Below are 144,179 nucleotides of genomic sequence, written 5' to 3'. Positions count from 1 at the left end.
TGAAGTGATCACAGGACTCCCACATGTAAATATCCATTGCAAACAGTTTAGTATGTGGGATTGAGGTTTAGAAAGAAGGATCCATCTGTGTTTATAGGTTTGGAAACTATCACAAGAAAGCATATTAGTGTAACTTGTGAGTACAGATGAACTGAAATAGAAAAAGACAATCAAGAGAGATGCCAAAAGATGCAAAATGAACTTGGAATAAAGACAAACTTTATAGTGGTTAAATTAAGATGAAGGCAGGGAAACAGAAATATCAAGAAACAAAGACTGTTGCAGACAAAGGAATAAGAAATATGCAAGCAGAGATCCTGAGATTCTAAACTACAGATTGTTTTAATCTTGAAGTTACAGAAACATTAGAAATAAATTAGCTACTATTTATTTATTCTCCAAATATATATTGAGCACTTCCTATGTGTAAAATAGACTAAATGTCCTCACTTTTCTGATGCTTTTAATTTGACTTACAGAGCAGACAAAGGGGTATGAAAAAATAATTTGTTTATTTTGAAGTAGTAAGGGTAAATTTCTTACATAATCATCCTCACATTTCTTTTATTCACCTCTATATCTCCTTAACAGTTTTCATCTTTTGGTTCACAATTCAGGTTTTTTGTGCCAGGAAAAAAAAATTATTGTGTAGTGTATTAGTCCCTTTTCATGTTGCTGATAAAGACATAACTGAGACTGGTTAATTTATAAAGAAAAAGAGATTTAATGGATTCACGGTTCCACATGACTAAGGAGGCCTCACAATCATGGTGGAAGGCAAAAGGCACGTCTTACATGGTGGCACCAAGAGAGAATGAGAGTCAACCAAAAGGTGAAACCCCTTATAAAATCATCAGATCTCGTGAGACTTATTCACTAACACAACAACATTATGAGGGAAACCACCCCCATGATTCAATTATCTCCCATCAGGTCCCTCCCACAACACATGGGAATTATGGGAGCTACAATTCAAAATGAGATTTGTGTGGGAACACAGTCAAACCTTATTATATAGATGGCTGAAAACATCTGCTTGATGTGTTTGATAAGTAGTTTATTTGAACTGTTCTGGATGCTGGAAATACAGAAGTGAGTACACCAGATCCTATGAACTTTTGTTGGATTCTAGCAAACAGGACAAACAACACACAAATAACTACATTAGTGATACATTAAGTAACAGTAAGTGCTGTGGGGGAGAATAAAGCAGAGTAAGGGTAACAACTGTGTTGCAAAGACTGGGGGAGGGTTACTATTTTAAATAAGACAGTTCAGGAACACCTCTCTGTTAAAGTAGCTTTTCAGCAGGCAACCAGAGTAAATCAGTTATGTGGCTATTTTGGAAAAGAACATTCCTAAAAGGAAAATAGCAAGGGAAAGGCCTTGATGTGAAAACCTGATTGGAAAATCAGTGTGTCTGGAGCAAAATGAATGAGAGGCAACGGCACAGAAGCCAAGATGGGAGCTGCCACAGGACCAGATCATCTTGGTCCTTGCAATATACCGAAGGACATTTGTTTTTGTGCTGGATGAAATGGGAAGTAAGGTTTCACACAAAAGAGTGAAATAATCCAATTTATAGTTTTAAAAGATTGCTAAGAGTGAAGTACAGTGGGACCACTCAGGAAGTTTTTACTTTTATTTTAAATTTTTTTAAATCAGGTCCCATTTGCAGATAAATGGGCTTTCTATTTTTAAAGAACTAAACAATTTGCATGAGTCCCAACTACATTCATGGGTGATATAGTAATCAACTTGGAGTTGATAATATGCTACAGACACTGCTAGTTGTACCCCAAAATCTGTCCCTCTTCCTTAGAATGTTATTTTGCTAGTGTTGCCATTCAAAGTACCATGGACATCGTCTTATAGCTATAGTCACAGTAAAATTTAAACTTAATAGTACAATTATAATATTCAACAACTCACAGAATTTTTAATTTGACTTAAAATTCAAAGATACAATAATATGCTTGTGGCAATTAATTTTGTTTTTAAAATTTAGTGATATTTTTAAGCCAGTAATTCAGTACTGTATATATACCAATGGAAATGTGTACATGTGTTCACATACTGTGCAAAAGTATTCATAACAGCACCATATGTAGTAGTTCCAAACTGAAGTCTACTCAAACATTCATCAATAGTAGAACTCATAAATAAATTATATGTTACACAATAGGAAGCTATAAAACTACAAGACTAAACAAACTACAACCACACACAACAATACAGATTAATCTCACAAACACAATGTCAAGAGTAGGAAGCCAGACACGAGTATGCATTGCGTTATTTATTTATACAAAGTTCAGAAAGAGACAAAATTCATCTGTGGCATTAGAAGTCATGATAGTGGCTATCCTTTGGTTGGGAATGGAGAGACTTAAGGGAGCACCACAGGATAATCTGAGATTCTGCTAATTTCCTACTGGGAGCTGGTTAAATGAATATGTTCAGTTTGTGAAACTTGTAAAAATTTACATGGTATATCATTATGATCTATGTACTTTTCAATATATACCTTGTACTTTGGTAAAATTTCCAAGATATATAATGATACGTAACACATAGTATTTATACATAAGTACATATTCCTCTTAGGAAAACTGGCATTACTTATCACATGGAGACCAGACTGTTAATAGGTCAATAGCGGGAACCAAAATTTTAAAAGATTGGAAACACTGATAGCAATAGTCAATGAATTCTTGAAAGGAGCCCTTTCAAAATAAAACAATACAAAATTATAAATACAAAATTAGGCACACAGTGAATATTTATTTAGGACAAGAAAGAAATTATAAAATATAACAAATATTTTTATTAATTACCTGTAATAGCTATAAAACTTATTTCTCTACATGCTATAATTATAAATTCTTTGTTCACATGATGTGCTTTATAATATTTGATACAGAGCTATTAGAAAGATTTGTTTACCCCTATAGTATGGTTGATGCAATTTTTTAATTTAAAAACCTGAGATTTTATAAACAGACATATTGTTTGATATTGTTAGTACATGCTTGAGCTTTAATATCACAGGAATTCTGATAAAGTCTATTTCTCTCAATTCTCATAAAAATGTATGATGTCTTTTTAATTTCATACCTTACATTTTTAAATATAATCCCCAAACTAGAGAACTTCCATTTTGATAGGAAATTTTAAAGAAACGAATCTTCCACTTAAACTTATGCGTATCTAACAACCAGGAAGAATTTTCAAGAGAACTAGTCTCCTTTCCCTCCACTACCTACATTCTTCCAATCTCTGTGGAGGGAACATGTTTATAATAGAAACACCTTTATGTTAAGACTCTGGGTAAGTCTACCCCACAAGAAGTAGGAGTAATCCTGGTTTTCCTGCACCAGGACAGATAGGGAGAACTTAACTATAGACAGAAGAGACATATATATCTCACTAAAGCCAAACTAAATGTATCTTCAACTCAGCTTCCCCGTACTTGGATCTCAGAAATGCCCATGACTACTCTCACACTCTCTATACAAGGGGAAATGTAAGGAAGGCTAAGGTGGATTGGAAAGAGATTGTGATCCCAACCAATTGCTGTCAAAATATTATAGTTTTGAAAATGTTACCAAAACAAATGACCATATGAACCCCAGTGCTAGCTCCCTTGCTGGTGCCTTGAAAGACGCCAGTGCAAGCTTCACTTGCTTCTCTACAAATTCGCCTCTGCTTTTTTTCATTGCCTTACTGGTTGCATACAGCTTCTTCTGGAAGTGAGCTCTTCATCTCTAATTACTGTCAAACACTACACGCACCTATGGTTGGCTCTTATGTCAGCTGTGATTGTCTCCCCACAGGCAACAACAATCTGTGTGGCACTATTGAAGTTTCTCCTTCAGTGACTTTTTATAGAATTTCATCTGGCTGCTTCATAGACAACCCTTTTTAGCTTAGTGGACAGCAGTTGGTGAGGTATCTGGGTTTTGTTATCGACCATTGTTAGGAGATGACCAGCTGAGCACAGTGGGAAGGCAGCCATTAAGCTTTGATGCAGCAGAACTGGCTACACTTCAAGGTCTTAATGTTTTTCTCTTGCCATCTGATGTAGATTTGATACTAGTACATAGGGTGGAGCCTCTGTGGATACACATGCAACGACAGTATTATCAGTGTTCACTTAGATTACATGGTTCTTGATTCAATTCATCAGTTGCCCAGGCAGGAACTGCTTTTACTTATTTGTGCTGACACCTGACTCTATTTTACAGCTTGAAAAAGTACTCAGAGCTTTTATTTCCTTTCACCCATAGTGTAGATTTGCTCAGCAATATGATATACATTGGTGCTTACCATGGATTTTGCAAGCACTTAGATCAGAAGAATACTTCTATAAGGAAAATGTTTACTGAATAAAGGAATTTTTGCCATCTAATGTTATTCTGTGTTGAGTATCTTCTCTTCTACCTAAAAAGTTAGTTCGTTATTCTAAGTTAATTAAAGTATTCTAAAGCTTTTGTATGCAGCACAGAAATTTATTTAAACTGGCAATATTGGATTAAATAACATGAATTTATTTTATACTGGCACTCAGAGAAACTTTAGATTATCCAATAGGTTGACAATAACCATTGAAATGTTTTAAATTTATAATTAAATTAATTCTTCTTCTTTCATTGCACTAACCAAGTGCTCGTACTAAGTATTTCACAAGTATTATTTCATTTAATTCTCAAAGCAAAACTGTAAGGAAAGCAATATTAGCCTTGTTTTGAGGAAACTAAGCCTCAGATAAGTGATAAATATGCACAAGTTCAAACAAATCTGTGATTCAAATATGAGTCTGCTAACACCAAAGCTAGTGTTTATAACCACTTTCTATCTTCTGGAGTTAGTAATTTGGCCAGCAAGAAAGGATAAATGTTTGTAACTATCTCTTTAAATGTTGAATAAGTCAGAATTTTTTCCCTATCTGAATGTACGATATAGGTTTGGATAATTGAAAAAATGAACTTTTCATCTCACAATGCTGAAAGCAACTAAATCTTCATCATATCAAAAATACCTTGTATTAGTATTTGGTTTGGTCTGCATTTTTTAGTTAATTAATTTTAGCTGTTCTAATTCCTATTAGGCAATATTACTCAAAGTGTGGTTATGCACCTGAGGATCTTTAGACATGTTTGTTAACGGAAGGGTTCTAGGCCACATTCCAAACTGACAGAATCAGACTTACTTGAGCTAATGTTAAGAAATCTGTATCTTAAACTAATAATTAGATAGTGATTCTGAAGAGCCTATTTTGCCTTTGGATGATTTCTCCATGCCTTTGCTGTGATTATTTCCTGGGTAGTCATTTATACATTCCTTTACAATCTGGATTCATAATCTTAGTTAACTGGTTCTCTAAGGAAGGTCTCTCTGGTAGTCAATAGACTTGTTCACAGATATTCTGGTTCTTCTCCATCGAAGCACATGATGAGATTGCATTTCCCTGTCCCCTTAAAATCAGATGTGGCCATGGGCCAGTGGCAATGTGTAGAAGTAACTTGTGCTCTGTTCCCTAACCCCCGGAACCATCTACATTCCAGATAGTGGAGACTGCCAGCCTGCATTCCTGCTTGAAGCTTGGAGGGAGGAGAACCCCCAGCTGGTCCCCAGTGGATCTAATAGAGCAGGAAGATAGAAAGAGCCTGGGTCCCTAACAATGTGAAGCTTCTATGCTTCCCTGAAAAGCCTACCACTGCATTTGTTTTACGTGAATGAGAAATGAACCACTCTTTTTCAGATTTTTATTTTCTGCTACCCCATATATCCAAAGCACTGTATCTGACCATCATTATTTACAAACCAGGACTTTTTCACTCACTAATTGTATCATCTGATAGCGGCATCCTTCATAAATCTGGGCATTTTTCTTCACTTGCCAACAAAAAGGTGATTGTGGGTACTACGGCTCCAATGTAGATGAGATAACTGAAATAATACAGGCATCGTACGTTACATGCCTTCCGGAAGTGAAACGTGACTCTCATACATGTTAGCCAGTCTTCTAAAATGCTATTCTGCATTTTCTGGATCACTCTGCCTGCTCATCTACTATCAGTACAGCATCGGTCAGCACCCTACCAGGATAAATGGAGTTTATAAAGGATTGCTGGCCTCACTCAGAAACGGCTGGACAAATGAGTTTTATGAACTCATCAAAGACCCATAAGCAATTCGTATAGGAACTTCAAATTAGCTGATAAGCACTTTTATTTTTGGTCTTCATTTATGTATTGCAACTTCACACTGATCAACTTCAACTAAAACGTCGCTGTTTTGTGGCACTCTTCTAATCATCATTTGTGCAGTATTCTGAAGTTAGCAGGGTATCGAGGACTCAGAGTTCAATACTTGAATTTTACTTTTGAAGAATGTAAATGGCTAATTAAGAGCCATCCGCTAAGTTCAAGTTAGAACTGAGAGCCCTGGACTCTCAGTCCATTGCTCTTTTCTCTCAGCTAGGCTTCCCTAGAAGGCCATTTCAGATTCCTTTCCTCTACTTGAAATTTAATCTTAACTCCATAGCATATACTCACTCAGCATTTAGCTGAGTGAAATCTTTGAAGCTGGGTCAAACTTGTGCGTTTCTTCCAGTCTTATCTCAATATCTCTCTGGCGTGTGTGTGTGTGTGTGTGTGTGTGTGTGTGTGTGTCCCTTCTTAATGTTTTCTCCTGAATTCCTGAAGCAAATGCCTTCTTTAATCATTCTCCTTCCCTTGGGGTATCTGTACTCTCTCTCAGCCAGTTTCTTCTCTCCTGCTTACAAATATATCTAGATCTTTCCTATTTTTATATAGTGGACATATTTTAATGTTTTAAATAAAATTTATTGTACTGTCTGAGCTTTTGAATTCTTTTTCATTCTCTGGGCAGCTTTGCTCAGAAATGGTTTTTGCAGATCATTAATTACTCATTGCTTTTCTTTTTCTTTTTTTAAAATTTTGTATTCAGGGGTATGTGTACAGGTTTGCTACATGAGTATATTGTGTTATGCTGAGGTTTGGGGTATGGACCCCATCACCCACATAGTGAGCATAGCACCTAATAGGTACTCTGCAATAGGTCGTTTTTCAGCCTACCTCCCTCTCCCACCCTCCCTTCTCTGATAGTCCCCAGTTTCTATGGTTTCTGTCTTTATGTCCTTGTATACTCAAACTTTGGTTCCCAACTTATAAGTGAGAACATGTAGTATTTGGTTTCCTGTTTTTGCTTTTCACTTGTTTATGGTTTTTTTTTTTTTTTTTTGGTCATTCTGTGACTCTCTTTTTCTCCTTACCCCTTTTCCGGTTGTTGATATGAAATATTCTTGTATTCTGAATAGCTAGCATAGTGCATGGCTTATGCTGAGTGTTCTGTAAATTTTTTAAATAAATAAATGAATAAAATAGTAGAAAAATTATGATAACCCTTAGGAAACCTGACTCTTAATTAAACATGCTTAAATAGGAACCAGGCTATGTGTACAAATATAAACATACATACAAAGGAGGAGCTCAGAAGCTTTTAATGTGCTCACTATGCATTCATCTGTTCAAAGCCCTTTACATGTTATTATGCCATTTGATAACAATAGTAGTTATTATTATTTTAATGGTGATTGCAGATAGTGCTCAGAATGGGTTAGGTGCCATTTAGATCACATTACTGTGTATTCACAAGAACTCTATGTAGGAGGTACTTTTTTTTATCTTAACAGAGACACAGAGAGAAACAACTTTTGCATTTACACAGCTAGTGAGTAGGAGAGTGGGGACTTGAACTTATGCATTCTGGCTCTAGAGTCTATACTCTAATCCCCTCATACCATACTGCTTATCACCCAAGGTCTCACAAGTAGAGTGGGTGTTCCAAACAAACATACTCTGTATCCTACCCCAAGGATCATTTCCCTAAAACATCTTCCTTTCCAGCTCGCATGGTAAGTGATTCAAATTTTTCTTATTCAGTCATAATCTTTATAGAAGGGACTTAAACAACTGAAAAATAAACTCTACAAAGGTATCATATAAGATAAAAATGATATAAAGCTGTAATCAATCATTGACATTAAACATTATGTTGGAGAAGATAGAGTCTCAAAATGCAAAAAAAAAAAAAAAAATGCAGGAAAGAAAAACCAAGTAGGGTGGTTACATCATAGGATATTTAAAGAAACAATGAAAAGGGAAGATTTGAAATTAGGACAAATTAAAAAGCCTTTGAATTTGCTACCATCAAAGTACTCTATATTGTATGATTACTTCTGTCTCACCTAATTATGCCTAATTTTGAATATATGGCATTTTCATATCATTGAGACCAATGATTATTTAGCTCAGCTGCATATCTTAAGAAGTACTATTAATAAGAATAATTTAGACATATTTCTCTTACCTGAAGAAATAATCTCCAATTTTATAGTGTAAGTCTAATTAGAAAAGATGTGTCTAATATAAACTTTGCTTTAGCAATTACTTTTATTTACATCTTGTTTCAAGACACAGCCATTGAGCTAGGTGTTCCTGGGTGATAGCCAACCTCTAATTTTTATTTATTGCCTGTGCCAACATTGTGCTTTTTAAGCTTCTAATAAAGAACACTTGGTTTAAGCAATTTGGTAGTCATCCCTCACATATGGGACCTCATGTAACATGTTTTGTAAGGACATACACCATCTTTTATAACAAAATTTCATCTTAGGAGTCTTTCAAGTAGTAAATCCCTTTTGATTTCTCAGTAGGATAAAGTTCTACATGTATATTAGACATGAATCATCTGTTTTCTTTAGCAGTTCACTGATCTCATAAATTATGAATCTGGGTAAAGAACTACTGAAGATTTAAACCTCCTTAATTTGGATGAGATATGTGTTGAAAATGAAAAATTGTTAAGCTGACAGTAGCAAATTCCATGTATTTTGAAGAGTGATTTTTATCAAGCTTTTCTCTAATCCATTGGATTTTAAAACAATTCATAGTTATTTAAGAGTTTACTTAAATAGTTACCCTCGGGCAGCAGAACTTTCTCGGGAAGCCTCCCTCAGTAAATAGTCTTGTGTGTTCTTTTCCTTAAATAAAACTAAATGGTGAGATTAGGCAATGGATGGATACTTTCTAATTTTTCAGTTTTAGTATGCTAGAACTCACATTAATTTCTGAGGAACTTCAGCTTTCATTTTTCAAGACATTATTATAGAAACAGAACATTTGGTGAAATGTTAACAGGATATCAAATTATGGATCTTCCCATCTGGAAGTGTTATTAGCCAGAGTTCTCAAGAAAGAAGGAACCAGTAGGAAGGGTGAATACACAGATAGATCAATGAGAGGGGATTTACTAAGGGAATCGCTTCATGCAATTATGGAGCCTGAAATGTTCCACAATAAGCCCTCTGCAAGTTGGAGATCCACGATGCTGTTAGCGTGGCTCAGTCCAAGTATGAATGCCCTAGAACGAGCAGTGCTGTAACTCAGTTTGAGGCCAAAGACCCAAAAACCCGAGTACGGAGAGAGCAGTGTCGCTGGTGTTAAGTGCTGAAGACCAAAGGTCAGAGAGCCTCAGGTTCTGATGATGTCCAAGAGCAGGAAGAGAAGGATGTCCCAGCTACAGGAGGCAGAAAGAGAGAAAAATCACATTTCCTCTGCCTTTTTTGTTCTATCAGGCCCCTAGCTGATTGGATGGTGCCTCCCCACTTTGAGGGTGAATCTTCCCTACTCACACAACTGTCTCCTCTGGAAACACCATCACAGACATATCCAGAAATAATGCTTCAACATTTCTCTAGGTATTCCTTAATCCACTCTAGTTGACACCTAAAGTTAACTATCAAAGGGAAGTTAGGCCAAGATCCCAAAGAACAGTAAGTGCCAAGTACTCCCACACTTAAGGCAAGATGGGCCATTTATAAAGGGTGTGGCAAAAAAAAAAAAATGTTCTGCCAGCATTGGTTCAGACTGTATCAAAGAATAATTCAGCAAGCGGTGAGGGATGGGCAGGTGTCTTAGTTCTGGCTGTTATAACACATTACAATAGACTGGGTGACTTAAGTAACAAACATTTATTTCTCATGGTTCTGAAGGCTGGAAGCCTGAGATCAGGGTGCCACCACAGTTAGGTTCTTGATGAGAGTCTTCCTCCTAGTTATGTTCTTACATAGCCTTTCCCTGGAGTGTGCATGCAGGAAGAGTTCTCTCTTCTTTTTATAATCACAGGGAAGTTAGGCCAAGATCCCAAAGCTGAGATCACATTAGTCTCATCATGGAGGTCTCACCTACATGACCTCATCTACACCCCCGAAAGACCCCCACCTCCAAATACCATTATATTGGGAATTAGGGCTTCAACATACAAATTTTGCGGTGACCCACACATTCAGTCCATAACAGAGAGTAACGGTTATTTCAAGAAAGAGTTGCCCATGTTCTTGGATATTTGAATTTCATCCATTAAGAAGGTCAAAGTAGGCAGACTTCGAGAGGGACAATCAAAGTCTTAGCCCATGAGCTCTGAAGTTCAGAAAAAACATAGAGACTAGAGCTTGACTTCCATCTGGAAAAGTTGAACAATTGGCAAGTTTTGCCAAAAATCAAAGGAAGGGGAAGAATTTGAGTAGGAGCAACGTGAGCCTCCCTGCATAGTGGAGAACAGGTATGTCTTTTTTATGGCCAAGAGATGACCCATGGTAGGTAGACTGCCAGAAGTCCTCTTGACAGGTTTTACCCAAGAAGACCACCTAGAGGACTGACCCCTAGTGGAATATGATGCATTGCCGGAGTCCAGGGACTTGAGAGCAATCATATCTGGATAGCTAAAGGAAATATCATCAGTGCCATCGTATAGCAACTGAATGTCTGAGAGAGAAGATCTCTAAGGGACCCACAGAAGCACCCCATGAAAGTAGCATTTGGTCATCTGGCTCACCCAGAAGGTACCAATATCTGATTACATTGGAGGGGGAGGGGAAGGAAATTATGCTTTCACATATGACAGAGTTTTTAAAAGCTATGGCAGCTTTTGGAGAGTTTACCCAGGAGTACGAAAGAATAAACCAACGGAGCGACTTTAATGGGTATGGTAAGAAACAATAAAGTTGCCTTCTGCTTGAGTCCTCGTGAGTGCAGCTCAATGAACTAGTTGAAATCATACAGATTTTAAGGGAAGAGAGCTGGAACCCTGTGATAATCCAAAAATCAGTCTCAGAAACATTGCAATGTTTCTTTTCACAAAGGTCCTTAAGATAAATAAAGAAAAATAATTTTAAGAAAGCCCCACTGAGTTTTAGAAGCTCAAGTAAAGTATTCAACCAGAACACTAGAGCTGAAAAGGAAGAGACAATTCGTATTGAATATTAACTACAAAATAGTAGATATCAAATAATGTTCCTTACCCTGAATGTTGTCTTGAAATAGTCAAGCATGAAATCAAAAACATAGGCAACAGAATTAAGTGTTTATTTCCTATTGCTACAATAGCAAATTTAGTGGCTTAGGCAATATAAATATATTATCTCACAGTTCTGTGGGTCAGAAATCCAATAGGCTCATCTGGTTCCTCTGCTCCAATTTCACAGGTCCAAAATCAAGGTGTTGGCAGGGCTGTGTTCCTCTCTTGAGACCCTAGGACAGAATCTGCTCTTACTTATTTGGAGTGTTAGCAGAATTTAGAGTCCTGCAGTTCTATGACTGAAGTAATTGTTTTCTTCCTGGCTGTCAGCTGAGAATCAGCCCCAGCTTCTGAATAATGTTGTATTTCTTGCCTTGTGGCCCTTCTTTCAGTCTCAAAGTCAGAAATGGCAGGCAAGTATTTATTATGCTTCAGATCTCTTCTACATCTTCTATTGTGGCATCTCTCTGGCTGCCTCCAGGAAAGGTCTCCTTTTAAAGACTCAAGTGGTTTGACTGAGCCCACCTAGATAAACCAGGATAATTTCTCCATATCAGGGTTTACACCCTTAATCACATCTGCAAAATTCTTTTTGCTGCCATTTGAGACAATATATGCACCAGTTCTAGGGATTAAGATATGGATATCTTTGGGGAGACATTTTTCTGCCTACCATGGTGTTAATGCCTGACAGCCTCTATTTTCATGATGAAGTAGGAGATTAAATCCTTAGGTGAGAGTGAGGTAGGGAGTGGTGTAATTGAAGGACTGAAAGAAGGAATACGATCCAGAATAGCTTTAGGAACTAGTGAGAACAGAAATAAATTAAGAGTTAAAAGCAAAAACAAAAGCAAACAAAAGTTCCTATATTGGAAATAAGAGATTGTGAGAGATTTAGGCACCATCTGGCAAACCAAGTATAAATAAGAGTCATGTAATTATTATACTTGCTGATCTGAGAAAGCACTGGTAATTTAATATTGTATATATATAATGTATGTGTGTGTGTATATATACACAATTATATATCTAAGAACTATTATACATATAGCTCTTAGATATATAATTATATATATGTACATGTACATATAGCTCTTAAATATATATTTATAGCTCTTTTGGAAGTTCATATGTGGTTAAATAATTTGCATTTGAAATTCTTCACTTCTTTCTTAAATAATCCTAATCATTAACTTTAAATTAATAAACAAATATCATTGTTGAAGAATATAAGTAATTTGATACTGTTTTCCACTTGATAACCACAGCACTGATTTTCAGCAGATGGAGAAACTACTAGGAGTTATGGAGCATGTAAGGTGGGGTAGAAGTCTCATAAGCAAGAGGCTTACGAGGTTAGAAAAATATATATTTAATATATAGTTTAATTTCATATTTTAGAAAAGAAAAAATATTTATACATTTTGAAATATAAACTGAGTATTAATTGAGATGCTTAAATTTTTTAAAAAAGTTTTTTAAAAAAGATTGAAAACACTGATTTAGAGAAGAACCTCTAGATTTCTTTAAGTTTTATTTGTTTGGCTTGAAATATATAGGCCTCTCTGTGTGAAGTCTGCGTCATAAGGCTAGGATGATCCTTCCTTGAAGTTTTTTTTTTTATGTGTATGTGTGTGTGTGCATACACATGTGTGTATGTGTTTGTTTTTGCTCATTGCTTATTGCTTTTTTTTTAGATTTTCAGGAACCACAGTCTTTGTTCTGCCACTGGATTGTGGTTGGGTACAATTAATGATTACCTTTGCCTACCCTAACAGATCTCCCTCAGTTCAAGTTGGCATAGTATGTAGCTACTGTTGGAAGTTTCTTTGATCTCAGTCACTCCAGACCAGTAGTTATGGTTTGGTCTACAATGACTGACTATAGAAACATAAACTATAAAGAGCTATGAAGTCAATGCTCAAATATGGTACACCATTGAGAACTGAACAGGGATCCTGAGCATCAAGTTCATGTCTGTGGCAAAGAAAAGTAAAAAGTAGAACTATCTAAAATAGCAATACCATGGGCTATTGAGAAATAATGGCTTTACCAAATAGTTCTCTCTTACTATTCTTTATTAAATAGAAACTGGTTGGGCATGGTGGCACATGTCTGTAGTCCCAGCTGTGGCATTCAGGAGGCTGTGGCCAGAGGATTATTTGAGCCCAGGAGTTCAAGGCAGGAGTGAGCTATGCCTGGGTGACAGAGCAAGACTCTGTGTCTAAAAAAATCACAAAATTTAAAACGTACTGTAGATACATAAACTCCAAAATGTAAACATGCTGAGGAATCCCTAGCCTCTTTGTACCCCACACAAAGACACTGCAATCATGGTAGGGTAACAAAAATGTAGATTCGCAAGTGCTCTTCTAAACTCCCTTTACTTCCTGGATAAATAATGGAACAGAAGATTAAAATGATCACCTTTCATTCTATTACACTTATTTCAATATTTCAAATTGAATTTCTAGGTTTTTTACCTTTCACAGAGAAGTAGACTCTCCTTCTTCATCTTCTCCTTCCCTTGTCCTCCCTTCCTGGGAAGTTCAGTCCCAAAGCCATTAGTGGGGTTGCTCAAGGCAGACATCTATGCCAGAGTTGGAGTAGCTGCAATAGCCCAACATTGCAGAGGACAAGTGGGTGAGGAGGGCTTCCTCGTGGAGGGACAATGCGTGCAAGGTATAGAGCCCTAGCAGGCTGAGGAGGACATCACCCAGGAAGGCAGCCCAGGGTATCAGAGTGTGAGTAATTTAAGGTGTTGTCTATAGGGGGAGTGCCTGGACACACAGTGCCAGAGTTTGCACAGAAATGTTATGCTTGATGGGACTGGTCAGTGCCCAGGTGGGGTAAGGAAGGCATTCTCATGGTGAGGCAACTCAATACAGGTATGTCTGAACTCCGGTAGTGTAAAGAGGAGGTCCACACGTAGAGGTGAGCTGATATGGGGTACTGAAGTCTGGAGAGACTATGGAGGGTATCTATGTAAGGGATCAGGCCAGGCTGACCTGAAGTTTCAGGACCCGGACAGGTAAGGGAGTGTCCTTGCAAGAGAGCAGCCTAGCCCAAACAAGGTGAGGAGACCAAGGTGAGAAAAGTTCCCCAATAAGGAATGTCAGAGCCCAGGCAGATGAGCAGAGTGTCCACATGGGGTGCGAGGGGGTCTGGTAGAGGGAATTAGAGCCAAAAACAGTGAAGTGTATATACATGGGGGAAGGGAATGACAGCAGTTGTGGGAGATTAGTTACTAAAAGATTGAGCAAATAAGTAAATGTATGAAGATAATAGAAACTATATCTCTCAACTTTGGAAAAGGAAATTTCAAGTATGGAAAAGAAAAGTAAAAACAACTAGAAGGTAAAAGGAGCTTTGCCTTATTGGATTGGAATTCGAGATATCAGTGCAAACTCATGGTTTTCAATCTGTATAACTAGATGAAGACATATATGTAGTATATAGTATTTATATATATAGAGAGAGAGATGTTAATGTGAGTGTGTGTGCACATGTGTGCATTGGGAAGGCCCAGGAGTAGCTCTACGTCAATAACCCCAAGGACTCCTAGAACTCAGACCTCGATACCATTCTCTGTCATTTGACTGATTCCAAGGCTAGGGTAGGGAATCAGCAAAATGATTCTGGAACATCTTTTTGTGCCATAAAGAAAGTGCTGATAGAACTATGTGGATACATTCAAAGGAAAGAGAAGACAGTTTGAAGGGCCTCACACTGGCCAAGTGGAAGACAATTTGAACATAAAGTAGCAGTCATGGATTATGAATCTTGAATAAAATAGGAAACCATGAGTATATATTCTTTAATGGGGGACAGGATATCTATAGTCTTAAAGTAACTCTCCATAGAATACTTATTAATGACAAAGGGAAAATTAGTAATTGTACTAATTTTGGAGAACTCTGGCAGAAACCATCTTAACCAAGTGATTAGAGAACAAGATTGTACGTGAGACAAATTGAATTGTGCGTTATCCAATAGGCTGCAATGAGAAGAGCACAACCTTTCTGTAATATTCTTGCCAAAGATGCATAAGCTGAATGTAATAAGGAAACAGTGGAAATCCCAAATTTAGGGTTATTCTACAAAACACCTAGCCTGCAATCTTCAAAAGTATCAAGGTCATTAAAGTCAAAGAAAGGCTGAGGAACTGTTCTAGATTTAGGAGCCTCAGGAGACACATCACTGAAATGCAAAGTGTGATTGTGAACTGGATTCTCTGCCCTTGAGGATATTTTTTGGATTACTGGTGAAATTTGAATGGATTAGATGGTAGTGGTGTGTATCAATGTTAATTTCCTGATTTGGATGTTTATCTTATGGTTTTGTAGAATAATTTCCTTGTTTGTAGAAATTACAAACTGTTATCTGGTAGTGATATCTCTTAAAAAAAAAAAAAAAAAAAAAGAAGAAGAAGAAGAAATCACCCACTGTGTTAGTTTCCTAGAACTGCTGTAACAAATTACCAAAAACTGCGTGAAGTAAAATAACAAAAATTTATTCTCCCAGTTTGGGAGGTCAAAAGTCTAAAATCAAGACCTCAGCAAAGTTGGTTTCCTCTGAAAGGCCCGAGGCAGAATCTATTCCCTGCATCTCTCCTAGCTTCTGGTGGCTCTGGCAATTGCTCACGTTCCTTGACTTACAGATATATCACTCAAATCCCTGCCTCCATCTGCACTTGGCTCTCTCCTGTGTCTCTCCTTTGTGTCTGTGTATCTCAAACCTTTCTTTTCTCTTATAATGATACCAGTAATCATATTTTTTATTAGACTTTAAGTTCTGGGATACATGTGCAGAACATGCAGGTTTGTTACATAGGTATACATGTGCCATGGTGGTTTGCTGAACCCATCAAGCCGTCATCTACATTAGGTATTTCTCCTAATGCTATCCCTCCCCTAGCTCCCCCATCCCCTGACAGGCCCCTGTGTGTGATGTTCCCCTCACTGTGTCCTGTTCTCATTGTTCAACTCTCACTTATGAGTGAGAACATGTGGTGTTTGGTTCTCTGTTGTGTGTTAGTTTGCTGAGAATAATGGTTTCCAGCTTCATCCATGTCCCTGAAAAGGACATGAACTCATCCTGTTTTATGGCTGCACAGCATTCCACGGTGTATATGTGCTACATTTTCTTTATCCAGTCTGTCATTGATGGGCATTTGAGTGGTTCCAAGTCTTTGCTATTGTGAATAGTGCTGCAATAAATATACGTAGGTATGTGCCTTTATAGTAGAATAATTTATGATCCTTTGGATATATACCCAGTAATGGGTTTTCTGGGTCAAATGGTATTTCTGGTTCTAGATCCTTGAGGAATCACAACACTGTCTTCCACAATGGTTGATCTAATTTACACTCCCACCAACAATGTAAAAGCGTTCCCGTTTCTCCACATCCTTTTCATCGTAAAAGCATTCCCATTTCTCCACATCCTCTCCAGCATCTATTGTTTCCTGACTTTTTAATTATCACCATTCTAACTGGTGTGAGATGGGATCTCATTGTGGTTTTGATTTGCATTTCTCTAATGACCAGTGATGATGAGTTTTTTTTAAAGATGTTTGTTGGCTGCATAAATGCCTTCTTTTGAAAAGTGTCTGTTTATATCCTGTGCCCACTTTTGATGGGGTTGTTTGTTTTTTTCTTGTCAATTTATTTAAGTTCCTTGTAGAATCTGGATATTAGCCCTTTGTCATATGGATAGATTGCAAAAATTTTCTCCCACTTTTTTAGGTTGCCTGTTCATTCTGATGACAGTTTCTTTTGCTGTGCAGAAGCTCTTTAGTTGAATTAGCTCACTCTAGCACTAGATCCTCCTGAAAAAAATCAACTTAATATACACCAGTAAAATATGGTTCTAATTTATCTAATATTTAAGCAATGATAAGTTATACAGAGTATTTTGGTACATAATTAGCATATTTTTCAGATGTGAATATAAGACAGAAAAACATAGAATTATCTTTTATTGAAAATGGGCTAACAGTTGTTAAATTAGTTCCAGTTTGGGATTATAAACTCTTAGCTTTGGAAAGAAGGGAAATGTTTTTCATTGTGTGAGAGTGATGAAATCCAAAATCCAATCAAAGGTCCCTGAGGAGAAGTGGAGACCATATTTCTGTTTTCATGATCAGGAAAAGACCTAAAATTAGTAGAATACATGTCCAAAAATGATTCATCAACATGACCTTATAGAGATAATCTAGTCCTGCTTTCTCTTTGCAGATAGGAAAGTATTGAGGCTCAGAGATTAGGCATGTTGCCAGATTGCATAATTGTTAGGGGAGATGGAACTAGATCTGAGATCTCCTGATCCCAATTTCGTGTGCTTTTATCTGTAACCCTCCAAGGCTAAGACAGTCCAACAATCTGGAAGAAGAAATGTGTAGTAAGTTGTCTTGATTTCTGGTAAGAAGAGAAGAGACAGAAAGTAAGTAAATTCCCTGGAGAGTCTAAACTCCCAGCTAGACAGCACCAGATCTGAAGGATTCGGATATCATGAACACAGAGAGAAAGAATATAGCTGTGAATGTTTGGTTTTATGTAACCAGCAAGACTTTTAAAACCCTAAATACACACACACACACACACACACACACACACACACAGAGACACACACAGTCTCTCTCTCTCTCTAGCCTCACCTCTCCCTCTGTCTCTCTCTGCCTCTCTCCTCTTCTTGCTTTCTTTCTTCCCACATACAACTATTGAGTATCTGTTTTCTATCTGGCACAAAGGGCTATAAAAAGATGTCCTATCTTTTGTACAAAGTAGGTTTTAAAATCTGCTTTCAGATTTTCCATGTGATCACAGAGAATAAAAACTACGTTTCACAGTCTTCTAGGAATAAACTATCTCACAATAAGTTCAACATGGTTAGTTTTTCCTCCAAAGTTAGAATGATTTTTTAATTCCTTAAAATGGCACTAAATGAAGCAATTGGCTTTTTGTGTGGGGGGGGGCTTTCTGTGATTGTTGATAAATATCTATCTTTAAAATTCAAATCACATTCATTGTTGTGAGACACACAGTGGAACAGATAGAAATCAAGACAGATTTCTACATTTAAACAACAGCATTCAATCTCCCATCACAATTTCAATCTGAGCCTATGCTTATTGAGTAGAATGGTGAGCAGCACTTTTCACACTTTGGATATCACTATTTTTTTAGAATATACATAAGTTAAATTCACATACATTGCAATATCATATAAATATAAAAAAGTATATATATGACTATGAAAATGGAGAATTACAGCCCAATAGCTTGTGAGTTGCCTAAAGTGAACATCAACTTCCATCTGGATCAGGAAAGGGCAATAAGAAATTCACAAAGAAAGGATTGCTTAGAGGTCTACTATGAAAGATTATCATTTACTGGGAAAAGATAACTAACAAGGAGCATCTCCTTTTGCCAAGTGTTGCATATGTCTTATCCCCTTTAACCCTCAAAGGAACAGAATAAGGTAACTTCTGTTAACCTTAATTATCAAAAATAGAAACAATTCAAGAACCTCTGCAAGATCATGCAGTTGGGAAGTGGTAGAGCCAAGATTTGAACCCAGGTTTATATGACTCCAAAATGTATGTTCTTGTGATGGCCAAATTCTTTTTCCTAATAAGACAGCATAGCTAAAGATACATGAAATTCCCTTTTATATGGATAGCTGTGGGACAAATCTCTACCTAGTGTCTAGCCAAGAATAGCTTATTGAGAGCCTCTTGAGCAACTGGTATGTTTTAATTTGTGGGCTCCTCTGAGCATGTCTTCTTATTCTAGCATTTCTCTTACAGCACTCAGCATTACATTTCTGGCTCATCTCTTACAAGGCTAAGAATCTACTCAATGAATTTTTTTGTTCAGACCTCACCCCTGCCTTCATATTAATTTTTCTTTCATTCTGTGCTTTGTCCCTTTTTTATGTGCAATTATTTTAGTTTAGTTTACTGCATTGTCATGAAGTAATTGCTTTAAATCCTATCTACAACAAATCATGATATAAAGAATTAAATAAAAATCCAAATATAAGATCATTCATAATTAGAACATGAACTTTAAGAACAAGGCATTAACTTAAAATTAATAAACTCATAAACTATAGAAATGTATGTAACAACATAATTATATATACTAGTTTTTCATTGTTGCTGAGATTAACCAAGGCATTTACCTGTTATATGTAAGAAAAGGGAGAACTATGAACAATGATTTTGCCAATAAAGAAATGAGTATTCATTTTTTTTGATAACCAGTCATATATGCTATTTGTTAGACATTACATAAGGCCTGTGGGTAAAAAGATGAGTAAGACATATTCCCTGTAATCCCAGATACTTGGGAGGCTGAAACATGAGAATCACCTGAATATGGGAGGAGGAGGTGGTAGTGAGCTGAGATTGCACCACTGTGCTCCGGCCTGGGTGATAGAGCGATATTGTCTCTAAGAAAAACCGTATTTTCATACTCCATAAATATATATGTTTTTTGTCAACTATACATTGTCACAAAACAAAAATTAAACAAATTTTAAAACTATTTTCCCTAATATTAGTTATAGATATTGCCATCAAATGTGACTTGTGCTATAAAGGAGACATAGACGAGACATGCTGAAATTAAGGTAGTAAAATGACTGAAAGCTGGCCCTGGCGCTGTGGCTCACACCTGTAATCCCAGCACTTTGGGAACCCGAGGCAGGCGGATCTCTTGAGGTCAGGAGTTGAAGATCAGCCTGGCCACACTGAAACCGTGTCTCTACTAAAAATACAAAAATTAACTGGGAATGGTGGTGTGCACCTGTAATCCAGCTACTTGGGAGGCTAAGGCAGGAGAATTGCTTGAACCTGGGAGGTAGAGGTTGTAGTAAGCTGAGATTGCATCACTGCACTTCAGCGTGGGTGACAGAGTGAGACCTTGTCTCAAAAAAAAAAAAAATGTCTCTTCAATTAAGTTCCTTTCTCTTTGTCTCAGTTCAAGCTGTCCTGGACAATTATAATCATCCTAGATGATTTTCTTTCCCTCAAACATTCCCAATCTAGAATTATTTTTCCAGTTGTCAAAATAGCAAAAAGCAAACAATAATCTTATCAGGTTACTTACTTACTTGAAAAGACTGTATATGGGAAGTTGTGCATAGGTTATATGCAAACACTACATCATTTTATATAAGAGATTTTAGCATCTATGGATTTTGGTATATGCGGGGCTGGGTCCTAGAACCAATCCCCTACAGATCCTGAGGGACTACCGTATATATGCACTATAAACTAACACAAACACACACACACACACACACACGTGTCTATATACTGTTCTTTTTCACTAGAGAACTCTGGCTAATGCATACTTCATTCATTTGTCATGTATTTATTGAATACTTTGTATGTACTAGGTTCTCTTACAGGCACTGGAAAAACCAGAAATAAGCAAATAGACAAAAATCCAAGCCCTCATATAATTTATATTCTAGAAGGCAACACAGAAATTGAACATGAACAAAAAAAGTATGATATGGGAGATATAAAGCATTGTGGAGATAAATAAATCTTGGAAAGGGGGATAAGGAATGCTGGTGAGAGGTTGCAATGTAAAATTGGTATTCAGGGAAGGTCTCACTAAGAAGACAGAATTTTCAGCAAAGACTTAAAAGAGGTAGGAAAGCAGGTGGCAATCTGGGGGGAAAGTGAGGCAGGAGTGTAGTTATCATGATCAATATCAGTGTGTAATTGAAGAACAAGTACACCAGTGTGAAGGAACAGGGAGAACAGAGGGAAAGAATGATAGGAGAGGGGAGCAAATTAAAAACAGGGGCCATGCCAGGCCCTGTATAAATAAACATACAAATACATATATAGTTATATATATGTTTACTTATTTATAAATCAAAAAATAAAAACAGGAGCCAGATTATGCAGGACTTTGTAAGCCATTGATTCTGGATAAAGAATTTGGTCAGAGAACTGACAAGATCTGACTTATTTTTTTTAAAGGTTCACTCTGGTTGCTGGGCTGAGGATAGGCTTTGGGGGAACTCTTATTATACTATAGTTATTAGTTGTTTATTTATCTCTCCCTCTTTGAGCACAAATCCTGCATTTTGTTTATCTTAAAGTGTTTGTTACTTGCAGGTGTTTGGGAGACTTACCAAGTAATCCTGTGTTGGTTGAATTAGTTCCATTTCTTCATCAGGCATAAGAGAAATGTATGTATGAAATGCAATCAGAGGGGGGGCGGAGCAAGATGGCCGAATAGGAACAGCTCCAGTCTCCAACTCCCAGCGCGAGCGACACAGAAGACCGGTGATTTCTGCATTTTCAACTGAGGTACTGGGGTCATCTCACTAGGGAGTGCCGGACAATCGGTGCTGCTCAGCTGCTGCAGCCTGACCAGCGAGAGCTGAAGCAGGGCGAGGCATCGCCTCACCTGGAAGCGCAAGGGGGAAGGAATCCGTTTTCCTAGCCAGGGGAACTGAGACACACAACACCTGGAAAATCGGGTAACTCCCACCCCAATACTGCGCTTTAAGGAAACAGGCACACCAGGAGAATATATCCCACACCTGGCCGGAGGGTCCCACGCCCACGGAGCCTCCCTCACTGCTAACTCAGCAGTCTGCGCGATCTGTCCCCAAGGCAGCAGCGAGGCTGGGGGAGGGGCGCCCGCCATTGCTGAGGCTTAAGTAGGTAAACAAAGCCGCTGGGAAGCTCGAACTGGGTGGAGCTCACAGCAGCTCAAGGAAGCCTGCCTGTCTCTGTAAACTCCACCTCTGGGGAGAGCCCACAGCTGAAGTCCAATAGGGAAAGCAGCGGGGGCCCGTGCAGACGCGAACGACTCTGTCTGACAGCTTTGGGGAGAGCCGCGGATCTCCCAACGCGGAGGTTGAGATCCGAGAACGGACAGACTGCCTGCTCAGGTGGGTCCCTGACCCCTGAGTAGCCTAGCTGGGAGACATCCCCCACTAGGGGCAGTCTGACACCCCACACCTCACAGGGTGGAGTCACCCCTGAGAGGAAACTTCCAAAGGAAGAATCAGACAGGTACACTCGCTGTTCAGCAATATTCTATCTTCGGCAACCTCTGCTGCTGATACCCAGGCAAACAGGGTCTGGAGTGGACCTCAAGCAATCTCCAACAGACCAACAGACAGTCCTTCTGACTGTCAGATGGAAAACTATCAAACAGGAAGGACACCTACACCAAAACCCCATCAGTACGTCACCATCATCAAAGACCAGAGACAGATAAAACCACAAAGATGGGGAAGAAGCAGGGCAGAAAAGCTGGAAATTCAAAAAATAAGAGCGCATCTCCCCCTGCAAAGGAGCGCAGCCCATCGCCAGCAACGGATCAAAGCTGGTCAGAGAATGACTTTGACGAGATGAGAGAAGAAGGCTTCAGTCCATCAAACTTCTCAGAGCTAAAGGAGGAATTACGTACCCAGCGCAAAGAAACTAAAAATCTTGAAAAAAGAGTGGAAGAATTGACAGCTAGACTAATTAATGCAGAGAAGATCATAAACGAAATGACAGAGATGAAAACCATGACACGAGAAATACGTGACAAATGCACAAGCTTCAGTAACCGACTCGATCAACTGGAAGAAAGAGTATCAGCATTGAGGATCAAATGAATGAAATGAAGCGAGAAGAGAAACCAAAAGAAAAAAGAAGAAAAAGAAATGAACAAAGCCTGCAAGAAGTATGGGATTATGTAAAAAGACCAAATCTACGTCTGATTGGGGTGCCTGAAAGTGAGGGGGAAAATGGAACCAAGTTGGAAAACACTCTTCAGGATATCATCCAGGAGAACTTCCCCAACCTAGTAGGGCAGGCCAACATTCAAATTCAGGAAATACAGAGAACGCCACAAAGATACTCCTCCAGAAGAGCAACTCCAAGACACATAATTGTCAGATTCACCAAAGTTGAAATGAAGGAAAAAATCTTAAGGGCAGCCAGAGAGAAAGGTCGGGTTACCCACAAAGGGAAGCCCATCAGAATAACAGCAGATCTCTCGGCAGAAACTCTACAAGCCAGAAGAGAGTGGGGGCCAATATTCAACGTTCTTAAAGAAAAGAATTTTCAACCCAGAATTTCATATCCAGCCAAACTAAGTTTCATCAGTGAAGGAGAAATAAAATCCTTTACAGATAAGCAAATGCTTAGAGATTTTGTCACCACCAGGCCTGCCTTACAAGAGACCCTGAAGGAAGCCCTAAACATGGAAAGGAACAACCGGTACCAGCCATTGCAAAAACATGCCAAAATGTAAAGACCATGGAGGCTAGGAAGAAACTGCATCAACTAACGAGCAAAATAACCAGTTAATATCATAATGACAGGATCAAGTTCACACATAACAATATTAACCTTAAATGTAAATGGACTAAATGCTCCAATTAAAAGACACAGACTGGCAAACTGGATAAAGAGTCAAGACTCATCAGTCTGCTGTATTCAGGAGACCCATCTCACATGCAGAGACATACATAGGCTCAAAATAAAGGGATGGAGGAAGATCTACCAAGCAAATGGAGAACAAAAAAAAGCAGGGGTTGCAATCCTAGTCTCTGATAAAACAGACTTTAAACCATCAAAGATCAAAAGAGACAAAGAAGGCCATTACATAATGGTAAAGGGATCAATTCAACAGGAAGAGCTAACTCTCCTAAATATATATGCACCCAATACAGGAGCACCCAGATTCATAAAGCAAGTCCTTAGAGACCTACAAAGAGACTTAGACTCCCATACAATAATAATGGGAGACTTCAACACTCCACTGTCAACATTAGACAGATCAACGAGACAGAAAGTTAACAAGGATATCCAGGAATTGAACTCATCTCTGCACCAAGTGGACCTAATAGACATCTATAGAACTCTCCACCCCAAATCAACAGAATATACATTCTTCTCAGCACCACATCGCACTTATTCCAAAATTGACCACATAATTGGAAGTAAAGCACTCCTCAGCAAATGTACAAGAACAGAAATTATAACAAACTGTCTCTCAGACCACAGTGCAATCAAACTAGAACTCAGGACTAAGAAACTCAATCAAACCGCTCAACTACATGGAAACTGAACAACCTGCTCCTGAATGACTACTGGGTACATAACGAAATGAAGGCAAAAATAAAGATGTTCTTTGAAACCAATGAGAACAAAGATACAACATACCAGAATCTCTGGGACACATTTAAAGCAGTGTGTAGAGGGAAATTTATAGCACTAAATGCCCACAAGAGAAAGCAGGAAGATCTAAAATTGACACTCTAACATCACAATTAAAAGAACTAGAGAGGCAAGAGCAAACACATTCAAAAGCTAGCAGAAGGCAAGAAATAACTAAGATCAGAGCAGAACTGAAGGAGATAGAGACACAAAAAACCCTCCAAAAAAATCAATGAATCCAGGAGTTGGTTTTTTGAAAAGATCAACAAAATTGACAGACTGCTAGCAAGGCTAATAAAGAAGGAAAGAGAGAGGAATCAAATAGACGCAATAAAAAATGATAAAGGGGATATCACCACTGACCCCACAGAAATACAAACCACCATCAGAGAATACTATAAATGCCTCTAGATACTGCAAATCAACTAGAAAATCTAGAAGAAATGGATAATTTCCTGGACACTTACACTCTTCCAAGACTAAACCAGGAAGAAGTTGAATCCCTGAATAGACCAATAGCAGGCTCTGAAATTGAGGCAACAATTAATAGCCTACCCACGAAAAAAGTCCAGGACCAGATGGATTCACAGCTGAATTCTACCAGAGGTACAAGGAGGAGCTGGTACCATTCCTTCTGAAACTATTCCAATCAATGGAAAAAGAGGGAATCCTCCCTAACTCATTTTAGGAGGCCAACATCATCCTGATACCAAAGCCTGGCAGAGACACAACAAAAAAAGAGAATTTTAGACCAATATCCCTGATGAACATCGATGCAAACATTCTCAATAAAATACTGGCAAACCGGATTCAGCAGCACATCAAAAAGCTTATCCACCATGATCAAGTGGGCTTCATCCCTGGGATGCAAGGCTGGTTCAACATTCGCAAATCAATAAACGTAATCCAGCATATAAACAGAACCAAAGACAAGAACCACATGATTATCTCAATAGATGCAGAAAAGGCTTTTGACAAAATTCAACAGCCCTTCATGCTAAAAACGCTCAATAAATTCGGTATTGATGGAACGTACCTCAAAATAATAAGAGCTATTTATGACAAACCCACAGCTAATATCATACTGAATGGGCAAAAACTGGAAAAATTCCCTTTGAAAACTGGCACAAGACAGGGATGCCCTCTGTCACCACTCCTATTCAACATAGTGTTGGAAGTTCTGGCTAGGGCAATCAGGCAAGAGAAAGAAATCAAGGGTATCCAGTTAGGAAAAGAAGAAGTCAAATTGTCCCTGTTTGCAGATGACATGATTGTATATTTAGAAAACCCCATTGTCTCAGCCCAAAATCTCCTTAAGCTGATAAGCAACTTCAGCAAAGTCTCAGGATACAAAATTAATGTGCAAAAATCACAAGCATTCTTATACACCAGTAACAGACAAGCAGAGAGCCAAATCAGGAATGAACTTCCATTCACAATTGCTTCAAAGAGAATAAAATACCTAGGAATCCAGCTTACAAGAGATGTAAAGGACCTCTTCAAGGAGAACTACAAACCACTGCTCAGTGAAATCAAAGAGGACACAAACAAATGGAAGAACATACCATGCTCATGGATAGGAAGAATCAATATCGTGAAAATGGCCATACTGCCCAAGGTTATTTATAGATTCAATGCCATCCCCATCAAGCTACCAATGAGTTTCTTCACAGAATTGGAAAAAACTGCTTTAAAGTTCATATGGAACCAAAAAAGAGCCCGCATTGCCAAGACAATCCTAGGTCAAAAGGACAAAGCTGGAGGCGTCACGCTACCTGACTTCAAACTATACTACAAGGCTACAGTAACCAAAACAGCATGGTACTGGTACCAAAACAGAGATATAGACCAATGGAACAGAACAGAGTCCTCAGAAATAATACCACACATCTACAGCCATCTGATCTTTGACAAACCTGAGAGAAACAAGAAATGGGGAAAGGATTCCCTATTTAATAAATGGTGCTGGGAAAATTGGCTAGCCATAAGTAGAAAGCTGAAACTGGATCCTTTCCTTACCCCTTATACGAAGATTAATTCAATATGGATTAGAGACTTAAATGTTAGACCTAATACCATAAAAACCCTAGAAGAAAATCTAGGTAGTACCATTCAGGACATAGGCATGGGCAAGGACTTCATGTCTAAAACACCAAAAGCAACGGCAGCAAAAGCCAAAATTGACAAATGGGATCTAATTAAACTAAAGAGCTTTTGCACAGCAAAAGAAACTACCATCAGAATGAACAGGCAACCTACAGAATGGGAGAAAATTTTTGCAACCTACTCATCTGACAAAGGGCTAATATCCAGAATCTACAAAGAACCAAACAAATATACAAGAAAAAAACAAACAACCCCATCAAAAAGTGGGGAAAGGATATGAACAGACATTTCTCAAAAGAAGACATCCATACAGCCAACAGACACATGAAAAAATGCTCATCATCACTCGCCATCAGAGAAATGCAAATCAAAACCACAATGAGATACCATCTCACACCAGTCAGAATGGCAATCATTAAGAAGTCAGGAAACAACAGGTGTTGGAGAGGATGTGGAGAAATAGGAACACTTTTACACTGTTGGTGGGATTGTAAACTAGTTCAACCATTATGGAAAACAGTATGGCGATTCCTCAAGGATCTAGAACTAGATGTACCATATGACCCAGCCATCCCACTACTGGGTATATACCCAAAGGATTATAAATTACTCTACTACAAAGACACATGCACACGTATGTTTATTGCGGCACTATTCACAATAGCAAAAACTTGGAATCAACCCAAATGTCCATCTGTGACAGACTGGATTAAGAAAATGTGGCATATATACACCATGGAATACTATGCAGCCATCAAAAAGGATGAGTTTGTGTCCTTTGTAGGGACATGGATGCAGCTGGAAACCATCATTCTTAGCAAACTATCACAAGAAGAGAAACCAAACACCGCATGTTCTCACTCATAGGTGGGAACTGAACAATGAGATCACTTGGACTGGGGAAGGGGAACATCACACACTGGGGCCTGTCGGGGGAGGGGGGAGGAGGGAGGGATTGCATTGGGGAGTTATACATGATATAAATGATGAATTGATGGGTGCTGACGAGTTGATGGGTGCAGCACACCAACATGGCATAAGTATACATATGTAACAAACCTGCACGTTATGCACATGTACCCTAGAACTTAAAGTATAAAAAAAAAAAAAAAAAAAGAAATGCAATCAGAAAAGATTACACTAAGTTTGAGTCCACAGACAAGCAAAACTAAATGATAAAGACAGTAGACTGTAGAAGGGGAAAAAGAGAAGAAAGTTAAATAAACTCATATATAGTTAGGTAAAGAATATAGTTTTAAAATAAAGAATGGAATACAATATTGTTCCTAGAGTTCATAAATGAATTAGGACCTAAAAGAGTACAGAATTCTAGCATAATAACAGTATAAATTAAACAAATAAAATGATGCCAACTGTACTGTAATGCAATATGTCCCCACTAAAATTAAATATGCTGCAACTCTGAAAAATTGGCATTTTTCAAATGGCTGTGTCAAACAGCAGCATATACAAATCACCAAATAAGTATCCCACAGTTAAATAAATGAGTATCCTGAATCTAACTCAAATTATGTGTTTGGGTCTTGTATGTTACTTCCAAATACAAATTTGCAACTTCATTGATTTTTCAGACAATTCATAGGTTTCACTGAACTTATTCTTTTGCACCAATTCTCTGGCACTTGAAAGGCTGTATTCATAAGTTTAGCTAGAAAATATTTATAAGCCCTATGGTGCCAGGCATTGGCAAATGTCCTCCCCTGGACATGTACTGAAGGGAACAAGCCACACAACTCCTTTCCCTCCCACATAATCCCTATGGTTCATTAGAATTGGATGACCTTCCTGGGAACTCTTTACTGTGGCCTCTATGGGTGCCAAAAGCCCAAGAAAGCTTGCTGAGTTGTTCTCATTCAAATACTACGCTTGCTGGCTTCTTATTCAGGTCTCTTTAGACACACTTCCTTCTTGCTCAGCAGAACTGTTAATTGGCACAGAAAATATCCTAGCTTTGTCCATTTTCTATAGAAGTAGAAAATGCTTCTACCTGACTGTGCTGACAGAATTATATTTTCAATGGTATGAATACCCCAGACATTTCAATGACAACTTTGGGAACAAAATAATACATATAATACAATTGGTTGGTCTTAAGCAGCCTCATGCCTCAGTATAAGTGACCACAAGCAAAAATCCTCCAAAATTAGGGGCTAAGACGTGAGCATTTGGGATATAATCATTTACATTTGACAAAGGCTGCACACAGTGCCTTTCTGTTTCTGTGATTTTTACCTTAATTGGTTCATTTTCACTATTACACATTTAATCTGTTTGCCACTAGTAATAAATAAGCGAGGCTGTTGTGATTGGTTTCCAAGAATTATTTTTCCATCAGCTCAAGAAAGCATGTTGCAATGCCAGGAGTAAAGAAAACTCTCATTGTATTTGTCGTTGGTCAGGAGCCCAAGTCTCATATACGTCTTGGTGAGGGTGCTGTGGGGAGACCCTTTAATTCATATTTTTAGGTCCTGCCTGTTTCTCACAGACTTGTATAGAGGGAAAAAGGAGCTATAATTACTTGTGAGAGCACTTGGACCAGGTGACAAAATTATTGAAAATCCTTTAAACCATGATTAGCCATTTGAATGTTTACTTATGTCCACTTCCAAGAGCTACCTTAAATTATTTGCATATGTATGTATGTATGCAACTTCCTTGAATTTATGGAGATGTATAAAGGTTTTGTTGAGTCTTCAGAAGATAGAGGATAGTGATGCTCTTTAGCTGTGATATTTTATGTTGGTCAGATATATTGATACATATTGCATTCAGAAGTATCATTAAAAACAGGAGATTATTAATATTTTGCCTTATATTTCTAATTGCATATTGTTAAGTTTTGGGCTATTCACTGACAAGATTATAATTCATGACATCATTGTCTTTGTATTTAAAAGATCATGCCAACACAATGACTAACCAGGTAGATGGTTATATACAGAAAAATCCAGCCATTGATATTCATTTCTGTACTCCATGTATAAGAAGTTCATTTATGCTGTCCTGTTTTCAGTGCTAGAAGGTATTTGATTCAGTGAAATTCTATGTGCTCACAATATGCCCGGAACTGTGGTATAAATACTTGAATGGACAAAAAAGAAGTCCCCTAGAGAACTTTCATTTAGATCCTGTTTGAATTGTGATTCCTAATTCTTGCCAAGTTGTTTGTTGGAATTAACTTTTAAAGAATGCTTTCAAAGGGTAATAGTTTATTCTCTCCCCAACTTCCCCCAAATTAAAGACCCATTAATGTGTGAAGCAAAACTAAAAACAATTTTCAAGAACACAGTGAGTCAAATGGATGGGTGCTTGAGGAGGAAAAAAGTGCCATATCAAACAGAATTGACAGTTTAGAAATAAACCCAAAATACACATGGGAATTTAGTGTGTGGCAGATCTGTTATTTCAAGGCAGTGGGGGAAAGATCAATTAGTTAACAGGCATTGTTGAGACAGCTGGCTAGTCACTTGGATGAAGACGAAGCTGCATCTATATTTTAGAACCCAAATAAATCCCTGGTAAAGCAATGATTTAAAATAATAACAACAGTAATAATAATAATAATGCTAAAAGGAACCATAAAATTAGAAAAAAATATTATTATAAAATGAGCAAGGTCTTTCAAAAAGATATATCACCTATAGGATATAGAAAAAAGAAATGGCACAGTTGACTACAAAAATATTTTTAAAATCCATACAGAAAAATTATACAAAATACAGCCGAAAAATGTCCATATAGCAAAAATTACCAGAAAAGTATCAAAAGAAAAATCAGAAAATATTTGGTGAGCATATAATAAGCAAAAACAATAATTTTCTAGACATACAAAAACATTCATAGAACTGTAAAAAGATAACAGCTGAAAGAAAAATTGGCAAAAATGTAAAACAAAGAGTTCACAGAAAAAGAAACATAGTCAATAACCATTGATTTTACAAACATAACCTGAAAACCTACATATTCCAGGATTATTGAAGGTGCTTAGCATATATCAGAGAAAAAAACAGAGAAATTTCTGTGCCTCGCTACAGTCTACTATAAGGGTGATGGTGGAGAAGACAATAAATAATGTACATAATAAGTAACTAATTACACAGTATGTTAGAATCATGGTTCCCAAACTGTGTGCCAAAGCACCCTGGGATGTTAGAGCAAAATTATAGGTTCACTGCAGTTTATTTACAATTTTAAGGGAAACATAGTGCTATGGTATTAATGTTGGTGCTATCCCAAAACGTATCTTGGAATTTAATCTGCAATGTGATAGTATTAATGGGTGCAGCCTTTTGGGAACTGATAAAGTCTTAATTGTCCTGCCCTTAAGAATGGGATTAGTACCTTTATAAAAGCAGGTGAAGGGAGTGTGTTTGTCCTCGTCCCTATTTCTGCCATGTGAGGACAGAGCGAGAAGACATTGTCTACAAGCTATGGGCCTTTAACAGACACCAAATCTGCTGGCATGTTGATCTTTGACTTTCCAGCCTCTAGAACAATAAGCAATGGATTTAGTTTGTTTACAAGTTACTCAGTCTAAGGTATTTTGTTATAGCAGCATACTAAGTCACACAGCAGTATCTGTCAGAAAATACACAAATTACTAGCTGAGAAATCTCATATTTTCAACATTAGTTTATAATAAATTTCTTTTAGGGACATCATATCTTTTCAAAACCAGCTTTTTGGTGGTTGTGACAACAAGTAAGTAACTGCACAAAAAGCAATGTGCATTGGGAGATGAGGGTGGTGTTGTCCATTGTGACTCCAAGCATTGACGAGCCTTTTAGAGTTCAATAGGCATATACATCCCATTAATGAGTAATTGTTGTTATTTTCAAACAATGTACACATATCATTTTCTTTCAATTTATGTATATTATTTTTTCAAATGACTAGTAATTTGTTAGTACATAAATACTTATTGTTTGAATCTATTTAATAAATGAAATTATTAGATGTTTCTTTTGGCCAGAGGTGCTAATTTTTTGTATTTTTAATAGAGACAGGGTTTCACCATGTTAGTCAGGATGGTCTCAGTCTCCTGACTTCATGATCCGTCCGCCTCGACCTCCCAAAGTGTTGGAATTACAGGCGTGAGCCACTGCGCCTGGCCAGGGACTGCAATTCTTAGGGAAGTCCTTGTGCCCTGCTGGGCTCCAAACCAGTGGAAATAGGGGACACGTGACCTAGTGAGACATCAGCTGGGTTAGCTAAGGGGAGGTTTGTGCCACCCCTCCCTCAACCCCAGGCAGTGCAGCTCACAGCAACAAAAAGGAATTCCTTCCTTCTGTTTGAGGAGAGGAGAAAGAAGAGTAAAGAGGATTTTGTCTTGCATCTTGTAGCCACAGTAAGATAGGGCACCAGGCAGCATCATCAGGCCCCCATTCCAGACCGTAGCTCTCAGACAACATTTCCAGACACACCTTAGGCCCTATGGGAACCCACTGTCTTGAAGGAAAGAACTTATTCTTGGCAGATTTTATTACCTCCTGACTAAAGAGGCTTCGAGCCCTGAATAACCAGTGGTGATACCCAGGTAGCATGCTGTGGGCCTTGGGTAAGGCTCTGCGATATACTGGCCTCAGGTGAGGTCCAGCATGTTTGCTGGAGTGATGGCTATGGTGAGAGACTCCTTTAGCTTGAGAATAGCAGAGGGAAAAGAAAAAGCGACTTTGTCTTGCACCTTAGGTATGACTTTGGTCACAGTGGGACAGAGCACCAAGTGGGCTCTTGGGGATCCAATTTCAAGCCTTGGCTTTTGGATGGCATTTCTAGACTCACTCTGGGCCAGAGGGGACCCCATGACCCTGCAAGGTGAGTCTCAGGCCTGGCAGCATTCACCAGAAGCTGGTGAAGAGCCCTTGGGACTTAAGTGAACACTGACAGTAGCCTGGCAGTACTTCCCTTGGACCTTTGGTGGTGGTGGCCATGGGAAGATGCTCCTCTGTCTGTGGAAAAGGGAGGAAAAAGTGGAAAGGACTCTGCCTTGTGATTTAATTGCCAGCTTAGCGTCAGCAGTACAGAGCACCAAGTAGATTTCTAAAGTTTTTGACTCTAGTCCCTGGCTCTGGAATAGCATCTCTGGATCAACCTGGGGCCTCAGAAAACTCAGTGGCCTGAAGGAAAAGACACAAGCCTGGCTGGCTTCATTACCTGCTGATTGTAGAGTCCTACCACTTTGAACAAACATAGGCAGTAGCCAGGTAGTGGTTACGGTGGACCTTGGGCAACACCCAGTGTCGTGCTGGATTCAGGTATAACCCAGTACAGTCTCAGTGGTGGTGAACATTGAATTGCCTGTGTTCTCCCACCCACAGCTCCAGGTGGCACAGCACAGAGAGAGAGAGACTACATTTGTTCCAGAGAAAGTGAAGAGAGTGAGAGTTTCTGCCTGGTAATTCAGAGAATTCTTACAGATTTTATCCAAGAGCACAAAGGCAGTACCTTTGTGCTTACAAGGCTGTAAGCACAACAGCGTTACTGGGGTTGGGGCAATTAGGGGTGTCCCCTAATCCAGATGCATCTTAGATCACAACACCCAAGTCCCTTCGAATACCTGGAAAGCCTTCCCAAGAGAGGCAGGTACAAACAAGCCCACACTGTGAAGACTACAATAAATACCTGACTCTTGAATACAGAGACACCAACATATATCCGCAAGTATCAAGACTATCCAGGAAAACATATCCTCACCAAATGAACTAAGCAAGGCACCAGGGAAACACAGATATGTGACCTTTCAGACAAGAATGCAAAACAGCTGTTTTGAGGAAACCTGAAGAAATTCTAGGTAACACAGAGAAGGAATTTAATAATCTGTCAGATAAATTTAACAGAGATTTAAACAATTAGAAAGAATCAAGTAGAAATTCTGGAGCTAAAAAATGCAATTGACGGGTTTAAGAATGCATCAAAGTTTCTTAATAGCAGAGTTGATCAATCAGAAGGAAGAATTAGTGAGCTGGAAGACAGGCTATTTGAAAATACACAGTCAGAGGAGACAAAATAAAAAAGAATGAGAGAGAAAGAGAGAGAGAGGTAGAAAGTTTATTCAAAGAGGTAATAACACAGAACTTCCCAGACATAGAGAAAGGTATTAATATCCAAGTACGAGAAGGGTACTGAACACCAAGCAGATTTAACACAAAGAAGACTTCCTAAAGGCATTTAATAATTAAACTCTCAAAGGTCAAGGATAAAGAAAGGATCCTAAAAGCAGCAAGAGAAAAGAAACAAACAACAAACAACTGGGCTCCAATCTGTCTGGCAGCAGACATTTTAGTGGAAACGTTACAGGCCAGGAGAAAGTGGCATGACATATTTAAAGTGCTGAAAGAAAAAAAAAAAACTTTTACACTAGAATAGTAGTTCAGGAAAAATATCCTTCAAACATGAAAAAGAAATAAAGACTTTCCCAGACAAATAAAAGCTGAGGAATTTCATCAACACCAGATCTGTCTTATAAGAAATGCTAAAGAGAATTCTTCAGTCTGAAAGAAAAGGGAGATAATGAGCAGTAAGAAATCATCTGAAGGTATAAAACTCACTGGTAATAGTAATCACACAGACAAACATAGAATATTACAACACTGTAATTGTGGTGTATAAAATACTCATATCTTAAGTACAAAGACACAAAGATGAACCAATCAAAAATAATAACAACTTTTCAAGAAATAGAAAGCACAATAAGATATAGAGACAACAAAAGTTGTCAGAGCTCTGAGACAAAGTTAAAATGTAGGTTTTTATTAGTTTTTTTCTTGCTTGTTCATGCGATCAGTGTTAAATTGTCATCAGTTTAAAATAATGGGTTGTAAGTTATTATTTGCAAGCAACATATAACATCAAATCTAAAAACATACAATGGATACCCAAAAAATAAAAAGGAAGAAATTAAATTATACCAACAGAGAAAATCACCTTCTACAAAAGGAAGACAGAAAGGAAGGAAAGAAGTAAGAGAAGATCAGAAAACAACAAAATGACAGGAGTAAGTTCTTACTTATCAGTGATAACATAGAGTGTAAATGGACTAAACTCTCCAATAATAAAAAATAGAGTGACTGAATAGATTTTTAAAAAATAGAGTGGCTGAATGGATAAAAAGAAAACAGACCAAATGATCTGTTTCCTATGATAAACACACTCCACCTATAAAGATACAGATTGGCTGAAATTAAAGGGATGTAAGTAGACATTCCATGCCAATGGAAGCCGATAAAGGGCAGAAGTAGCTGTACTTACATCAGACAAAATGGATTTCAAGACAACAATGGTAAGAAAAGACAAAGAAGGTCATTATAGAATAATAAAGGGGGCAATCCATCAAAGGATATGACAGTTGTAAATACATATGCACACAATACTGGAGCACCCAGATATATAAAGAAAATATTATAAGAGCTAAGGAGAGAAATAGGCTCCAATACAATAATAGGTGGAGATTTCAACATCCCCCTTTCAGCATTGGATAGAGCTCTGAGACAGAATATCAAGAAAATGTTGGACTTAATCTGCACTATAGAACAAATAAACCTAATAGATACTTACAGAAAATATTATCCAATAGCTGCAGAATACATAATTTTTTTAGCACACAGATCCTTCTCAAAAATGCACAATATATTAGGTCACAAAATAAGTCTTAAACTATTTAAAAAATTGAAATAATATCAAGCATCTTCTCTGACCACACTGGAATAAAACTACAAATCAATAACAAGAGGAATTTTGGAAACTGTATGAGCACATGGAAATTAAACAATGTGCTCCTGAATGACCAGTGGGTCAATGAAGAAATTAAGAAGTAAATAAAAAAATTTATTGAAACAAACGATAAAGAAACACAACATACCAAAACCTATGGGATACAGCAGAAGCAGTAGTAAGAGGGAAGTTTATAGTTATAAGTGCTTACATCAAAAAAGAAGAAAAACTTCAAATAAATAATCTAAGAATGAATCTTAAAGAATTGGAAAAGAAGAGCAAACCAAACCCAAAATAAGTAGAAGAAGAGAAATCATAAAAGTAGGAGCAGAAATAAATGAAATTGAAATGTCAAAAACAATACAAAAGATCATTGAAATGAAAAGTGGGTTTTTTTTTTGAAAAGATAAACAAAATTGACAAACCTTTAGCCAGATTAAAAAAAAGAGAGAAGAACTAAATAAATAAAATAATAGATGAAAAAGAGACATTACAACTGATATCACAAAAATTCAAAGGATCATTAATGGCTACTGTGAGCAACTATATGCCCCAAATTGACAAATCTAGAAGAAATGGGTAAATTTCTAGACACAGCCTACTAAGATTGAACCATAAAGAAATCCAAAACATGAACAGGCCAATAACATGTAACAAGATTTAAGCCTGGGACCTAATGGTTTCACTGCTGAATTCTACCAAACATTTAAAGAAGAGCTAATACCAATCCGACTCAAACTGTTTTGGAAAATAGAAGAGGAGGAAATAATTCAAAACTCATTCTACAAGGCTGGTACCACTCTTATACCAAAACTAGACAAAGGCACACACACAAAAGGAAAACCGTATACAGAAGAATATCCCTGATGAATGATGATGCAAAAATCCTCAGCAAAATCTTGCAAACTAAATTTATCAACATATTAAAAATATCATTCATCATGACTAAGTGGGATTTATCCCAGGGATGCAAGGATGGTTCAACATACACAAATCAATCAGTGTGACACATCATATCAACAGAATGAAGGATAAAAACCATATGATCATTTCAATTGATGCCGGGAAATGCATTTGCTAAGTCAACTTCCTTTCATCATAAAATCCTCAAAAAACTGGCCTTAAAAGGAACGTACTTCAACATATGAAAAGCCATATATGACAGACCCACAGCTAGTATTTTACTAAGTGAGGAAAAACTGAAAGCATTTCTTCTAACATATAGAACACAACAAGGATGCCCACTGTCACCACTGTTACCCAACAGTACTGGAAGTCCTAGCTTGAGCAATCAGACAAAAGATAGATATAAAGGGCATCCAAATTGGAAAGGAATAAGTCAAATTATCCTTGTTTGCTGATGATATGATCTTATAGTTGGAAAATCCTAGGGACTCCACAAGATAACCATTAGAACTAATAAACAAAGTCAACAAAGTTGCAGGATACAAAATCAACATCCCAAAATCAGTGGCATTTCTATAGGCCAACAGTGAACAATCTAAAAAAAGAAATTAAAAAAGCAATCCTATTCAATCCTATTTAATCCGACAACAGATAAAAATAAAATACAAATCTTAGGAATTAACTAAAGAAGTGAAAGATCTCTACAATAAAATCTGTAAGAAACATTGATGCAAGAAATTGAAGAAGACACACAAAAATAATAGAAAGACATTTCATATGATGTATTGGAAGAATTGCTATTGTTAAAATGTTCATACTACCTGAAGCAAGCTACAGAGTCAATGCAATCCCTATGAAAATACCAACGACATTCTCCACAGAAGTAGAAAAAAGAATTCTAAAACTTATAGGGAACTACAAAAGACCCAGAATAGCCAAATCTGTCACAAACAAAAAGAACAAAACTGGAGTAATCACATTACCTGACTTCAAATTAAACTACAGAGCTATAGTAACCAAACAGCATGATACTGGCATAAAAACAGACACAAAGACCAATGGAACAGAATATAGGACCAAGAAACAAATCCATACATCTGTAGTAAACTCATTTTCAATAAAGCAAGAACACACATTGAGGAAAGACAGTGCCTGTAAAGGTGCTGGGAAAATGACATCTGTATGGAGAACAATGAAACTAGACCCCTATCTCCCATAATATACAAAAATCAAATTAAAATGGATTAAAGACAAATCTAAGACCTCAAACTATGAACCTACTCGAAGAAAATATTGGAGAAATCTTCCAGGATATTGGAGTGGGTAAAGATTTCTTGAGTAATACTCCTTAAGCACAGGAAATCAAAGCAAAAATGAACAAGTGGGATCACATCAAGTTAAAAAACTTCTGTACAGGAAAAGAAACAAGCAATCAACAAAGTGAAGAGACAATCCACAGAGTGAGAGAAAATATTTGCAAACTACTTTTCTGACAAGGGATTAATAAACAGAATATATAAGGCACTCAACAACTCAATAGGAAAACATTTAATAATTTGATTTAAAACTGGGCAAAATATATAAATGGACATTTCTCAAAGGAGGACATATAGATGACAAACAGGCATATGAAAAGGTGCTCAACATCACTGATCATCAGAGAAATGCAAATCAAAACTACAGTGAGATATGTATCATCTCCTCCCAGTTAAAATGGCTTGTATCCAAAAGACAGGCAATAATAAATGCTGGTGAGGTTGTGGGGAAAAGGGAACCATTGTACACTGTTGGTGGGAATGTAAATTAATAAAATATATGATCTAGAAATCCCACTGCTAGGTATGTACCCAAAAGAAAGCAAACTAGTATATTGAAGAGATATCTGTACTCCCATGTTTATTGCAGCACTATTTGCAATAGCCAAGATTTAATAATCCATTTTAGTGGATCCAGGTTTTTGGGGGACTCAAAACTGATACATTTAGTGGGTTCTTTAAGAAAAATAATATAGATATTATGAATATAGAGGTAGGTAGGAAAATAAATATTTTAAGAAGGAAAGGATATAACAAAAACTGTGAGTTATAAGAGGTTGACAAACACAAACTTTATGATAATTTAAAAAATAGTATTTTGATTAGTTAACTGCCAAACATATACCTATAACAATTATTTTCCCTTTTGTGATTACATACATTTTTATCACTTCTTCATATAGAAATAAGGAAATATGTTTTATAGAAATAATCTAGCATTCCTACCACAATCACACTACCATGATTGATATGATTGATCAATTTTATTTACTTATGTTTTTACGCCTCACTTTGACAATACCATGTAAATTTGTGGAACTATCAAATTTGGGAAAAACTCTGTAAAGTTTTTTTCTTATACATGAACTCTGTAAGATTTGAGGACATTTTACATTTTTCTTTTGTTGTGGTTAATTTTAAATGTTTTAAAAATTGATGACATTCATTAACCTGTTTATGTCTGATACGCTTGTTGTGAAGATGTATTGTGTTTTAAGTTATTTTCATCAATGTAGTATTTTGTATTAAATCAGCAAAAAATTACAATCATTTGCCATTGTGTTCCAGTGACCCACTTTCTTTATTACTTTGATTGTAAAACAATGAAAGGGCCTATTTACAACTCCTATTGGGAAGTTATCTTTCCCTGTTAACAAATTACTGCTTTTGATGTGATACTTTTTGTTACAGTTTGCTTCTCAAAGTTAGAATAATTTAAGTTTATTTTCTCAATTATTTATATTGATTTTTGTTTCATATCAGTTTATTTTGTATTTAAATATTCTCTCAGTTCTTTAACAAAATAAATACAAAGATGTCAGAAAGAGATCCTTTACATTCATTTCATATGTTTGAATCAGGAGCTCATAATTTCATATTTATTTTTATAAAACATTTTAAAGCAACTTTTAAAATTAGAGTTAAATGTACATGAATTCCACCAACCTTTTACTTCTCATGTGTTGGAGCTTTTTAAGTCTTTAAAAATATAGTTCTAGTCTGTCTTTAAAAAAATAAGCAATGAAGATTAAAAGATATTTTAGAAGTAATTAGAATATTGTTAATTATGTTGCAAGTCCTTATAATGAGAGAACATTTTGTTACATGAAAACTCTTAAAGATCGAAGTTTGCATGTATTTAAAATACTCCATCAAAAAGAGAAACTTGAAAATATGATAAGTGCAAAATATCAAAGTAATCAACTTCAGGTATGGTGGAGACTGCTTTTTCTCTGTGAGATTAGGGAATAAATCAATCAAGATATACACTCTGTTCTTAAACGTTTTAAAAAAATGCTTGCAGCTGGTCTGTGAAAAACAGGAGAATGAAAAGACAAACCATCGACTGGAATAAAATATGTGCAAAACACATACCTACCAATGAACTTGTATACAAATATACAAAGAACTCTTAAAACCAACAATAAGTAAAAGAACAACCCAATTTAAAAATGGACAAAAGATTTGGACAGAAATCTCATCAAACAGGATACACAGATGGCAAATAAGCATATGAAAAGATGCTCAACATCATTTGTCATTAGGGACTTGCAAATTGAAACAATAATGATATAACATTACCCTCCTATTAGAATGGCTAAAATCCAAAAAACTGACAATAGCAATTGCTAGCCAAGATGAAGGACAGTGGGAACTCTCACTTATAGCTACTGGAAATGCAAAATAGTAAAGCCACTTGGGAAGACAGTTTGGAAATTTCTTATAAATCTAAACATAGTCTTACCATATAATCTGGCAATGGTACTTGTAGGTATTATCAAAATGAATTGAAAACATGTTCACACAAAAGGTTGTACACTAATGTTTACAGTAGCTTTATTAATAATTGTCAAAAAGGGAAAGCAACCAAGATGTCTTTTCTTTTAGGTGAATTGATAAACAAACTGTGATACATCCTTACAATGAAACATTATTCATTGACAAAAAGAAATGAGCTATCAAGGCACAAACTACATCGATGAATCTTAAATGAACATTGTTAAATGACAGAAGCCAGCCTGAAAAGGTTCATACTGTAGGATTTTAATTATGTGACATTCTGTAAAAGGTAAAAGACAGTTAAAACATCAGTGGTTCATGGAAGTTCAGGCAGAGCGGAGAATCACTGAATACATGAAGAACAAGGGATTTTTTAAAAGGGTATTTAAATAATTATGTACAATAATATAATGGAGGATACATGATATTATGCATTTGTCAAAATATGTATGTGAGGTCACATGTTTTATGCTTCCAATGTACTTTCAGGAGCATAAAACATGTGACCTGACATGCATATTTTCTAGCTTTTAACTACAGCAGTTTTGTTAAATTCTATTGTGTTTCTTCATTATTAACAACCAAAAAAGGTTTTTTATGGTTTGTTTATAATTGTATACTCTACATTACTATTTTCCTGACAGGAGAAAATTTCCGTTTTGGTCAAGCACTAATAAAAGCTGAGTTCCTACTTAGAATTTCACCCAACAGGGGACTCTTATGATTGTGAGAATTTTCCACAGTGGGCTGCTGGGTCCATTCATTTCAAACGTTGTTTCTCCTCCATTACACACATACTTTTGGTGTCAGGTCTATAGGACATGTTCACATCATGATACAGCCTCTGGCCACACACCTTTGGGTCATGATGCCCTGGTGAGCTGGTGCCATGATTAGTAGAAGTGTCGCTGAAAGCCATTCCCACACCAGAACAGCCACTGATAAATGAAAGTCGCTGCAAATTTTACAAAAACATATCATGATGTGAACACATTCCTAGGCCCCCTCCTGGAACTTATAAATAACCTGGATAGGTTAGAGTTTTTGAAATGTAAGCTTCAGAAAATCAGCCTCTAGCTTCTAGGAGTCTTTGAAAGTTATCTTTTTTTTTTTTTTTCTTCAATATTCAAGATGCCGTGGCAGTCAAGATAATAAGCTAAGAGTGAGAATGGGAACAAGGTGAGTGTTTTGGAAGAGAAAATAATGTATTAAATAGTCTGTTTTGAGAATAGAAAAGCAAATGCTCTAGGGAAATATAGTGCCTGCTTGAAGTTCATGGAAAGGAATTTACAGAGAGACCAGTAGACCTGTAGGTGCATTGTGCTCTAGCCATGTTAGCCATACAAGTATAGACAAAGGGTGAGTAGAAAATGAGATTTGAGCCAGGCTATGGTTTACCAAACAAATATTAGAAAGTGAGAAGGACCAATGGTGAAGAAGGTGTATGCAGGAGGACAATGATAATGCTGGACCACAGATTTTAATAACTACCAAGGAAGGGAAGAGAGGGCATCAGAGGTTGACAGTAGCACAAAAAATGGTAGAATCAATAGGTTGACAGGTCCAGTGAGTTAAAGGATTGTTAGGATTGGGGTATACGAGGGAGTAAACAAAGTCGTGCTCAGAGATGGAATGAATGCAGTTGATGTAAGAATGGATTGCAGTTAATGGCAACAGCAAGGTGTACAGGAAGACCATGAGACCGATCGGTTAGAATAGTGTTGAAGGCAAGTTTCCCAGGAGGACAGAAGTTCAATAACCTGAAAGTGCAGGATGTTTAAAGGCCCATTTATGGTTATATTAAAATCCTCAATAATTAAAGGAATAGTATTATACAAATGAATCCAGTGACAATGATCCATCCAGGTGCTAAACCCATCAAGAAACCAGGTGTAAAAACCTGGGAGTTTCTACATGAAAGCAGAAATGAGTGGCAGTGTGTATATAATATGATAGCAGGAGATTCTAATCTACAAGGGTCTAAGGATGAGAAAAGAGTGACCCAGAAGCTGCAATGAGGAGCAGGGAACCCACCTCCAGACCCAGTAACACCTGTAGGAGGAACAGAGTCACCAATTGAGAGTGCTGCTGAGGCTGATATGTCCTTGAAAAAGAGCTTCATTTTAATTTTGAGTTAGGTAATTATAAAAGAGTTCTGATAGTATGTTAGATTTTGCTGAATACTGAAATTCCAAAGGGCACACTATATATTACAATCATAATGCCTATCTATAATTTCCTGGTTATTAGGGTGCAGTAGGTAAAGATTTATCTAAGTTAATGTAGTGTTCCACGTTCTCCTAATAAATGAGGGATAAGGTTAGAGACTGGTATTGCATACAGATGCATACATAGTTTGCACATGCCAAAAAATTCCAGAAGTTAATGAGAAATAATTAGCAGTATTTATCTCCAGGGAAACTAACTTTAATGTTCAAGGGGGACTTTTAACTATATTTTATACCCTACTCTAGTGCAATACTACAGTGTACAGTGTGAGAGAGTTAAAATGTAAATACTTGTTGGCTCTTTGATATTAAGAAATTACTAGTAACTTTTCTTAGGTATAACAAGGGTACCAGGGTTATGCTTTCTAAAAGTTAACAATTAGAGATATACATATAAATATTTCCAGATCAAATACATTTAAGTACTTTCCTGAAAATGATATGAAATGGGGAGTGGATAGGGAGTTTAGATAAAACAAGATTGTTTAGGAGTTGAGTAAGGTTGAAGTAGGGTTATGGTTATATGAATTTGTTACACTATCTTGCTGACTTTTGCATGTATTTCTAATTGTCCATAATAACAATCTTAAAAAATAACTTCTCAGTGCGGTAGGTGATAGCCATTTAGATCACATTTTGTTTCAATTCCACTAATTATCATTTGCACTACATTTGAGGACTGCAATTATATCAGTATTTATCGACCCAACCTTCATGTTGTTTATGGATTAAAGACAACAACGAGTAATCCAAAAAAAAAAAAAAAAAAGATGAGGTGGCTCAAGTAGAGCCTTGTAGGCCATGTTGAAGAGTTTGGGTTTTATCTCAAAAATAGTGAGAAGCCATCCAAGTGTTTTAGCCAGAAACACACATACACACACACACACACACACACACACACCCCCAACCAGATGTCTCCCTATTATTCACTATAATGTGATGAACTGGTTGAAAAAGGGTGAAAGTAGAATTCTGTGATCAGTTAGGAGGCTATTCTAATCATCTAGTCATATATTGGTCGAAGTTGGCAATATAAAAGGTAAACAGAGGAGAGAGAATCAGCAAATTCTGAAAAGAAATGGTGGGTGATAAGTGTGGTGTCATATAGCAAGGGTATGTGCTTGAGAGTCAAATAGCATCCAGTGGTTAAGCAGGATGATTCTCTACTGCCTAAATCACAGAAGCTGTAGCAGGTTTTGATCTTGTCATTCCTCTTCTCAGAAACAAGCAAAGGAGTCTAGGCTTCTCAGGGACTCTAAGAATAGTGTCTGCACTCCCTGTTGTTACATTGAAGGCTCTGGTCTTATCTTTGCGTATGTCTTTTTATACAGTGTATGCTAAAGACATACCTGTTTGATTTGATAAAAAAAGATTAGAAATTTTATAACTTCTTTCTATGGAAAATGCTGCTCTGACTGGGCATAATTCTCACTATAAAAATTTATCTCATCCTTCTTAGTCCAAACATCAGCTCCTCCACGGTCCTCCTCATTCTGTATCCATTTCTCCTTCCTGCATGCCCTAAGCTATATCTATTATAGTGGTTTTCTATATATCGATTGCATTTCTTTTCCCCAACCAATAAACCTCTTGAAAGCAAACATCATGTTAATTCATTGTTTATTTTCCTTGATTACTTATCTTAGTCATCAATAAATATTTATTGAATTTAAATGATTTCATATCTCCTTGTGTCCATATTTCAACAAAATCTAGATTAATGACAAAAGTTTCCATAAAAAATTTTGACTGTAGTTTAATAAATGCTCAACCATGTTGTAAACATATGTGATAAACTTAAGATATAAAATGACAGGGCAAATTTATGAGAGTGCATAAAATTCTTTATTTAGAACAATAAAGTATATGTATATATAATGTAAATTTAAATTCAAACCTGTATAAAAAAGGGTTGGGACATACACCTATTTTAAAAAGTACACATACAGTATATACACATACACATCACATTTTACAACCTTTTTTATTTAATTAAATTTCAGTCATAATAAAACTATTTAGAATAGTGTTGACATACATTTACATTATTATATGCAAACTCCAATCTATGACTGAACTAAGGGTATATCTGTGCATCCATCTAAATTAATACTTTTCAAGTCCATTGATTAAAAAAATGGTGGCAAGTGGACACTATAATCACATATTAATCCTTAGAATACAGGAGAATAGAATATTTTGATTGGAAAATTATATTTAGTGAGTCTTGTAGCTCAGAGATCAAGTACTGGAAAACGGTGTGGTTTTTAGTTTAAACAATTGTTTTAATTTTATTGTTATTATTATTATTTTTTTTTGAGGCGGAGTCTCGCTCTGTCGCCCGGGCTGGAGTGCAGTGGCCGGATCTCAGCTCACTGCAAGCTCCGCCTCCCAGGTTTACGCCATACTCCTGCCTCAGCCTCCCGAGTAGCTGGGACTACAGGCGCCCGCCACCTCGCCCGGCTAGTTTTTTGTATTTTTTAGTAGAGACGGGGTTTCACAGTGTTAGCCAGGATGGTCTCGATCTCCTGACCTCGTGATCCGCCCGTCTCGGCCTCCCAAAGTGCTGGGATTACAGGCTTGAGCCACCGCGCCCGGCCTAATTTTATTGTTAAAAACATCATAAGGATGTAGTTGGAGATGGCAGTTATAAATAAATTTACAATGCTTAGTAAACATTTCAGGATCACGAATATCCACTTTAGCATGGATTACTTCTTTAAAAAAACACCTTGTTATAAAATGAAAGTACCATTATTTTATTTTTACAAACAAAGGCATTTCAAGACTAGTTAATGGAAAGCAGCAACACTATGAATTGTGTGATCTAACTCCACAAATGAACTAATTAGAATTTCAATCTGAATGGTTTTATTTTAAAGCCAATTTCAAAATAATGTTGTTTCAAAGATAAGCTGGTTTACTTTAGAATTCTTATCCCACTTTCCAGTTTTAAAGTGTAATTAATGAATTACCCCTTTATAAATTGGTTCTAAAATATCTTTTGGCATTCAAAAACTTTATGAGCATTTTACATTTTCTGCTCTTAGTTTTCAATAAAATGAGAAGATTTAAATGCTCACTTTGGTGCATTTCCAAATGTTACACACATCTTACAGTTTCTGATCCTGACTAATACGACTAAAATGTACTACTGGTTTTCATTCTTTGGAGGTGATCCAAAATGTTTATTTAAGCAAAGGAAAAAGCCATCTCTTGTGTAAATGGTGATCCAATTCACCCTACTTGAGACTGAATTTCACTTTTACTAATGGACACTATTTACATTAGAAACAAGAACAGCAATGACTTTTTATGGTCAAGATACTTATTCACAGAGTCCATAATTGGATATTTTCTATGGGTTAGTTTCAATGCTATTTTATCTTCTTTGTCAGTCGTATTGCAATAGGACTCACCCCTAAGGAGTGATCTCTGAGTTTACCATATAGATAAATAAAAAATTGAGATCCAAAGAGGAGAGGTGATTTACCGTATCAGTTAATGACACACTGGAGGCTCTGGATGATCTTTTGCAACATCCATTCCACCAGGCCAAAATGCATTTTTGAAGAATATATATTTTTTAAATATACAAAATGCCTAAAAGCTCCAAACTGGAATTACATTTTGAAATGAAAACTTGGCTGCAGTAAAACATTTTTAAATATCCATGATTTCTGAATGAATTTTTCTCTTTATTTATAACTTCAGTTGAATTAGAGTAGCAAAACTGGACCCAAAGTTTCTCCAAAGTACTTTAAAATTCAATGAAATGCATTTATTTCTTACTAAAACCAAAAATTCATTAGGTATGCATAAATTTTTCATAATTTTCATTTTTTCACATACTTTTTAAGATAATAGGCTACTTGTTCTATTATTGTATTGAAGAAAAATCAATTTGTCTCTGACTCATTAAAAGGTGGCAGTGTGGTAAGCGCATTAAATCACAACACAATATCCAGCAACACTTCATTATCACTCAGGAGGCACTATTTATCATAAAGCCGTTTTTTAAATAGACTTGATTTCTACCAAAGAAGTGCGAAGCTTTCAGTATCGTTGAGAATCTGCAGACTTCTGAGATTTTTTTTTTTTTTTTTTTTTTTTTTGAGACGGAGTCTTGCTCTGCCACCCAGGCTGGAGGGCAGTGGCCGGATCTCAGCTCACTGCAAGCTCCGCCTCCCGGGTTTACGCCATTCTCCTGCCTCAGCCTCCCGAGTAGCTGGGACTACAGGCGCCCACCTCGTCGCCCGGCTAGTTTTTTGTATTTTTAAGTAGAGACAGGGTTTCACCGTATTAGCCAGGATGGTCTCGATCTCCTGACCTCGTGATCCGCCCGTCTCGGCCTCCCAAAGTGCTGGGATTACAGGCTTGAGCCACCGCGCCCGGCCCCAGACATCTGAGATCATTTTAAAAGGTAATTTTGAAACCTTGTAAGATGGAACTATCAGATACATGGCACCAACTGAAAAGGCGATTTCATGGTTTACTATGTCAGCAGTGAGTTTTCCATGATTTATGAAGAAGGATATTCAGAACACATCTGGGATAAAATAAGCAAAGATAAATATATATTTTTATCTCAAAGCAGAAATGACACAGTTAATGTCCAAGCAGCTAGCATCCAAAATAACGTTCAGCATTTTTCTATTGTTCATGCATTTTATTCAACTTCAGTGTTTTAAAAATTGGCAATCCATGTAACTTTCAATGGACCAATACATTTAATAAGCAGGACACATCTCCCCTCTCCTACCATGTCAGATTTAATAACTTATTGAATTTGTTTATTTAATTCCATTGATTAAGACCAAGTCCATGAGTGTTAAAATCCAGCTACTAGGTTTGAGGACAAAAGTACATTTATTATACTCTTAAGCACATTAAGCAGCATTTTCATATGCTGAAGCAAACTGAAACCACTGGTTAAATAAATCAAACTACTAGATTGAGAAGTATCTATCTTCTCAATCTATACACGACCTATACACATAAATCATATTAATCTCTATTTTCCTGAAAACAATCAATGCCACACACCGAGACAGGACCTATCAGCAATTAAGTTGATCTCTGGTTTTATTACTAATCAAGTGTACCATGGGATATCTGAGGGCCTGAACACCTTAATGCAGCTTCTCAAAGCACCTGGGTTACATCTTAGAGAAATTACTCATATTTAAGGAACCACAGCATGTTAGAGAAGAAAGGGACTGTAAGAATCATCTGGGCTCTTTGGTACAAAAAAGAGCAAAGGCCACTTACTGGAGTTGCATCTGGATTAGCTTTGAACAGAAGCTAAAATCTAAATATACTAGAAATTCTTGGACTTTTGAAATGAAAGGAAAGCTAGCAGTTAGTTTTCATGCCCTTTTATGTCACTACATTGAAAACTGTCATCTTATGGTTGTAGAACATGGCAATAATGTTATCACAAAGATTAAGTTAGAATGGAAAGCTTTGGATTCCTTTATGTGTACATTCAAGACATGTTAAAAGAACTTTCATCAAAATAAACCATAAGAAATCATTCTTTGACTTTACTCGGACGTTTTCTTGAATATTAAAAAAACTGGCAAGGGATATTCACATAATGTCTTATAAGTTCTAGTTTAAAAGCACAATGTCCATCTTGGGAATTCCTGCCAAATTCACTCTTAATATGACAAACACTGTCACACATTTTAAATAGCAAACTGACATGCAAAACTACATAAAGCTTTCTTTTTATTTTTAATTCAAAAAGCTTAATGAATATAGAGTGCCTGATTTTAAATAAATGGATCCTTTAAACTGATAATGGTGATTATACTATAAATAACTAAAGTTTCCTCATTCCTTGCATTCCAAGTAACCTAGTTTTCAACACCCATATTAGCACGTGGGCTTGGTTTTCTAATGTTAGATACTAAATGTCATAATTTATTTTTATTCTCTCCCGTGGTGGAAATTGAAATGGGACCATCTTACATTCAGCATTTTCTCCTAAGTCCCTTTACATAGCTCTGTAATAGTTTTAGAGTATAAACACATCATAACATATTTTGCAAACACAATTTATACACCCCATAGTGGTCAAGGGAAAAGGCAGACTTTCCCAGGATGCCGATGTCCTCCTCAGCAGACTGTTCTGATGTTCAGTGTTCTTAACTTCTTTCTGCGATGACTCTTTTGGAGAGTCTCCCCTCTGCCAAGGCATAATTCAGTACTGGCTCCCTTGCATAAATGGAACCAGGCAACCATTTGCATTTGTTTAGTGGGATATGGGTGAGCATGGTTTACTTCAGGAAGAGATCAAAATCAGACCCATATCACTAATCAGTAACTATAAAGCTGACATGCTGCCAACTCCCATCACAGTTCCCACTGCTTTCTACACTGTACAGTGGCTGACACTACTGAGTTTTAAACATTTTTTTCTAGATCCCTTTGAGAAAAATTGTTACCCCTACTATCCAAGCTAAAATCTACTTGCGAAGACCAGGATAACTAAAGGCTGCAGTTTGTATCTGAAGAATAAAGCTAGGTGTTTTGTCAGCAGACATTTCTGGAGCCATGCAAATGGTGCATGCAGTCTGAGACACGTGCTTTCTCTTCCAACATCAGCTGCAAGTTGTAAATGAGACCCAAGTCCTGCAGGTCCTTAAAATAGAGTCCTGCTCCATGCAAGTTCTTCTTTATAGATGATTAATTCAGTGCCAGTTTCACAGTAAAACATTCTGTTCCAATTTCTGAATCATCCATATAAAGTCATGGGTAGCAAGAACAGAAAAAGATGTGGTCTGTCACTCCAGACAGAATATGAATTTGTTTAAAGCTGCTTCATTTATGAAGCAAACATGAACTGTTACCAGCCTAGAAAGGAAGGAAACAAAAAGAGAGATTATGATGTATCTGCCTTCTGCCTTTTTAAAAATCTCAATAGCTGAAATCATATATGACCACAGAATGAGTAACAGATTTACAATGTATGCTTCACTTACATAGCATAAAAGAACTTGATAAATGTTTTCTTAGATGCAGTGATCAGTCATTTTCTGTGATCTCCCTGGTAACACATTATATGAAGCAATCTTACTTATTGTTTATTATCTATGTCCTCCCATTAAAATATAAGCTCCATGAGGGCAGGGAGCTGCTCTATCTCTTTTACCGCTGTACCTCCACTCTTATAACAATGCCTGGCACTTAACAGATTCTCAATAAATATTTCACTCTGTAACTTTCATACCTCCTGACATTCTACCAATGATCTCAGTTTGTGATAATACAATTATCAACCTAGTTAGCTTTGAATTTCTCTAGCAAGACTATAAAAGGTAGTAGATGGGGGTGAAGGGAGAAGGATTGATGAACAAAGAAGTGTCTGGAGAGTGGAGACCAGAGAAGTGGAGATAGATGGAGTGGCATGAAAGAGATCCCTAGGACAGGTGGAGAAGCTGGTCAGTGGCCACCAACAAGTAATAGCCTCACATGGCCACTGAGCCACTCTAGTATCTTGACTTATCTAGTTAGGTTCTAGCAATCATTTCTCCCAGCTGAGGAAATAGCAGCAGAAAGACTTCATCCAATACTTCCAGCCAAAAAAAGAAAGACTGAAATCTTGGCACCACATCCCAACAAAGCCTCTGTGGAAGGTTCATTTGGCCTCGGTGTAGCTTATTGTACTTGTTGAAGCATGAAAGCCATATTTTGTTTTAGTTCTTCAGTACTTGTGTTAATCTACTAGCTTTCGGATATTTCAACTTTCCAGTGAAGTATTTGAATTTCTTCTCTACTTAAAAAAATATATATAGATGGTATCATCCCATCTTCAATCACAATCTCTAAATAAACGTGTTTTGCATTTCTCGTCTTCTCTGCTTAATCTCTTTCACTACTTTTTCTTGTTTATCAACCCAGCGTCACAGATCACTGTTTTTAAAGTACTGAGATCATTACACAGATTAGCCATAAAATTCCATAGTGTAATAAGAATTGCAATATTTTCCCAGTTTCTCTAAATGTAATATATTAAAAACTGTCTTATACAATTTAACAAACAGAGAACTCTAGAAGCTAGACAACTTGTATTTAGGAAATCAGAATTAAATCTAGAACAAAAATTAATAGATACTAAGATAAAACTTCAGAAATCCAAAATATATAGAAAATATTTTAAAAGAGCATGGTTAGAAAGCAAAAGGGAACCACAAAAAGCAAAATAATGTATTTTTTAAAGGTATAAATCATTTGAAACACAAAGCTGAATGTAGAGAATTAAATGTAGGCCGGGCACGGTGGCTCACGCCTGTCATCCCAGCACTTTGGGAGGCTGAGGTAGGTGGATCACCTGAAGTCAGGAGTTTGAGCCCAGCCTAGCCAACATGGTGAAACACTGTCTCTACTAAAAATACAAAAATTAGCTGGGTGTGGTAGTGCACACCTGTAGTCCCAGCTACTCAGGGGCTGAGGCACAAAACCCCTTCAACCCAGGAGGCGGAGGTTGCAGTGAGCTGAAATCACACCACTACCACTGCACTGCACTCCAGCCTGGGCTACAGAGCAAGACTCTCTCTCAAAAAAAAAAAAAAAAAAAAAAAAAAAAAAAAAAAAAAAAGAGCGAGAGCAAGATAATTATATGTAGAGAAGATTGGAAATCTATAATGACAACCTGGGTCTTACAAGAACCCTTGTGAAATAAGAAGAGTAAATTTACCATTAACCCTCATTACACATGAAAAACCAAAGTTTAAAAGACATGAACTGGTTAACTGATATAAACTCATCTAGTATTATACACCAAAGCGTCAAGGCTTAAATGCAAGTCTAATCCCTTCTAATCATCTGCTTTACAATCTATCTACAGAAACCAAACTTCCAAAGCGTTGGAAAAGTCTTAGGAAATATCTGGCAAAGAATCACAGATCTTGCCATTTGGTAACCAACCATTCCCAAACCTTGAGGCCTAAATTTCCAAGCTTGACTTGAAATTGCCCTTTATTCCAATTCTAAGATTTATTTTCTTCCCCCTTAGCTCAGATATACAGGAAATCTTGTTTGTATTTCTTTGGTAAACCTCTCCACAATCAAACCCATGCTATTTACTATTAACCACACTGGGCCATCTCTGTGACGAAGCCATTTTTCTTTCAAGGTCTCAAATAAGATTCTTTGCAGATAACTCTCAAATTGCAAATCTATTCTTTCCAGGCCTGACTGTTAACTGAAGTTCCAGTCTAACATATTTGGCCACTGATCAGTTTCAATAATATTTACCAACAGCTTCTTCTCCTGATTTCACATTTCCTGTTAATGCCACCACACTCTGGTAAGTCCCATAGTCTCCAAATCATTCTTGAGTTCTACCTGTGATGACAAGTCTCACATCTCATTAGTAACTAGGATTTGTTGATTCTTTTACTGCAATGTCTTCAAATGGTCTATGCTTTCTCATTTCCTGGCCCTGATGCTAATTCTGTTGTCATTCTCTCTCACATCTTATTTGAAGACTGGCCTGGTAAGTGGACTCCATTTCTCTAGTTAACCATTCCCATACATCTTGCCATACCAACAACGAATTAGTTTTCCCACACTTCTGCTTTGATTGTCACCCACATCTTTCTTACAGCATTTTATCCCAATAGCTCCCTATGTGACACAAGCTTATATTTTAAGCTCCATTCCTGGAATTCAAACCCTTTCTCAAACTGATGCTCACCCTTTCTTCTCAGCATGTTAACTCTTTATATGGGACTTCCACTGAAATCCAACTGTCCAAACTGACCCTTAAACATAGTTTTTTACTTTGGGACTTTCCTGACTTAGTTTATGCCGTGTGCTCTGTACAGAGGCTACCTCCATCACCTACAAAGTGAAGCTTTTCTCCTATTGTTAGTGATTTCTCTCTCCTTTCAAAAATAGGTAATTGTATTTGGGTGTGCCTAATTCTAAGATGTCATCCATGCCAGTATCTGGAACTGTGTTGAATTCACAACTTGTAGGACCATATGCAGAGGCCTGGACTTTGATCAAAGTAACTTTGTAAACTTTTAGTTCACTTTTAAAAATTGGTTATTATGTATACGTCTGATTTCCTTTTGTAGGCTATAAACAATCTGAGGACACAATGAAGTTATATTAAGCTTTGCATCCATCAATGCACCTACTAGAGTTTGTTGGAATCACATTTGTGGGAAGAGTAAAGAGCAAAAGTTTCCTGTAATGTATTAACCTAAATAAAGCTTTTAATATAATGTATCTGTTTTATTTATTTATCTTAATCTTTGCTATACACAACCCAATATGAGAAAGGTTTTTGTAGGATGCTGCTATGGATACTTGGCATAAGCTATGTGACCAAGTAAATTTTTAACTTTTCACATAGCTATTCTCATGCATGGTGTCAAATAAACACAACTTCAGTTAATTTTTTATTTTTATATTTTGAGACCAGGCCTTGCTCCATCATCCAGGTTGGAATGCTGTGATTTGATCATGGCTTACTATAGCCTTAACCTCTCGGGCTTAGGCAATCCTCCTGCCTCAACCTCCTGAGTAGCTGAGACCACAGGTGCACACCACCATGCCCACCCAATTTTTAAATTATTTGTAGAGATGGGGTCTCCCTATGTTACCCAGGCTGGTCTCAAACTCCTGGGCTCAAGTGATCCTCCCACCTCAGCCCCCCGAGGTACTGGGATAACAGGCATGAGCCACCACTCCTGGCATATTTTTTCCTAGGTGCAACTTTTTTTTGTTGTTTTTTCTAGTTCAATACATTCCTTCCACGTTTGTTCCTTGTATTTAAGATATTAAACCCTCCTTCTTTTCATTTCCCAATTATAGGTTATTTCTTTCAGAGAACTAGCCCATATGTTCTCTATTCTAGTGTTCCAATATTTGTCTTGATTTAATGTGTTTCAGTTGGTGAAACTTCCATTTCAGGGAGAAATCCTTGCCATAAACCTGAGTCACTCCTTGTATTTTCCCCTTCCTTGCTAACCAAGAAAATGATTATCATCCAAATTATATATATTTTTAAATGTATAATTGCAACTCCACATTTTATTTCTATCTTGGTATTTTTTACTACAGTTACTCTTATTTTTTAGAAGATTTTCTCTCCTACCACATCATAGTTTGGTCTCCCAGACTTTCCCTCTACTACACACCTATCTAGGCTCAGACTTTCCCTCTACTACACACCTATCTAGGCCCAGACTTTCCCTCTACTACACACCTATCTAGGAACTAGACTTAAAGAGTTCCTTGGAGGGTTTCCCATCTCTGTTAGTATGAGGCCAAATGTAAGGGTTTACTTCATATAATGGGTGGTCAATAGATGATTACAAATGATATACACTGATTTTTACTTTGGGGTTTTCAGATTCTTGATGATGAACTGGCCCTTTTCTCCCTCTTTCCCTACTTTTCTCTCAGCATTTGAATTCTTATGTACTCATACACACATACAAGTTTATTTCTGTTTTTATCTTCATATATTTTATTCTCATGTTATTGTAATTCTGAGACATTCATTCATCTTTCCATTAATTTATTCAACAAATAGTTATTCATCATTTATATGTGCACAGTATAAGTGACATTGTTTAGTGGGGCTCCAAAATTAAATTAAGAAAAAAGAAATCCTGCCCCCTAAGAGCTTATGGTTTTGAAAAGGGCACAAAATGTTCATTTAAGTGACTGTGATGTCCTACCAAGGGTCATATGAAATCTATTTAGAGGGCCACAAATAGAGATTATTTTCATTTGAGAAGTCAGCTTTTTGTAGGTGGTAGTATGTGACCCGAGCCTTGGCAGAGCTTTGCAGAGATGATGAGTAAGGCACTTTATGAAGGAGAATGAGTCATGTTTTCATTCATTCTGTGATCTATTTCCCACTGACTACTCAATAAGTGAGCTGGGTTTTTTTTTTTCTGGATAATTCTGGCTTCTTTAACCTAGCTAATGTGATTCATTTTATACATGAGTAATAATTCATACCTTAAGAAAAATAATTTATTAATTTCCTATGTGATTATATTCCCTCTTCATATACATACCTTGCTGTCTCATTAATCCAAGCCAATAAATTAAACACACATATTCACACAAAAGATAAAAACAAACCCTACTTCAGAAGAACAATCTTCTTTGCCATTTGTTTAAACTTTCATTTAGGGCTGAATCACTCACTCAGTCTCTCACTCAACAAACATTTATAGAGCGCCAACAGTGCACAGGTAGCATGTTAGGTGTTGAGGGTACAGCAAGAAACAGAAAGACCCAGCTCTTGTCTTGGAATGTTAACTGAGTATTCAAACATTCATAAGTTGTTTGACTATGGTTGCTTTAAAATACCATCTTTTTTCCTCCTAAACAAGTGGCCTGGGTTTCCGTATCCTAATCCACTCCCAAATGTCATGGGACAAATGTCATAATTAAAACCACATGATTAAAGACCTGTGTGCCAAAATAGGATCCCAGCAATGCAATCCCAAATCAAACAACAGAGGACATTACTTGAGCATTTAAGACTCAATTAACCATTTAATGTGTGGTTTGTGAATGCTGCTTGAGAGAACTGAAATGGCTGTCAAGAGGAAGAAGAAAATGAAGGAAAAAAACAAAAAGAAAACAGTGAATCTCATCTTATGGTTCAAAGGCAAAAAAATGAATTTCTAGGAAAAAGCATCATTTCAGCTTGGGAAATATTGCTCCAGAAAATAGAAAGTGTTAAGCAAAGGGTCTATCCATTTACATTATTTGACAGGAAGAATGAGCCTAGAAAGAAGTGGGAATGGGCAGCAGAAAACAGAGGGTGCTATTCATGGTATGGACATGTTAATCAAGAGTATGATTGAAGGTAAAAGTGTGTGTAGAATAAAGTATTACAGTGTTAGAGAAATGTGCAACATAATTATATCATGTCATCTTGAGTTGTTAAAAAAATGTTGTTGTATAACCATAAAAGTAAGCTCATACAGGAGGCCAGATACTTTATGACTCAGCTCCACTGAAGAAGATTCAGCCTAGAGATAAATCTCTGAAGCTGGGACAGGGGTTAAAGCTGGAAGGGCAGTTACTTGCAGGGTAAAGAAGGAACTCACTACAGACTATTCTAGGTAATAAAGAGGAGAGTAAATAATCCTTTGACAATGAGGGAATGCACAGAAGAAACGAGGAATTAGAAAGAGAAGAGAATATTTGCATGCCACTGTGGTAAATGCACTCAGGATTCCATGACAGTAACAAAAATAACAGCCAATTAGCAGAAGCAAAAGTGAGGGACAGCATGAATCAATGCTGATTAAGTTAATGCAGCTGTGGGTCTTCCCGCAACAGTATCTGCAGCAAGGGAGCAGAGAAAGTAGACAGGACAGGAGATAACGATCACCAGTAACTTCTAGTCACATCTCACTCTCCTTTCTCCCACAATCCTTCTGCAGACCCATACAATCACAGCACGTGTCTGCCATGTGTTTATGCTCAGTGTATCCTGGGCTCTGAACTATTATGATGCATAATTATTACTAGTCATGTGGAAGGTGGCAATTGACCTTGAAAATCTTACTCTTCTGACTGTAAGATATTTGGATGTTTTCTCTTCTTCCTTAAAATGGCAGGGAAACATTCTGGTTTTCTCTTGTTTCAGCATCTAACACATGGGATACCATCATGTTATGGTGGTCACACCTAAATAAAATTGATTCCATATATTTTTATTCTATTAGTAATACTTAATTTCAGTCCTAATTTGCTATATTCCCCTTGTCTAATTAATTTTCTGGCCTCAAAAACAGTCCAAGTAAACATACAACTGTTAATTTTTTGTGCGTCTCCCATACAAGATGAATCCACTAGTCAGGACAAACACTGCTTACCTTTCAAAACTGGAGAATACACAATGAATTAGATATGCACATTTCAATTATGTAACAACTTCAGCCAACATACTGACATCTGCTTGATAGACCACTTACTAATGAAGTTTGTTTATAAATTTCGGCATCTCATATGCTTTATAGTTCTTGCTAAATACTTCAGTTTGAATTAAAATTTTTACAGTCTACCCATCTGACAAAGGGTTAATATACAGAATCTACAAAGGATTTAAACAAATTTACAAGAAAAAAAATCAAACAATCCCGTCAAAAAGTAGGTAAAGGATATGAACAGACACTTCTCAAAAGAAAATATTTATGCAACCAACAGACACATGAAAAAATGCTCATCATCACTGGCCATCAGAGAAATGCAAATCAAAACCACAATGAGATACCATCTCACACCAGTTAGAATGGTGATCATTAAAAGTCAGGAAACAACAGGTGCTAGAGAGGATGTGGAGAAATAGGAACACTGCCACACTGTTGGTGGGACTGTAAACTAGTTCAACCATTGTGAGAGACAGTGTGGTGATTCCTCAAGGATCTAGAACTAGAAATACCATTTGACCCAGCCATTCCATTTCTGGGTATATACCCAAAGGATTATAAATCATGCTGCTATAAAGACACATGCACACATATGTTTACTGTGGCACTATTAACAATAGCAAAGACTTGGAACCAACCCAAAGGTCCATCAATAATACACTGGTTAAAGAAAATGTGGCACATATACACCATGGAATACTATGCAGCTGCAAAAAAGGATGAGTTCATGTCCTTTATAGCAACATGGATGAAGCTGGAAACCATCATTCTGAGCAAACTATCTCAAGGACAGAAAACCAAACATCGCATGTTCTCACTCATAGGTGGGAATTGAACAATAAGAACACTTGGACACAGGGCGGGGAACATCACACCCTGGGGCCTGTCATGGGGTGGGGGGGAGGGGGGTGGGATAGCATTAGGATATATACCTAATATAAATGACGAGTTAATGGGTGTAGCACACCAACATGGCACATGTATACATATGTAACAAACCTGCACTTTGTGCACATGTACCCTAGAACTTAAAGAATATAAAAAAAAAAGAAAAAAAAAGGAAAGTAAAAAAACTTACCAATATACGAAAGTAACAGTGTTGATACAAGTCACAATTACACTTCTTGAAACTCTCTCTCTTTCTCTTGCAACATACTGAAAAACAAAACAAACAAAAACATGCTTATTTGCTCTTAGTCAGAGATTCTGAGGTACACCATGACCTGGGCATTGTAAAAGGCAGCTTTTCTGTAAATACAGTAGCAGAAGATTGCAAAATTTAATGGGGAGCTTACCTTCTTATTACTATAGGGAAGAGGGAAGACTTCATTTGTCTTAAGGTAGTCTTTCAAAGTAGTTAAAACATTTCTTTCTCTGTATATGCATATATACACACCAAACATGCCTATATGCATTTCATGTGTCTGTGTATACAAATAGGCATGACATGAGAGAAAGCAACACACCAAATGAAAATTATAATCAAAGGTAAGGAAACTTATGAGCACTGGGCAGTATAGGGTAAGGTGAAAGAGTAACAAGAGCCAACTACAGTGAATGGAAAGTCATCTTACCGCAAATTTTGCATTTGGCTTTACAGAAAACAAAGAGTATGCTGACAAAAGTTAAGGGCTCTGAAAGCCAGAGTAAAATAAAAGATATATTAAATATACAAGAGAAAATCACTGAACGTATTTCGAATAAGAAGTCACACTATGAAACAGTTTTTACAGAAGAGTGTGACTAAAGGTTGAGTTTAGAAGGGCTAAAGAAAAGACCAGAGGCAGCAACTCATGAGATCATAAAGATGTCAATGATGATAATGCTTCCTACCAAAAGGACTAAGCTTAGGAAGAGGCTCTGAGAACTGAATCAGTATGTTTCGATAGAAGTGTGGAAAAGAAAGAACATGAGCAAATATGCCTCCAGAGCTCCACAACTAGGAGTCTGAGAAGATTCTGCTGCCTTACTTAAATAAGAAAGCAGAGGTAACCCCTTTATAAACCCTAAGAAGGGTCATGAAAACAATTATGTGAAGGTATTCTACAGGTAAATGGAGATGCAGCATTGAAGAGAGAGTGAGACATCAGAAACATGGATAAAGAGTTGGGACTCACTGGTTAGGATCTACTATAATGAATGAAGGACTTCTTAAAGACATTATGGGCATGTACACAGTGTGTGAAATGGCAATGCCATGCTTGATTAGGCACACATTTAGCAAAACAAAATACCTTATCTCATTATCCTCTTCATTAATTTGTATATTTTCAACTGCCCTTGTAAGACTTGGCTGTCTCTTCTGGAAAAAGAAGAAACACACATGCTGTAAAACGATCAATGAATGGTCTAACATTTAAGAGGTAAGTGGACTCCACTTTTATCTTTTATGTCAATAACTCCAATAACAGTTTTTTTCAGCATGTAGCACGCAAAATGTTTTTGTAATAAAAAATTATGAGAGTTGCATGGTACCATCAACTCAACATTTTTAGGATGTTGGGGGATAAAGAGTAATAAAGAAGTTGACATTTAATCAAATTCAAAAGACATTTCAAGAAGCTGAATCACAATGATTTTTGCACATTTTAAAATTTTAGACAGGCTTCAATAAGAAGAGAACAAAAGAGTAGAAATCCAAAAATAGCAGATAATACAAATGACATTTCTATTTATCTTTTAAGTATATCATATGATTTTTGGCAGATCTTCCTTTTCATATTTAGTTCAGGCTATTAACACTAGTTCCTAATTCTTAAGTGTGAATAATCAGCTAGAGGGATTGTCGCCAGATGTAATAAGAAATGGGAAACTTTCTAAAATTTAAATTTTGTTTAGATTATAAACTAAGGTGGAATTCACTGTTTTCGTAATGGATCATTTTTTGAGAAAAAAGATTAATAATTTATGTAAACATAGCATATTAAAAAAAAAGGAATGGCAACACTTACCTTCCAGTATAAGGCTCCAAAAGCAAAGCCAATTATAAGAGAAAAGAATGCTGGCAATGCCATGGCTGCCCAGTGTAGGCTGGAGTCTCCAGGGGGATTTTTGGCCTTCCCTATAATTTAAAGAACACAGTGATGAATACAGCATATCCATCCTAGAAGTTTTGCTCTTATGCTGTGGTTGTTTTTAACTGTTTCTGTAACACATTCTGGACCTATATCTGTTTAAAGTATTCCAAAGATTGATTTTTCTGCTGAATATTGCTTTTGCAAGGCAATATAAGTCCATGTAGTCTCCAAAAGATGAATGCATTAAAAAAGAAAGAAATCACAGAGACAGAAAGAAATCTGGCTTGGGTAATTCTGACACATATGGAACACAGACTTAATGTATTTCTGCGGGGGGGGAAATGACTTACACTATCAAACAAATCTATCTGTCATGCCTTTATCTTGGTGTTTGGCTACGTTGGGTCAGCCAGATGTCCCAGAATCAAGGCAGCCAAACACCATGTTCTTCCTGTTCTATACAAAGACCAAACCTAAGTCTTGAAATTCACCACTCAGACCAAAGGAAAGACCAGACTCGAAAGCAAAAAAGCAGCTTACTAAAGAGGGAGATATTCTGGAATTTGCTACCTAAAACCTTTCTCAGTCAGAAGGATAGCATCTAAGGAAGGGGCATGAAACAAAGCTGTGTGGGAGACCTCACTAAGTAAAGCAAACTTGCTCTCTGAGAGTGTGGTGACTACCATGTTGACAGTTCCATCCCCAAGACTATGAGCCAAGATGCAATCCTGGAATCTGACTAAGACACAGCAGCAATCTTCCTGTAGGAGAGAGGGAGGGAGAAAAACAGCAAAGACTAGGTGGTGGGGCGGCAGTGTGGGGGAGGGTTAGGGGAAGCGCCCATAGATTACTGAGCTTCACATCCTATAGAGGTCAATGTTACCTCACTTTTTTTATTTCACTTGTTCATGCGTGGGGCTTAAGAACCAGGTCTTCAGTCCATCAGGGATACTACTGTCCCTCTTGCAGGTAGACAAAAAGAACTTTATCAGAAGAGATTTGCTTAGACCTCCAGGGAATGACTTTCAATACTTTCCACTGCAGCTATCCAGTAGGAATCAATGAGATTTGAATTGTATGCCTCAAGGCCCAAATGAAGGGTATTTGGGGACAAAGCTTAAGCTGACAACAAAGTTTTGATTTTATGGAAAGATAGCCTGCAGAGAATATGTGTGGAGAGGAAGCTCATCTGGGCAGGATTTGAGTAATCCCAAACTCCTGGGTTATTACCATATTAATTATATCTCCTTATTACCAAAACTATCCACTGTCCAGAAATCTTGGGAACTGACTTGTTTCATTTGACTAATAATAACCAACATCTGTAGACATATAGAACACAAAGAATTGTGCTATAATTTTGCTGAACTTCTTTTTAGAGTAAGCATTTTTAGGAGCACCACGCCTGTGACATGGTTATCTTGGTGTTTATGAAACAAGCAAATGAGTATTCTTCCTTGATTCAGATCTGGGGCTCACTAAAGGTTCAGCATAATTACTGATCCAAAGTCTTATTGCATCTCATTATTCTAGTACTTAATGATGAACTCTTACAAGACATCAGGTATGTCTCCAAGAACACACGTACTAACTCACTTAAAACTCACAGAAACTCTGTGAAGGAGGTATTATGATCTTCCATTTGACTGAAGAGTCAACAGAGTTTAACTTGACTGGTATATGAGTCCAGGAAGGTTGAGTCAAGACTATTTCTAGAAGATGTATCAGGTAATATCAAAGTTAGGATTTCTTTCTCTATCATTTAGGTACTGTCTGCAAGGATCTCAAACATAAACATCTTTTAAACATTCTCTTTACTTATCATAAAGAATATTACTGTTGCCGGGCGCGGTGGCTCAAGCCTGTAATCCCAGCACTTTGGGAGGCCGAGACGGGTGGATCACAAGGTCAGGAGATCGAGACCATCCTGGCGAACACAGTGAAACCCCGTCTCTACTAAAAATACAAAAAACTAGCCAGGCGAGGTGGCGGGCGCCTGTAGTCCCAGCTACTTGGGAGGCTGAGGCAGGAGAATGGCGGGAACCCGGGGGGCGGAGCTTGCAGTGAGCTGAGATCCGGCCACTGCACTCCAGCCTGGGCGACAGAGCAAGACTCCGCCTCCAAAAAAAAAAAAAAAAAAAAGAATATTACTGTTATGCTATAAACATAATTTCCTTTGGATAACTAGTAGGTTTGTATGTTATTCCATTATCCCATGACTTTTCCTTACACACTCACATCTCTGTAATGTTTTCATATGCCCTGGTCCTCTGACATGGCCAGCTTTTGAGTTATCCCTGAAAACTAGCATGCTTTCTTCAAATTTCCCTAACCCTTCTCCCAAAAAACAGTCTTACTCCCTTTGTGCTACAACTAAAAACATTTGCATAATTCTATTATGATACATATTATGTACTGTACTATGAGTATTTACATCTGTTTCTCTTAGAATGTGAGCACCACAAAATCTTGTCTTGTGCATAGGTATCTAAGTGGCATATTCATGAGTGACATCACCTAGCTAAAAGTTGCCGACAATGCAAGACTCAAAACTTTTTAAAAAGAAAGAAAAAGGAAACAATGAACAAAAAAGAAGCTTGTCCATTCATCTTGCAATTTAAAAAGTAATCTCTAATTCAGAGGCACGGGATTAAATAGTTATTTTATATTTAGTTTATCTTTTAAAATCAGTAGGAAAGACTTTTGTTTCCAAACACAATGGTAGCAGACTAGCCTTTCCAACCTAAGTAATTATAATTCTGGACAAATTATGAGGCAACTCTTTTCAGAAATTAGGAACAGCAGCACAAATGTGGAATTCGTGAGACAGGGAATCCACACTATGTGAGGCTCATGTTTGCCCTGGCTTTTGGCTTTCAGCTCTCCTGTCTGGGGTGCACTTTCAGATTGAGGTGTGGAAGACAGAGTCCAAGCAAGAATCAATGGCCTCACTAAGGTAGGGAGTCAAAGATTGAAATTCAGGGCTGCTGATGAGGCTGGGGTTTCTAGATCTTGGTTATTTCAAAGAAGGGAGCTGTGCAAAGAAGGAGCATCAGAAATCTCTAGATGAATCTCCTTAAGTTACTGGTCCAATAATAAGCTGTATATGCACCAGTAGAGATGTCACAAAACCTGACTAAAAAATAAAATAACAGCAACAACAAAAACAAAAACCAAACCTTTGGGAAGCTATAATATTAACAGAGACCTTAGCAGTCACAGAACAATGGTGGACAAAGTTGTTGTGACAAGCAATATTGGAGAGATTTTCTGAGTACTTTAGAGGTATCTCAGATATTCTATGCCTTAGGAATAAGGCTACTTTCGCTTGTACCCAAGAAAGTTTAAAGACAAGGCTGGGAGAAAAGATAAACTTCATCTGCTAGTATTCGAACCTCTTACCAAAACACAATTCAATAGCCTCTAAAGAAATGCTATAGAATCTGAAAGATATGCAACAGCATATCTTTCATAATATTCATATTCAGCATTTAATAATAATTCATAATATTCAGCATTTAAACAATCACTAACCATTTAAAAAGAAATGTGACCCCTAATCAGGGAGGAAGAAGTCAATAGACATCAACTCTGGGATGACCTACGTGTTGAAATTTGGAGACAAGAACTTTAGAGCAGCTATGATCATTATGCTTAAAAAGAATTTTTTTCATAATGAGTATGCAGATGGAAAATTCCAGCAGACAAATATAAAATACATTAAAAAATTAACTGGACATTCTAGAAGACAAAATATAAATTTATAAATAAAATAATTCACTGGATGAAAAATTCAGCAGATCAGAGATGGTAGAAGAAAAGGGCAATGAACTTGAAAGCAGACAAGTAGAAATTACTCAGAAGAACAGAGAGAAAAGAGGATAAATAAATGAATAAAACTTCTGTGACCTATAACACACTAGCAAACTGCTAACATATATGCAAGTAGTATCTCAGAAAGAGAGAAGAGATAAAATGGATTAAAAAAATTGAAAAAATTATGGTTATTTTTTCACCAAATTTCAGAGAAAACAAATTTATGTATCCAAAAGCTTGACAAATCTCAAGAAAGATAAATACAAAGAAAACCACTCGTAGGCATATTCTAGTTTAAAAGGAGAACACTTTGAAAGAAGGCAGAGGAAGAAACGACCCAGTACATGCAGGGAAAAAATAAGACAAATGGTGGCTACTTTTTTTTTTTTTTTTCCAGAAACAGTATCTGCAGGAACACAATAGAGTGATATTTTTAAAAGACTAAAAGAAAAAAAAAAAAAAATCCTGTTTACCCAGACTTCAATATCTAGTAAAAAGTACCTGCTACATGGAAGACAAAAAAACGTATTTTTACAATTAAAAAGAAAAAAGAATTTGCTGTCAGCAGATCTGTATTGTAAGAGATGCCAACGAATGTTTTTCAGCTTGAAGGAAATTAATACCAAATGGAAACTTGGACTGACAAGAGGGAATGAAGGGTACAGGAAATAACAAATACGCAGGTTAATACAAAAGACAATATATTTCTTCTTCTCTTACTTTAAAATACATATGAAAGTTCAAAGCAATAATTGAACTGCATTGTGTATTGTAGACTGTATTGTGAAATTTATAACTGATGTAGATATGCTAATGTATGTCAATGATGACACAAAAGATGGGTATGGGTAAGTAAAACTATCCTGTTTCGAGGTTCTTGTATTTTTTTCTCAAGTGCTACAATAGTAACTCTAAGTAGAAGATTATAAGTTAAAGTGTATACTTTAATTCCCCAAATAATCACAACATAATGCAAAAGGGTACTGTTGAAAAGCCAACAGTAATTAAAATTAAACACTAGAAAAAAATTAAGTAGCCCAAAAAAAGAGTGAGAAATAAGGAACGGAAGATCAATACACAAATGAGACAGGTAAAAAACAAATAAGAAAATGGTGGATTAAAATCCAACTATACTGATGATGTATTACATAGAAATGGATGAAACACTCTAATTAACAATCAGAGACACACTAAATAAAATAGTGAAACCCAAGTGTATGTTGTCTACCAGAAATGTACTTTAAAAATAAAGACAATAGACTGAAAATAAAGGAAAATCAAACATATACCATGAAAACAGTAAGCATAAGAAAGACTTGCTCTAGTAATATCAGATAAAATACACCTCAAGCCAAAGAGCACTATCAGAGATAGAGAGATATTTCAGTAAGATTAAAAGGTCAATTAAACAGGAAGATCTAATAACAATCAATGTATAAGCCCATAATAATAAAGCTTCAAAATATATGAAGCAAAAAACCCAAAACCAAAAGGAAAATCAGACAAATCCATAAACAAAAGTAAACATTTTCAATTCTCCTTTCATAATAAATAAAAATTAGATACAATGTTTAATAAGGAAGAGAAGATATAAACAACACTGTCAACCATTTTGGCCAAATTTGAGTGCTGCATTCAATAGTTAAATAATAAACATAAAATAGTTTCAGTAGATTTCAAAAAAATTATAGAGTATGTTTTCTGACAACAAAATTCATAAACCAGTAACAACAAGATACATAGGAAAACCTCAAACTTTTTGACATCAAACAACTCACTTTTATATTATCCGTGAATCAAAGAAGAAATAACAATTAACAAATATTTAGAAAAATAATAAAATCACAACATAAAAATGGGTGAGGTGCAGCTAAAGCAGTGTATATAAGAAAATTTATACATTTAAGTGCTTGTAATTAGCAAAAATAGCTTAAAATCAATGATCTAATTTTTCCACTTTGAAAGGCTAGAAAAAGCGGAGTAAATGAAGCACAAAGCAAATGGAAGGAAATAATAAAGATTAGAAATCAATGAAATATAAGCAGAGAATTTAAGAAGACAGAGTTGCTTCTTTGAAAATTTAATAAAATCCATAGTTAGTAAGAAAGCCCTTAATTGACTAACACACAAAGAGGGCCGTAGTCCCTTTTTGACACTTTCAGAACTGATACGTAATTTAGAATTTTAGGTTTTAGAAGATTCTGTCCTGCAAATAATGTATAACATATACTATCCCCAATGAATCCTGGGTAGCATCCTGTAATCAAATAAATTAATATTTCATTAGTAAAATATATATTCACTTTTAGAAAGAAAATCGCTTCAGGTCTGGTTTTGGTGGCAACAAATTCCAAAATAAGTAAATTGCATTTTAGAGGTTTTTTTTTAAAAAAACATTTTGCATTGTAACAAGCTATTATGAATTAGTAATAAATTGCTACTTAGTTTCATGGACAGGTCTTCTAAGTCCCTGAACAAATGACAGTGCCCCATTTGTAAGTCTTAAGGGATGACCTTTTTAGCTTAGATCACAAGATGATGTTTTTTCTTCCAGCACCTTCCATGAGGCCACAGAGTATTCAGTAAATACAATAACCTTTATAATGACCTTTGCCTGGATTTTAAAAGAAAACTGGGTTCTTGGCCAAAGAGGACAGACATTTCAGAAAAATAAGTCTATTGTTGTCAAACATATAATTCTGTAGTAAAATAACAAAATCATCAAATTGCAAAATGCACAATAGTAAATACTGATACACACAAAACTGAAAATATCTTTGGAATTCTATATGACCAGCATTTATACACTCAATTTTAAACTTCTGTTTTTGTCAGGCACATTCCACACAGAATATATTTTAATGATTCAACAAAAAGCATAAATCATATTTCTAAAATGAATTTTATGTCTTATTTAAAATAACCTTAGCAGAACATTTATTGGCCTAATTCTCTAAACATTATCTCCAGCTCTAGGGAAATTCAACTCTACAAACTTAAGTCTCAGGAAGGCCGTAAAAGGAATAACAGTAACAGAACAGTATCAATAGTAATAAGTGTAGAAGTTTCCTTGAAAGCCCATGCAATACTCCTATAGGTGCTAATTGGAGCCATGCATGCATTAAATCAGATATATGTACTTACTATTACTGCTACTGCTGTCATTCCTAAGGGAGCTGGCTGCAACAGGGGGTAACATAAATGGTTTTGTGACACTGACTCTGGAATCTAAATAGAAAGCAATAATGTGTCAGTGTTATATGGTGATTTGTACGACTTATAGAGTCCCTGAAAGGTGAAGTGTAATACCAGATTACTTGCCAGGTCTGCTTCCCAAATCTAGAGTATTCAGCTCTTATTTATTTCATACTGGGTCCTGCTATTCTATTTTACTAAGAAATTCACCACTGTCACCTTGTAGAACAAATACTTATTGAATAAATATGTTAATAAATACAAATAACGACACATTGATGGTAATTTCTTATTAAAAAAGAAAGCCACGAATCCAGGTTTGTATTACAGAGACCCAGTAAAGGGAAAAGAGTCTCAATACAGAGTAACTGGGGAGGATCGGAGGATCAGAATTTGTGACTTCAGAATTAGATCCTTAAGAAAAAAATTTGAGAAGGAACATTAAGTAGACTGGAGGTACAGAATAATATAATTGTAATTACTGGTAAATATTAGATGAGAAAAGGTATGAGTGGCAATCTCATATATTGTTTACTCACAAACAGCTCACTAATTTGAAATTGATGAATATTCCTTTGGCTTGGAAACCAAAAAATCTACAATCATTAGTTTCTTCTGTGCTATTGATATTTGCTTTTTTATTAGACATACATGCACATTATCTTGCTACAGCTAAACAAAGAGGTAGATTCTTACTATATAGGGAAGATTTAAGTTTGTTGTTTACATTTGAACTGGAAATGCTTACATGTCTTACCTTTCTCAGAACTTAATGTCGAAGAAATCACACAATCACTAGTTTCAGATGCCACTACAAAGTCCTTGAAGGCATCAATGGATCTATTAAAAATTCTAAAGAATTCTTCAGGAGTAAAGAGCCTGGGTTCTGGGCTCTTGAATGATTTTTTTAGATCCTAGAACAACAAAAAAAATTAGGATTACATTTTTCAAATAGTCTTTAGACTTAACAGGTCAAGATAATGGACTATAAATATGTCCTTCAAAGATTAAAGTATTTGGACTCTTACAACTAGCACTTTTAGATGGCTGTTTCAATGTATGTAATCCAAATTGGTAATGTAGGGTAGTGATCTCAGTGGGATCACAAGTTGAATCTGGGGCAGTGAACACAATGTCATGGCAAATAACAATAATAATAATAATCTTAAAAACAAACTGGGGATATTTTTCTTTAGAGATGCTTATTAAAAACATGAGGGTTTATTTTTAAAAGACCCCTCCATTACAAGAAATTCTAGTCTTTAGAAAAAAAAGAGACCTCTCTATAATGCATGCTCTAATATCCAAAAATTAGAAAGTCAGATGATACTAAATATCGGCAAGGGAACTATTATATACTGCTGAGATAATGTAACTTGGTACATTTGATATTATCCAGTAAAGTTAGACATGTGCCCCTCCTGTGACTCAGAAATTCCATTCTCAGGTAAATACCCTAGTGAAACTATTGCACATATATACCATCAGACATATAAAAAGGTTTTTTGCAGCAATATCTGTATCACTTATGTCAATCAAAAGAGAGTGGCTTAATAACTAGTGATACATTGAATTAGTGGAGTTCAGTTCAGGAGAAGGTTAACTATAGCTATATGCTTTAGAGTGGATACATCTTCTAAACCTAAAGCTGAGTGAAAGAAGCAAGTCCCAAAATAATAAAAATGGTATGATTAATTGATATAAAATTAATATAAAATTCCCCAAAGCAAATCAAAGCTATGTTGTAGGGATGCATAATGGATTATAAAGAAAAGTAGGTAACCGAAATAAACAACTATCTGTCACTTACTATGGACTATTCTAAGTGCGTTATATAGATTAACTCAATCTCCAAAACAACTGCGAAATATCATCGGTAATCTCCTGGGTTCCCACCAAAGTGTCATGATTAGTAAATGCACATTCTTTGTTGTTTGCAGTGTTCCTCCCAACATCACCATTGACCTAACTCATTTACCTAACTTATTTTTAAGGCTCTAATGCATATGTTATTTCCTCTGTGACACCTTGTGTGATACATTCTTTTTGTGACCTCTACTTCTTTTGAATGCTGTCAGCACACTATATGCAGTAGTAATATGAAAGAGTGGTTAACACTACATTCTGACTTTGGAAATTAGAAAATGAAACAATAGAAAGATTAAAGGTAGTGACTGGGTTATTAGTATGGTAAGAATTATAAGATTGGAGAGCACAAATAGGATTGATGTTGGGTCTTACAGAGTAGCTGGAATTTAGATGGGACACAGGAAAAAAGCATTTAGGTATTAAGGTACAGAATCCTGTTTAAAACTTTGAATTTAAACTTATAGAAGTCTCCTAAGCTAATCTTTGGCCATTTGAACTGTATACCAAATCAGGTCTCCTAAGCATGATTCTGCTATAGACATAGTGTGATGAAAAAATGTCAAATTTTATTAATATTTATTTTGCTCAGTATGGTATTAAAGTACTCATGACAAATCACCTAATGTCAACCCTGTTAGATGAATTCTGCCACTTTAAATAGAAAGAAAGTGAGGTACAAAGAAGTTATGCTCACAGAACTCATTGAGTGACAGAGCCAGAATTTAAAGTCCAATATCTCACTCTTATTTTCTGGAGTACACTGCCTATTCCATGTGTCATGTCCATATCCTGAAGTTGGGGATGATCAGTTATCCAATGACTCTGGGGAGCCAAAATGTATTTCTTTGTTGTGACCTATGGGCTGATTACATTATGGATAAAAGGACAGGGATATATGCCTATTACAGACAATTTTCCATTTAAATGAACACTTGTAACTTAACAGGAAGATTTTGAGGACTTCACTTATGAAAAATGAAGATAAAGGTAGGACTGATTTTGCATTGTAATGTAAATAAGTTTTATTTTTGTATTAGATGACAATATTTAAGTCTGAATGCACACTTCAGTATTGCACTATAACTGCAAATACTTGTTTTCTTTGCTCATCTGAACAAGATTTTCAAATTTGAAGTTTATACAATCAAAATATCATAAAGGTGCCTCATTTTCCCCAACAGCACCAAGAAGCATGGGTTTTTAGAGAAGAGTAATGAAAAATAATCCCAATGAACACAAAGTTACCTTAGATGAGTTTTCTTTCACACACTCCACAAGGTCATCCACTATATTCACAAGTTTGTCTATGATGGAATAATTACTCAAGCCTTCAGAAATATTTGAAAACTTGTCCAGAAGATCAGTCAAGCTGTCTGACAATTGTACTACCATCTCGCTTATCCAACAATGACTTGGCTGCAAGATATGAAAAAGGAGACAAAGCAGCTATTTTAATAAGTGCCATAAAACTCGGAGTACTCTTCAAAGCTATCATTTTAGTCACTCAAGTGATTTTCCTTCCTCAGCCTTTCGAGTAGCTCGGATGACAGGTGCCCGCCACCACGCCTGGCTACTTTTTTATTTTTAGTAGAGACGAGCTTTCAACATGTAGGCCAGGCTGTCTCAAACTCCTGCCCTCAAATAATCCACCCGTCTCAGCCTCCCAATGTGCTGGGATTACAGGCATGAACCACTGTGCCTGGCCAGATTTTTTAAATTAATATACATTACTTAAAATGTTGTAAAAGGAGGAGAGGGGCTATTGTAACAGGAAGACAAGGGACTAGTGTGACAGGAGGAGGAGGGACTATTGTAATAGGAGGAGGGACTCTTGTAACACGAGGAGGAGGTTGTAAGTTGCATACTTTATATGATTTTAATGTGTTATTTTTTCTTTTATAAATATCTTTTAAGTGGAAACTCTGATGTATTTTGAACTCTGCTGAAATGCTGCAATGACAAAAATAAGATTATTATTATTAGGAATAGCTAACATTGAATTGGCTCATTAAAAGCATAAATAATTTAATAGAACTTGTAACAAAAATATTATACTCAGAGTAATTGATGTCACGCAAAATAAATCACACTACTAAGCTTTATTTCTCTATTTACCAGCAGAATATCTCTGTGGGAAAAGTCAAGTCTTTTATTTATTTATTTATACTTTAATTTTTTGCAGAGACAGGCGCTCTCTCTGAGTCCTGGGCTGTAGTGTGGGGGTGCAATCATGGTTCATGTTTCACTGCAACATTGAATTCTTGGGCCCAAGTGATCTTCCCACTTCAGCCTCCCAAGTACCTGGCACTACAGGGCTCATGCTATCAAATCTGGCTAATTTTTAAATTTTTCTATATAAATGGCGGTCTTGCTTTGTCACCCAGGCTGCTCTTGAACTCTTGGCCTCAAGCAATCCTCCCTCTTCAGCATTCCAAAGTGCTGGGATTATAGACATGAGTCACTGCATCTGGCTCAAGTCATTTATTTATTCTAAAGTATAGAAGGGACCACTTTATATTCATTTAACAGAACAGTTTTACTTAACATAATACAGCCAAAAAGGAAACAGGTTTATCTGCAGATAGGTAAGCCCCAATTCCTGGAACCATTAAATGTCATTCAAAACTTTTAGGATTGTTGGCTCTGGCTTCAGATAAGAAGGATAAACAAATCTCAACATGGGAATTTAGTTCGAGTGGCCGTTTCAACTCATCATAACCAAGTTCTCAAAGAATATGTGTTTCCAAAGTATGTGCAGAATAGAGTTTTTGTTTTGTTAAATCAATGCTTATTTCAAGCACACGCAAGTTCCTACTTGCATCATTATCAGGTCTCTTTCAAAGCTGTCAGTCTTTCCTTGGATGCTGAATTGCTCTGCAAGTTTCTCTCCTTTTAGAGAGTGATAATTGCTTATAGACAGTGAGCCCTATCAACAATGAACAGATTTCCTAGGATACGGAGCACAGCATATACTGTAAATGCTATTTGAATAGTATTTATGTGATAGAGTAGCTTTCACCAGTTCATTCCATTGAAATTGTGCAAATTTTTCTAACAATGAAATTCCAGATATTAATCTCTTAGGACTCTATTTCCTCACTTTATGAATATGCTTGCCTAGGATCTCTGGCAAGTAAGAACCAAAATGAAATTCCCTTGTTTTGAATTAAGACATTCCTTTAGTTTCTGTGGTAGTTGTCTTATATGAATGGGTACTTTGTTCATTTTGCCTTTTTTGTGTGTGTGTGGTTAAAGTAGAGAAGATTTTGTTGATTTGTTTCTTATTTTTAAGCTGGGGATTCTGGGGTACTTACTGCCACTTCTGTTTATCACTGTTTTCAACTGAACTCTATGTTTACATTTTATATTCTAAGTTCCTATTTAGCTATTACCCTACCTCCTCCCATTTTCACATACCTAAATCAACAGTGTAAACGATCAACTCTTTCCAGTAAAATTTCCAACCCCAATCTTGTGCTTTCTTAGAGTTAAACCATGGAAATTCCACAATCTAATCCTACTCTAATGTTTGCCCTTCTAAAGTCATAAACAATTTGTTGATAGTTGATAAAAACTACGTGCCTACGCAGCTGAAAAATCGTATATTTCTAAAACCCTGGCAATAACATTTCATTCAGTTTTTTTTTTTTTTGAGACGGAGTCTGGCTCTGTCGCCCAGGGTAGAGTGCAGTGGCGCGATCTCGGCTCACTGCAAGCTCCGCCTCCCGGGTTTACGCCATTCTCCTGCCTCAGCCTCCCGAGTAGCTGGGACTACAGGCGCCCGCCATCTCGCCCGGCTAATTTTTTGTATTTTTTAGTAGAGATGGGGTTTCACCGTGTTAGCCAGGATGGTCTCGATCTCCTGACCTCGTGATCCACCCGTCTCGGCCTCCCAAAGTGCTGGGATATTACAGGCTTGAGCCACCGCGCCCGGCCTCATTCATTTTTTATTTTTGCTTGTGCTATTATTTCTTTGGAAAAGGCTGAATCATAAATTCAAAGTTCTATTTTTTCAGTAATTTGTTTAACCAGGTATATATTGGCTTTTTAAGATTCCTGAGTTTATCAAAGATAAAATGAAGGTAAACAAATAATATTAAATGTCAGTTTTGATCTGCCTGCTTGTAAGAGAGGAAAGTAGTTTTGACTGGAATGTCTAGCAGTTTTGTAATTTTTAATTAAATATCATCAATGGTTTGCAAGGAGAATAAAACACACTGAACTAAGTATTTCATTTGTGAGGTGACAGCAGGTCTTTCTGTTTTTCAATTCCTCCAAGATTAAGATTATGAAAGAAATGATTAAAGGTTGTCAAATTTACAAATGTACTTTTTCCTTTGCCTTAATAAACAACATTATCACTGTTTCTTATTTTTCAGAGACATTTTAAACTTAAATATTTTTATATAAATATTTACTCAATGATATTCATTAGAAGAAAGTAGGATATAATGTTCTCTCTTTCACTGGAAAATATAAAGGATTAAGAAAATTGGCGGTCATACAGGACGTCAAAGGTGACACAAATAATAGCTTTTAAATTCCTGAAGTGCATGTACAGTAATTTGATGCTTTATTCATCTGTAAGTGTAGTTTCCAAATGAAGAAATATATAGATTCTGCTTTGAGTGTAAAAACTTTTTTCTTGACTCCACGCTCTCAATTTCTTACCTCCTTTCTTGATAGCTTCTGTCTTATGTTTTCTTGGTTTATTATAGCAGCTCTAGCTAGGACTACTAAAAACATGTGCTTTCTATCCCTGTGTACTTATAACATGTATGATTCTAGAATCCAAAGTGACTCAATGATATTGAATCAATATGCTTGAGCTGCTAGCATGTCACTACCACTGACAATTCAGTTAAAAAGTGTGAACTTCCTTAGGAATTTTAAAGTACCATGAACACCAAATCAATGATCTCACTAAATGATTAAATAAAATGTATCAGTTAAAATGAATAAAATTAAAAGTATTCTAAACATAACAAGAAATATGACTGTTTCCAAAGACCAACAACAGAAATGCATGCACATTCTAAAACTAAGCATAAATTTTTAAAAGGTAATATATTAATTCCACAAAATATGTGACACAGAATCTCTGTAGTTCTAGAACCAGTAAATTTGAGAAACTGGCTGAAATAAACCATGTGTTTTAAAATCACCCTGGGGACTTGCTAATTCTGGCATGCTTGCTCCTCTCCATCTCCTGCCTCATTCAGGAAGCTGTGCTGGTTTATTAGGTGAAATAATTTGACACATTATTCTGCATTGGTATTAGATGCACAGACAGTCTTTTTTTTTTTTTTTTTCTGAGACATAGTCTTGCTCTTGTCGCCCAGACTGGAGTGCAATGGCGTGATTTCAGCTCACTGCAACCTCCGCCTCCTGGGTTCAAGCGATTCTCCTGCCTCAGCCTCCTGAGTAGTTGGGATTACAGGTACCCGCCATCACACCCAGCTAACTTTTGGTATTTTTAGTAGAGATGGGATTTCACCATGTTGGCTAGGCTGATCTTGAAGTCCTGACCCCAGGTGATCCACTCACCTCAGCCTCCCAAAGTGTTGGGATTACAGGCATGAGCCACCGCGCCCGGCCCAAAGACAGTCTTTAAGAACAGTCACAGTAAGATTTACGGAATAAAAAGCTGAAAGTAGACAAAACATACTATAACACTTCTTCATTGATGCACTTTACACTACTTTCCATTGGGTAGCTATTCATAGAGAGATATCTATGTGCTTTCTTATAGGGCCTAAAGCTAGTATCTACCCAGAGCGTTCTTTTCACAGGAATTGGTGAAATACCAATTAGCGATTCTCAGAGAGAAAAGCCTGGCTCCTAAACTATGAGGTTTCTAAGAATATTTACAAGGAGTATTCACCCAACCTTCTAATCCAATTGATCTAATTACCGGCATTACTGCCCAGTTTGTTTTTGTTTTACTTTCTTTAATTTGTGTCAAACTTCAGTCTTGCTGGAATTAGACATAAGCATGCCTAGGGCACAAAGCATGCCTTTCTGTTTGTGCTTTCAGCATCTACTTCTGGGATGAGTAATCAAAATTTAGAGCCATGTCACCAGAATCACCAGAATTTCAGACCTAGAAGGAATACTGAGGACCAGTCTCACCAACTGCATAAGTGGGAAAATCAAGGCCTAGAGTAGTGAAGTGTCTCGTTCCAGGTTACATAACAAATTTACACAGAAACATGAGAAACCAGGACTCTAGATCACTCATTTTGTTCTAGTAGCCATGAGAATAGTGAAAGCACATACAACTGACGTATTTTTTTCTGCTGAATTCATATGACTCATGTGGTCTCACATCTGGACCAGACACAATGATTCTGAGGCTCAATTAAGAAATCTCTTGGGAATAGAAATGGTTCTTTCTGTTTCATTTCAATTAATCCAGAGTCATACCAATGAAGGTAAATTTCTCTGAGGAATCCTGACAATTGCCATCTGTAGACTTTATTTACTGTTCTTTTGGTTTTTATCCTTGTGGCTAGAAAGCTGACATTCTACTCTCAAACATTCCATGGGCAGGCAAATTTAAAACTTTCCTATAAAAGCACTTTGCAAAATATTGCATGTTCATGTTGTCAGTGTAGTCTCTGAAATCTTAACTTCTCTTTGGATAAGCTGGGTTTTGTAATGATTTATTTTAGTCCTCTCCCTAAACAATTAATTTGGGTCTTCAGTGTTCACTTTAGGCATCCTGTTTGAATTAAAGTGACGTAGAAACCTCAATCTGATTAAGATGGAAATCAACCAAAGCACTCTAAATACCTGTTATTTCCCAGGGCAGACCTATAAACGGTCCCTAGGCCAGACCTAAAATAGAAAAGTGAAGGAACAGCACAGGGATTTGGGGATTGAGGGCAGCAACGATGAACCAGAGGCCCAGTTTTTAGTCCCAACTCTGTCAATTCAGTTTGATTTCAGGAAAGTCATTTAACCTATTCAGGACTTCAGTTTCTCCATCTGTAAAACAAAGGGGCCTGTCTAATTGGTGCTGGCCAATATGGGAATCCAACTATCCATCTACAGCTCCTCTCACTCAAAATGCATCGAATGTGACTGCAGAGCTAAAATTTTCATTTTACTTAACTATAATTTCTTTAAATTGAAAAGTCAATAATATCACCCTATTTAGAGGCTGGAAAACTTTTAAGTATGTTTGGAAAAAACAGAAATGTGACTATCTTTTCAATGGTAAATTTTATTTAAAAAAATCTAAATATGGAATAGCTATTTCTAATGAAAATTTAGTATATGAACTATAATATGTTGCCAGTGCAAAACACACTGTGGATTTTGAATAATATGAAAAATATAAAACATTCCATTAATAATTTTTATATTGATTTTAAAGTGAAATGACAATATTTCAGATACATGGGGCTAAATACATTTCATTATACTTAATTTCAGCTGCTCATTTTTATTTATTTACTTTTTTAGTGTGGCTACCAGACAATTAAGATTATGAATGTGGCTTCCATTGTATTTCTATCAGACAATAATGGCCTAGATAATCTGAACGGTATCTTAATATAATCACTTATTAGGAAGAGGGCCCCCTGTACTGTAGTAGAATATACAAAAGAACTACTTAAAATAGCATTTAATGTCATATTTTATTCATTCAATTAACATTTTATGCTTATTCCTTTTAAATAAACACTTTCTTATTACATGGAAGATCGAGGTAGATAAATAGTTGAGTACAAGTGTCTATTTGGCGGATGTCTATTTTCATAGGGAGAATGCCACATCATAGGAGTAGAGCCTCAGAATCCATGCTTACAAACAGTGAACTTTCCCTGTAGCCACAGTTGATGGGATGATGGTAGACAACTGTCTTGGATGGACCAATCAGAAAGTTCCTCCCCAAAATTGGTATTGATCATTAGAAACTGATAATTAGTCTCTGAGTAGGGCTGAAATTGGAATATGTAAATCTGGCAGCTCTTGGGTAGTTACATTCTACCAAGTGATTGGAACAAAGGAGAAAAAAATCTGCACAAAAAGAATGAGGCAGAGACACAGAGGTTCAGAGATGGAGAAGGAAAAACTCATAGTTCCCAATCCTGGTTCCAGTCTTTTCATAAGGCCTGTTGCATCCATGCCCCTAGGTGACATGCTATTCTTTACTGTCCTTATAATGGGACTTTTACTATTAGTGAAAACCACAGGAGTCTAAACTAATAAGATGGGCTCCTTCAAGATTTGGAAAACTAGCATTTTTGCCGAGAGTTAAATGTTTATTCATAACTATTTTTTGAGGAGCGACTATATGCATTGGATTGTCTAAAGAATGGTGAAGAGATACACAGGAGTAAAAGATTTCAACCTTGCTCCATAGATATTCAAAATATAGTAAAAAGAGAACACAACAACAAAATAATAATGATGGTATCTGACAATTATTATATGCACACCACAACTCATATTTTTTGTATTTTAATTATTTCTCACAATAATACTTTGAAACAATTATATAACACTTAAAATATTAAGTTCTATGTAAGCAATATATGATCACGTACCCAAGATGAAGAGCTTCTGGACAAATTCCATAGAAGTCACAAGATAATAAACTATAAGACAGGGACCACGTAGCAGGTGCAATGTTAGTGTTGCTGACCACCAAGCCCCAGCATCAAGCAAAACACTAAGCACAGAGTAGATGTGATGCCAATTTCACCTGATCAAATGATACAGGAGAGAGAAAATGTGGTCTGAAAGAGCAGAAAATGACCTTGTGTGAAAGAGAAATCTTAAACTGGCCTTGGAGGAGATGACCACTAAGATGGTTTAAGCCCCAAGATACTGCATGATTCTGTGGGTAGAATTTGGGTAAGTGGATGGGAGAAGAAAGGGCATCCTGAGAAAAAGCACAGTGATTTTAGGAGGCCGTAATGCATGTGGCTGAGGTTGGAAGTTTGTGTTGGGGAATAATGGGTATTCAGATGAGCTGGTTAGGGTAGGGCAGGATTACGAAGAGTCATGAACATCAGGTTCAGGAATTTGGCTCTCAGCCTTTAGTAAATGGGAACAATAAGCAGGTTCTTGAATACAAAAATGACCAATTAAAGCAGTAGAACAGAAGGCTTAAAGAAGCTGTGATTCCCCAAAATTGCATAATACAATTCTTACACCTAAAATCTTTCAAAAAATGCACACTCATCTAAAAGAAGATAATGTTGCAGTACAGAAACTGTGTGATGAGTTATAGGCACTCACCACATCATCATAACCTTGTGAACTATACTCAGTTCAAATCTGTGCCTCAAGAAAATTATAAATGATTATATACTAGGGAACTTTTCTTCTTCTTTCTTCACTTTCTTTCAGCAAATATTCATTAAATGCCTATGAGCATCCATGAGGCACTGAGAATCTAATGCAGAGCAAAAAGAATATAGTTCCTACCTTCGTGAAGTTTACAGGTTGGTGGAAGATTATCCATTAAATCATCCCACAAATACATCTAAAACTGCTATTCTGAGGAGTGCTATGAATAGTTTCCAATAGAACAATTTGGTTTCATCAAAAATCAAAACTGAAATCTAAAAGAATCAGGTGTTACCTAGACAAAAGATTACAATCAGGATTCCAGGTACAGAGAAAGCCAGGCAAGAAGATATGTGGCAGCAAGGAACCCGTAATGATAAAGGAAGAAAAAGGATATGGAAAGGTAAGGTGCCAGATCAGTATAGTCTTTTTTTTTTTTAGATGGAGTCTTGCTCTGTTGCCCAGGCGGGAATGCAGTGGCCCGATCTCCGCTCACTGCAAGCTCTGCCTCCCAGGTTCACGCCATTCTCCCGCCTCAGCCTCCTGAGTAGCTGGGACTACAGGTGACCACCACCACTCCTGGCTAATATAGCCAGGATGGTCTCAATCCCCTGACCTCATGATACGCCCTGTCTTGACCTCCCCAAATTCTGGGATTACAGGCGTGAGTCACCTTGCCCAACTAGATCACTATAGTCTTGGAGGCCTTGTTGAAGTAGCTCCTTTTCCTGTTTCCTAAGAGCAACAAAAAGCCATTCAATGAATATAAAGAAGGAGGAATGAAATGATTGGATGTATTTCTTTTTAAATCACTCTGTCTATTCAGGAAGAACCAAAACATCAAATAATAAATCCTGAGGTATCAAAGAAAATGGAAAGAGCCCAGAGGTAAGTAACAGGGCCAGGTAAAAGAACATGAGAATAGCCAAGAAGTGAAATTGTGCATACCTGAGGAAGGGTACTGAAGAGGGAAGAAGGCTGGAAGGCTTACTGTTAGAGTAGCATCACATACTGCCAATCTCTTCCACATTTAGCTGTGCCTTTAAAAACTCTGAATGAAAAACTGACAATGATAGCAAAGATTGGTTCAGGTAAGTATAATCAATACATGCTAAATCTGTGGGAGAAACTTTGATAAGGAGAAGGATTGCTTACATGGCCTTAAAGTGTCTCTCCAAAATTGTGAATGATGGACTTTGTGTGCCTCTGGATGTGGTAACCCGAGCACAAATCATCACTTATGTAGTGCTGTCACTTGAATTGCATAAGCGCCACAGAAGCATTAAGAAACATCAATCAAATGTTGCAAAGAGAAACACTTTTCTTAAAGGGGAGGATTGTCTCATTCAAAAATATCTGTGCCATAAAGACAAAGAAAGCCTGAGGAACTCTTAAAGGAGACTAGAGAGACAGGATGTAGTAGCTTCTCATTGCTGCTATAACAAAGTACTACAAACTTGGGGGCTTAAAGCAGCACAAATTTGTTATTTTACAGTTCTGGAGGGTAGAAGTTTAAAATAGGTTTGAATAGGCTAATATCAAGGTGTTCATTAGGGCTGTGTTTCTTTTGGATGCTCTAAAGGAAAAATCATTTTCTTTGCCTTTTCCAGCTTCCAGAGGCCACATGCATTCCTTGACTTGTGAATCCCTCGTCCATCTTTGAAGCCAGCAGTGTAATATTTTCAAATCTCCCTCTCTGGCTCTGAAACTCTTGCCTCCCTTACTCATGTAAATCAGAGTGGGACCACCCAGATAATCTAAAATAACTTTTCCAGCTATAAATCCTTAATTTAATTATATCTGCAAAGTCCTTTTTGCCATATCAGGTAATATATTCCCAAAACAAGGCATCTTTGGAAGTCATCATTTACATGGTATCAAAATGAAAATTACGATCCTAGATAGGATCTTATACTGAAGGAAAAGAAATGAAAAAAAAAAAAAAAAAAAAGAAAGGCTAAATTGAAATACAGACCTAGATTTAAGTACTATAATTATTGTAAAATTTATTGAAGTTGCAAATGTACTGTGTTTAGGTAAGAAAACATCCCTTACATAGGAAATATACACTGAAGTATTTAAGAGTAAATGGCCATGTATACGTCAGTATACAACTTATTTAAGAAGTTCAGAAACATAATAAAACACACATGTATACATAGAAAGAAAGCAACTGATAAAGCAAATGAGGCAGAATGTTAAAAATAGGTGAAATTGGTAAATCTGGATTAAAGGACACAGGGGTGTTCTTTAAATATTCTTGCAACTTTTTTGTAAATTTAAAATTATTTGCAAATAAAAAACTAAAAAAACTGATGAATATACACTTTAAGTAAAAATTGAAGGATGAATAAGATATAGCATTCGGTAGCAAAATAGGTGACACAGTAATAAAAATGTCTGTTTCAAAATAACTAAAAGAGTGGAATTGGAATGCTCCTAACACAACGAAATGATAAAGTTGAGCTGATGAATATTCCAGTTACTCTGATTTGATCATTACACACTCTATGCTTGTATCAAAATATCATGTGCACCCCATAAACATATACAATTCTGAAGTTTGTATGTAATAGACTGAGAAAGTAATGTTTTTATAATAACATTACTAGTAAATGTAAAAGACCAGAAATATCTATGTATTCCTGAAGGTTAGGAAGTTAAAGGAAATTTTAACAGTCCAGCAATATAATAGTTTCAAAGAGTTTAAAATAACATTGGTGATTACCGTTAGATTTAAACACTAAGTGGCTGATAACACCCTGCTATTTGTGAGAGAGAAATCTGCTAGGTAATTTTCTAAGAAGGACCTTGGAAAAGTGAACTCCCTTTTCCAGGAGAGTTTAGCTGATTTTTTTTTTTAAACAAAAGCAAAATAAAAATAAAAATAAAAGTATATTCTATTCTAGAGCTTTCTTCTGCCCAGTGCCCATTGGCAGAATTTTATTGCTTTGGCCCAAGAGAATATTTTTGGCACCCATTCCCACTCCACCCTCTATTGTTTAAAGACAAAAGATAAGGCAGCTGGGACTCTGACCACTCTCAAATAATCAGAGGCCTCCCCACTGGGAAACTCCTCTGGTCTTGGCAGAAACGAACATTTCAAAATGAAGGTAAAACAAAGGGTGAGACCCCTGGTTCTGCCCAATGCGCTAAGCATGGCCTTGTTTTTCTTGCCCACAGTGGTGGCCAAGAAGAACAGTGTTTCTCCAGTTGTGCCAGGACAGCATGCCAGAATCAAATAATAGCAGACTTTTCTCAATTACAGAAACAAGCACAAAATATGTGGCAGTGAATCAGCTTTATTTTCACAAGTTTGGCTCTTGCTATTACTAGCTGACATTGAAATCTATGATTTAGCATATTCTATGATTATACCAGCACAAAATATTCTATTTAGTTGTTTTCAGTTTAACATTTGTTTTTCAAAGAGCAGCAGATTATCTTTGAGTGCTTGGCAATCACAATCCTAAATGCTGCCGCAGTCAGGAAGGATCTGGGGTGGGTCTTTATTACCAGAGGCTTCCCTTCAAACACTTTCCCTAAGTATTGTAATTATTTAGATTCTCACTTTCTGTAACCCAGGGTTAACCTAGGGGTTTCTTTTTAAGATTCTTGTCACTTTCTAATTGTATAACCTTGGGCAAAATACTTTTGAGCTGTAAAGCTCAATATATCATTTGTAAAATAGGAATCATATCTTCCTCAGAGTTTTTCTAATCAGCCAAGAAAATTAATATGTGAAATCATTTGGCAAATGGAAAAGATGTATAAAAATGCCACATAATACCCCCTTCCTGCCTTCTCAATTACTAAACTTTTTGAACATAAGATCATTGCCTAATTGATGTGTGTTTGTTTCTTAAAGTGTCTGGTAAAGTGCTGGCTCCTGTTTAGTTTTTCCTGACTAAATACTTGCCGACTAAGTAATCAAATAATAAAATTAATTAACTTCCAGGCTGCTAATAATTTTCCATTTCTATTTCCAGAGAACTCCCCCTAACTCAACAGGATAGACATTGACCTAGGCTTGAGGATAAATGGTTCAACATGAAGATACATGTTCTAAGGAGTTCTAAAAAAACTTTAGGTAGTTCATGCTAAAATGCTGATGAATAAAAAGAAATGTAGCTTTGACATTCTCTTGAAATGACAGCCTTGTAGTCTTTGAAATGCATTTTAAGCACAGGCACATAATGATATGCTTAAATTGGTAACAACTTTGATGGACTGATCCACAAAAATTGGTCAAAACCTAAAACAACTTGCACAAAGTAGATGTATGTAATAAGTTTTGGTAGATTATGGAAAGATGAGAGCTGTAGAGAAGAGAGTAACTCGAATGGTTTTAAATTTACTCAACAAACACAGTACAGTAGTTGAAATGAGTCAACATAAAACAACTTGTCAAAGCATGTTGAAAGATATAAGCAAACTTCAAAGTGTAGAAGATTAACATAAAATTACTAAGTATTCAAAAAGTTCCATGTCTCATGTATGGGTGCATACACTGCAGTAAACATATAACAGAATGCTTCTCCTGCTCTACATAACAGCAGGGAATGCTGTCCACATTACAGGCCCCGAAAGCACACATTGGAATGAAAAAGTCCAGCTCAGAATAAGTGTTACCACTAAGAGACAAAGTGGGGATTAATGAAGATAGAGAAGGAACATACATAGGGCATTAGTTACATCTGTAATGTTTCATTATTAAAAAATATATTTGAAGCAAATATTGCACAATGGTAAGGTTTGATAAACTCTGTGATGGGTATACAGATATTACATTATTCTCTATGCTTGAAATATTTCTTAATGTATGAATTCTGATACTGTGTAACAAGAAAAATCATTAAAATTTTCTGGTTTTAGCAATAGAGTAGTATTTATAATAGTAAACACATATACTTGTTGTAAGGTTCTAAGAATCTATTGCACTGCTAGTAAATTCAGAGATAAAATATTTCACGTTTTCAAATTAAAAATGTGAGATAGGTCAGCTATGAAAAAGAATTTACATAAACTTACACTCAAGTCCTTTTTTGGGGGATGCTTAAGGAAAATGAGAAAATCTGTGGCTAGGCCTATAGAAGATAATTATATTTACTTTGGAAGTACAGATGGCCCTCTGTATCCATGGATTCAACCAACCGAAGATGGAAAATATTCAAATAACAAGAAAACATAAAACAAATTTTAAAAGCAGAGTATAACAATTATTTATGCAATATATGCATTATATTAGGTATTAGAATTAATTTAGAACTCATTTAAAGCACATGGGAGTTCCAGTGTGCCTTCCATGGTGAAAAATAAAAATTTGAAAATAAAGTATACAGAAGAATGTGTATAGGTTACATGCAAATACTATGCCATTTCATAGAAAGGACTTGAGCATCCTAGGATTTTGGTATCCTGACGGTGGAGTGAGTGGGGAGGATGGAGGGTTGGAAGGTGTCCTGGAACCAATCCCCCAAGGATAGTGAAGAACAACTATACAGGTTTAGGACATATGTGCTGAAATGATCACTGATAAAGTTTAACAGTTGCTTAAGTGGCGGGGGGGGGGGGGAACCCCTGCAAGTCAAATTCCAAAGATAAATTCTTCAAATCCTGACAATAAGCAAGCTCCTACATAGCATACATAGCAGCTAGTGTACTATCTCAATATGAATTATCCCATTTCTTCTTTATTCATCCCAGATGAAAAATTTAGCCAACAACTGACTGAGCCCATTGGGTATTAAGATAACATATGTTCAAAAGTAGTTTTCTATAATTCTTCTATGAGCTACTAAGTTGAAACTCAGAAATGTAGTTTACATACCAAAACATCCATCCCGGGGACATATTTGAGAGTTATCATATAGTCTTTCGGAAGATTTGCCACCTACAGAGACAAAAAAAAAAAAAAAAAAAGAATTCCATAAGAAAATTCTTACACATCAATTAATCATATTTGTAGTGCTTTGGAGAAAAGCATACAAAACTGTTGTGCTTTTTAAAGTTACCAATGAATTTCAATATTTACATGTATATTGATTTTTAATCCTTGATTTCTCTCTGTAATGAAAGACACCCTTCAAAATAAAAAAGTGATAATGCTAATTTTTTGGACTCCGAATTCAGTTGTGGCTGGCTAGGTATAACTTACTGAGTTTTGGAAACATGATCTGAATTTCAGCTTCACCTGTGATCTTGGAATTCCCCTCCAGGACTATTTTCCTACTTGTTCCTCCACAGAATTAATCATAAAATATATGCTTTTTATGTCAGTGGTTCTCAAAATGTGGACTTCAAAGTGACATGCTAGCAATAGGGAACCTGTCAGAAATGCAAATTCTCAGGCCATGCCAGACCTACAGAATCTTACCTAACAAGTCATCCAGGTGATTCCAATGTGCGCCCAAATTTGAGAACTACTATTTTATGTTGAACCTAAAAAATGACCAGTGAAACTTCAAAAGAACAATGCTACTTACAAGATGCAAATGCTTTACAACAAATAATTTAGAAAGACTCAGTTTGTGATGTAACTTAATTCTCTTGTCTTGGGCTGAACATTTGAGAAGTCTCAAATATTTGCCTAGGTTCTTTTGAAGGCTTTAAACAATGTCTGACTTATTTACATCAGTCATTCTGGCATAAGTGAATAAGCAATAGATTTGGGACAAGGGAATCTGGGACAAATCTAAACTCTGTACGTTGGTTCCTCTCATTTATAAAATAAAGATCAAGATACCTATGTCAAATGGTCATTTAGAATTAAGATAGATGAATGTGCCAAACACATTATAAACACTCAATCCATGTTCTTTACTGAGAACTATATTGGCAACTGACTTTGGAGGCATATAACCCTAGTAAGTTACAGAGTTCTAGCTTCTCTTCCTTCCTACACATTGTACTAACTTTGCTGTTCCCACCCTTCTCTTATATCACCATTAAAATTCCCAGATGAATAATTTAGCCAACAACTGACTGAGCTCATTGGGTATTAAGATAACATATGTTCAAAAGTAGTTTTGCACCATTACGTCATCAAGGGTCTGTCTTGCTTTGTAGACTTATTCTTTCCTTCACCTTGTCTCTAAAAACTTTATCTTCCTTACAGAAAGCTAAGATCATATTCATGGTTGCTAGACTAGGTCATCTCACACAAGTTTACCGTAACACTTTCTGTATTATTCTGCTTGGTCTTGTCAATAGCTTCTAGAATCTGAGAACAATTTATTGATAAATGAATTTAGGCATGGTCATAAGTAGTCAGATGGGAGTTAAGGCAGTAACTGATCTCATCGTGCTTACTACCATCCTACTTCCAGTAATGCTACCCTACACTCATTTCAGCTCTGAACTGAGACATTTGGTATGGTTCCTCTTCCCTAAGTTCACATAATCATAAAATAGTAACAGTGCCTAACACTTATCAAATATTTACTATGTGCCAGGCACTGTGCTCACTATGGGCTTAGGCTACATTATTACAATTTATCCTCAGATCGCTCTGACATATTATCTCTATTTAACAGATGAAGAAACTGAGGCTGGAAGAGGCCAAGTGACTTGACTAAAGTCACACAGCCATCACATGTTAAGTCTAGACTAGAACTCAGGTCCCCTGAGAGCAGAGCCTTCCTTGTCTCAGCTCCACTACATATGTTCACACTCTACACCCTCTAGGCACTTGTTCTGAGTATTTTCCACTTGTGAATCTTCACCATCAACCCTCTTCATGCCACCCTAAATCAAATACTAGAATCTGTGCTGCTTTTTTTATTCTTTTTTTGGGGACAAGGTCTCACTCTGTCACCTAGGCTGGAGTGCAGTGGCACGATCTTGGCTCACTGCAACCTCTACCTCCTGGGCTTAAGGAATCCTCCCATGTGTCAGCCTCTGGGATTACAGGCACGCACCACTACACCTGGCTGATTTTTGTATTTTTAGCAGAGAAGGGGTTTTGCTATGTTGGCCAGTCTGTTCTCAAACTCCTGGCCTCAAGTGATCTGCCTGTCTTGTCTGGGCCTCCCAAAATGCTGGCACTACAGGCATGAGCCACCGTGTCCATTCCATTGCTGCTAATTGAAAACACATCTGAGCTGCCAGACACAATGGCGTTTTTTTTTTTTTTTTTTCATTTATTTTTGGAGTTAACTCCCTCATTCTTTACACTTAACTTTCTTCCTCTCAAACTTTCTACCAGGCTTCCATAATTTCTTTTCTCTTCTTAATCTTCATCCTCATCTTTGAAAAGCAAATGGGTCTAGTCATTTTATGTAAACCCTAGTGACAAGGACAAAGCAGACCTGTTGCAAGTGTGAAAGCAACAACTGAGCAGCAATATTCTATCTTATCTTGAATAAACCAGGTAAATTAAAGGCATTCCACACAGAAAAGTGCAGCAAGAAGTGGTAGGTATTCTGAACACAAGCTGCTTGAAAATCCAGCCCTTTCTTAAGCATAATTTATATTATTTTAAAAATACAAAAATACAATCAACTAGATTAGTATTTAGAAAGTGTGGGATCTGAGTATATGTCTAAAAACCAAAGAAAATGTAAAGAGTATGCTGACCAATTCCATTTCATGAATAATTTATATACAAATATTAGTTCAAATAAGGCTTATAGGAAGTTCCCTGACAAAAACACTGGAATCTATACTCTACCACTGGCGGTGGGACAGTGTATAATAATAAAGTAATTTCTTTGTTAAGCTGATTTGCTGATATTCAGTTTCTGGTGAGATTGAAAAATAATACTGTTTTTGAAACATGCTTTATAATTTAAAATAAGTTTTCATATACAATCTCTACCACAACCCCATGAGAGATCATATTAAGCTTATTTTACAAATGAGGTCATAGAAACTCAGGTTAACTGGTATCCGCAAGGTCACAGGCATTAGGAGTAACTGGTGCAGGTAGGATGCAAACCCTGGCTTTCTGTGCTGGGGCTCAGCACACCTACCTATAGCGCTGTATCCCCGTTATTACTTTCTTGGTTTTCATTGGTTTCTTTCTAATTGCATTTGGAAGAGAACTTAGAAAGTCAAGTTGTAGATATTTGTGGTCACTTAATAAATTATTGTATTAATATTACTTTCTAAGCATTTAGAATCTCTAATCTGAAATCTAAAATAAAGCTGCATACATACAAGCCATGTGATCTTTGACAAAGTCAACAAACATACACAATGGGGAAAGGACTCCCTATTCAATAAATGATGCCGGGATAACTGGCTAGCTAGATGTAGAAGAATGGAACTAGACCCCTACTATTCACCACATACAAAAATTAACTCAAAAGGAATTAAAGATGTAAATGTAAAGCCCCACACTGTAAAAATCCTGGAAGAAAACTTAGTAAACACCATTCTGGAACTGGCCTTGGGGAATAATTTATGACTAAGACCTCAAAAGCAATTCCAACAGAAACAAAAAATGACAATTGGGAGCTAATTAAACTAAAGAGCTTGTACACAGCAAAAGTAACTATTAACAGAGTAAACAGACAATCTACAGAATGGGGGAAAATATTTGTAAACTATGCATCCAACAAAGATCTAATATCCAGAACCTATAAGGAACTTAAACAATTCAACAATCAAAAAATAACCCCATAAACAAAAAGTATGCAAAAGACACAGATATTTCTCAAAAGAAGATATGCAAGGGGCCAGGAAACACATGAGAAATTGCTCAACATCACTAATCAATAGAGAAATGAAAATGAAAACCACAATGAGATACCATCTCATATGGGTTAGAATGGCTGTCATGTTGGTGGGAGTGTAAATCAGTTCAACCATTGTGGAAGACAGTGTGGTGATTCCTTAAGGATCTAGAACTAGAAATTCCATTTGACCCAGCAATCCCATTACTGGGTATATACCTAAAGGATTATAAATCATGCCATTATAAAGACACATGTACACGTATGTTTATTGTAGAACTATTCAAAATAGCAAAGACTTGGAACCAACCCAAATGTCCATCAGTGATAGACTGGATAAAGAAAATGTGGCACATATACAGCATGGAATAATATGTAGCCATAAAAAAGGATCAGTTCATGTCCTTTGCAAGGACATGGTTGAAGCTGGAAACAATCATTCTCAGCAAACTATCACAAAAGCAGAAAACCAAACACCACATGTTCTCACTCATAAGTGGGAGTTGAACAATGAGAACACATGGACACAGGGAGGGAAATATCACATATCAGGGCCTGTTGGGTATTGAGGGACTAGAGGATGGATAGTACTGGGAGAAATACCTAATGTAGGTGATGGGTTGATGGCTGCAGCAAACCACCATGGCACATGTATACCTATGTAACAAACTGCACGTTCTGCACGTGTACTTCCGAACTTAAAATATAATTTTAAAAAATGCCAAAAAGCGACAGATGCTGGTGAAGCTGCAGAGAAAACGGAATGCATATACACTGTTCAGACTCTTCGGAAAGAAGTTGGGGGATTTCTCAAAGAACTCAGAACTACCATTCAACCCAGCAATCCCATTGCTAGGTGTATATCCAAAAGAAGTCCTTCTACCAAATAAACCCATGCATTTGTATGTTCATCACAGTACTATTCACAATAGAAAGTCATGGAATCAACCTATGTGCCTATCATGAACTGAATAAAGACAAAGTGATACATATACACCATGGAATACTATGCAGACACAGAAAAAGAATAAAATCATGTCGTTCGCAGGAATATGGATGCAGCTGGAGGCCATCATTGTTAGTGAATTAACACACGAATGGAAAACCAAATATTGCATGCTCTTACTTAGAAGTGGGAACTCAACACTGCATACTCATGGAAATAAAGATAGCAACAATAGATACCAGGGACAACTAGACAGGAAGAAGGAAGACAGTGTTAAAAAAACTACCTATTAGGTACCATGCTCGCTACCCAGGTGATGAGATCAATCATACCCCAAACCTCCACATCACACAATATACCCAAGTCATAAACCTTCAAATGTAGCCCCTGCATCAAAAATAATAGTTGAAAGTATATTAAAAAGAAAAAACCACAAATATTCTAAAATCTGAAAAAAAATATGAAATCTGAAACACTTTTGGTCCCAAGCATTTTGGGGAGGAAATATTCAACACTGTAGTATACTGATTCACCTTCCAGAAAGCACAGCTAACCATGCAATAAATTCTGCTTCTCTTATATATATCACAGAGCGAGCCTATGGCCTGGAACTTGGAAAATATTCCTTAGAGGCAGTGAATTTAATGTGTGGATTAATAGCACAGGTTCTGGAGACAGACCACTCAGGTTGGATCCTGGTGCTGCAACCTGCTAACTCAAAAGTCTTAGGCAAGTCACTTCATCTACTTTAACCTAAATTTTCACATGTGTCACATGGGAATCATGTAGAATCTAGCTGACAGATTTATAAGGATTAAATAACTCATGTAAAATACTAAGTGCTTAGTTAGGCATGGTATGTGAATGAGTATGAATTTCTATGAATACTAAATGCAAGGGAGTGGGACATTCTAGATAGAGGAAGGGTCCTGTGCAAAGGCAAAGAAATGGGAAAGCTCATAATGTGTTAGTGAGACCAGATAAGAGATAAGAGATACTCCAGGAAAACTGCATTTGATAGAGACCCTCCAAATGTTGAGCTAAGGAGGTCAAATGGGAGGTAGTAAAGTACAGTAGGAACAGTTCTACCACCAGAACTCTACAGCAAATCGCTTCTGCTTAGACATATAGCATCATCTCTGTGGAAGTTCTACTCCCTGCCTGTAAAATAAAGAGGGCAAACTAGATAACTTCTATAAATTCAATCTGGTTTGACTTCCTTATGTAAGTGGTGATGCAACACTGAACATGTTTCAGCAAAGGAATATGGTAGTAAAATAGAAAGATTAGTACGGTAAGACAGTTTGGAGCAAAGAGAAAACAGAGACAGACAAAAGATTAGAAGACCACTAGGAATCTGAATATACATTAAATATTTACATGTAAACTAGAAACTAGAAAAGCAGGAGCCAGGTCTAGAGTCCAGGGAAGTATTCCCTGTTGGTAGGGTTAAATGGATAAGTAACCAAGGCTACATATTTTTAAAAACAAATCTGTTCTACTAAGAGAAATTCATGGAAAAAAAAAAAAAATTAATTGACGGAAAATTTTACCAAAGGCTAACTCATTGTAATGAGTTTTGGTTTGGAGTGCAAGGATGTCAATACTATGCCAGCTTGTAAAATAAGAAAATGCAAAAACAAGTCACTGGATGATGAGCTAACTGTGCTGGTGGGCCCCATTTACTGTCTTCTTTGGATGTCCTAAGGATTGACCATGTCCAGTGACACTGGAAAAATATCCACGGGAGAACAGTATTCGGAAATGCTGGAGACTCGGCCAAGAAAAAGTCTTTGCAAGCCAAACTGGCACGGGCTGCATACCACACCCTGCAGGTATTTGGACTCAGAAGAAAAATAACTCCACGTCAGAACACCTAACTTCCTCTCTAGATCACTGATCTAAAAACCTTTGAATCTCATGGTTCACGTGTCACCGAGGTCCCTAAATCTCATGAGATCAGTGGCCACTTGGACATTTTGCAAGACCCTTACTTGTTTCAGCTGTCTCTCCCAAGTCCAAGGCAGAAATCAAAATCCAGTAGTGATCTATGACTCCCTTGACACTTTTATAAAATGCTGTGCATATGTCAACTCTTCTGGGGAAAGAGTCCATGATTGTCAGACCTAGCACTGTTTAATAATCATGGCTATAGAGGAGAAAGGCTCTACGCTTCTATCTAAATGTCATTGTTCACTCATATACAGTAGCTTACTATAATGTTAGTTGTTCAGCCTTCAGAAATAACACCCCCCAAAAAAGCTTTTTGCTTTTTTGTTTCTACTAAAAATTTATCTACCACTAATATTGACTAAAAATTTAACCAACCTGGTGCATTACCACACCTGTATAGTTTTCAAGTGTAACTGGACTTTTTAAAAATGGTAACTCAATTCGTGATTTTACAAAATTGGCAGGGCACAGTGGTTCATGCCTATAATCCTACTGCTTTAAGAAGCCAAGGTGAGAGGATCGCTCAAAGCCAGTAGTTTGAGACCAGACTTGGCAACAAAGTGCGAGTCCCTCTCAAGAAAAAAATTGTAAAAATTAGTCAGGTATGGTGGCAACTACTTGGGAGTTCCAGCTACTACAGAGGCTGAGGCAGGAGGATCACTTGAGCCCAGGAGTTTGAGGCTCCAGTGAGCCATGACTGACCATTGTACCCCAGACTGAGTGACAGACATTTTGTCTCAAAAAAAAAAAAAAAAAAAAATTAAGATGACAATTTTAGGAGGCTTTTCAAGATCATCTTTCCTCAGTAAAGAATATCTAAATAAAGATAGATAACCATTTTTCCTTTCAAATAGAAGAGATTATAAACTATCATATTTAGGGAGTGTATAATACCTCATGATGATGACATACCTTATGATGATGACCTACCATATGATGACATACCTTATGATGATGATTCCAGTTAAGTAGTACTAACTGAGCTTCTATAATATGATAGCTTCCTAATCACAGTAAGATAAGGTGACTACTATTCAGGAAATAAAATTCAGTAGGTTACAATGATAATTCATTAATTGTGGTTGATATTTACATCTGAAACTACTGGGAATGCATTATAAATTATGAACTGCATTACTGTGCTGCAATGATACGTAGTTAGGGGGTCAAACCTCTACTCAACTATTTCCCAAGTGATAATGATCAGGTTGCTAAATACCACTAGATCTCAGCTTTCTAACCAATATACTGGGCCTAAAAACAGTTACCTCATAAGGTTATGAAAAGTAAAGGAGACAATCCATGCAAAGTGTTTCTGCATGGTGTCTATGTACTTGTAACTATTGTTTTAAAAAACCAAGGAGCAGGCTGCGCATGGGGGCTGACACCTGTAATCCCAGAACTTCAGGAGGCAGAGGTGGGAGGATCTCTTGAGACCAGGAGTTTGAGAACAGCCTGGGCAACACAAAGGGACCCACATCTCCACAAAAGATAAACATAAAAATTCAAGGAGCAGAAGACACATTATCTAAGTAATTTATTCTATAAAGGAAGAACAGTGTTTTCCTAACAATAAGACTGATACTCTTAATAATATAGCAATCTATCTAGAGAGTTTTAATAAATATTATTTCCAATAGTCCTTTTTTAAAAAAATACAAAATGTCCTTAAATTTTAGCTTTAAATAGAGAAAGAATTTTCTGCTGACCACAGGAGCAGAAATTAAAATGCTAAATATTGCAACCTAATAAAATAAAATTTGAAAACTATCTTTCAAACTATTATTTTTCACAGGTCAAACAAAATTATGTGAAATCTTCACTATTAATGATATACATAGGTCATTTGAAGAAAAGTTTAGAATTCCTCCAGAAATGGGGACATTCAGGGACTCCAATTCTTCACTTTAATGCAGTAGTAATTCTATTTGAGGAATATAATATTTGAAGAGAAAAATAATCAGAATTAATCAAGACTGTCTATTCAAAGTGTGAAAATGTGTTATCTAAGGATATTTTTATAATCTCTTATTATGTTAATCTCCATGAATCATGTATAAATATAGCCAACTTGAATTAAGTACCTACCACAAGACCAGGAAAACAATAGGTTCCTTTGTTCTAATGCTATCTTACTAATTTGTGGAATGACCTTGAAAAGACAGAATAATTCCACCTTTACGAGATGGGGACGGGACCTTAAGAAACGTTTTGAGGAAGACAAGTCATTACCCAATAGAAAGTTAAAGACAAAAACGTTTTTTCTCTTTAGCAGCAAAATCATATTGAGTTAAACTGCCTCAGATGAAGAAACAACATCATCACAAACAAAGAGTAGGGAGAATACACAGAGAAAACTAGTTTGAACTCTTTCAATATTTGAATTTCCTTCTTATATGAACAATTACAACTACTAAAAGCTGCAACCTAACTATCCCATAGATACAAGTTATGAAAACTTGATTCATCCTCTTCCCAGATACTTGACCCTTTCTTTAGGTAAGTCTGAGTTTACCATTTAAAACAAGTCTTGCAACACTTTTTTTAGAAACAAAGCAAAATGTTCTGTAAATAGATGAACTATTATGCTTAGTAAACATGCCAGAAACATTTCAAATGAAAACCATGGGGACTGTAGGGGCAGTATAAAGTGTTCAAGAAGAAATTTAAAACAATTGACATTAAAGTCATAAATCATGTGCTTCTGTGACATGAGAATCACTTCAAGCAAATAAACTTAAAGTGTGTGGGCACAGTGCAAGTTGCCACCTAATGCAAAGACGGAACTGGTAGAGGTTGCAAAGGAATGATTTCCATTGAAGGAATAACTGTGAGCAGAGGCAAAAATCAACTGTCAGGCTACTTCCTTTCCCTCACATAAAATGTAGCAAGGTTATGTCTGCAAAGCAAGATCCTCTCATCCTATATAACCTCCTTTAGTCGAGTCATTATTGAATTATTCCAAGAGATGCAACCTGAAAAAAAAATCATTATGGAATAAAATAATTTCAAAGCTGAAAAGAGCCTCCAAATTTCTCTGATTTAGTAGTTCTCATCTTCTTTGGGGCCATAGATTTATCTGAGAAATGATAAAACCTACACACTCTCCTGAGAAATGAACATAAGGCATACAAAGGTAGCACAATTCTGAGCTTCATGTGTAAGCATTTGAAGTTTATCAGTCCTAGATTAAGACCTATTGATCATGTCCATGTTCCTCATTTGAAAAATTAGGAAATTGAATGCCAGAAAGATTCAGTGATTTGTCCAAGGCCACACAGCCAGGTGATAGTGGAGCTGGCATTAAAACAACCCAGTAATCCCAACTTCCATCAAGATGCTCTGCCCCAGCATTCTTTAGAGAAAGGCTGTGATTATCTACATCCATAAATCTCAACAGTCACTCATGTTGCTGCTTGAATAAATGAAATTAATAAGTTAGGATAGGAACACTCCACTTCTTTTCAAACATTAACACACACACACACACACACACACACACACACACTATAAGCATTATTGCCTAAGCAGTCCTGATACTTCTACATAAATAACTTTTATGTAGATGCTCATTGGAAACATTAGCGTTCTTACACCCCATCTCCACAAGTTGAGATTCGGAATAGTGATGCTCTTAGAGCTGTACCTTAAATAACTCCCTGAGAGACTGTGATCTGCTGGTTCTAAAGTAATGACCTACTTTAAAATTTTGAAGATTTGTATTAATCTGGCATCCTTATAAATCTATACAACACAGATAACTAGTCATAATAGGAGTTGAGATTAAATAAGAGTCAAGACATTTTCGTTTCTAAACAATGACAGAAGAGACCATCTAGAGCAACTGCTCTTAAGCCTCCTTTCAGAAATTTGTTAAAAACATAGATGCTTGGATCCCTTTCTCAGACTTATCAAAGCAGTTTCTTACTGTAGGTCCAGGCACTTGCAATTTTTAAATTATTATTATACTTTAAGGTCTAGGGTACATGTGCACAACGTGCAGGTTTGTTAACAACACGTAGGTATACACATGCCGGGTTGGTTTGCTGCACCCATCAACTCATGATTTACATTAGGTATTTCTCCTAACGCTACCCCTCCACCAGCACCCCACTCCCCAACAGGTCCCAGTGTGTGATGTTTCCCGCCCTGTGTCCATGTGTTCTCATTGTTCAATTCTCACTTATGAGTGAGAACACGTGGTGCTTGGTTTACTGTTCTTATGATATTTTGCTGAGAATAATTGTTTCCAGCTTCATCCATGTCCCTGCAAAGGACATGAACTCATCCTTTTTATGGCTGCATAGTATTCCATCGTGTATATGGGCCACATTTTCTTTACCCAGTCTATTACTGATGGACATTTGGGTTGGTTCCAAGTCTTTGCTATTGTGAATACAGGCATAATTTTCATCAGCATGACAGGTGATTGTGATGCTCATTAACGTGGAGCACATCATTTCTTCTTCACTCATGCAGCAAACATTTAATGAACACCTTCTACTTTGCTGTCCCCACCCTTCTCTTAAAGAATCACCATTAAAATTCCCAGATGAATAATTTAGCCAACAACTGACTGAGCCCATTGGGTATTAAGATAACATACATTAAAAAGTAGTTTTGCACCATTACATCTTCAAAGGTCTGTCTTGCTTTGTAGACTTATTCTTTCCTTCACCTTGTCTCTAAAAATTTTATCTTCCTTACAGAAAGCTAAGATTATATTCATGGTTGCTAGACTAGGTCATCTCACACAAGTTTACCATAACATTTTCTGTATTATTCTGCTTGGTCTTGTCAATAGCTTCTAGAATCTGAGAACAATTTATTGATAAATGAATTTAGGCATGGTCACAAGTAGTCAGATGGGAGTTAAGGCAGTAACTGATCTCATCGTGCTTACTACCATCCTACTTCCAGTAATGCTACCCTACACTCATTTCAGCTCTGAACTGAGGCACTTGGTATGGTTCCTCTTCCCTAAGTTCACATAATCATAAAATAGTAACAGTGTCTAAGACTTACCAAATATCTACTATGTGCCAGGCACTGTGCTCACTATGGGCTTAGGCTACATTATTACAATTTATCCTCAGATCGCTCTGACATATTATCTCTATTTAACAGATGAAGAAACTGAGGCTGGAAGAGGTCAAGTGCCTTGACTAAAGTCACACAGCCATTACCTGTTAAGTCTAGACTAGAATCCAGGTCATGCACAAAAGTTAAATTTTAAACACATACTGTCCTTTTAGTGTTGTTTCTTGGGTCACAAACTAACAAGCAACTCAAGGAAAAAATCATGATCTGTTTTTAAACAGTACTTTTTTTTTTTTTTTTTTTTAAATACGCCCCCCTCACCCCCACCCTATACACAATAGCTAACTGGGTATATACCAGGCAACTCTTGCATGGCTTTGCTCACAGTTCCCTCAAGTAAGACATACTGATACATCTGCTGCTGCTATATGGGAGAATGCTTTTAAACCTTAACTCTCTAGGTCCTAAGGCATTTGTATAAACTGTGTCTGTAGGTTTCTACTTCTATATTGAGGCTAAGCTAGCAAGACTTCAACAGTGGCCTTAAACTTCTGTTTTGAAGTTCTATTATAAACCCAAAACAAAACACACACACCGGAAAATATGTATCAAGAAGAGGGAAGATAAATAGAGCCCCTTCTACTCCTTATCCTATTACCCCAACAAATAAACTTTTCATCCCTTTCTCTACATCACAACCCTCATTTCTTACCTATTCTCACATCACCTCGGTTCTCCAGTCAGTATTTAAATAACCAGGAATTTAAAAAAAATTGCCTCTCAAGCTTTGTTCATCCTGAAATCATACATGGTTCAAACAAGCATGTAAGATCTCCCCTAGATCGTGAGAGTTGGGAAGGATGCATTCCAGATGTGTTATGCCCTCTCTGTGGCTTGATCTTGAGAGAAAGCACCTGGAAAAGCATAGCATGGAGCTGGCAGTGACTTAGGGGCAGCAATGCAAATGGCTTTCGCTGAGGGAAGAGTTCAATGTCACAAACCAGGGAGATGAGTCCCTTCAGCATGTGGGCAATGAATCACCTCTCTATGTTCCCGGAAGAAGCAAACGCCCACTGACACGTGACAGGGTCTTCATACTGATGGAATGGGGAGAATAGCCATTTCAGATTTCCTTTCGTTAGGCTTTTTAGAGAAGAGTAGGAAGACATGTGAAGGGGAAATAGAACATGCTGGGGAACCCACTGGAGAGATTATGGGGAACAAGCCAGGGCAAGCTCATCAGCACACAGCGAACTCTCCAAGGTCCTTCACTGCCTATGAAGGAGGGCGAGAAGACCAGCAAAGAAGCAGTCACAGCAGTGGTGTGCAACTAGCCAGTTTTACCAACAAATTATCCATGACCTTAAATATCTCACTACCTGCTTTCTATAAACCCTTTATAGTAACCCAATGATTCCTTTCTCCACCTTAGGAAAACAGTACTTTGGGGCAAGAAAAATCTAAATCTTTGATCAACAAGCACAGGAAAAAGAGCCACAGCTCTTTTTACACGGCACTTTAAAGCATTCCTTACTCACCAATTTAGTGACGTCTTTTACATTATTAGTCACACGATTCCTGCAGATCCCTTCAGTTTTGACGAGAGGATTAAATAGGAGCAGTTGAAGATAAATGCAAGTGAGAATCCAAGTCTAAATGAAAACAGAAAAATTGCTTGGTGATCGTCAGTTAAAATATGTAATCATTCAAACTTTTAACATCTAATGCTTTGATGCACAAAAAGGCTGGTCTAACATATATACATATATATTAAATGCAATTAAATATTACACATTCAAGCTATGCTCACCAAAGTTTTAAAAAGCTTTTAGCTAAAATCCATTTTGAATTATTCTCTCAATGACAATATTGTTAACTTTTGTCAAAAACTTTCTTCAGCCAATTTCCCAATGGCAATTAGGAATAAACTTGTAACAGCATGTGAAAGACTTAGCCCTTAGGGTGTCTTCTAAAAACTAGAGAATGCATAAAATGTATACCTTATGGCACCAAAAGAAACATCTTATTTCTACTTTAAATGTAGACCGCTTGGCAAGTAGCAGTATAACCCCTGAGCAGTGCTTTAATTCAATAATCTACAATAGTACACCAAGTTAAAGTGACAGAGATGTGTATTTTTAGACCTAAGACAGAATTCCACTTAATTTGTGAGACATCAAAAGAATATTTTGAAACACAGCTTTTTAGCCACTTAAGGAAAATATTTCCTTAGCCAATAGGAAGGCATTCTTGAACCCTAGCAGAAAGTAATCTGTCTTCTCTCTCTCTCTCAAACACACATAACCTACACATTGGCTTGAAAACATTTTCTATCATATAGTTCTTTTAATGCATGACTTATTATTCCTTATTACACTATAGAGTTTCAAGGACTTGTGCATCTGATTTATCTTTGTAGTATCTTCACAACACATAACACAGTATCTTGCGTATAAAAAGCCCTTAATAAATATTTGCCGGGTGAATCAGTGGTCAAGGTAACAATATATTCTGATGCTCAAATTCAATAACCATTTATTGAACATGTATTATGCTACAGGAACAGGGCCAGTCACTAGGGTAACAAAGATGATGAAGATGCCCTTGAAACTCAGAGGCAGGTAAATAAGTAACACCCACACCTTGTGATAAACACTTTGGGAACACAGAGGAGGAAGCAATTAATCAATTAACCTTAAGGGGGAGAACCAGATGCAGGAAGACAGTGCCAAGAAAAGCGAGAGAGAAAATGTGACTGTGGCCGGATTTAGGAGGACAAGGAGGATTTGCAAGGGCTGACAAAAAAAAAAAAAAAGATGAGCGTTCCAGGAAAAATAAACAACATGACAAAACCATGCAGATGTGAAGACATCTTAAAATATGTGTGAATTCTTTTATGAGATACCATTCTTCTGTAAAATCTTTAAATTACACAAGAGTCCAGATGCACATGGCTAGAAATCTTCTCTATTATATAGCTAGCCATATTTAAAAGGAAATGCATTATTATTTTCAATTAATATCTGCATGCTAACTAGATATTATACTAGAACAAATAATGATTATTATTTGCTAAAATTTCTAAAACTACAATGCTAATTACATGGATAAAGTGGTTTGTATTCAAAATAAAAATCCTTTTATTCCCTTACCACCATGGTCTATTTTAGCAGTAATCCTGCATAATTTAATTTAAGGCTACTTTGAGCACTGTGGGGTCACACTCTTCATAGTATCATCTTTCTTGGACCACAGTGAAGACTAAGTTGTAAAAATTATTTCTGTCTGAGGATTCTTCTTTTTGGACAGACAACCCCTACATACAAACGCTCCGTTAATAACACAGTCTCACAGTCTTCCTTCACATGTGTAAATATAATTTAGTAAACTCAGCTTTCTTTTATATTGTCATTCCTAAGACATAACCTCCCTGGTAATAAACTTCTCTAAGCCCCTCTTTCCTGATGTGATTTGGGAACTTTCTCTAAGATATCTCTGTAATGGACCAATCTCAGAAATGACCATAATCACATCCCTGGCTCAAATAAATTTAACGGCAGAAATTCTGTTACTGGTCTTCACAATCCTTTACTCCTGGCCTTGAATAAATACTAAAGAAACATTTGTTCACTCATTCATCTAACAAGTATTTATTGAGTATCTGGTGTATACCAGGCATTGTTCTAGGTGCTAGGCCTATATAATGAACAAAAAAATCCTGCCCTCATAAGGCTTAGTTAACAAACATAAGTAACTAGGTTATACAGTATGTCAAAAGGTGTCAAAAGCTGTGGAAAAAAAAAAAAAAGATTAGAGCAAGGTTAAGGGGATTGGAATCATAATGTCTACTCTGCCTTACTGGTGATCTTGGGTTCAGAGTGACAATCACAGTCATGAGTCACAGGAGGCTTTGCTCAGCACCATGTGTACTACTGAGTTTTAAGAAAGGTTAGGTCAGCCGGTTGTGGTGGCTCATGACTATAATCCCAGCACTTTAGGAGGCCGAGGTGGGTGGATCACGAGGTCAGGACATCGAGACCAGCTTGGCCAACATGGTGAATCCCCGTCTCTACTAAAAATACAAAAATTAGCTAGGTGTGGCAGTGCACGCCTGTAATCCCAGCTACTGGGGAGGCTGAGGCAGCAGAATCGTTTCAACCCGTGAGGCAGAGGAGAGGTCACAATGAGCGAAGATCATGCCGCTGCACTCCAGCCTGGTGACAAAAGCTAGACTCCATTTCAAAAAAGAAGAAAGAAAGAAAGAAAGAAAGAAAGAGAGAGAGAGAGAGAGAGAGAGGGAGGGAGGGAGGGAGGGAGGGAGGGAGGAGGAAGGAAGGAAGGAAGGAAGGAAGGAAAGAAGGAAAGAAGGAAAGAAAGATTAGGTAATAAAAGAATACATACAGTACCAGCAGAGCCAACTCCCAGGCCATCTCTAATATCAGAAAGTCACTGAACACTCAGGGTATGTGTGGCAATGATAGGTGATGTTGGGTAGGTGATTCCTTCTCCTTATACCTTGCTAGCTGAGAAGCTTTTTAGGGATACGGGATGAACTTCTATTCATTTTCTAGAGCAGCTATCCCCACCAGTACCAGTCTCAACAATAAAATATTAATACATATCAGTGCATGATATATGCTTGTAATAAAGCACACATCAGTGCTTGCTACCTAGTAACTTCAGCTGAGTTCTCTTGGAGGAAGTATAAATGAATACCTAAAAGTTTCTTGAGTCCTTGTTGAAAGAAGACTTATAGGGAGGGTCAAATCACCAGGCATTTCTGAGTCTAGAGAAGAGCCACAGAACTAACTGTACTGTTTTCTTTCCAAAGATTGCAGTATGTATGGAAACAGCTTGGAATTTTTAACAGGGTAATATTGACAAGTGTCTCATTAAGAAGACAACATTTCACCAAAGATTGGACAAAGCTAAGGCAGTGGTCCATGCAGACATCTGTGGGAAGAGTACAGATACAGAGAGAAAAGCTGGTGCCAAGGTCCTAAGGTCTATTTAAGACATCTGTTATTTAAGACATAGCAAGAGTAAATTAGGGAGCAGTATAGGATGATGATGTCAGAGAGACAATGGAGAGGCCAGCTTATGTAGGGCTTATTGAAGCCCATTGCCCAGACATTGACTCTTAATTGAATAAAATAGGATTCATTGCAAGAATCTGAGCAGAGAAGGGATATAAATATACTTCAGAATAAAAATAAATTAATTAAATAAGATCAGTCTGATTGCTATAATAAAAATAGACTTTAGGGTGACAACAGGTAGAAAATGAAACAGACAAGTTGGGAGGTTGTTGCTGTAATACAATCAAGAAAGGGTTATAGTAATACATTGACTGAAAGTGGTTAGATTCTGGACATCTTCCTAAGGCTGAACCATGAGAATTTCCTGACAGAGTAAGATTTGAGAGAGAGAGTCAAAGATGACTAAGAATTTTGGTATGAACAACTGGAAAGATGGTGTTGCCATCAACTGATATGGGGAAGACTGGGGATAGAGAAGGTTTGGGGGGCAGATCAGGAGTTAAGTTTTGAGTATGTTAAGTTTAAGATGTCTTTGAAATATTCTAGTGATAATGCCAGGTCAAGATATTTAAATCTGGACTTAGGAGGGAAGCTTGGGCTGCAGATATAAACATGATAGCCTTCCATATATAAATGGGATGTTAAGCAAATGAGTGGATGAGCTCACCAAAGGAGTGAGTAAAAGTACAAAAAAAAAAAAAAAAAAAACAAAGGACTGAGCATGCTATGGTGTTCTAACCTTAAGGGATCTGACAGAAGAGTTAGAACCCACAAAAGAGTCCAAGAGAGCAAAGCAAAAAGATCATGGAAGAAAGTCAAGACTTTAAAAAAGTACTTTAAGGAAAATAAGGTCAAACTATGTCAAATGCTGGTTATAGGTCGAGTAAGACAAGGATTGAGAACTGACTACTGGTTTGGCAACATTAAGGTCACTGGTGATATTAACAAGAGCACTTTTATTGAAGTGGTTCGGGAAAAAGCCAGTCTATGGTGGGTGTAAGAAAGCAAGAGACAAGACTAACCAGAAACAATGAGTATGAACATCTGTTTTGAAGTTTTCCTTCAAAGGAGAGCAACTGGATAAACAAACACATAAATAAAACCAAGATGGGGAAGTAGCTGGCAAGAAATTGGGGGTGAAGAGAGTTTTCTTTGTAAGAAGGTTGAAATACCAGAATGTGTATATGCTTATGGGAATGATCCAATAGGAGGAAGCAATTGGCAATATAGGTCAGAAGAGAGGGGACTGCTTGGGCAATAGCCTTGAGCAGGAAAGAAGGGGTGAGATTCAGTTCTCAAGTAGAAAGTGTGGCTTTAAATAGGAGTATAAGTAGTTCAATTCTATCAGGCAGAGTACTGGAATGTGAATGCAGATGCTGGTGGTGTTTTGGGAACAATTCCATGAATAGAGCTAAAAGTTACTGAACATTTACTATATACCAAGCATCTTGGATATCTAATCACGAAAAAACAATAACTTCCGTATGTCCTAATTTTAAAGATGAAGGAGTTGAGGTACAGGGAGATTTGGTGACTTCTGAGTGGTGAAATCAGTAAGCCCAGATCTGTCCAATTCTAACTCCCGTCCTTTTAGCCCCTCTACACTGTCCCAGAACTCCCACAAATCTGTTAGATGATTTGTGAGAACTGTGATGTGATAACAAATCTCTAAAACTTTAAAAATTTTGTAAATATCAAGCATATGGAGACAAGTCTGTTCCACATTCCATGCCACAGCTGAATATTCTACATTATTCAAACCATCATAATTTTTAATATATGTCATTTGATAGCTTCTAAAATATATCAACACAGACTGCTTTAATAATTGAAGAATGATTTGATCAGGGCAATATTTTTTTTTGCATCAGTTAAATTCAAATAGCTTACAAAGATACGGTTTTGTTCATTTTATAAAAATCTACTGAGTAAATGCTAAAATTAAACCTATGTTGGCTTATAAACATTCAAATATCTCTGAAAAACCTATATTTCTTAAAGCCCTTTATTTTAAAGCCATTATAAATAAATTCATATTGTAATTTAATTTTGCAGATACTTTGCTACCATTTAAACTACCCACCTTTCATAAAATTAAAGAATTCATTCTGGCATAGCTAAACATTAGGACAGGGGGATAATCAAGTTAGAAATACTGAGGTTTTTGCGAAGCAGTGATGACACTTCCTTCACCAGTATATTCAGGAGAGAGCTGAACTGCAGAGATTACTTCTTTACATAAAAAATAAATTTTTCAGTATTAATTTTTCTACACAGAAGTCTTTCTAATATTGTACATACACTTTGATTTCTTAAACAGTGAATTGAAATATTAAACTTTGCTTTTCTTTGACGGTTCAGGTTCCTCAAATAAAAGGAAAATTTTCAAAGTATCTCACTTATGTAGTTGTAACTTCCCTTCTCCAAGAGGTTCCAAATTACTGTACTTGTTTGCATAACTTTTAAACATTTAGGTTTCACTTGTTTGTTCCTTAGTTTTCCTGTTTCCCCCAAATTCTCATGTCATTACTTGCAACATATTTTTACCACTAACATGCCTATTTCCAGTCTCCTGCACTCTTGATGATGAGCAAAACACATGTCCCATATGGGAGCTTACAGCAGGAAGTATAATGGTCCCAAAGATGTCCATGTTCTAATTCTTGGAACTTGTGAATATATCACCACATATGGCAAAATGGACTTTCCAGACATGATTACGTTAAGAACTAGAGATGAAGAGACTATCCTAGATTCCCTGGGTCCAATCTAATCCCCACAGTCCTTAAAAATGGAGACTATTTTCCAGCTCTGTTCAGAGACAGGTGCAATGATGGAAGAACAGTCAAGTAAATGTGACATGAAAAGGACTCAACACGTCCTTGCTGATACTGAAAACAGAGAGAAGGGACCAGGAGTCAAGGAATGTAGGAAGCTTCTAGAAGCTGGAAAAGAGAAAGAAATAGATTCTCCCCTAGAGTCTTTGGAAAGCAACACACAGTCCAACTGATACTTTGATTTAAGTGAGCCCTATTTTGAACACTTGATCTTCAAAATTACAATATTTTATATATTATATATATATATATATATATATATATATATATATTTTTTTTTTTTTTTTTTTGATGGAGTCTCTCTCTGTTGCCCAGGCTGGAGTGCAGTGGTGCGGTCTTGGTTCACTGCAACCTCTGCCTCCGAGGTTCAAGTGATTCTCCTGGGATTACAGGTGCCTGCCACCACAGCCGGCCTTTTTTTTTTTTTTTTTTTTGTATTTTTGGTAGAGACGGAGTTTCACCATGTTGGCCAGGCTGGTCTTGAACTCCTGAGCTCAGGTAATCCACCTGCTTTAGCCTCCCAAAGTGTTGGGATTACAGGCATGAGCCACTACACCCAGTCAGTCACTAAATTTGTAAATTTGTGGTAATTTATTACAGTAGAAACAGAAAAATAAAACACAGCTCAATTGAAATACTTTTGGAATGAATGAATGAATGAATGAATGGTGTAGTGTAGCGATGGTCAAGCTATTCCAGATGAGGAAAGTGAACTGCCTCTGTCAGAATTCTTGGCCCCCACCCTTTATTTTAAGCAGAGCACCTCAGCCTTTTTTTTTTTAATTTGTTCATGTCTCTTAGAAAGATTCTGTTTAAACAAAGGTTTCCAAGGACCAAGAAGAAATTAGGAAAAAAAACCAAAACAAAACAAAACAAAAAACACTTTTGGAAACCATGGGCAGAACATGGATCCAGAAAACCTCTCGGTCCCTTCCCATGTGACTTCAAACAAGTCAGCTAATCCCCCTGAGTATCCATTTATCAGCCTATAAAATGAGAGTAAAAATAATTTTTGTCTTACCATTTCATGAACTAGTAGTAAGAATCAAATGAGAAACTATTCAAACTGCGGATGCTATGCAATTATTTGTTGTGTGGTTTATGGGCTTTGCATTGGCCAGGAAACCAGGAAACAAGTACTTCAAAAATGTTTGAGTAAAACTTTCTGAGAAAAGACTGTATAGAGTAAACCTCCCATGAACAAAGAGTATGACCTTTAGAACATGAATATTTTCACATTGACTGAGTTCACACACCTTTTTCATTTATTTCTTAGTTCTGAACTGTGTTTAGAGTAGCTTCAGTTACCAGACAATTGACTTCCAATTAAATGAGGTGTTCTAATATATCAACAAAATATTTATCTTTGTTTTCTCTTCCTCTTATTCCAATTTCTGGAAACTCTGAGGGGATAGTGTACCTAAATGTGTGGGTGTGCACACACGCTCATACACACCCTAATGAGATATACTCCTGAAGCAAAATGTCCCTGTGTTTGGGACTTCTGCTCTAAAATGTATCTTTTCAGTTTGGGTAATCATCTGTGTTTTTTTTTTTTTTTTCCTGTTAACATTCTCTGCAGCTGTATATGACATTTTTCTTTGGCTACTTTGTTTTATCATTGTATAACTTTTCTCTCTAGGTCAAGCTCATTGTGTGATAACCTCTCATTTCTGGATAGTCTTTCATTGTATAGACACATATTGTCGTGGGTAGTTCTCGTTTTTTTTTAGAAACAGGCATCAAAAGTGTCCCCCGTGTATTCCCCCACAACACACAAAATTCCAATAATCCTTTCATTTGCTAAATGCTGCCTTCAAATTATTTACATGATTAGGAAAAAAAATAATGAGAAATCTGTGTGCACTGTTACAACCAAGGCATGCAGTAGAAACAGTTCTGGTGGAGAGAAGTAATACTGACTAAAATTTATGTTAACATCAATGACAGATGTGGCAGGTCCTTTTCTGGGAGCAGGTTTTAACAGTAGCAGATAGCACTAGAAAAGCACTTTAAAGAAGTCTGGGGTGGGAGGAATTTACAAGAAGATGAAGCTGAAGACCTCAAAGGCAAAGGTCTTGCTCAATTTTCATTTTCATTGAGAACAAACATCAGCAGACTCCAGTGGGCTATTCACCAAATAACCAGTCCCTCCTGAACACAGAGTTTTCCTTACAGTAAAAAGCCATATGCCAGGAAAAGAAGCTACAAAATCCCCAAACGAAACCATGGACTTAATCTGAACGTGTGTTGCAACACATGTCACACTGCAGATTCCTTTTCTTCAGTAGAAATTAAAATGCATGCAGCCTAAGAACATCAGGAGGACATATGCTGTTCAAGAAACCAGAAGATACCAATCTTCTAAACTTGGAAAAAAAAAATACAGGAAAAAAAGCCTTTCTTTCTCTATGAATATGAGAAGTGATTTTAAAATATGCATTGTCAGGGTCCACATTACAGACTTCACAAAGTCAAAAAGAGAGTGAAGTGTTTGTGTAGCTCATTTTCTTTATGCACAGACCTAAGAAATGGTATTAGAGCTGCTCTGAACAAAACAGCAGCTGCTGCCAAAAACAACATTCATCTTCTCTTTAATCTTGCATACCAGCTATTGAAGCAGGCAGTTCCCTTGTAGCCCAAATGTATTTTGGAAGAGAGCCAATTGGCTCAACTACCCAAAGACAGGAAAGCCAGTTACCAAGATACAGGTATGGTAATTAGTCCTGAGTTCAGGTCTTCTTAACTCATATGAACCATATCTTCCAAAAATAATCTATGTAAACTAACAACAGGATCCTCATTTGGTGAATAACCATTCAGTTCTACATGACTTCTTTTTTCAGATCCTTTTAATTGCTTAAAGATTTATCATTAAATATTATAAGGAAAATACCTAATCATCTTACATTGACTGAAATTCTTCTCTAAGCATTGCTCAGTAATCTCAAAGGGACAAATGAAACATTTAGTAGATTTTTTAGTTTTTGAAACTTAACTACTATCAATGAAGCAGATGTTACCAGAGTAACTAATTGAAACTCAGACCAACTTGGAACCAAATTGGTGGGTGCCAAAATCTTGTAAAGATACTCTTCTAACTTCCCTCCACAAAAATCCTTTTGTGAAGAAGTAAACTAAAAATGTTTTAAAATATGGGTGATCATTAAAATATGTAATGAATATGCTCTTATAACAAAAAACTGAACATCCTAGAAAGAAATTGCTTAATATAAAAAGGCAGATGACATAATATAATAAGGCAATTTAATGTAATAAGGGAATTTAAAGATTTCAAGGTACTCAATATATAAGAAAAATTTGGGGAAATTCACCCTTTAATAATCAGTTCTTGTTCTATATGTAAATGCCACTTAAAGGGGAAATAACTCAAAATATATGGACTCCTAAGGGCTGCATATAGGACAAGCAGTTTGCAGATATTATTTCCTATAATCCTCCCATCAACCAGGTAGATATTATTACCCTATTCTGCAGGTGAGCAAAACACAATTTGGAGAGATTAGGTAACTTCCTCATGGCCACTTTGCTAGGAAATTGCTGGACTGGATATAAACCAAAACCTACACTAGCTATGCTGGAAAGAAAAATACTGGGCCGGTTAGATAATAAAACTGACTTCATTTATATTTAATGAACAACTAAATTTTATTTAAAAGGGTCATATTGCAGAAGGCATATAGGTCTCTTTAACTCAACCAGTTTCAAACTGAAACTACATGTCAAGTTATTACTAGGTTGAATAAAGTCAGCAGGTAAATCAACTTACACTTATCTATAGCTTAAACAAAAATTTACATAGCTAGAGGGAGGGGAGAAACCCAAAAAATAAAGCGATAAGTTGTTTCTTCTTATAAAAACAAAATTGGGTGCTTTCAGACTTCTAGTAACATTATCCCAGGAGCCACTTATTCATTCAACAGACATGTCCAGAGTATCTAATAAATACATAAGCTTAAGACAGAAAGACTATGGTCATTGGCCTCAGGAAGCTGAAGTTACTGGAGAACAGTACAGAGGTGGGCATCAGAGAGAAAAGGCCCAGCCCCTCCCTCAACCGTCCCCTGCCCCAAGTACAGCTAAACCTGACTTGGGGAGGGGAACATTTGAGGGAGGGGCTGAGAGATAGTTTCTGGGGGGAGAAGCTTCTCCAAAGGTGATCAGGGGCAGCCAACTCAAAGACAGTGAGGGAGAAGACCCCTGACAGAGGCAGTAGCAGGTGCCCACAGAAGTGTGGAAACAAGGCATGTTCTTAGAATTCTGTGACTTTTTACTCCATTGGAAAATGAGAATAAGAAAAAAAAAAAATACAAGGCTACAGAGAGAGATATAGAGGCCCTCCTAATTTTGCTAATTGATTTAGTTTTCATTTTAAAAGCACTGGGGAGACCCAGAATGATTTTAAGCAAGGGAGTGTCAAGATCTGATTTATTGTTAAAAGGTTTATCAGGCATCAGAATGAAGGATGGACTGGAGGAGGGAGGGCAACAAGCCTGGGGGCATGAGGCCCATTAGGAGGTCACTGAAGTAATCCAAAGTCGAGATGATGAGGGCCGTAACTAGGGCAGTGGCATTGAGAATGGAGAAAAATGAACATGTTCAACAGGATATGGAAGTAGAATGGAAGATCCTGGTGACTAATGAAAAGAGGGTAGGGTCACAAACGGAAGAGGCACAAATGACTTCCAGGTTCCAGTTTGGGTGAATGTGTAAAAAGTGATGCTATTTGCTGATCCAGATATGTAGGAAGAGAAGAGGCAGCAGGAGTCTGGGAGTTTATCACCACAAACCTTAGAGAATACTACCATACAAGGAGGACATTCTATCGTGAACTATCTGTGTAGGAGATGAGAGAATGCAAAGCCAAATACATGAGAGGGAAATCAGTTGATTGTGAGGGTACTGCAGCCAATGGGGAAAAAAAAAAAAAAAAAACAAAGGGAGAGGGAAATGAATAAAACAAGCACTAAAAGGTGTCAATATGATGTTTACTAAAGAGTACTTAATAGAGCTGACCTTAATGAGGGCAGTTGCCATTGAGCTGATGGAACTAAAAGTCAGCCTCAGTGGATGGACTACAAGACTGAATGAATATGAGGGAATTTCAAAGGTATATTACTACAGTTTGCCAAAAAAGAAAGAAGAGAGTGAGTGATCACAGAAAGGGCCAGAAAGTTCACTTCTGTCTTGGTAGAAGGGAACAGACAGCCCTGAAAGAGTGGGACTAAAATAATCAACTCAGCATTTCTCTTTTTTAAATGGCCTAGGAATAGGGAACAACTCACCTGAGGTTAACAAAGCCAGGTGAGGTCAGAAGTTTTGACCCTGTGTAAAAACCCCTGATAAAAGACTGATACCTCAGGCAAGAATATAGGGCCTGAGCATTCAGGTTTTTACTGTTATTAATTTTAATAAAGATATACATAATAGAGTAAGCATTTGTGACAGCAGTATAGACTATTCAATTAGTAACAATGGTTTAAAAAGTAGATCATTAGCTGTTCATAAATAAAGCTCTTTAGCAGTTATACAAAGCAGAGGAAAAAAATCCCCTACACAGTATAATCCACTGAATTTTAAGGAGATCTGAGCTAATGACTAATTCTAATTTCTATGAGGATAATGATGTGTAACAGACTGAGCTAGTCTAGAAAACTGATGGGTACTAGTTTAATTCTCAACTATCATGTCTAGAAAGCTAAAAACTCCATTTCTCAGATGCCCTTTAAGTTAGCTAGATTTATATACCTACTGCCAACTCTTTGCAATAAGTGTATATTGTCAAAGAAATAAGACAAACAGACCTCCCCCAATACCGGCCAAAGTATGGAAACATAATTTTAAAAATTCATGAAAGTTCTGAAAGCTGCATCTTCAGCACTCCATGGACACTGGCACCATTCATTCTTATGCCAATTAGCTGCTCTTAAAATTGAACTACCCTAATATACAAGAATCTGAGGGTTGTAGCTCTCCAAAAACAACTACAGAAACATAAACCATAATTTATACTCTTTCAAATACGTGACTTGCTTCTGAAAGTGAGATCCCATGTAAACCAAAAATTATGTAATTCTTTTTTTTTTTTTTTTTTTTTTTTTTTTTTTTTTTTTGAGGCGGAGTCTCGCTCTGTCGCCCGGACTGGAGTGCAGTGGCCAGATCTCAGCTCACTGCAAGCTCCGCCTCCCGGGTTTACGCCATTCTCCTGCCTCAGCCTCCCGAGTAGCTGGGACTACAGGCGCCCGCCATCTCGCCCGGCTAGTTTTTGTATTTTTAGTAGAGACGGGGTTTCACCGTGTTAGCCAGGATGGTCTCGATCTCCTGACCTCGCGATCCGCCCGTCTCGGCCTCCCAAAGTGCTGGGATTACAGGCTTGAGCCACCGCGCCCGGCCTTGTAATTCTTTAAAATCTCTAAAATATCTTGAACTCCAAACCATTTAGTGGTGTGAAACGAGCATAGGCTTCAGTTGCCATCTGATCCCAAGTGCCCAATCTGCGACTGAATGCCTGAATTTCCTGGGACCTTTTCGTGTTTTTTTTTTCCACTATGGATGCAGTTAAATTTGCTCTTATGCATTTTCACATCTGCTACTGAAAATCTGACAAAGGAGGCCGGGCATGGTGGCTCAAGCCTGTAATCCCAGCACTTTGGGAGGCCGAGATGGGCGGATCACGAGTTCAGGAGATGGAGACCATCCTGGCTAACACGGTGAAACCCCGTCTCTACTAAAAAATACAAAAAACTAGCTGGGCGACGTGGCGGGCGCCTGTAGTCCCAGCTACTCGGGAGGCTGAGGCAGGAGAATGGCGTGAACCCGGGAGGCGGAGCTTACAGTGAGCTGAGATCGGGCCACTGCACTCCAGCCTGGGTGACAGCGAGACTCCGTCTCAAAAAAAAAAAAAAAAGAAAAAAAGAAAATCTGACAAGTTTAGTCTCACAGGACCTTTTAATTAAAATAAATATAAATAAATAAATAAAAATCTGAGGAAGCAGCTCAGAAAATTTTCAGTGAATTCTCGCCCCCCCCCCCCCCACCTTACCACCAACCTGGATCTTTTACTACATGAGAATAAACTAAATCTTTATACTCTACTTTAACTGCTTCCAAATATCATCAAAATGAGTAGAACTAGAGGCATGAGGTCAAAGAACATTCAGTCTTGATCGTTTTCTCCATCACATCAGATGACAAGCTTGATTGGCAAAGGTCACAAACTAGCTTTCCGAATTATGCAATGCATGCCAGGCATACCAACTGCCTTTTTAGTGGGATGGAATAAATTGTTGAAATGTTTCTTCTTTCACTGAAGGTGTTCCAACTGAAACCAAGGGAGTCAGCTGTGTTATGTTTAAATAAAGTGTAATCATCTGGGGTGTTTACTTAAAATGCAGATTCCTGAATGTCAGAGGGAGTCCAAATTTCTGAGGGTGCATCTCAGGAAAGCACATCTTTTAATAAGCTCTCTATGTGATTATTATGTACCCTATAAAGTCTGAGATATAATATTTTAGATAGTTCATGAGTGCTATATTGGTTAAAGAAAACAAAACAGAAATGTCTTAAAAGGTATACAAGGTGGTATTTGATTGAAGCGCTACATACTACATGCTCTTGATTTACAGTAACTTGAGGGAGAGAGGGATAAAAGACGACAAATTGGGTGCAGTGTATACTGCTTGGGTGATGGGTGCAACAAAATCTCACAAACCACCACTAAAGAACTTACTCATTTAACCAAACACTCCCTGTTCCCCAATAACCTATGGAAATTTAAAAAAAAAAAAAAAAAGATAAGAAAAGTTAAGTGTATTGAGTGCAGAGAATACTGTTGATTGTCTCTTTCAATTGCCATTCCAATGTTCTCCTAGCATATCCCTCTAAACTATCATGGCTAGAAAGCTAAAAATTCCATTTCTCAGATGCCCTTTAAGTTAGCCAGGATTGTAGATGGTACTTTGGTTCTGTGAATTAGGCATGACCGCAAGATCTGATATGGGAAGGAAATACTTGAGAAGACAGGCTGGCTCCTGGGCATGCATTTTGTTGGTTTAGTTGGTACTGCAGGCAGCAAGACCCTCCAGTCAGCAGCAGTAACAGCTTTCTGCACTGGCTGCAACATATTTACAGACTGCAGTGGACTTAAGTTCTGAGTGCTGGGAATTTCTCTGGAAGCTCAGCTTGCAGTATGCTCCTCTGGCCTTTCCAAAAATTCCACAGACCACCAAATGCACTTCAATATACTCTTTGAAGTGTATTCCAGGTTTCAACCATGCAGAGTGGATTATATTGTCCAATATTAAATCCTAAGCAAAACAAGGGGAAAAAGCCAAGTAATTAAGCATTTATTTCTCCTAAGGGTGGTCAAAACTTTTCTTAGAAATTTCCCATTAGTATTTCACAATTCAAGTTGTAAAATAAGGATTATTTTAAATTTTAAAAAAGACCAATTTTTGATAGGCAATCCATGAGAGTTTAATACAATTCTACCAGCTGAAACACAGCAAAGCATTTACAGTTGGCATGCCTGGGACAAGTTCCTCTGGTAACAATAAACTTCAATTGCAGATTCATTGACGTGCCTGAGACATGTTTCTCTGGTAACAACACTCCACAACCGCAGCTTCAATAGCATGCCCAGGACTTGTTCTTCTGATAACAATATATGTCAATTGCAGGTTCACTGCTTATGAAGGTGATATTTAAAACAAGAACGTTATCCAAGTAAGACATGAATTCAAATCCTGGTGCTGTCACTTAATTGTAATCCACAGCAAATTATGTAACCTCTTTGAGACTCAGTTTTCTTGTGATAACATGTTTTTGCAGTTTTGAAAAGATTACATAAGACAATGTTATGTAAAGCACTCACAACTCAATTGGCAGATCTAGGAGATCATTATATGACTATTCATGCTCTAATAATTATTTTGTTAATTATAGCTAATAACTACGGCTAGTTCAGTTAGCTACAGTTAAACCATAGTTGATGTTACAGTTATTTTATCTGTATTAATCCCTTCAACACTGAATTCTAAAAGCTGAGCTAACAGTAAATTACTATACAATAATTCACAGTGCAATCCATTTTTTAAAAATGTATTTTCTTTTTAATTGCACATAATAATTGTAGAAAATCTCATTTATGCTCTGTATCCCCATAGATTAAAGATCAGTCACGGAAAGTGAAATAAAGAGGTTGTGAAACTGTCCCTGAGCTTAGATTTGGATCCGCTCTTCCAAGCAGGCAGGCTCTTTTCCACCTAGTATAAAAGTGAGGCAAAAATTGTTTGGGCAACCGATGAATGTTAACTTAAATAGTAAAGTTTCAAAAGTCAACTTTAACTTCACTAATATATCCAAAACAGCTTTAGAAAAGAGCATGTTGGCTGGGCGCCGTGGCTCACGCCTGTAATCCCAGCACTTTGGGAGGCCGAGGCAGGCGGATCACGAGGTTAGGAGTTCAAGACCAGCCTTGCCAACATAGCGAAACCCCGTCTCTACTAAAAATACAAAAACTAGGCGGGCATGGTGGTGCGCACCTGTAGTCCCAGCTACTTGGGGGGCTGAGGCAGGAAAATCGCTTGAACCTGGGAGGCGGAGGGTGCGGTGAGCCAAGGTCTCACCACTGCACTCCAGTCTGGGTAACAAAGCAAGACTCTGTCCCCCCCAACCCCCCAAAAAAGAAAAAGAAAACAGTGTGTTTACTCATGCACAGAGAAGTAAATGGTACAGAGTAGGGGGTTGGAAAACATTAATTTTAGAATCAGACTGCCCATATTGTAATTTCTACTTTGACAGAACCCTTATGGCCTTTGGAAAGTTATTTTATCATTCTGGGCCTCAGTTTCCTCATCTGTAAATGGGCATAATAACAGAACTGACTTTATAGGTTTACTGAAGATTAAATATAATTATGTAAGTAGGCATTTAGTATAGTACCTGTCAAATAATGCACCCTTATAGATGTTTGCTATGGCTATTATCATTGCTGTCTAGAACAAGCATCCCTAGTAACACCATGCCCAAACTTGAAGAATGGTTGCTTAAGCCAAAAATCTGGGCACCATCCTTGATTTTTCCCAGTCCCCTATTTCCACATCTGATCGTATTTTCTACCAGCAAAATAAATCTCAAAACTCATTTCTCTCCATTTCATCTTGTACAACTTTATCTTGTGCTAAGCTCTTAGCACACACTTACAGGAAGATTATAGGGATCCTCTAAATAGCCTTCTTTGCTTTCAGACTTATTACTCAGAATAGTATCTTCTTCTGGGAATAGATAAAACATGGTCACTACCTGGTTAAAATCTCCCAATGTCTTCCCATTACATTTACAGTAAGACTCGAACTCCTAATCAAGGCCTACAGAGACCTTCAGAACAGACTTGTCCAACTCCACATTTACGTCTTAGTAACCTTTATCTTCCCACCATGCTCTAGTCACATTGGCTTCCTTTATGTTCCTGAAATACCTGGAAGGTAATTCCTGCCTCAAGTCCTTTGTCTGCTGTCAGTTTTCTCTGTTTCAGGCTTTGCCAATGGCAAGTTGTTCTCATCATTCAGGACTCAGCTCAATTACTGAGACATGACTAGCTGGATTTCCTAGGCCGACTAAGAATCCCTAAGCCTAACTGGGAAGGTGACTGCATCCACCTTTAAACAAGGGGCTTGTAACTTAGCCCACACCCGACCAGTCAGAGAGCTCACTAAAATGCTAATTAGGCAAAAACAGAAGGTAAAGAAACAGCCAATCATCTATTGCCTGAGAACACAGCAGGAGGGACAAGGATCAGGATATAAGCCCAGGCATTCAAGTCAGCAAGGGCAAGCCCCTTTTGGTCCCCTGCTCTTATGTGGGAGCTCTGTCTTCACTCTATTTCACTCTATTAAATTTTGCAACTGCACTCTTCTGGTCTGTGTTTTGTTACAGCTCGAGCTGAGCTTTCGCTCGCCACCCACCACTGCTGTTTGCCTCCATCACAGACAGGTGGCTGACTTCCATCCCTCTGAATCGGGCAGGGTGGCTGATGTGCTCCTGATCCAGTGAGGCGCCCATTGCCACTCCCAATTGGGCTAAAGGCTTGCCATTGTTCCTGCATGGCTAAGTGCCTGGGTTCCTCCTAATCGAGCTGAACACTAGTCACTGGGTTCCACGGTTCTCTTCCGTCACCCACAGCTTCTAATAGAGCTGTAACACTCACCGCATGGCCCAAGTTTCCATTCGTTGGAATCTGTGAGGCCAAGAACCCCAGGTCAGAGAACATGAGGCTTGCCACCATCTTGGAAGTGGCCGCCGCCATCTTGGGAGCTCTGGGAGCAAGGACCTCCTGGTAACAATACCATCTTCTCAGAGAAGGCTTCCCAGGTAACCTGTCTTAAGGAGCACCTCATATCACATCACATCACAGTTTTACTTTCCCTTAAGCACTTTTCATTCTCAGAAATTATCTTGATAACCCAATTAGTTTACTCTTATCATTTGTTCCTCCCAACAAGAATATACATGGTATAAGAATGAGGATTATATTATTCTTATCTGTCATTCTTACCTCTAGCACCCTGATTTGGTCCTTTCTCATAGTACATAATCCTCCATATTTGTGGACTGCATGTATTGCTAACTGCTACTGAATTGCTCATAAAAGTGCTCCTTTAATAAAATTCTCTTTTATATAGTACGGACCAAGGTAGTGGCAATATCTACATTGTGTAACTAGAGAATAAAACCAGGTACATATGATGGGGCAGAGATGAAGGCTGGCCAATGAACAATTCACTCCTCAGCAGGTGGTTTCCATATTTACACAATGGAATTGCAACATCGCCAACCAGTTTTGCTTATTATCTGTTTCTTGCACTTGACTGTGAGCACCATAAGGTGCCATATGGACTTTCAGTCCCTCACTGTTTTGTCAGAGTGACTAAGGCAATGCTGGGTGTGAAGAAGACCCTCGTAAATATATTTAGAATGAATGAGTGAAGAATAAACAGGAGGGCTTTGCTCATCAGTTGGATATAAACCATTGTCATCCTCCTCACTCTTACGCTCAATAACTGCTAAATTCAAACAGTGACAATTAGCTAAATGCTTCTCAGTTTGAACTTTTAACCATTTTCTTTGTACCTTTAATACTTCTCTAGGTCCATGTAAGTGGAAAACTAGGCTATAAAACCAGGAGTAGACTATAAACTACAGGAAGGGCAGCGACAACTTAACTGTTTTGCTTACTACTGTATCTCTGGCCTCTAGCACAGTGGTAGTAAATGCTACATAGACAATTTTAATGAATGAACAATCATTGAAAAATGCCTCTCCTGGTAGATGTGGCCCAAAATCAAAGTGCTGACCTGGCTATAAAATCCCCAGAGTTCCCTTTCTGAAGAAACTACCTAAGTATAAAGTGGACTCACTTTCCTTTATTGACAAAAAGGGGCATATAAAAAAGCAAAAACACTAAAAATATCCCACAGAGCTGAAATGTAGACCCTGTCCTGCAGTAAGTTCACTGGAAGTCTCTGACAAGTCAACGATTCCATACTACTTTATTTAGAATTTATTATAATATGCAACTATAAATTTCTTCTTATTTCCCCAATGAGCTGCAATCATCAACATTTCTAAAGTAGCCATTCATAAAAATTATTCATGGTGATTCTGCATTCAAAATGCATGCAAAGAATAAGATTTCCCTTGGGGCAGACATACCCAGAAGTGATGACATAGGTTAAGCTTTTAAATGCTAATCTTATCTGTTCCCAAAGCATTGGTTGACTCTTATCTGTCATCTTTTCTAAAGCAGGCAAAACAATGCTCATAAAACCGAATCCATTTCCAGACCCATTCCTACTTTGACCAAAACAAAACCAGCTACCTTTTCTTCAGGGTCACAGTGGCATAGTGTTGATGTTCCCCTATCATGCAACTTGTTTGCAAGAAACAGAAAGTCGCATGCCAGACTACTCAAGAGCTAATTCAATGAAACTTCATCCCTTTCCTAAAATAGGCTGCATCATCACATTTTCATGCTAATAATCATGACTAAGTGGCAAGCTCTTTTATTCCAATTGTTTATCATGAGATTCACGGAATTATACTTAGCATTCTCTCTAATACCATTATGATGTAGGAGGAGACTCTAAATTCATTAAGAAAGGAAGATATAAAGGAAGATGTGACTGGACGCGGTGGCTCACGCCTGGAATCCCAGCACTTTGGGAGACCAAGGTGGGCAGATCACCTAAAGTCAGGAGTTCGAGACCAGCTTGGCCAACATGGTGAAACCCCATCTCTACTAAAAATACAAAAAATTAGCTGGGCGTGGTGGTGGGCACCTGTAATCCCAGCTACTAGGGAGGCTGAGGCAGGAGAATTGTTTGAACCCGGGAGGCAGAGGTTACAGTGAGCCAAGATAGCCCCATTGCAATCCAGCTGGGGCAACAAGAGCAAAACTCCATTTCAAAAAAAAAAAAGAAAAGAAAAGAAAAGAAAAAAGGATGTAGGACAGAAGCAAAGAAGGAGATGATTTTTTACAATGTATCAGGATAGGAGTACTGGCATCACACATCACACTTGTTATTGTTATCTCTATTTTAAAAGATTCTGAGCTAACAATTTTCTCGGTAAATGTTAAGTTATTGTGCATTCTGAAATTCATCCTCACGGTAGACTTGGGAAGATTATTTTGCTTTCAAGTTTAAAACAAAAGAAGAATATAGAAAATGTACCTTAAGACCTCAAATCTTGACTCTAAATAATACTGGGAAAATACAGAAAGAAACTTTCTTCTTGGGGCAGGAAAGAGGGAGAGTAGGTAACCATTTCAAGATAATACTTTGAGCTTCTTTTCAAAGCAGCTGCTTTGCTGAGGAATCAGAAGGGGATGGAAGAACTAATGTAAACAGGGAAACTGTTTGGATAGCAAAGAGATTTTCTCACCATATGCGAGAAAATAGGGATCTACTTCCTCAGGAAATAAAGAGAGGGCCTCGTGAGCAGTATATTCGCTAAATGAAATTTAAGATGTACTTCAGCTGCTGTATGTTTTTTTTTTTTGAGACGGAGTCTCGCTCTGTCGCCCAGGCTGGAGTGCAGTGGCCGGATCTCAGCTCACTGCAAGCTCCGCCTCCCGGGTTTACGCCATTCTCTCGCCTCAGCCTCCCGAGTAGCCGGGACTACAGGCGCCCGCCATCTCGCCCGGCTAATTTTTTGTATATTTTAGTAGAGACGGGGTTTCACCGTGTTAGCCAGGATGGTCTCGATCTCCTGACCTCGTGATCCGCCCGTCTCGGCCTCCCAAAGTGCTGGGATTACAGGCTTGAGCCACCGCGCCCGGCCTGCTGTATGTTTTAAGTGCCAAATCTGCACAAACCATTTTGTACATCTACTTCATTGCTCACTATTTGTATGTTATCTCCTCTTCTTTATGGTCCTTTTTGGAGCTTTTCTTTGCAAATTAAGGCAGAATTTAGACTTTGTTCTTTGCGATATAATTATATAAAACTGGAAACATTGTATTGGTTTAAGAAATGTTAACTTTTCAGATCTACACCCAAAACCAAGCTTATCCGATTTAAAAAAAAAAAAAAAAAAATCATGCTCCAAGGTTGCATCATTTTACACACTGTAGAATTTTTAAAACTTGGCATCAAAGAGTATCCCTAAAATGATATATGTTTTTTAAAGTACACGCAATCTCTGTAACATTATTTTAGAGCACTATATTGTAAAGCAGTAGTATTACTGCCTTGAGTCACTAAGATAATGGCTTCTAACCACACTGGAAATTTGAAAACATCACTTCTTGTTAATCCTTCTTCAACTTTCTTCCTCCACACTTAATCTCCGATCTTATGTATTGAAACATTATTTTTGCTAAACTCCTTAACCATATTTGTCTTAAATACATAAATATCCTTCTAATAGAATCATCTGAATCCTCTCATATTGTCATATTTTTGTCTTTGAATCCCTTTTAGACAGACTATACACCTCAGTATCCAAAACTACACAACATCCTTTACTTGTGTATTGCACTGACTACCTATTAACCAGCACAAATTGTTAACAGAATTTTAAAGGAAGCATCTTGAGTGTGGGTGAGCTGGGAAGGAAGAATCCATTTACTATATTTGTAATAGTCTCATGAATTATTATGCATTAAAAAAAAATCTTGGCCGGGCACGCTGGCTCAGGCCTGTAATTCCAGCACTCTGGGAGGTTGAGGCAGGCGGATCATGAGATCAAAAGATCGAGACCATCCTGGCCAACATGATGAAACCTCATCCCTACTAAAAATACAAAAATTAGCCGGGTGTGGTGGCACGTGCCTGTAATCCCAGCTACTCAGGAGGCTGAGGCAGGAGAATCGCTTAAACCTGGGAGGTAGAGGTTGTAGTGAGCTGATCGCACCACTGCACTCCATCCAGCCTGGTGACAGAGCGAGACTCCATCTAAAAAAAAAAAAAAAATCTCTAGGTAAGAAAAGAAAATGACAACAGTACTAATACTAAGCAAGAAATTAGGAACAAACAGATGAGGTTTGATGACTGAGAGTTGTAAGATGCTGAGCAATTTGCTGAACCTCTGTGAGCTCACATTCCTCCTCTTCTATTAAATGGAATAATCACACTACCACCACCCTCACAGGTGGGGGGAGAATCAGGAGACATAAAGTATGTAACAGATTTAGCTCAGGATCTGGTACAGGGAATAAACATTGGAAAGCAATATTTTTCATCCTTATCATCATCAACAATATTCTGCCCTAAAATCCTTCTGGTTCTTAAGTCTTCATATATCTGGCATTAGTGAGTTTTAACTGGTCCTTGTCATTCAGCCTATTGTGTTATTTCCTTAAGAATGGCAAGCATTTGCCTCACCTTCTCCTTTATTTATTTATTTATTTATTTTTAACTTACCGTCTCCATTCTCTTCTACCACCCCAAGTGGCTCATTTATCATTTCTCTTTCTGAGGAAAATTATGTTTGAACAATGTATGTATGTTTATACAGGACAGTGTTACATGCACAGTTTCATGTGTCAGCTGAGGTCAACGGGCACAAAATTGTCAAATGTCTGGATCCATTCTTAGAATGCTGATAAGTGGATGCTGTCCCTTAAAGAGACATCTGGCACTAAATTCATAGTTTAGTTCAGAAAACCTTTATCAGTATTTTGGCACTGTGCCACTAGCTAGGATACCAGTGTTAGACAACTTAGCAAGGTAAGTAAAAAAATAACTTTAATATAATGTGATAAGTGATATGATATACATATATTTTTTAATGCTATAGGAGCTCAGGGTAAGAACAACATAGTAGGGAGTGGGGCTGGGGAAGAAAAGCAAACAAAAGTCAGGGAGGACTTCCTGTAGGAGAGACCATCAAAGCTACCCAAATGAGAGGCCCTCAGGGCCTTGGAGACCAAGTGCAGTAATACAGGTATGTCATTGTACATAGTTAGGTGACGCTGGAATGAAACTTACCACTCAGGGAGTGGTGGAGATAAGCACCAGCCAAACCACAGAGGACCTTGTATAGCGTGCTGAAGGTTTGGACTTTATCCTGAGGGTAATGTAAAGTCGGTAGAGGATTTTAGCCAGGGTAATGACACAGTCAGACTTCTGTTAATAACTCTAGATTGTGTGCATTAGAGAGAACCATTAAAATTATAGGATCTACCCCCACATTTTGATGGCTAACAAAATGGACATCCTGAAAGCCTCATAGAAATACAGTACCACATACATGAATTTAGGATATGGATCTCCTGTGCTGTCAGCAAGTTCTTCTTCTGACTTTCCCGTATTATCCCTCAAATGGTAGGATACAAATCATCAGGGAAAAGTGCAAAAGGAATTCCTTTTAAAATCTAATTCTGTTTCTAAGCAATTCACAAAAATAACACTTATCAATGTTTCTACTACATTCTCCTTTGGGCCTTAAAAGCAGGGACTTTAATATATATATATATATATATATATATATATATATATATATACTTTTTTTTCTTTTTCAATATCTAAAAGAGATTTTTGCATTTTAGTCTTGGTTCAAACTATTGTGTTAGATCCCACTCTGAACTGAACCCAAAATTACTTCCCACATTTCTGGCTTGGTAAATTAATCACTGTGGTATCCATAATCAAAGATTCAATCAATAAACGTCCAGAAAACCTTTGGAAACAAACTTTGGATTACAAAAGAGTTAGAAAACAGGAGCTGTTTTCTCTCTTTCACAAGTGTTTTGAACAAATCAGCACTCCATCAAAAGGAACATAACAGTTTAATGTTCTGTCAAAGAATGGAATGCTTGTTTACCTGAAGTAATGGACTGATAAAAGTAACTTGCGTCTGTCTTGATTGATACAAAACTTACTCAAAGATGCATCTGGACAACCAAGCCCTTAAACTAAACAGAACCACTGACAAGAAAATAAAACCTGAATTCATAAAGGAAACATTTCCAAACTGTTGATTCTATACAGTTATTAATTCAACACATGCAAAAAAAAAGTAAAATAAAATAAAAACAACAAACAAACAACCTTTGAATGCAAAACTGCATTTTATTTGAAAGGAGCTAACATTTACCGAGGTTTTCTGGTACCTGTCCTGGTGCCCTTCTTACACATTAGCTCATTTAATCCTCACAGCCACCTTAGGAGTTAGACATTATTATAAACCTCATTTTACAAGTGAGAAAATCAGAATGTTATCAGAAGACTCAAGTGACTCAAAGTCATACAGTTTGAAGAGATGATGCCAGACTGATGAGTCTCCAAAGCTATTCATGATCGTACTATACAAAAAGTAATTTGAGGCTCATTTTAGAAGCCATTAATAAACTAAGTTTTCGTGTATTTGGAAACTCTACATTTTTTATTGCTCAAGGCTGAGAACAATACAACAACACTAGGCCTCTCAATGGACAGTACAGTACGTAGAACACTGCTCAATTAATTACTCTCTTGACTGTCACAAGTTGTGAGGTCACCAACATGTGTCAACATCCTTACAGACACACAGCAGACAGTCTAATACCTACTGATGTGTCTGCTGGCATAATCTATTCCCTAAAGCTTACAGATACAATTCATTGAGTATCACTTCTGGGTCAGACAAAATCCATTCCCTAAAGCTCACAGATACAGTTCATTGAGTATCACTTCTGGGTCAGACAATTTCCACATATTATCTCATTTATTTATTTATTTATTTATTTATAATTTATTTTTTTGAGACAAGGTCTCACTATGTTGCCCAGGCTGTTCTTGAACTCCTGGGCTCAAGCAATCATCCTGCCTCCATCTTCCAAAGTGTTTGGATTGCAGGCATATGCCACCATGCCTAGATTATAATCTAATTTAATGGTGTTCTTCCAACTATGTACTATTACCCCTACGACTGCATTACACCAATGAGGATATTGGGGACTAGGGGAAGGAAATAAATATCATGCTGTAATCATAATAGTAGAGCTAAGATTTAAACCTCATTCTGTCTAACTCCAAACCCCATGCTTCTTCCAGTCTACACAAGGCCAATGAGCCAAACACTTTGAGAAATATAATTTACTGCTTAAAAGTAGAGCAGAAAAACGTGTTAATTCTGAAAAACATTGTTTTTTAATAGTACAATTATTGAAGTGATTGTGATTTGTGATTACAAATTAGGTATATAACATTATTTCTAGGTTTTTTAAAAAAGGAAGGGAAAGAACAAGGAAAGAAGGGAGAAAAAAAAGAGGAAGCAACAGAAGGAAGCTGCAAAGTACTATTCTTCTATTTTACAGAAGGTTAAGAGAAGGTTAAGGAAAGATAAATAAATAACCTAAGATCCTATGTCAAGCTAGAGTCAAAAGCCAGAGGTAAAATCTATGTGCTTTTGACACAAAAGCCATGTTATTTCCATTGTCTTTTGACAAGTGGCTACATTTTTATGGATGCTGAAAATGACTTCACTCATATAGGGAAAAGTAGGAAATCACTCACTTATTCAAAATAGGAATGACTCATGTTCTGTTCCCCTAATTCCAGGTAAAACAAAGAGCTTGGGAATGCGAGCTCTGAATCTAAATCTGGTTCATAAGCCAGCCACCACATATTGGTGCTGTGATCTTGGGCACATGATAGAAAGAAGTAACTTTGGTCTAGGTAAACTCTTTTGTGATTCTAAATATACGCATTTTTTCTTTTTCAGTTTTTGTTTTTAAAAAAGAATAAAAACAGCTACGTTATTCAGGACAAAAGTGAACTTGAGGCTGGAGTTACTTGGATAAATTGCTTCAACTTTCCCTTTCACTCTGGTAGTGGAGATTTTGCAGTTAAAGTCACTTTCTTGAAGAAAGGAGTCATCACTGTTGATAAGCATCACATTACCATTTGTTTAATGGTAATAGCAAGAGTAAATGTTTATTTAATATTTTCTTGGTGTCCAGCACTGGACTAAGTGCTTTTTTGTGGATTACTTCATTTTATCCTTATAACCACCTATGAGAAATGTACCATTGCTCATTCTGTTTGGCAGATGGGGAAACTGAGGCTAAGAGGTTTTCGTTCTTAGGCAACCAAAGCAGACCATCTGACTGCAGAGTTTGGTTAAGTACATCTCTGTTCTGTTGTCTCCTTCACCTGCGTTGAGATGATGCCAGGACTTTTTAGCCAACACTTTCATTTGTACTAAACTGCTATTGAGTAAGTTACAAGGTGATGCTGCTGATAAGGATATGCTGACAATCACCCAAACCTGCGATATTAATGCAGAAAATATTTTCTTTTTTACTATTAATGCAGTTGGATTGATAAGAAATGAACAAAACAAAGGCCACAATATAAAAGGCTGGTAGCTTTAAAACCCAGACATAAGTGACATTATTATCAAATAGTTTTCTAATATGATCGCAGACATTTAAAACCATCTTCCAAAACAGCATGTAGAGGGTCAGAGCAAATTGATAAAAGTAATTTCTGAAGTAGCTTTTCATTCCAAGAAGTTATTTTGAAACACAACTTTAAAATATTTTAAAATCTGCCCTCTGCCAACAAAGTACCACTTTATTTGAAAGACAGAAAGCTTTCTGGCAATGAAGTAATTCCTAATTCCATAAAGTAAGAGGACATCTTTAGAGTTTACAATGAGCTTCCCTCACAACAGTCAGATGAGTCAGGCAAGGGGTTTCCTTTGACTGCTGGGGAGACAGGTGGGAGAGCCTGATGAGGAAACCCAAGCTCCTTGACTTGTGGGAGTGTTGCTCATATACAACCATTTACACTTCTGGTAAGTACTGAGGAGTGTGGGGTCAGAAGCAACACATCATTCAACCAGAGGACTCGGCTTTGCCTGCTCTCAGTCTGTCTGGTGTAAGGTTAAAATGCATCTTCATTTCCACACACAAATTCGAAAAAACAAAAAAAACAAAGAAGTTCAAGCCTTACAGTTTGTATGTGTATGCATGAGTGTCTATATTGGTGCATTATATTGCAGTGATTAGAAGGAATCTGGCCTTTAGATTTAAATAGGCTTGGCTTCAAATCCAAGCTCTTCCACTTACTTGCACTTTTTAAATTCTCATTTTGGGCAAGTTTTCGTAATCTCTCTGAACTCCAGGTTTTCTTTTTTTTTCTTCGTTAAAAATATGATGCTAAATAATAATATGTACTTTACAACATTTTGCTACAATCAAATGAGATACACTTGTGCAGTTTGTGGCATAGTGCTTCACCCATGGGGAGTAATTCACAGTTATTAACTTATTCATTTGTCTTAATATTTCCTTATTTGGTAAGCTCTTCTTTTACTTCTAAAACAGCTTGTCTTTGGTCTACTTTGTATAGCTATTTCCTTTGAACAGAAAGGGAAGAAAAGTAAAGGAGATAAAATTGGGAAAACTTTAAAAAATTTGCTAAGGGTGTTTATGAGTGTTAAATAAGATAGATAATGTATAAAAAAGAGAGTTAAGCTATTAGTTTCTAAGGATTGGTTTTAATTTTTTTTTATTTATGAAAGTCCTATAGCCAAAGCCAGGAATTACTAACACCGAAGTTATTTCTTACAGCATACAGATTTGTATAATGCTCTGTGTGATTTACTATTCTTTTAGAGAAGGAAATGATGACCTATTAAGTAAGTGCCAGTTGCTGTGATGTTAGACAGTCCATCTCTTTTAATTATCACATCAATACTACTCCTAGGTGGTTACTTCTGTGCCCATTTTAAATACTGAGAAAGTGAAGTTCAAAGAGAAAAAGTTACTGGGGTTGGTAAGTGGCAGAACCAATACTACATTTGATCTATACCCATTCAAACCTTTGCTATTCTCTCACATCGTCTCCAGTTTCACTAAGTAAATGATGTTACACATTCACTGAAAATTAATGCTGTAAAACAGCGAACAAAGTAGCTTTGCCAGCCATGAACCAAACACACTTGTGTGTATAATAGACCTAGCACACTTGTTAAAATTTTGCCATTAAAAAAAAAAGGCTTATAAAACATGTATCAGTATCTAACAACCTGAATTAGGTCTCCATTCATTTCACAACATTCCAAGAGTATTTACTGAGCAGCTGGCAGGAGCCACTCTTTGAGGCAACTGCAATCATGAAATTTTTTGTTGTCCAAATTCTATTACTGGCAGCCGTTTTGAATATCTGAGTTGCATTTGTTTTTGATTCAATGTTCATGTAAACAGAATGCGTATCTGAGGTATTGAATAAGCTACACTAATGTGCTGTGGTTAGTGCCAGCTGAGTCTCTTTTGCAATAAACACCTGGGACTGGCAGGAGAAAGACCTTGTCTTAGTTTCCTTATCTGTGAAATGGGGTTTTAAAAAATAATAACTACCTCTCATCGGAAAAGTGCTATGAATTAATTAATCTTGGAGCTGTTTTCTACTAAGTGCCATTTTGGCATGATCTATTATCAGGATGGTTTGATTTTATAATACAATGATAGAAGCTATTTAAAATGGCTACACATTTAAATGCCAAACACTTGACACATAGTACAGTAAATTTCATCTCTTCAAGTTGAATCATTATGTGTGACATTTGTACAGAAGTGCAAACAATAAATGGTCAAATCAGTCTTGGATTTAAAAGTCTAATTACTGAAAAATATAAATAAATAAATGCAAAGTACTTAGAACAAGTCCTTACACTGTGAGCATTATATAAGGATTTGCTAGTATTATTAGAAGCTACTTATAATTTTAAATTAAAATTCTCTACAGTCAAATGTGTATCTATGTATGAAATAAATCAAGCAAGCTTAATGCCTATATATATATTCTTTTCTTAAACACTCTAGTTTCAAATTTAAAAAAAAGGTACATTATTTTTCAAGTATTATTAAAGCATAGAGTACTGTGGCTTCAGTACATTACGAACAGGAATTAAAGTTTTAAAAACACTTTTCTGGGCAGGGGCTAAGAACAAATATAAACACGTACATATATTATATATATATAATTTGTTACAAAGATAGTGGAAGAATTATGTAAGCCCTATTTTGTAGTTCAGTGCTTTTCTACATAGAATCAATGTCATCCAAATAGTAAAAACATTATGCTAATAACTTTCTCTGCATTTTTCATGAATGTTGCCTAATCCCTTTATTATCCCCTCATTTTGTTTAGTTCCCACTTTGGACCACCTGGAAGTAGAAAGCACCAGCCATTCTCCTGCACTGTGATAACGTATCTTTCAAACAGCAGAATGACATATGTGTTAAGGTCAGTCCTCTGACTAACACAGCACATCAAAGATTTCTGACTAGGACCCACTGAATACAGCAGTTTTCTAAAGTTGCCAGAAATCCAAACGAAAGCAATCACAGAGCTTTTGGTTGTTCATCAAAAAAGGAAATCCCTAATGTGTTTACTATTTCAGAAGCATTAAATTGTATGTTTACACGAACCATAAATAATGATGTATGACTGCTAAGGTCTGTTTTGCAATCCTTGGGTTTTCTAGATCATGTTAGAAACAATTTTATATGAAAACATCTCTACCCTCCCTTCTCCCCACTCCTCCATCTCAAGTTCTGCAGTGAATATAAATTTTAACAGCCAGTACATCCATATGGATAACACATCCCAGGAGGGTGACAAGGCCTTTATAACAAAGCACACTTTCTCTGTCACAATCTTCTTGGAAGTCAAGGAATCTGTGTGTTTTCCCAAGGCATTTGTTTGGGAGGGCACTGAGAAAGGAACTCCAAGTAAACAGTAGAAAACTCAGCACTGTAGGGCCCTAAAAGGTTCCTTCGCAACAGATCACCACTATTCAGTTGTATTCCTCAGAGGCAACCTGGTTCGCGGCCACTCAAATACTCACATTTAGGTGAAACAAGTCAATAATGAGATGTGATTCAGTCCTGGAGCAGAGGGAAGACACTGAAAGGGAAAGGTCCTCTGCTTTAGGGATTTTATGTCAAGGTGAAAAAGAAGGAAAAGTTCTAAGCACTCACAGGGCTTATGTTCAGCAGATGAACTTTTGCTCCTAAAAAGGCAACACAGTATGGGCATACAAGACAAACACAACACCCCCCTCTAAGCTGTGCTCTTTCCTCCTAGGTTTGCACAGGGATGCAATTATGCAGTGGGGATGCCCTTTCTGCAAAGGTGAACAAGGCTTGCTTTATCAAGTGAGCACTGATGAGCTTGTGGTGGTTCTTTCATGTCCTTTTACATGGTCACCCTAAAGAGCAAAAGCATTCTTTGTGAGCAACAGACAAATTTTGAGCTGCTGTCTGTGTACCTGGAACACAGAAAAGGCTACCTAATTGCCCTGCTCCCTCCCAATTTACCATGTTCCAATCAGCAGCACTCAAGAGCTCCAGGACAACAGCTACAGGCACAAAGTCAAGTGCTGAATTCCTGCATCCAAATATCCTAATGATAGCCATCGCTCCTTTTTGTTGTTGTTGTTAATTTTCTAGACTATTGCCTCAATTCTAAACTTCGTTTTAGTGAATAGCTCAGTGGGTAATACCAGTGATTAGAGAAGAGCATTATCTTCATTGTTATGGCCCTGTTTTCTGAGAAATGTGTGTTCTCCTAGCTGGAGGAGGGTCCAGCTGATCTTGGAATATTCTCATGTCAACAAGAAAAGACTGCCATAGCTTCTGACTGCTAAAAAAAAAAAAAAAAAAAAAAAAAAAAAAGGCTGCTGTTGCTGGCTACTGGCTACTGGGTTTGCTCCAGCTCAGGTAAGCAGGCAAGGATGGTACTGGACCCAGACAAAAGCCAGCCAGGGAGAGACTTGGCATAGTATCATCTGCAGGAACTGCCTTGCCCTGAGGCTCCCTCCTCTTTCCACCTCTGTGTCTCCAGTTGCAGCCTCTCATCTTTACTATCGTCTCAGGATTAACTCTTGGGCATGATTCAGAGATGCTAAGACTGGGAGACCAGCCCAAGGTCACACACCTTGAGGCAGAGCAAAGGGTAGGATCAGTTCCTCTGATTCTCCCCTCAGGGCTCTTTCTACTACATCATCAGATCCCTTCTTGGTTTTCTTTCTCCATTTCAACTCCATGCACATAGGTACTGGAAGTTAAACGGACAGAAAAAACAGGCAAATACAGGGAAGCATTCCCCTTTTGTAAGCTTATCTCCTCCGGTTAGCTGACTTTGTCTTAGAATTCTTTTTCACAGAACTTAAAAATTTAGAAGAGAGAAAGTAAAGATCCTCTTTAACTATGGATTTTGCTAAAACAAGAAAGTGTAAATACCATTCTTTCCATACAGAAATATCAACTAGTAGGTGAAATGGATAAAAGTAGAACAGTCTAAATTTAAATCTCCTTCATTTCTCCCCATTGGCTTATTCATAATCATAAAACAATGGTTATAATGTGTATTCACACTGAAGCAATGGCTACATAAATCTGAGAACTGAAGAAAGCTTAAATGCCATCTGGCTCAAATCTCTATTTTACCAGTACTTTAGAAATAGAGAATTTTAGAACCAGAAGGCACTTAGAAATCACCTAGTCTCACTTACTCATTTTACAGTTGAGCAAACTAAGATCTGGAGTTCAAATAATTTCCCAAATTACTACTACTTAGTATCCAGGTTAGTAAAAGAAATCAGTCTCCTAATACCCAAGCTAAAGGGGCAGCCTAGAAAAATAGTAAAATGTAGCCAAAGGACAAAGACTGGTAATAAACAACAGTCTTCCTTTAGATGGTACACATTATTATTTTAAAGAAAGAACCATGAGCCTCAATTATGAGAAAATCACTCCCCCACCTCTTTTTTCTATAGAGAAAGAAATAGGTAGAGATGGGATCATGACAATTCTCTTAAACTCCCAGCCCCTGTAAATAGGTTTTAGTATACTCGTAATTAAGTGAAAAGGCAAACATATCTTGCTGCATCTATAAATCAGAAAGGTTGCCGGGCGCGGTGGCTCAAGCCTGTAATCCCAGCACTTTGGGAGGCCGAGACGGGCGGATCACGAGGTCAGGAGATCGAGACCATCCTGGCTAACATAGTGAAACCCCGTCTCTACTAAAAAATACAAAAAACTAGCTGGGCGAAGTGGCGGGCGCCTGTAGTCCCAGCTACTCGGGAGGCTGAGGCAGGAGAATGGCATAAACCCGGGAGGCAGAGCTTGCAGTGAGCTGAGATCTGGCCACTGCACTCCAGCCTGGGCGACAGAGCAAGACTCTGTCTCAAAAAAAAGAAAAAAATCAGAAAGGCTACAGTCAATGGTTTCTATGAAACAGAGCCTATAAAAAAACAACCCTGAGAGTAGCATATATTATAAAAGTATCTTGGTGTTCCCTCAATTTGCTTTGTAAATTGTTCTGGCTACACATGTGACTAAGACCAAGAACAGTCTCTTGCAGCTGCTCATGATTTATGTGCTAGAAAGAAAGATAAAAGATCACTCCTCAGAGATTTATATCCAAATGTCTTGCCCTAATTTACAAAAGGGAACATTAAGATAATCCAGAAAAGAAAAAATAAAAGTCCCAAACTATCATAATAAAAAAAAAAGTCACTGCACGTTGCCTGGTAAAGACAACAAAGACACCCCACAGAAACGAATGCATGGTCTCACTCAGAAAAGCAAGTGCGAGAACATTAGGGATGGGAAACTGACCAAGTCTCTTTGTCCAAAATAAAATAAAATAAACCAAAATAATTCCTTAGAATCATAGAAGGAGAACTTAGAAAGCAAGAATGTGGAAACATGAAACTGAGTCAGCGATAATGATAACATTTCCATTTTCCATTTCTATTTTCTATTCTAATTATCTCATTCATTTGCATTTTAAAAGAAAAACCTTCAAAAACGTAGCACCTCTTATGCCCACATATCACCTTTGTCTTCACATATTCCTGGATTGATGTGTGTTAATTATAGTCTATAATTAAGATATTAGCCCATTAATATAGATATTAGTCTATCATGGGAGTCACCAAATCGACAGATGTAGATTTAGGAAAACTCAGTCTCTGTGCTTGGTTCATTAGGCATCATTTAACTGCAATAAGTCAGTTTTTCTCTTGCTTGTAAAAGTAGGCCAGCAGGCACTCTCTTCTCAGGAACAGTAAATTCAAACTGTACATATAGAAAGCTACCATGCTGGTATAAAGACACATATAAAATTTCATTTAGTCCATAAAGCCATCATGCTAGAAAAATCTTTATAACTTTTACTATCATCACACAGATTATAAAAAACAAAAATCCCAAAAAGTTTAACAAACATTTGCCTAAGGTCATTTGTCTCATGAGTAGTAAAACAGGAATTAGAATCTTAGTCTTCAGAAGCTACAGCCTAGAATCCTTCCATCAACCATATTGTAGGTGTTTCTCAGACACGGAAAGCGAAGGCCACATGTAGTGGGATTTGCCAATCCATGTAAGAAACCTCCAATACCCAGACCCAGAATTTGCTCTCTTCAAATCAGCGGTTTGATGTAAATAAAATTTAGCAATTTTAATTGGTTTGGCCCAGACTTTCAGATTTCCATATGGTTATTTTCCTTGTTTTATGTTAAATGTAATCAACTTAGCACTTAGGTTTTAAAGTCTTGGCAGAATGTATCAATTAAAAGCTACATAAATTAGAATTATTCAAAGCATACATTCCAAATGAGTGATCTTAAGGACAAGACTAAAAAAATGCTCTTTTCATAAATATGTTAATTTTCTTCTACAAAGTAAACTTGCATCGTCACCCACATGACAAACTTCATACAGACATAAAAGAGATATTTTCTTTGGAGTAGTGAAAACTAGCATTCTATTTGCTTATTCTCTGAGAGTTAGTATGCCTAAAATGGCCTTTTTACATTGTTTGCAAGATCAATCTTTCTTATCTCAGTATTTCTGAAATTGACAGCAGTTATGACACTTCTCACAAACCATCCCCAAACTAAAATGTAAGCAAAACACTGATAAATGTAACACCAGGTACATTAAGCTGATGGCACTTTTAACCAAATCTTAATCAGTGTTGCAAAATATGGTGCCTTGATTGTAGTCTAAAATGGTGTATCAGAATATTATGTTTAAAAAATAGTTACATATTGAAAGAGACGTTTTTCTAAGCCCCAGCCACAATTACCTCTAGAAACTGTAAAACCACACAATCTCAATAAAATAAAATCAAACAGAAATCTGAAAAACTCAAAAGACATTCATTTCTGTAGAACTGTGATTAAATGTATTGTCACAGTTGCTCCTCATGGCTATTGCCTGTGTCATTATATTCAAAATACTGAAGTGTACCACACATGCTAAATGAATGAATCATTCATCAAATCCCAAGTGGTTGTTGATGGAATTTTCACACTTATTTAGCTTGACTGAAAGGCCAGAATACCTGGAGCCCCCATGATTCCTGCAGAGCTGTGTGATTCAAATTAAAGCCCATTTTAAAATATTATTATTAAGTTTTTTTTATATGGGGGGTAGTAGGAGAGTACAGAACCAGCTGCTTTATAATACAGCCATGGTATTGATGCATGTTTTATATAAACTACTAAATATTAATACATACTCTTCCCTGGTGAGGATAACATTAGATTCAGAACAATCGATCCTACTTCTCAGTTTCCAATTTACGTAGGCTACTTTCCATCCACGCAGCATTGTACAGAAAATGTCTTTTTAACTTTGGATTAGAAAATTTAACAATATGAAAGAAGATCTAATCCCCCCTCCATGTCTGCAGATTATTTTATTGATTTTGGGCTATTTCCAGTGTCCCCTTTTTCAGTGACTGTGGAATTGCTAGAAGTATTCTTAAAGAAAACCTTGAAGGTCATTAGATCCTAGGCAATGAATGCCTTCATTCAACAAGGGCACTGCCCTCCTTTGGCTGCAAGGCGTTTAACATCAGTAAGTTCCCCCAAAGGGCCTGCACTTTAACTTGTGTGATGTGTGACCGAACAGGTCACATATCTAAAATACTTAGCTTTCTCAAATGTCTCTGGTCGGCAGCACTGAGTCACTTAATGCCACAGCCACAATGTTTCAGACTAGATTGACCTCTTTCTAGTTTTCAATGGAATTATTCCATGTAATCCGATTTACACAGCCATTTAATCAAAGCGAGAAAGGAGATTACAGAGCTCACATTTGTTTTGCAAAGCAGGGGTGCAAGGATCCTCAATCCTACTGCCTCTCAGAGGGTCTTGATAGTACGTCCCCTGGCTTTGGAGTGTTTGGACATTAACCTTATCTGTCTCTTGTGTTCTTCTTTAAATAGGAAGGTTTAGGCTCTTTTCCTGAACTAGGAGGTAGCAGCTTCTTCCCCCAGATCTCACCACTACCATTCATGGGAGCAGATGCTACTACAAAAAGGAATAGGTCTCTACCCTTCTTATAATTCCGCAGAAAGCTTGTCTAAATCAAGAGATTACAATAAAACTTTTGTTGCAAGCATCTGTAACATTTGCATTTCGACAGTACTCTGTGGTGATTCCAGGTGTGGTGCTCAATGCCTTGCCTGAAAGCTAACCAGCTTGCAAGAGAGGGGAGAGGCACATCGCTTCTTTTCTCTTAGAGAGTGCTCTAGAGACTACGCAAGCCTCTTTTAGCCAGGCAATGTCCCTTTTCCCTGCCTTTTACCACACCGGTACAAGGGGCTAGAGTCTTGCAACTTTCTTCCCAACGTGTACATTTGCAGACCTAGATATGATGCTAAGCAGGTCATTTGATAAAGCATTTTGAGCACATTGATGCCTTCATTCTAAACCAACGATGTGTACAAACACCCCGATTTCCTTTTTCCCCACCACTTCCACCCCTTCCACACATTTCAGGAACTGCAATCTCCGACAGAACCTCTGGGGGGTGAAAGGGCAACCCTTACCCAACCCGTGGCAGACAACACATAACAATTTCTAAGGGGGAGAAGTGAGAGGAGGTAAAAATCAACAATGGTGAAGAGAACTGTGGATAGGGGCACCGTGGCAAGCGACCAGGTATTTTCTTCAAAAAAAAAAAAAAAAAAAAAAACACTAAAAAAAATCTAATTGTCCCCCTGGGCAGCGCTTTACCCACAGTGCTTTATGCATAATGCAGAATTTAGCAGCACTAGGAATTATCTCAATCACTATCATTTAGAGGTGTCTATTTTATAAAAAGCCTTTATCCCGGCTGAAATGGAAAAAGGTGCATGCTGTACTACAGCTCTTTAGAGCCCATACAGAGCCGCAAACTAGGCAGACACCGCCGAGAGCCAAGTTTCCCGGGCGGGCCGGGCAGGTTCCCGCCCTGCCGAGAGCTGCCGCTTAGGAGCTCCGCGTTGGCTTCGCTCCCCTGGCTGCACCCGCGTCCGCGCCGCTCCCAGTGCCGGGCGCCCACCTCGGGGCTACGCAAATAAATCTGAGAGAGAGAGCCAGCGAGGGTGGCGCGTGGGGTGCTGTTTCATAATCTCCCAGAATCCACGGGAAAACCGTCTCCTATGCAAAGACATGCTTTCCCGTGATAACTTAAAATTCCACGGCCCAAAAGCCAATCTTTCCACCAGACGGGAATTGCGGTTTCCGACTGACAGCTCAAAACTTAACTGCGGAATCTCCAAACTTGACACCGGCTCCCTCTCAGCACCCCCACTCCTTTTCTCCCTGGCTCAGCGGGCTGGGGACCGTACACCACGCCGGCCTCCCCCTCACCCTCTTGGCTCACCCGGCAGGTACAGCCCTGCACGCCCCAGCTGCAGGTCCCAGGGCGCGCCGGCTTCCCCGGGGCACCGGGCACGATTTTTCTTCGCGAGCCTGGGAGCTCCCGGACGCGCCCTACTCACTTGTGTCTTCTTCATAAGGAAAGGCAGCGCTGCGATCCAGCACAAGCAGTGGTGTGGCGACTCCGTTTAGCTGTTCTGGAGCTCCAGCATATTGCACGAACAGCGGCGGCAGATAGTCCACGCATTGGGTAGCCCGAGCGCAGCGCCCTCTCCACTGTCCGTGCTTTCCGCGGCGCTTCTAGTCTCGGCGCGAGGCGGCGAGCGAAGCCGGGCTGCTGAGCCGCCGGCGCTTTTATACAGTTCCCGCCCGCCTGCTCCGGACACGCCTCCTTCCCTTCCGGAGCCCCGGGTAGGCGAGAAGCAGGCAAGGGCGCGGAGGGAAGAATCGGGAAGGCGGCCAGAGCACGGTAAATGGCCCAGAAGTTGGGCAGGTTAGGCCATCCTCGTCCCCTCGCCTGGGGGCCCCGGACCTGCACCGGCGGGAGGCCGCGAAGGCGCGGGGACGCAGAGGGCGAAGCTTGGTACCCTGCAGCTACTGCTCGCGACGAGTCCCAGCTCACCCTCCCGGATCCGACGGGGCTCACCTGGCACGCCTGGGGACAGACGAAATAACCTCGTGCGCCAGAGAGGACTCGGAGCTCCCTTTTTTATAGAGTCGGAGAGGGAGAGAAGTCGAGGAGGTTCAGAGCAAAGAATTCACCCTGTCTGCCTCAGAGAAATAAAGTTTAATTGCGATCTGTAGTTAGGCCATTGTCCTATCACCCCTATTTTTTTAAAAAAACAATTACTTTAGTGAATGAATATTTAATAATTACAAGAATTGTCGACTCAAGGTTAAGTTTTGCAAGGGGAGATGCTTCATTCGGAATGGTTTGTTACTATGTCTCTGAAAATTAAGATTGAAAGAGAAGCGATAGATTATTAAACTACAGGTCACCAACACAGCAAAGCTTTGAAAGTTGTACTTTTTTGAACGGAAAGATAATGCCACCACAATAATAATAGCTAACATCATTATGTGATGCACTTATTCATGTACCAGGTGCCAGACTAAGAACTTCGCATAGATTATCTCATTAAATTCTTTCATCAAATCTATTAGTATAGATCTTATTATTTTATTCCCATTTTATGGACGATTCAATACAAGGTTAATTTTCTTGACCAACCATATCTAGTAAATGGCAGAGCTCTAATTTAAACCTGGAGCTCCAGCTGTACAGTCTTAAAAAATACTTAAAACAAATATTTTATTGATTTTCCAAAATGTGTCTGTTTTTGTTTGTATAACTGGAGAACATTCCAAAGCATTTCATTAATTTTTTAAAAGAAAATATTAGCTGAACATTAACATCAATGATCTTTAAAAGAAAGAATGATGTATGAGTTTAGAAATTAGTTATTTTAATAATAGAGTAGGATTCCAAATTTGCTTTAATTAGTTCAGGTGCGTTTGTTAAACACGAATATGCCAAACCTGTAATCAGGGCGAAGCTTATTTATTTCACTCCGGATGTGCTGACCTCTGTGATTTCCCCAAATGTGGGAAACTTGACTGCATAATTTAGTGGGGGACTGCGTTCTCACTTCCTCAGGTTAGAAAAAATATGTATAGACAGCACATCAATCATGATTCCAAGTTGATAGTTGCTTAGAAAGATTTTTATACATTAGGTACTCTTAGTACAAATATATCGAATATCAAATATCAAAATGAGCTGCCTAATTTAGATACTGAAGGCATTGCAAGTGATTGTTTTCTTTTTCTTTAAGATTTATTTTTATTTTTATTTTTTATTTTTTAGATGGAGTCTCTCTGTCTCCCAGGCTGAAGTGCAATGACGCAATCTCGGCTCACTGCAACCTTTGCCTCCCGGGTTCAAGCGATTCTCTACCTTAGCCTCCCAAGTAGCTGGGATCACAGGCGCCTACCACCATGCCCAGGTAATTTTTTTGTAATTGTTTTTAGTAGAGATGGGGTTTCACCATGTTGACCAGGCTGGTCTCGAACTCCTGACCTCAGGTGATCCGCCTGCCTTGGCCTTCCAAAATGCTGAGATTACAGGCATGAGCCACCGCGCCTGGCCTCCTTAAGACTATTTTGAAGTGAAGCATTTTATTTTTTTCTGCAGCTTTATTAAGTTATATTTGACAAAAATAGTATCTATTTACCATGTACAATGTGATGTTCTGCTTATGTATACATTGTGAAATTATTAAATCAGGCTAAATAACATATCCATCACCTCACATACTCATCATTTTTGGGAGATGAGAATATTTAACATCTACTTTTTGTAGTTTTGAAGTACCTCAGTATATTCAGGGGATTGATTCCTGGACCTTTCAGGTATACCAAAATCTACATATATTCAAGATCCACAGTCAGCCCTGCAGAACCTGCCGACACAAAAGTCAGCCCTGCTTATACATGGGTTTTACATCTCTAGAATCCTGTGTTTTCTGAGTTTGAAAAAAAAATTGCATATAAGTAGACCCACACAATTCAAACCTGTGTTGTTCAAGGGTTAACTGTATACAGTACATTAACTGTGGTTATCGTGCTGTACAATAAATCTCCAAAACTTACTCATCCTGTCTAACTAAAACTGTATACCCTTTTACCACCATTTTCCCCCCAAGGAAAAAAAAAATATTTAGTGTCAACATAAACTCACTTTAATGTATAACATTAAGTAAATAACAAGTAGTACTAAAGGAGGACAGATATGACAAAAATAATCAAAATCGTATGAGAATTACTGAAGCCTGTGAATCATAGATCTAACCATACGGATTTTATGAGAACAATAAGAAGGAATAGACTGATTCGTTGGACCAGGTTTAAAGAAACCAGGCAGTGTTCCTAACAGAAATTCAGTTCAATTTCTTTTCATTCAACTCAGTAATACATGCTACGTTCATCTCCTGCAATGCATTCTCATTCTCCTCTCTCTTCCTCCCTCTTTCCGTTCTTTTCCCTCTCAGTTCTCTCTGTCTCCTCCCACCTCCACTATTCCCTAGTTCTAGCTTCATTGATATCACTGACTTTCTCATCCATAACTGTATCTTCTGTTTCCCTCATACTGCTGCATTACAATTTTGTTGTGTAATAATGTTACTTGAAATTAAATCAAGAGAATGTCAAAGCAAATATCCAAGGGATTAGAAAGAGCTAATATGCAAATGACAGATTTTGAGTAGGCTTATATGGAAGTCGCAAATAGGTCAGAATGACTGAGATCTCTCTTTAAGACTGGCTTTTGATAGGGGATGCAGGCTAGCATTCAGTTGATTGGCAGAAGAAAAACCAGGGAGTTACTTTAAACTGAACAAGAGGCAGGGCTATGTTCCAGGTAGATAGGAGGCATGGGGTATGTTTTCTTATGGAAATAGCAGTCTACCATTGTACAGCTCAGGGAGTTCAACATTTAACACACTGGGTAGAAAAGTATTTCATAATTATCTAATTTTTGCTTGAATACTTTCAATACTCTTCGTCAGTCATGCTATTATTTATTAATCCAATTTTGAAAAGCTTTTTTTCCTGAGCTTTATCATTTTTATTGTTAAGAGGCAGGTGTAATTTACCAAATAAGTCTTATCTTGCTTGGTGCATGTGAAATATCTCTTGTTCATTCACTATTTTGTGGATATCGTCTTTTAGACACACATATTGTTGTCAATATTTTTCTTTTAAAAAATGTCTCTCACAAACTGAAACTTATTGCCTGACCAAGCCACACCAGAGGCAGGCTCTCTGTATCTGTCTTTGGGTGACTAGAGGAGGGGGAAAAGGAGAAGAATGCTTTCTCTTTGATTATGAAATTTCCTCTGCTGAAAGTTCTTTGGTGGCTTGCCATTGATCTTGGAATAAAGAAGTTAGCACCTTACCAAAGCCTTCAAGGCCTCCAGGATCTTGCCTCTCCTTCCCTCTCTAAGGTCAATTCATTACGTGATCCCCTTTTTCCAGGGCCAAGGCTCTTCTGTCCTGGTAATTCTCACCTCAGACCATTTGCAAATACCCTTCTTTCTGCCTCCATTTGGACCACTTTGTTTCACCCTATCATTGCGCCTAGTAAGTACGCACTTATCATTTAGGTCTCAACTCAGTATTACCTATGTTTCCTTCCTCAGGGAGGCTTTCCCTGATCTCTTTGCTTTGGTCAATTCTCTTCTTATAAAGTCAAGCATGAATTACCTATTTTTTACAAAACAACTGTAGTTTTATATTTGTTTGACTATTTGGTTAAAGTCATTATGACTGCCCTTGCTCATTCTTTTATTGTCAATATCTATCACAGGGAAAAGAACAGAGTGAATCCCTTAAATATTGGTCAATTAGGTTGCTGTTGCCACATATAAGCCAGGAATTGGTCTAAGCCCTTAGTTTATATTCTGTCAATAACTTCTTATGAAAATCACATAAGACAGGTAATTTTAAACTTTTCTACTTGATAAATAAGGAAACAGGATCAAGGAAGTACAGTGATTTGCTCAAGATCCCTCATTTGATAAGTGGGAAAACCATTATCTAACCTAGACATATGGACTGTGGTTAGAAATTTTTTTAGAGGGGAGCGGAGGAGGACAGAGTCTCCCTCAGTCTGGAGTGCAATCGCACGATCTTGGCTCACGCAACCTCCACTTCCCAGGTTCAAGTGATTCTCCTGCCTCAGCCTCCCGAGTAGCTGGGATTACAGGCATGCGCCACCATGCCCGACTAATTTTTGTATTTTTAGTAGAGATGGGGTTTCTCCATGTTGGTCAGGCTGGTCTTGAACTCCTGACCTCAGGTGATCCACCCACCTCGGCCTCCCAAAGTGCTGGGATTACATGCGTGAGCCACCGTGCCTGGCTTGGACTTTTTTTTTTAAAGTTTGCTTAGCACACTTTACTGTCATTCTTCTTCCATTATTAGTACTCACTTTCCTTAAATAATTCAGACTATTCTGTATCTTTCAGGAGAGACTGTCATTCACATGGTTCTGTTTTCCCACCTTCCTCCACTATAGGAGATAGGCTTAGTTGCCTCATCTGTCCAGTCCTGATTGGTTGAGGAATGGGTACATCACATGAGGTGGGTCAATAAGAATCCACTGTAGGACTTTTCTGCTAGAGCTAATGGGGAATGCTATTTCCTTCCTATGGAGTTTCCAAACTATAAGAATGTAAAGTTCTCTTTGCCTATGTGAAGGCGTGTGATTTTACCAGCCTTGAAAATGATGAAATACATAATAAGTTCACAGAGTATTCTTTGAATAATATATTTTTTCTAGTATTCAGAAAACAACATCAAACTCATTTGTCTAGTTCACGGTTGTTCTTGATTATGTAAATAAGGATTAGCAGTATTGCCAAGGATAGTGTATTAGTTCATTTCCATTAATATAAAGGGATGCCGAAGACTGGGTAATTTTTAAAGAAAAGAGGTTTATTTGGTTCACAGTTCTGCAGGATGTACAGGAAGGATGGTGCTGACATTTGCTTCTGGTGAGGCTGTAGGAAGCTTACAATCCTGGAGGAGGGTAGAGCGGAAGCAGGTGTGTCAGATGGCAGGAGACAGCACAACAGAGTGAGTGGGGGAGGAAGTCTCAGATCTTAAACAACCAGATCTTTCCTGAACTAACTGAGCAAAAACTCACTCATTACCAAAGACATGGTGCTAAACTATTCATGAGGGGTCCACCCCCATGATCTAATCACCTCCTATCAGGTCCCACCTCCAACAATGGGAATTATATTTCAACATGAGATTTGGGGGGAGATTATGAGAAACCATACAGTTCTACTTTCAGCCACCAAAATCTCATGTCCTTCTCTAATTTCTAAACACAAGTATGCTTTCACAATAGTCCCCCAAAGTGTAAACTCATAAGTTCTAAGTCCCAAGTCCAAAGTCTCATCTAGAGATTAGTTCCTTCCACCTATCAGCCTGTAAGATAAAAAATAAGTAATTTACTCCCAAGATGCAACAATAAATAGTACAGGCATTGGGCATATGTTCCCATTCCAACAGGGAGAAATTGACCAAAAGAAAGGAGCTACAGGTCCAATGCAAGGCCCAGCAGAGCAGTAATTCGATCTGAAGGCTCCAAAATGATCTTCTTTGACTCCGTGACCCACATCCATGGCACACCGGTGCAAGGACTCCCAAGGTCTTGGATAGTTCTGCCCCTGTAGCTTTGTGGGTGCAGCCGCTGTGCATGCTCTCGTGGGTTGGAGTTGAGTGCCTGAGGCTTTGCAGGTTCAGGATGCAAGCTGCTTGTAGATCTACCATTCTTGGATCTGGAGGATGGTGGCCTCTTTCCCACAGCTCCACTAGGCAGTGACCTAGTGGGGGATCTGTTTAGGGTCTTCAACCCTACATTTTTCCTCTACACTGCTCTAGTAAAGGCTTCCTGTGAGGGCTCCACCCTTGCAGCAGGCTTCTGTCTGGTCACACAGGCTTTCTTGCATGTTCTCTGAAATCTAGGAGGGAGCTGCCAAGCCTCCTTTACTCTTGCATTCCATGCACCTGCAGGCTTAACACCACGTGGAAGCAGCCAAGGCTTACAGTGGCTTATGGTCTCCAAAGCAGTGTCTGGGGCCCTTTGAGCCAAGTCCAGAACCAGAGCAACCAGAATGTGGGGAGCAGTGACCTGAGGTTGCACAGGGCAGTCAAGCCCATGACTAGGCCTCCAAATCCATTTGTTTTTCTTAGGCTTCTGGGCTTATGATGGGAGGGACTTCCTCAGATACTTCTCAAATGACTTTGAGGCTTTTTTCTCATTATCTTGGATATTAGCTCTTGGTTCCTTTTTAGTTAGGCTAATCTCTCTAGCAAATGGCCACTCCAAAGCCTGCTTGTATTATCTCCTGAAAATGACTTTTCCTGTTCTATCACATGGACAAGCTGCAAAATTTCCAAACTTTTTGGGCTCTACTTCCCTTTTAAATATAAGTTCCAACTTTAAGTTCTTTCTTTGCTCCTGCATCTGAGTGTAGATTGTTAGAAGCAGTCAGGCTACATCTTGAACACTTGCTGCTTGGGAATTTCTTCCATCATATATCCTAAGTCATGACTCTTCGATTCAAAATTCTACAAATCTCTAGGGCATGAAGACAAAGCAGCCAATTTCTTTGATAGGGCATAACATGGGTGACCTTCACTCCAGTTCCCAGTAATTTCCTCATTTCCACCTGAGACTCCTCAGCCTGGCCTTCATTATTCATATTTCTATCAGTGTTTTGGTCACTACCATTTCACCATTCTCAAAGAAGTTCCATATTTTCCCTTATGTTCCCGTCTTCTTCTGAGTGCTCCAAATTCTTCCAACCTCTGCCTGTTACCAGTTCCAAAGCTACTTCCACATTTTCAAGTATCTTTATAGCAAAATCCCACTCCCTAGTACAAATTTTCTGTGTTAGTCTGTGTTACTATAAAGGAATACCTGATACTGGGTAGCTTATATGAATAAAAAGAGGTTTAATTGGCTCAGAGTTCTGCAGAATGTACAGGAAATGTGGTACTGAAATCTGCTTCTGGTGAGGACTCAGGAAGCTTGCAATAATGGTGAAAGGTTAAGGGAAACAGATTTATCACATAGCAAGAGAGACCAACCAAGCAAGTAGAAGGAGCTCCCAGACTTTTAAACAACCAGATCTTGCATGAATTAATTGAGCAAGAACTCACTCATCACCAAGGAGATGGTGCTAAACCATTCATTTGGGATCTATCAGATGATCCAATCACCTCCCACCAGACCCCACCTCCAACACTGGGAATCATAGTTCAACATGAGATTTACAAGGCACAAAACATCCAAACCATATCAGATAGCAAATACTTACATTGTTGGTGGTTGTCTTTTTCCCCCCTTAATACTATGCCTAAAAATTAGTTGTATGATCAATTTAAAAATCAACAGTAAATAATTACATTCCTGAAAAAAGTTGAGCTTGTATAATAACACATCTTAGAAATTTTTATTTTTTTACTTCTCTTGTGAAACTCTAGAAATATTCATATTAACTCAGAATGTTCTGTTTAGTCTTATCAATAAACATTGATTACATATTAAATGGAATTTGTTTGACAAAGAATAAAAAAAGCATGAGTGTCCCTGGAGATAATTATGATATGGATAAGCAATTATACTCTATGTATCAAATAATCAAGAAGCAAGCTCAGCTGCTCACTGCTTGTAACAAGAAAGAAGTGCAGTGGAAGGAAAATTACTTTATTCCAGGGCTTGCAGTGAGGAAATGGCCAAGGCTAGTGCCTTAAAACCATTTCAAACTTTAGGCTGGGGAGAGGGGCTTAAAAAGGGAACTTTGAATGGGAGGCATGCTTGAGTGGCACTGGGTACAAGGTCTGTGTGTCTTGTACCAGTGGCTATCTTGAGTTACGGTTAGCCTAGAGTGTGAGCTGGCATCATCTCAACAAGGTTGTTGACTAACTACCTTGAGGTACTCTCTGGAATTTTGTGTCTGGGTCTTCATGCCTGGTCTGTCTCAAAATTAGCTTCTGGAACTTCTAAGAAAGCACAACTTGTAAGTGTGCATGGGGTAAGTTTAACAAGTACACAGTTAGATAAATGTTCATAATATCAAGGAAGTGTGTGGTGAGAGAGGGACATAGTGTTCCAAAGAAGACTTCAAGGCTATATTTTAAAACTAAGGAGAAAAAAAGGTTTCTGCAGTATGCTTCAAGGTTACATGTGGAGCCTAGGGGGAAAGGAGAAAAAGGAAAGAAGAAAAAGACAATTCTCAAAAGAAGAGATACAACTTGCCAAAAAACATATGAAAAATGCTCAACATCACTAATTAACATGAAAATGAAAATTAAAGCCACGAGATACCACCTTTCTCCTGCAAGAATGGCCATAGCTAAAATAATCAAAACATAATAGATGTTGGTGTGAGTATCATGAAAAGGGAACACTACACTGCCGGTGGAAGTGTAAAGTTGTACAACTGCTATGGAAAACACTATGGAGTTTCCTTAAAGAATGAAGAGCAAAATAACCATCTAATCCAGCAATCTCACTGCTAGGTATCTACCCACAGGACATTTGCATATGCATGTTTATAGCAGCACAATTAGCAATTGCAGAAGTATGGAACCAGCCTAAATGCCCATCAACCAATGAGTAGATAAAGAAAATGTGTTGTATGTACATCATGGAATACTGCTCAGGCCTAAAAAATGAAATAATGGCATTTGCAGCAACCTGGATAGAGTTGGAGACCATTATTCTAAGTGAAGTAGTTCAAGAATGCAAAACCAAGTATTGTATGTTCTCATTTACAAGTGGGGTCTAAGCTATAAGAATGCAAAGCCATAGAATGATGTAATAAACTTTAGGGACTTGGAGACAAGAGTGGATGGGGGGTGAGAAATAAAAGACTACACATTGGGTACAGAGTACACTGCTCCGGGGTAGGTGCACCAAAATCTCAGAAATTACCACCAAAGAACTTACCCATGTAACCAAAAAACACTTACTCCCCTAAAACTTTTGAAATTAGAAAAGAAAAGAAAATTTTTAATGTATTTTGAAGCTAAAATGCTCATTACAGTATTGGCTATCATGATCCAATGAGAAAAAGAGATTACCAAGAACATCTAAAGGGATAAACTTATTTATACATTCTAGTAGCAACTTGAGGGAAAATAAATCCAGTGGATCTTAGAGATAGGATTTCTGGTATATTTCAAAAGTACAAATTCAGCTTTGCAGAGAGAACTTCAATTATTTATTCATTAATCCCCTTGCTCGGCAAATATATGTTAATACTTCCAGATGACACTATTTCCTTTAAAGCACATGATTAATAATTAATATATAAATAATCACCAACTTTCTCTAACTTACTATTTTAATGTTTAATAATTTCCTCCAAAACATATTATTCATTTCCTTTGTCACTGCCCTACTTGAGAGCCTCCTGAATCTCACCTAAACTATTCACCAGTGGTCTTCCTATCCTTGGTCTTCTATTACTAAAGTCCATTTCAACATTGCTGCCAAAGTTACAGCTGCACATGTAAAAATGTGGTCATGCCACTTTTCTGTCTGTCGTGGTATTTTTACCCTTCGTACCTAGAGAATAAAATCCAGGGGTCCTTACAATTTGGCCACAATATTTATAGTTCTCTATGTTCAACTGTTATCCACCTCCTTCCAAATAACCATATTGAACTTCTCAACATTTTCTCCTTTTTTTTTTTTGTACAAATCTTTCATTGGACATATAGTTATCCATTTCTTTTGGGTAAATATATAAGAATGAGATGTCTAGGTTGTATATTATATCTATATTAAATTTTTTATTATATTTTATGTTCTCGGGTACATGTGCACAATGTGCAGGTTTGTTACATATGTATACATGTGCCATGTTGGTGTGCTGCACCCATTAACTCATCATTTACATTAGGTATATCTCCTAATGCTATCCCTCCCCACTCCCCCCACCCCACAACAGGCCCCGGTGTATGATGTTCCCCTTCCTCTGTCCAAGTGTTCTCATTGTTCAGTTCCCACCTATGAGTGAGAACATGTGGTGTTTAGTTTTCTGTTCTTGTGATAGTTTGCTAAGAGTGATGGTTTCCAGCTGCATCCATGCACCTACAAAGGATATGAACTCATCTTTTTTATGGCTGCATAGTATTCCATAGTGTATATGTGCCACATTTTCTTAATCCAGTCTGTCATTGAAGGACATTTGGGTTGCTTCCAAGTCTTTGCTGTTGTGAATAGTGCCACAATAAACGTACGTGTGCATGTGTCTTTATAGCAGCATGATTTATAATCCTTTGGGTGTATATCCAGAAATGGGATGGCTAAGTCAAATGGTGTTTCTAGTTCGAGATCCTTGAGGAATCGCCACACTATCTTCAGCAATGGTTGAACTAGTTTACAATCCCACCAACAGTGTAAAAGTGTTCCTATTTCTCCACATCC

At 37.3% G+C, this 144,179-nt stretch overlaps 1 protein-coding gene and 1 non-coding gene across 3 annotated transcripts; one reads left to right on the top strand and one right to left on the bottom strand.

Moving 5' to 3' along the window:
• Positions 1–47,448: 47,448 nt before the first annotated feature.
• KITLG (KIT ligand) lies at positions 47,449–133,870 on the bottom strand. Of its 2 annotated transcripts, XM_033221116.1 has the most exons (10): positions 133,288–133,870; positions 96,648–96,761; positions 83,324–83,386; positions 69,433–69,603; positions 67,076–67,232; positions 66,268–66,351; positions 59,242–59,351; positions 58,525–58,592; positions 57,369–57,445; positions 47,449–49,226 (listed from the first exon to the last, which is right to left on the bottom strand). In XM_033221116.1, the coding sequence occupies exons 1-9, from the start codon at positions 133,300–133,302 to the stop codon at positions 57,406–57,408; spliced, it is 822 nt and encodes a 273-aa protein (XP_033077007.1). In that variant the 5' UTR covers positions 133,303–133,870; the 3' UTR covers positions 47,449–49,226; positions 57,369–57,405. The 2 variants fall into 2 exon arrangements, with proteins under 2 accessions (XP_033077007.1, XP_033077008.1); XM_033221117.1 differs by lacking the exon at positions 66,268–66,351.
• Positions 133,871–134,652: 782 nt separating this feature from the next.
• LOC117091278 lies at positions 134,653–134,821 on the top strand. The gene has a single exon (XR_004440380.1). It is a non-coding gene; the product is annotated as a U1 spliceosomal RNA (small nuclear RNA).
• The last annotated feature ends 9,358 nt before the right edge of the window (positions 134,822–144,179 follow it).

This window comes from Trachypithecus francoisi, unplaced genomic scaffold (genome assembly GCF_009764315.1).
Source record: "Trachypithecus francoisi isolate TF-2019V2 unplaced genomic scaffold, Tfra_2.0 Lachesis_group11, whole genome shotgun sequence".
Classification (NCBI taxonomy): domain Eukaryota; kingdom Metazoa; phylum Chordata; class Mammalia; order Primates; family Cercopithecidae; genus Trachypithecus; species Trachypithecus francoisi.
This window is presented reverse-complemented; position numbering and strand designations above follow the sequence as displayed.

Excerpts from the sequence above, each read along its gene's own strand:
- KITLG (XM_033221116.1), bottom strand. Across the intron at positions 58,593-59,241 it reads TTGGAGCCTTATACTGGAAG|AAGAGACAGCCAAGTCTTAC; the intron begins GTAAGTGTTGCC and ends TTCTTTTTCCAG. Across the intron at positions 57,446-58,524 it reads GAAGAGGATAATGAGATAAG|TATGTTGCAAGAGAAAGAGA; the intron begins GTATTTTGTTTT and ends TTTGTTTTTCAG.